General features: G+C 42.6%; 1 protein-coding gene across 2 annotated transcripts; it reads left to right on the plus strand.

The window, feature by feature from the left end:
* Window positions 1-56,634: 56,634 nt before the first annotated feature.
* IGF1 (insulin like growth factor 1) lies at window positions 56,635-120,288 on the plus strand. 2 transcript variants are annotated; one of them, XM_035128373.2, is made up of 5 exons: window positions 56,635-56,982; window positions 64,648-64,807; window positions 105,084-105,265; window positions 110,620-110,675; window positions 118,616-120,288. In XM_035128373.2, the coding sequence occupies exons 1-5, from the start codon at window positions 56,920-56,922 to the stop codon at window positions 118,653-118,655; spliced, it is 501 nt and encodes a 166-aa protein (XP_034984264.1). In that variant the 5' UTR covers window positions 56,635-56,919; the 3' UTR covers window positions 118,656-120,288. The 2 variants fall into 2 exon arrangements, with proteins under 2 accessions (XP_034984264.1, XP_034984265.1); XM_035128374.2 differs by lacking the exon at window positions 56,635-56,982 and adding an exon at window positions 59,223-59,287.
* The last annotated feature ends 2,664 nt before the right edge of the window (window positions 120,289-122,952 follow it).

Here is a 122,952-nt window from a genome sequence, read left to right on the forward strand (position 1 = left end):
TGCTGGAGGACAACCAAAGCTGTCTAAAGCTGGCGCAGAATGAGAAGTTCCTAGCACGCTCAAAACACATTGGGGTCAGGTACCACTACGTTCGCCAGATGATACAAGATGGACTTGTCGAACTGTCGTACTGCTGCACATCGGAGATGACAGCAGACATCCTGACGAAACCCCTGCCAAGACAGAGTTTCCAGAACCTGCGTGTCAAGCTGGGACTCTTGGGTGGTTGAATAAAGTTGCTTATGTTTTGTTTTGTATGTAATGAATGTTGTGAATTGCCTGAGAAGGGGTTTGTGGGATGGAACACTGGGGCAGACAAGTCACAACAGTTCCTAGAGTGTCCACTAACAGGAACTCACCTGGAGGGACACCTGACTACAGGTCAGTTCCTATTCCCTCAGACATGCAAATGAGTTGGATTAGACAAAAGCCCTAGCCTGCAATCACTCTCTCTCTTAGCTACTTCCTCCTTCGATGGGGACACATCTCCAGAGAATCTCCAGTTAGCATGGTTCTCACTCTAGGCCTGCAGCCAAGAGTGAGACCAAATGGAGTCTTACTTTACTAAGTAGTCTCTAGATGTATATATACTTGTAACTTTTCTAAGCAAGCCTGCCTTTCTGAGATTATGCTGTAACTCAGGATGAAACTGTAAGTAAACTCTATCTTATTTTATAAACACTGTGTTGTGTATTTCTTTTAAGAGGGACAAAGGGGACCTTTGCCAGGAAGTGTAATATTGAACTATAAAGTGTAATATTGTTATAGAGATTCTAGCGAATCTAACGCACATGCTTTGCTGCGCACAAAAGGGGAATGTCACTCTGCTGATATTGGAAGCTTGCTAACACAAGCTTGGATAGGATCTATCTAATAATATATCCTAATCCACATCCCTAACATTCCCATAAATAGGAATGTCCATCACTACTACTACTACTACTACTACTACTACTACTACTACTACTATTTTATTTATACTCCATGCATCTGACTGGGTTGCCCCAGCCACTCTGGGTGGCTTCCAACATATACAAAAACATAATTAAAAATTAACCATTAAAAAAACTTCCTTATACAGCACTGCCTTCAGGTGTCTTCTAAAGGTTGTATAGCAGGCATTCCCAAACTTCGGCCCTCCAGATGTTTTGGACTACAATTCCCATCTTCCCCGACCATTCATCCTGTTAGCTAGGGATCATGGGAATTATAGGCCAAAACATCTGGAGGGCCGAAGTTTGGGAATGCCTGTTGTATTGCCTTGGCTCAGGGGGTCACATAACTCCACACCCTCCAATGAAAATAGGGATGTTCTAAGGAAAAATGAGACATTACAGGATCAGATCAGAAACTGGGACAGCTTCTGTAAATCTGGGACTGCCCCTGGAAAATAGGGACACCTGGAGAGCCTGGGATGAGCCGACTGCTGTGAGGGAGCACCCTGCTGCCTCTCCCTGGCCTCCAGTGCCAGCCTCCTCCCTTGGGCAGCTTGTAGTGGCTGCTGGAGAGCAGGTGAGGAGGAGGAGAGGCTGTAGCAGCTGAGGGCCAGCCTTGCTTGACACACCAGCTCTGAGGGCCACCCTGGGTGGGAAGAAGGGGGAGGGGAGCAGAGCAGAACAAAAGGAGTCTTGATAAAAAAAATTAAAAATGCTTTGTTTCTAATCTTGCCCTTTTCTGAATTTTTTTTATTGGTGGTCCCTCCCCCCTTTTTGTAAATTTACCAAAGAATAAATAAAATTAGGATTGAAGGGTTTTCTCAGGACGGTGGAGAGCATGTGCGCTGTGCCCCGTTGGTGTGGTAATGGCGCTCACCATTCTTCTGATAGGAAGGGGAGGGGGGAGGGAGAACCCCAAAATGAGGGGTTGAGGAGGGTCAGTTGGGGGAGTGTGAAATGTCCCTATTTTCACCTGAGGAATGTTGGAGGGTATGCCAGTACTGCACCCTAGAACTATTGCCAGCACTGGATTTTACCCTTTTTGCAGAAGCATTCCTAGCGTTATAAAGAATAGCCTGGCAAAGAGTTTTGAGTAACAACCCAGAGAGAGAGAGAGAGAGAGAGAGAGAGAGAGAGAGAGAGAGAGAGAGAGAGAGAACCTGCTAAATAAACTTGCTTGTTTACGCTTTGGATTATGGCCTTGGATTATAGCCAGAAAGTTAACCCCAAGGCAGTTATTGTTCCTACTAAGGGGGAAAGCGCCAGAAAGTTAATCTCCCTTCATATGAACTCAGGGCATTGATCATGTTTTCACACTGAGTGCCCTTGCTGTCAAACTAAAGGAAAGCAAGCCAACAAGGTGAACTGGACAGAGCTATGCTTTTGGTGCAATCTGCTTCTCCTATTAAAAGCTAAATTAAAAGATAAGTTCAAATTCACTTTGTTATCAAAGCTTTGCTCCATATAAGGCCGGTTGGGTTGAAAGGCAGTGACTGGCTCCCTTCATGCTGAGAAGGGGCTTGAAGCCTGGTCTCCCAGGCCCTAGTCCAACACACTAACCGCTGTACCACACTGGCTCCCCTAAATCTGCACCTATACATTTAATTAGAATACGTGAGTGAGTTTGTAGCCTTAAGTACCTGTAAAATTTCCATTCAGTTCTGTGCGAATAAAAGTTGAATACTTGCTTGCTTCTTCCTTTATTTCAGTGGGATTAGAACTCATTTTTGTTGGACCATGCCCTACTGTTTGTTATACACATGATAACAGGTAACCAAGAACTTTGCAAAAAATATTATCTTTATTTTTCAAGACAATTCTGCTAGAGGTGTTGTCACTTCTAGGGATACACAGTATATGAAAGTGAGTTTCATGTCGCTAGCTTCTAAACTCTTCCTCTCTACCCAAAGCAGCCGCAGATGCTAGAATTTAAAACAGAAGGTCAATGTAGAGGGGAAGGTGTTATTTCCCCCACTAAAAATTCCCTAGAAGCTGATCTTTGCCCCATGAAATGTAAGAACCTCACTGGCCTCTTACACTTCAGATTGCAGCGTTCATTGCCGGATTTTGTAGAGCAAATAAACAAACAACCTTCAACATGCAAAGGACAAGCTCCACATTGTGTGTGATTTGGCCCCTAGACACCAACTTTCCTGGAAAGTGAACTAAATGGAAGGTTGGTCCTTGGAAAGCATGCGATACCAGACACACCGATAAGGAACCAAGTCAACATTTTGTCATGACACTCAGTTGATTTCGAGGAAGACAGGAAAATGTTCTGTATCACCTGAAAGCCAGCTGGGATCCTAGCTTCTTGAGGTTTCATAAGCAATGACATCCATTTCATGTATCAGATGAAGGAGGCAATGGTGGGCCACACAACAACAACAAAAAGGGGGGGAAGCCAATGCCACAATAAACCTTCTCTTTTGCATATTCTTCAATATGTCCTGAGCACTTACAGAATGGGAGGATTTCTGTTCAGCTGTCATCGAAGCTGCCTAATTCACTTTCGAAAGCAATGTCTGAACCAAAGCCGTCCTTCAAAATTCACACGGCTCCAATTTTTACAATGCGGTTCTCCAGCCTACTGATGGGCACAAAAATTAATACAATAGTGCAAAGCGTGCATAAAATGCATATATTGGTGAAAAGAACAAAAGACAGTGCTGGGGAAATCTGCTTTGCAAAAATGTCTATGCTAGGCAAAATGTGGATATTGGGAGAAATTTGCACTTAGAATGCTGATGAGTGTTTGTAAGGACTTGAAAATGAGCAAATCCAAAACTGATGTGGAAATGTCGGTAAATGAACTTAGGGTTGGAAAAATGGAAAAGTTGCAGCTGTTTCCACTCACGGCTGCATCTAATGCTGCAGCTCTGCTGATGCAACAGACTTCCTTGCATGCCATGGAGCTTCTTCTTAGTCTCCTGTCCTCCAGCCCCACTTTGGTCCAGTTTCTGAGGGTACGTGGAGTAAGGGAAGGGAACAGAAGTCCTGTTACACCTGCAGAACCACACACATGGAGCACTGCATTAAACCCCCAGGACAGGGGAATGGAACCTGAAGAATGACAACTTTACCAGTTCGTGTCAATGTTTGTCCCGTCCCCTCCAAAGACACCCCCAAAAGGTAAAATATAGAGTGAGAGGGTGATTTACAGATGGCACATCCATAGAATCATAGAATCGTAGAGTTGGAAGAGACCACAAGGGCCATCCAGTCCAACCCCCTGCCGAGCAGGAAACACCATCAAAGCATTCTTGACATATGCCTGTCAAGCCTCTGCTTAAAGACCTCCAAAGAAGGAGACTCCACCACACTCCCTGATAGCAAATTCCACTGCCGAACAGCTCTTACTGTCAGGATGTTCTTCCTAATGTTTAGGTGGAATCTTCTTTCTTGTAGTTTGAATCCATTGCTCCGTGTCCGCTTCTCTGGAACAGCAGAAAACAACCTTTCTCCCTCCTCTATATGACATCCTTTTATATATTTGAACATGGCTATCATATCACCCTTTAACCTTCTCTTCTCCAGGCTAAACATACCCAGCTCCCTAAGCCGTTCCTCATAAGGCATCGTTTCCAGGCCTTTGACCATTTTCATTGCCCTCTTCTGGACACGTTCCAGCTTGTCAGTATCCTTCTTGAACTGTGGTGCCCAGAACTGGACACAGTACTCCAGGTGAGGTTAGACCAGAGCAGAATACAGTGGTACTATTACTTCCCTTGATCTAGATGCTATACTCCTATTGATGCAGCCCAGAATTGCATTGGCTTTTTTAGCTGCTGCATCACACTGCTGACTCATGTCAAGTTTGTGGTCTACCAAGACTCCTAGATCCTTTTCACATGTACTGCTCTCAAGCCAGGTGTCACCCATCCTGTATTTGTGCCTTTCAATTTTTTTGCCCAAGTGTAGTACTTTACATTTCTCCTTGTTAAAATTCATCTTGTTTGCTTTGGCCCAGTTGTCTAATCTGTTAAGGTCATTTTGAAGTGTGATCCTGTCCTCTGGGGTATTAGCCACCCCTCCCAATTTGGTGTCATCTGCAAACTTGCTCAGGAAACATGCTCCAAGTAATGGAATTGCTCAGGAAACTTGCTCCAAAGCATGGCTTTGGTATTATTGTTTCTAAATCCCAATGTGCTGCTTGGTGTTTTGCATGTCGAGGTCACAGGCCATCCCCCCTAATAATTCACACATCACACATCAATTTAAGTTTAAGGTTTTTGGCATTATTTTGGACACAACTTTATTTAAAATGCAACCAATTGCGAGTGGTTGGTTAGGCATTGGTTCATCCATCTGTCCCCCGCCCTGGGACAGATCTGTCATCCCTAGCCATCTAGGGAAGTAAATAGGTAAACACCCCCTGAGAGAGGTTGGAGCTGTGTATCAGGCCCTTCCCCTCTCCCTGAATGTTCCCCGAGGCTCTTGCTCTTGCATGGCCCTAGCCCCATCCGGGGAGACAGACGAGAGCCCGTCGAGCCCCAGGATTCCTTTAACGGAATACCCCTATAAGCAGCAGCAGTTTTTGAGGGGTAGGCACAGCCTTTCCATACCCCCCCTACCAATTTTAACCAATGCCTAACCGCCAACCTTACAAGTTGTGACGATTTGCTACACAGTAGGCAAAAACCAAATGGCTACAGCCAATCATCCAAATGGACAAAAATTCCTACCGGGCCCCTGCCCTAAAGCAGGCGACCCCATGACAGGCATAGCAATGTGTGAGGGACACTGTGACACAATGTCAATTGCAAAAGGCCCTTAAAAGAGGGTGGGCGGGCGGGAGATCCGTTGCATTTGGCAAAAGTGAAACCAAATTCCATGTGCAGGAATTTATAATGGCTAAAGCTATCAATCATTAACTGGCAACATAACTCCCCCCCCCCAACCACAAACTGGCCAATCCCCTGAGGCCCTTTAGAATAATCTGCCCAGCAACCCAGGGGATGTCCTGCTATGCCTTCCGCAACATGTGCTTTCCATGAATGGAGAGCCCGCTTTGCACCATAAATACCCATACGGGGGAAGTAGGGGGTTATAGGTTGGCACAAGTTGTACTACAGAATTAAGACCGAGTTGTTTTTAACATGGAAGGAAATTTCATGGGTCATTAATATGTGGTGGAATTCATGGCACCAGGGCTGTGCTGGAGGAAGCCTGGTCCCAAGACCTCCTGTTACCACCTGTACATGAAAGAGCATTTGGCGATGCTTTACTGTATGCTGGAATTGGAGATGACTGATCATATTATATGTGTATGTATGTATATATATGTGTGTGTGTGTGTGTGTGTATGTATGTATGTATATATATATATATATATATATATATATATATATATATATATATACACACACACACACACACACACACACATGTATACTACATATTCCTGTCAAGACATGGGGACCCCAACGTAGCTTTTTAAAAATTTTTTTAAAAAGACGTTAAAAAGAAATGACATGGCAGATAAGAATCAGTTACCTAATTTGCACATCTCAAAACAATATGTGAACAGAAACATGGCTATCTTTTGAAATGCACACTTCTCAGAATTTTGAAATGAAGCTCTTCAGCCAAGTAATTTATGCAAAAATTATTACCCTACCCACCTGACTGGGTTGCCCCAGCCACTCTGGGCGACTTTCAATAGATAAAAGAACACAATAAAACATCAAACATTAAAAAAACATCTCTATACAGGGCTGCCTTCAGATGTCTTCTAAAAGTTGCATCATTATTTATCTCCCTGACATCTGATGGGAGGGCGTTCCACAGGGTGGGTGCCACTACCGAGAAGGCCCTCTGCCTGGTTCCCTGTAACTTCACTTCTCGCAGTGAGGGAGCCACCAGAAGGCCCTCGGAGATGGACCTCAGTGTCCAGGCTGAACGATGAGGGTGGATGTAAGAGTGAAGACAGCACACACATTACAGTAGTGGTGAATTGCTTCAGAAAAATGTGTATATGAGGAGAAAGTAACACTAAAATTCAGATGAGATCTCATGAGGATTTTTATTATTATGGCAAACTGATGTGAAAACATGGAGAACTGAAGTTAAAAGTTGGAAAAAGTTGGAAACCAAAATTGGCACACACCCCTATCCGTATCCCAGTTGCCCACCTCTGGGTCAGGTGCAGTTGGCCACTGTCCTTCTTAACATGTTACCCCTCTTCTGCTTCATGGAACAAGGATGCCAGGAGCCAAGATTCCACGTACAGGATGGTTCCCAAACCAAGACCAGGTCACGGTTCAGATCGGGCTTAGCAGAGTCAACAGGAGAGGCAAAATACAGTCACAGGCCAGGGCCAAACATACAGGGAAGTTAGACATGCCACACAGGACCTCAGCCAGTCAAGAAGCTGGAATACAGACTCTGTTTGATCAACTTTCCCAAGGGACTGAAAGCTTTTATCCAGAAGACTGATAAGCCCCTCTCTAGGCACATCTGTCTCCTGAGAAATCTCTATGTGGGACAAGAAGCTACAGTTAGAACTGGATATGGAACAACTGAGTGGTTCAAAATTGGGAAAGGAGTACGACAAGGTTGTATATTGTCTCCCTGCTTATTTAACTTATATGCAGAATTCATCATGCGAAAGGCTGGACTAGATGAATCCCAAGCCGGAATTAAGATTGCCGGAAGAAATATCAACAACCTCAGATATGCAGATGACACAACCTTGATGGCAGAAAGTGAGGAGGAATTAAAGAACCTTTTAATGAGGGTGAAAGAGGAGAGCGCAAAATATGGTCTGAAGCTCAACATCAAAAAACCCAAGATCATGGCCACTGGTCCCATCACCTCCTGGCAAATAGAAGGGGAAGAAATGGAGGCAGTGAGAGATTTTACTTTCTTGGGCTCCTTGATCACTGCAGATGGTGACAGCAGTCCCGAAATTAAAAGACGCCTGCTTCTTGGGAGAAAAGCGATGACAAACCTAGACAGCATCTTAAAAAGCAGAGACATCACCTTCCCGACAAAGGTCCGTATAGTTAAAGCGATGGTTTTCCCAGTAGTGATGTATGGAAGTGAGAGCTGGACTATAAAGAAGGCTGGTTGCCGAAGAATTGATGCTTTTGAATTATGGTGCTGGAGGAGACTCTTGAGAGTCCCATGGACAGCAAGAAGATCAAACCTATCCATTCTGAAGGAAATCAGCCCTGAGTGCTCACTGGAAGGACAGATCCTGAAGCTGAGGCTCCAATACTTTGGCCACCTCATGAGAAGACTCCCTGGAAAAGACCCTGGTGTTGGGAAAGATTGAGGGCCCTAGGAGAAGGGGACGACAGAGGACGAGATGGTTGGACAGTGTTCTCGAAGCTACGAACATGAGTTTGACCAAACTGTGGGAGGCAGTGGAAGACAGGAGTGCCTGGCGTGCTATGGTCCATGGGGCCACGAAGAGTCGAACACGACTAAACGACTAAACAATAATAAAAACAACAACAAGGCACAGCTGGTAGTCATCACAGCTTCCTGAGAAGTCAGGACAACTTGTGAGGAAGCAGTTCCTGGCAAGTAGCCCATTACTTTTGGGTTCATTTTGCCTCACCTGGTTCTTCACCTCCATGCCTTGGCACACTCTTGGGCTTAGAGCTGGCTCAGCTTCTACTTTATCCAAATGTTAGTCACTTTGTGACTTACAACCAAGGTGGTGGCAGCTGAAGTGGCAATGGCTGAGATGCTGTAAGGCCTGACTGTCCCGGTTCAACCTCCCTGCTGTCTGACTCCACCTGTTCCTTCATCTGGTATCCTTCAGGGAGTGACAGGTCCTCTTCTGATGGACTCCTATAGGTGGGGAGGTATGACAGCACCCAGAATTAGAAAGAGTACTCCAGATGCGCTGATCAGTTTGCTGAAGGAATTTTATATACCACACCTTCATAATATTCACCCCAGTGTGGTTTACGGTGCAAATAAAAAAAAAGGAGTGGCAATAATAGGTCCAATAAAAGAATGAAAACAAATAAATGAATAATGCAATTAAATGCAAATTACAACATCTGTGAAAGCTTCAATTCCACTGTTTAAAGCACAGCAGCCTTTCAACACCTAGAATACAAACCATTAAAATGCCTTAAGAAACAGAAACACCTTAACCTGATGCCTAAAAGGTTGCTTGCTTGCTTTTTAAATTATTTTATTAATTACATTTATTGGTCACCTCATAAAGTAAGTGTCTAGGTGACAATATCATGGATATTTCTCTGAAGGTGGGAGACCCTGAGAGAGAGGAATACCAACCATGACCTCACCAGGAGATGTTGAACATGAAGACATGAATTGGGGTTTGTGCTGAAGACTTTTGCAAGTAATTAAGCTCACGTGAGAGATGTTTCTTGCATACACAGTCATAGAATCATAGAGTTGGAAGGGACCACAAAGGTCATCTAGTCCAACCCTCCTGCAAAGCAGGAATCTTTTGACCAACGTGGGGCTCGAACCCACAACCCTAGGATTAAGAGTCTCTTGCTCTACTGACTGAGCTACCTCATCAACAAATCAGACTATGGCTCCATCCCTAGCCTACCATTGTCTGGCAACAGATACTATCTGAAGATCTTTTAGGTAGAGACAGCAGATTGACCTTCGGCATAGAAAGCAGGCACCCTGCCATAAAGCTATGACCCGCAGCTTTACGTTTTGCCACAGCTAAAGGAAAACACAGCATTGTATGGCAGAGAACATCAGCACCGCTGAGAAGTCAGCCCTGGACTGGCGCTGCAATCTCAGCCCTCTCTCTCTCTCTCTCTCTGTAGGAGAATTTGGAAATCTCTCACTTTGCTTCTCAGCGGCAGCGGCAGCAGTTGTGAAATCTCAGGAGGAGGATGGGGCCACCCAGAGTGCGTCAGTTTATCAGCCGGACAGCTGTGATGTGTCTGCAGATGCCAAAGCATAAGCTTCCTGGCAGGAAAGGCAGAGATTGTGGCCAGCACATACAGAAGAGGCTCCTGAGTTTCTGTTACACTTAAAGCCAGAGCCAGCTTTTGGACCTGCTCATAATCATATTGAACCACCCCAGTGGCACAAAAGCTGATTTAGCTGAAAGGGCCGCAGCAGGATTTTGTTTAGGTGGGTGTATCTTAACAGCAGTGTGCAGATGGCGGGAAAGCTACCATGCTTGTTCTCGGACATAGGATATGCTCTCCGAAACAAGTCAGTTGGGTTGGGTTGACCCTATGCGGAGGCTAAACACAGACCAGGAGTTAGAAACATAGGAACGGAGGAAACTGCTTTGTACTGAGCTAGACTATTGACCTCAGTATTGCCCGCACTGACTAGCAGAAGCTCTCCAGAGTTTCAGACAGGAGTCTCTCCTAGCCTACCTTGCCTGGAGATGCCAGGGAATGAACCTGGGACGGTCCTTTTGCATGCAAATGCTCTACCACGGAGTCATTCCTTAAAAGGAACAACTTAGATATGACAGCAGCTTCTTTCCTGTTAGTACAACCGACACACCAGTCCTGATCCTACAGCTATGGAGATGGGAGAGGTGAAAGTTATCCCTGCAAGAAGGTATCCTTCCTAGAATGGAGGAAGCCTACTTTCCAACAAAACAGAAAATGCATGCACTCCAACATCCCTCAGGTGAAAATAGGGGCATTTCTCACTCCTCTTCCCCCCACCTGACCCTCCTTGACACCCCTATTTTTTGTCCTCCCCACCGCAGACCATTTCCTCCACCACAGGGATGCAGCACTCACACCCTCCCCTACCCTGAGAAAAACCCTTAATCCCAACTTTATTTTACTTTATTCTTTGGTAGATTTACAAAAAGGAAAACACACACCAATGAATGAATTTCAGAAAGGGGCAAGATTAGGCATGGATGCACAAAGCAGTCTCCTTCTCCTTCTCTGGCAATCACTCGTAGTCGAGTAAGATTGTCTTCCATAAACACTGTTTTAACAATGAGTCCATAAGTGACTGTGGAGGCCAATTCTGGATCCACACATCCTTCCAGTGGGGACATTGGTTTCCGGGCGGGAGTTGATCATGGTGGATTTGTCAAGCCTTCCTCTTAGCATGTTTCTCCCTTGCGTCTTGAGTTCAAGTGTCCTCAAAGCCCATGACACCTTTGGTAAAGGCTGTTCTCCAACTGGAGCGCTCGCAGGCCAGTGTTTCCCAGCCAAAGCCGATGAATGGCAGAGCCAACTGATTCTCATTTTGCCCCTATCCTTCTCCTCCCTGGTGAGTTCTGGAAGGGCAGCACTAAAGAGGAGGAAGATGAAGGGCAAGGCCATCCATTGCAGGCTGGTGGGGGCTGGCTAAAGGCGGCCTTAAGTTGGTGGGGCAGAGGCCTATTCACCATAAAGGACCAGCCTCCACTGATTTCTCATTTATAGACTTTTCATTGCAAGCCTTTTCTTCCTACTGCATCTTCCCACTTCAGTCAATTCAGAAGAATCTGTTAAACTCATTGTACACGTCATTCGGGCATCTATGCTATTTTAGAAGAGAAAGAGAATCCCAGAAGCTGTCTAAATCAGTCCTTTAAAAAAAAGCACATCCAAACAATCACATCTCTTATCCCTATATTCTTTGCCTTGCTTATCTTTAAGTCAATGTGGGAAGTGATAATGGGTTGGTGAACAGACATAAGGAGGAGGAGTGATTTGATGGTGGAGAAAGATGACTTTAGCAGAGGCTTTCCAAAGTATTTGCAATAGCAACTAATTATAAATCCAAACATTGGCACAAAACCACGTAAACAGAGACTGCTGTAAGTATATTGAAATGTACTTTATCCGACGGCATTTAAATTCTGGTGAAAGCCACATTGGCACTCTTAAATGCCCCCTTTGTTATTGAAACTCCCTTGGACATTAATGTCTGCATCTAACCATAAGTTTTAACTTTACATCGTCTGGAGATGACCTTACATCATCTGAAGCAGCTTAATTTAATTTTCATAACCTATTTGTGGTGGGAATCTTGTGTGCTTTGATTTTTCAACCTCAGCAATGCCGGTGTTGTTGTTGCGCAGGTTTTAATTTAAAGAAATCCAGAAGCTGCGAGGAGCATATGATTGAGAAATGGCCAAAGTTTATATGGTGGTCATACATGTCACATTATGCTCATACAGATCATAGGCTGCAGATGAATAGGAATGGTAGGAAGTGGGGAAGAAGACAGGGGTCTGAAATGAGGGTGCAGGTGGGGCTCTGGACACAGGTGGAGGTCCCAATGGATGGAGAGACTGTGGGAACCAAAATGATCAAGGGACTGGGACAACCATAGCTGCCAAGTTTTCCCCTTTCTCGCAAGGAAGCCTATTCAGCATAAAGGAATTTCCCTTAAAAAAGGGGAGAACTTGGCAGCTATGGGGACAACTCACCTATGAGGAAATCTATTTGTAGGGTTTTTGTTTTTTGTTTAGTCAAGTAATTGGAGACATGCTAGAAATGTACAAAAAGTTATTCTCCGCCTCTCAGAACATTAGAATCTGGGGACGTCTAATGATGATGAATGTTGGAAGATTCAGGGCAGAGAAGAGAAAGTATTTCTATGTGTACATAAGCTATGGCATTTGCCCCCACAAGACGAAGATATGGCCACAAACTCAAGCTGCCTTAAAAGCTAGCCATGTTGACTATGCTCTGCCCCTGAATGGGAATCGTAGATGGGGAGAGAGATGCCAACTCAAGGCCTGTTTGGTGACCAGTGTGAAAGCAGGATGTTAGACTACTAGATCAGCCTTTGGTCTGATCTAGCAAGGCTCTTACTTTCTTATGAACCAAAGCCTTCAGGTGGCACCAAGGCTGTAGCCATTGTGGGGCTCACCTGAAGTACCGAATCACCCTACCTACCCCACCCTAAATTCAGGCCCTTCAGTTTGTGACACATGATAGCTTCTATATGGAGAATGAAGATCCATTTTTAAACAGGTAGAATTCTGTTTAAAATGATATCCTCCAAGTCATACCTAAGTAGCTGAGACCATGCTCTGCATGCAGAGGCCCCCAGCTTCAATCCCCGGTGTCTCAAGTTAGAAAGATCAGGTAGCAGTTGATGGGGAAAAGCTCTGGAGCCTAAGACCTTGGATAGCTGCTTCTAGTCAAAGTAAACATTATGGACTAGATGGATGGATAATCTGACAGCTTTCTGTATACAAACTGCCTGGCAGTTCAGTTTATATCACTCCAAACTCTTGATCTGCACAAGTCTCCCCATTCAAGATCTCCCCTTCCCTACCATCGATCTTACATGATCTTTAATAAATCCTCTTGTACTTACTTTTGTTGTAAACATGAAAGAGTTATTTAAAGACATCAATGGAAGCTTAAGGAGAAGTTTTTATTTAAGAAAGGTGTTGAGTCTAAGTAGATAATAAGCTTTTGCACTTAAATCACATTTCTTTGCTCAACTTGCATGTTTCTGAGCTAGCAGTTCAAAAGCACTGAAATACACATAAATAGGGGCTTGAGCACAGGGTTCTAAGTTTATCTTGAATGGGAGTAAATTATTAGTTTTCCATTAATTTTTTAAAAGTCTCGGTGGAAGGCAGCCCCACTCAGTCAGGAAGGCTGCAAAACACCTTAAGCTATCACCAAAGTTCTTCAGCCAGCTGAAATGCAACCTTATAATTAAAAATGCAGATAGCGTCACAGAGAATTGTTGCCATTTAAAGTAGGAATCCTATCAAGCAACCTCATCAACAAAAATTGAGGAAAGTATCCAATCTCAATGCAAAAGTCTTCCTCTATCCCAATGCACTTCGCAAAGGAAACAGGGCCTGGCATATACACCCTGGCATAGCTCAGTTGGTAGAACATGAGACTCTTAATCTCAGAGCCGTGGGTTCGAATCCCACATTGACACCAAACCACATAAACAGAGACAGCTGTAAGGATGCTGTACTTTGTCTGACGACATTTAAATTCTGGTAAAAACCACATTGGCACTGACTGAGTTTTCAGAATGGTATATGCTGAAGGAGTCTTATCCCTCACCAAACATCCTATATATGATATAGCTCAGTCAGTGGAGCACGAGACGCTTAATCTCAAGGTTGTCGGTTTGAGCCCTATGTTGGGCAAAAGATCCCTGCATTGTAGGGGGTTAGAGTAGATGACCCTTGCGATCCCTTCCAACTCTACAATTCTATGGTTCCATAATTAGCAGCCTATGTGTATAGGGGTGAGTCCACTAACATTTACTCAGAGTAGACCCATTGACTTTAATGGACCTAAGTTTGTCATGGCCATTAATATCAATGGGTCTACTCTGAGTAAAGATCGGTTAAATACAATCCACAGAACAGAAACCTGACCACCATCTACCCTGCCTATTGTTGCTGCTGCAGCAACAGCTGGTGAAGAAAGCATTCTCAAGGTTATGTAGATTGAATCCCCTGCATACTTTATAGTCTGCAAAGAGTAACTGCCAAATGTTTCAGCTACATTGCCAATTCCTTTAAAGACAGGGGGGGAAGCCCTCCAGAAAGAACCAGAGCTTCTTTAGAGATGCAGTGCTGTTCTCCCCAGTGCAACGCACACTATAATTTAAGGCAGTGTCGTCAGCAAGAGAGGGCCAGAAACTTCACCCACCAGGACCGAATTACAAACCTAACCTTTCCTGTAACAACGTTTTTTGTGGATAGCTGCCCAAAAGGCCGGGAAAAGGAGCCCGTATTAAATGTCACACAAATCAGCCACATATGTATAGAATTTTTAACATTTCACATTAATTTCAGCTTAAAACATTATCCTTCCTGAAGGTGTTGCCGGTCATAGCCTTCGGGCAAGAGTTCAACGCAAGGACAAGGCTTCCCGGCAATTATCTTGTTTCTGTTCATTGCAGTGTTCATCAGCGGCAACAAATTTGTGTTCTTTACTAGGACTGAAATGATTGTGTGTGAGGGGATATCAAAATTCTTTCCCTTAACTTAAATTTGCTTTGGCTCATAGGAACACTGGTAGCCTGGGAAGCTGCCCTCTTCTGAGGCCACATCCACATCCGTTTAGGGCACCAGTGTTAAAGTGTTGTTATTATTGCTATTATTTCTAAAGTCTTTAAACTTCTGATCAGCGCATGTCTTCTTTTTAAGGTAAAAGGAACAACTTCCCTTAAAAACAAAACCTGTGAGCGCACCCATCTCAGGCCCTCAGCAGGCAGTTCCCACATCTTCCCACAAAGTTCAGGGGTAGATGTCATGTTGGAACTCTTCTTATGGGTTTTTTTTTCTTAGGAAGGACAGGCAGCCAGGGAGGCTGCAAGGCACTGGAGAAATGTTTAATGGAAAGATGAAGAACACACTCACAGCCGCCTCACAACAGAAGGCAAGCTCAGTTTTGGATCTACTGACAAACGAGGCTGAGAAATGGAAACTTGTTTTGCAAGGGTAAGAAGACTTTTAGGGAATTGGAACAAAGTTTTTGGCACAGCGCTAGCTTGAAACCTACTCTGATATCTATACATACACAGTGCTGTTGGCACAGTAAGACGGTAGCTGCAGTTTTATACCAGCAGTCTCCACTGCTGATGAGATGTCAAAACGGTCAGCTGATGGGGAGCAGATGGTTTTCATGAAAGGCTACTAAATCTTTCAGCTTCACAACTGGATTTTTTGCTGATATTTCTGCTTTCCTAAAGAAAATAAGGGATTCTGCATGAGCTCTTTTGACTGGGTCATGACCTGATCAGATTCACTTTCCTGGGAAGAAACAGCTAAAGCCATTTTGCAGGTACATAAACTATCCCACATCTAGCCTAAGAGTTTCAGTGGAACAATCGTACACAATCTTTCTTGGAACACCAACATTTTGGTAAATACCAACATTTGAAAAAGTCTTTAAAACAAGTATCAAGGGTTTACATACAATAAAAAGGGGAACTGGACGTCCTGAAACTGACCACATGGATGAAACTTAAAAGTGCAAGTTTACTGGAAACTGTTGTAACTTTCTAGTAGCGTTGCAGTGATTTTGTAAAATGGTAAATTTCCAAACATTTTCCAAGATCCATTTGGAAATGATTAAGCTCATGTTACTTCCCTCTGTGCCATTATTTAAGAAAATGCTTCTCTAGAAAGAGGCATTTTGAGGCCTTTTCTGTCAGATCACAGTGCAAACAAAATGGCTTCTTTTTGCTATGCCTCAGAATACCACTTTCTGGGAATTGCAGGTGGGGCAGACCATAGCTATACTCGGGTCCAGCTTGGAGGCTTCCCACAGGTATCTGGTTGGTCCCTGTAATAACAGGATGCAAGACTAGGTTGGCCATTGGCCTGATCCAGCTGGGCTCTTAGTGTGTTCCAAGTCTGTTTACACACTCTACCTTTGAAGCATCTTCAAAGCACATTCCACCCCTTGAAGAATTCTGGGCACTGTAGTTTGTTAAGGGTTACTGGAACTCTGTGAAGGGTACACTACAGTGCCCGGCATCCTCCACCCAATAAATTGTTAAAGAATTTCTTCTAGAGAAAGGTGGTGAAATTGTTCCCCCAGTTTTTCTGCTCCAAAAAAGTAGCACATCTGAGGTTATTTGTGCAACAGCTCTAGTTCTCCTAATCCATAAGCAACTGCTGCATTCAAGGTTGTCAGGAACACCCTCGCAACACAACAAAGGAGAGCTCTCAAATCCTGATATTCTAACTTCATTTGTGTTGTGGATCAGAATGGTTTTTGCTTGTCAATACTCAGTAAATGCCCCCGACAATGCAGACTGAAGGCTGTAAATCCCCTGTTGTGTTTTACACGCAGTGGTTTCCAATTCACTTCTGAAAAACTGGCTTGCTGTCTCATAGAAGCAACAAAAAGTGGGACCAAAGATTGTCACATTGTTTGAATGAAGTTTCGCATTAATCTTAGCTTGATGCCACACATTTGTACATCTTAGACAAAACTGTATTGTGGTTTCTAAGTGAGACTTAAAAAATCACATTACACTTAACAAAGTATAAAGTGCCATAGTACATAATGTTGTATTTTACAGTATCATGATTTTAATTCTTTTAATTTATAAATCCGTGATGTTGCAACATCATACAATATGTAATTATACAAAGGAACTTTAACATAACCATAACAATAATAATACAATTCACAACAATTTACTTCATGCCGAAAGAGAATTTGCAAACACATTAAATACATTTACTTAGCAACAACAACTGGGGGAAGCTTAAGCATGGCTCTGTGTCAGTATTAAATCTAACCAAAATATTTTCTAGAGAAGAGATGTTTTTGTATTATACCTCTCTGATCAGCCACATAATGCAAGGAATGGCTCTATGTATCTGCAAACTTGTCTCTCCTGCTTTTGCCCCTCATTTTGTTACCTACTGTGATTTTTAAATGTTGGGTTTTGTTGCGTTTTGTTAACTGATGTGAGAGCTGTGGGTGTGGGCAGGACACAAACATGTTAAGTATATACATAGGGCAATATTCAACTAAATAGTTGCCATAGTGCAAGGTCTGACTGCATTGGCTACCAATTAGTTTCCAGGCCCAATCCAAAGAGCTGGTTTTGACCTATAAAGCCTTAAACGGCTCAGGACCCGCAATATCTCCAGGGCTGCTTCTTTCCATATGAACCTACCTGGACCCTGAGATCATCTTCTGAGGCCCTTCTTTGTGTGCCTCCTCATCAAGAGGTCCTGAGGGTGGCAACATGAGAATAGGCCTTTTCTGCAGTGGCTCCCCAACTGTGGAATGCTCTCCCCAGGGAAGTTCACCTGGCGCCTTCATTATACACCTTTAGGTGCCAGGCAAAAACTTTCCTTTTCAACCAGGTCTTTGGCTGACTTGATTTGCATACTATGCTCTTTTAAAATATGGTGGGTTTTTTTTGGGGGGGGGGTTATTGGGTTGTTGTTTTTATTTTGATTGTGTATTCTGTGAACCGTCCCAAGACCTCCGGGTATCGGGCGGTATATAAATTCAATAAATAAATAAAAATAAATTTAAAAATCAGTGCAATGGAATTCCCCCCTTGTGCCCCATGCCAAATCTGCTACAGAGTGTTGGGGGGAACACGTAGGAAGGAGAGGGGGAGAATGCTACATTTGCAAGGAGAAAGCCTTGCTCTGATGGATCGTTTTGCTTAGTGCTCCACTGAATACAGCCCATACAGTATATATAAAATATAAATTTATATATTCATTGGTTGGTTTTCTGTCTGAAGGACTTCAAAGCAGTTTACTTCAAAGCAAATTGCTCCAAAACACAACAATAAGATATAACAATTAAAAATATGAAAGGGAGCCAAGATCAGCTCCCATTCATATCTTTCTATGGGTTGCTTTTCCTTTTTAAAACAAAACAAAACAAAACAATGAATACGTGGCCACATAGACATGGGGGTGCATCCAAATTATGCTCCTTATGTAAACTACAACCCTGGCTCCCCCCTGTAAAATGCTATTCCTATCATTGCTGGAGAGCAGTGTAAATCAACCTTATCTTCCTGTTCTTTCGTGTTTGCATACCAGTTTGTTTGCCTCTCATTTCCAGTGCCATCTCATTTTCATGCCATCTATAGAAAGATGTCAAGGACGTTCAATGCCCCAGCACAAAATTCCTCTCTTCCTTGTCTGGGGAGCCCTACGCATGAGAGCAAGGTTCTGCTGGCTCCCTAACACCGTAAGGCTATGTTAAAACTAGCGATGGGGAGGATGCACATTTGTTCCGTGTTGTGGAGTAAACCTACCCATTCCGCCCCTCTCAGATCCATGCATGGATTGGAACATTAATCTGTGGATCAAGTCACAAAGTTGAGGGTCCAAAGAGGACATGGATCTATACTGTACTTACAAGGTGGTCTAAGAACTACTTTTCTCCTTCTGTAACATTTTACAGCTCCTTTGAAGCAGCCAACACCTCCTCTGTGACCTCGTGCTAAAAGAGGCTTTAAAAAAACACCATCTTCCATTTACTGAAAGCATTGCTGGCATCCATGATGTCAATCCATTTCTAAACCAAGTGGGCTTGTGCATTCTTTTGTATACAGTAGTACCTTGGGTTGAGTACACAATCCGTTCCAGGGTGGCCGTTCACACCCCGAAAAGTACTCAACCCGAGTGGTGCTTTAGCGCATGCGTGAAGTGCCGATAGAGAGCTTCTACGCATGTGCGTGCGGCGGAACCCAGAAGTAAATACTTCCGGGTCCACTGAGTACTTAACCTGAAAGTACGCAACCTGCAGCAAGAGAGCAGGAAATGATCTAGGGATTGTTTCCTGCCCGCAGCTGCATGGGGGAGAAGCTCAACAACTTTGGGCCATCTCCCCTCATTTTTAAAAAAATTGAGTCGCTAAAAATAGGGGGGTGTCTTATACATGGGGGCGTCTTATAGACAGAATAATGTGATGTGTCTCTCCCAGAAAATTTTACCAATTTACCCAACCTAATTGTTTTTCTGCCAGAATCACAGTAAATTATAGCTAAAATGAATGTTGAAAAGACTGTAATCCTTCTCTGATGCAGGTATTATTAAAGTTACAAGGTTCCAGCTTGGTTTTAGATGTCAAGTGGCATTTTCAAAATGGCTGGAATGGCACCTCTTCGTTTCATCATTGTTATCAATTGCTAATAAGCTGCAACAGCCTCCCAAACTTTTATCTGCACTAATAATAATTATTATTATATTTAATAATTGTAACCCGCCCATCTGGCTGAATTCCCCAGCCAGATGGCTGCTTCCAGCAAAGATTAAAAATACATTAAAATATCACACATTAAAAACTTCATTGAACAGGGTTGCCTTCAGGTGTCTTCTAAATGTCGGGTAGTTATCTCTTTGAAATCTGATGGGAGGGCGTTCCATAACAAGGAGTGTACACAGGACACACTAATACAGTGTTCCAAAAGATACTGTGCTCACTAGAGAACTAGAATTAGCAGCACTGGCCCAAGACTCTTTTCTTCCTGCAGTGGAAAAACAAAAGACACCCTGCCACAACCAGTCATAGTGCATAGAACCCAAGGCCAACCCAGATATTTGGGTGCCAGAAACAGAAAATCCCACAAGTGCCTCTCCCTTGGAGTAAAATAATATAAATATCATCATCATCATCAACAACAACAACAACCAATTAAATGTCTAGGAATTTGCTGCCCTTTTAAGATGCCCAAAATTTGCTTCTGCAGTTTATGTTGCCACCAAAGGAAGGCTCTTCACACAACAGTTTAGCAAGCCGCTTTATGAAGCACTGCCCCCTCCTTTAAAAAGGTGTGGGGCAAGCACAGGCAAACTCGGCCCTCCAGGTGCTTTGGGACTACAACTCCCTTCACCCCTGACCATTGGTCCTGTTAGCTAGGGATGATGGGAGTTGTAGTCCCAAAACATCTGGAGGGCCGAGTTTGCCTATGCCTGGTGTGGGGTTTGGAGTGTGAGGAGCTTGAAGCAAGAGGGAAGGGATTTGAAGCAAGCTGTGAGGGGATAGGTGAGGGGGTGGGTGAGTGGGGAATTGCAATGGGGCAGGTGGAGTTGGCAAGTGGAGTGAGCAAGGGTGATAGTCCCTTGTATAACAACAACAACAACAACAACAACAACAACAACAACAACAACAACAACAACAACAACAATGTTGCATCTCCTTTGGGAGCTGATATTTCCTTTTGTTGACTGCTCTAATCATTGGCTTTGTCTTAATTAAGAACAGCTGCAACAGTTGCCATTGAAACGCATTGTGAAGCCGACCTAGCAATACTTGCAGGGCAGATGTACGACAAGGAGGAGTTGGCAAGTTACCCAGCGCTGTTCTGGCCAGCACAATTAAAGGAAGTTGTCAGCTATGCCATTGGAAATTCCCATGAAAATCAATTACACACCAAAGTGACAGAAACACTGCGTTGTTGGAAGATTTACTTACCGGTAGCAATTATAAAGAGGGAAGTTTAGGGAACTTTTTAATGATGGAAAGGGTATAAATAAAATTATTATTATCATCATCATCATCATCATCATCTTTCTCGGTGACTTTGGACAGATGGCCTAAGCAAATTAGATGCTGCCATGGACCAGAGTCAGTTACTAATGGCTGTTGTAAAATGATGAAGTATTCCTTAAAGCAGGCACCCCCAAACTCGGCCCTCCAGCTGTTTTGGGACTACAGTTCCCATCATCCCTGACCACTGGTCCTGTTAGCTAGGGATGATGGGAGTTGTAGTCCCAAATTAGCTGGAGGGCCGGGTTTGGGGATGCCTGCCTTAAAGCATGATCTCCAGATCAAAAAAAGCCCGTGTTCCCTTGCAACCTTTCTCAACCACTGCTGAAGAAAGTTAACAGAAGCAACTGTACGAAAAACTATGCAACTATTCAACAGGAGTGATATTTAGCATCTGTTCCCCTCCCCATCACTACCTTATGATTGTAACATGACAGCCTACATTGGCCTGTTCTTTGGTCCAATGTGCTGGACTGAAAAGTTGACAAGACCTCTGGAGCATGCTGGGAAATCACCTCTCCTTCACCCTTTCCCCCATTCCCTCGTGACCAGACTATCTGACTCCTTGCCCTAATGTGTGGCAATAAAGGGGGAACTGATAAAAATTGGCAGAAACAAAGGTTTGTTAGGTTAATTCCTTTCACCAAGTAGTCCCCTCAACTCAGGAAACAGTTTGTTTTCTTGCCAAATACATGATACGATGTAAATTAATGACAAACCTGAGTCAATAAGGCAATACCTGTGTTATGTACTGAGCTGAATCCTAGAACAATAGGATCCAAAATGCAGCAGTCTGATCGGTTCGCAGGAGCCACCCAATCCAGCTCCAGGTGGAAGTAAATCCGCAACCTGATTGGCCTGCAGGAGCAGCCAATCAGGCTGCTGGCAGAAGTGAATCTGCAACCTGATTGGCCTACAGGTGCAGCCCTGAAGTAGCCAATCACGCAAGGCCCATTGTGTAAATAATGTATATAAGCAGACGTTTTGGGGAAAGTGCCATTCTTCTCTTCTCCTTTGCTACTACAAGCTGAATAAAGAGCATGAAATTCACTCTCGACCCCGAGTATATTTCAGCCTGGTTGCCAGACTTCCTGATAAATCAGGAACTAGTATTTAAAAGCATGTAGGCACAATCATATCCTCAGGTTCACCTGACAAGCAGTCAGTCCATCCCTACCACTTTCCTGCCTCACCTTACCCCTTCCTCCCATGAATGCCTATGAGACTAAACTCCCAGGGAAAGGGTAGATTTTGGCTCCCCACTCACACCAATGTACCTTCTTCTCCTGCATGCTGGATTCTACACACAGACCCTCTTTGGAGGAACATCGGATCAAGAAGCCTCTAGGTAAATGATTCTATTGCCTCATTGTGATCATCCTAACTCAAGGCTGCTGCACAGCAGAGGCTGTGTTTCTAAGAGCTGGAAATCACACAAAAAACTAAAGCATAGGATTCCTAGTACTAGGTCCCAGTTCTGGCTTTAGCATGTGTGTGCTAAAGCATGTGGGAAGCAGCGCGAGGGCTGGGGTGGTACCAAGTTTTGGCCTTGCACCATAGTACCCAAGTCCACTGGAAGTGTTACATCATGAAGTCTTCACCTTGGGTTTTGTTGAAGGATGGGCACCTAGAAAGGCTGCAGTGGTGAGATGTTTTGTGAGATGAAAGAGAGGACACTCACAAAGCCCCACCTGAAAAAATAATATCGACATGACCAAAGCCCTGCACCTGCCCATATTTCATGAAAGTTTGCTCATCTTTTTTGTAATTTCTGGTGCTATTTCTTTCCTAATGAATTTATTCTTTTCTTGTTAATTCATGGAGAATAACCAGGAGGAATTATCAGCATGGCACTACTGAAAAGGTTATTGGCTATTTCCAGCACAAGAGCTTCAGAGGCAGCCATTGCTATCCACTGTCTGCTGTTCCATTTGCTGCCATTCTCTTGAAACTTTCTATTTCATTTTTCTAGTTCCAGCAACTATTGTTTTGGCAGTAAAGATTACGGTAATAATAGAAAGCATGAATTTTTCAGGAACCTAGAAGAGAGATTATGGGATTATGTGGGTGGAAATAGAGTAATTATGGGGGGGGGTTAAATGGGGTGACATCTATAGAAATATAGTAATTATAGGGGGTTTAAATGGGGTGACATCTATAGAAATGGATAGAACACAAAGAGATAGAATAACTAATTCAGGTAGACTACCACTCTCCTTTTTCCATCTAATTGAAAATTTTAATTTGTATGATGCCTGGAGAACAAAAAACCCCAGTGTGAAGGATATTACCTATTACTCAGATGCGAAAAAATCAGGGGGACGAACTGATGCAATCTGGTTATCAAAGAAATTGATGTTAAATTTAGATAAAGCAGAAATACTGAATAGATCTATTTCAGACCACAATCCAGTAATGGTGCATATGAAATTTAAAAACAGCACTAAGGGGAGGCGGAGAATGAATGATGAGGTGTGGAGAAATGAACAAAGGGTAATAAGAGTGAAAGAAACATTGAAAGAATTCTTTGAAATAAATGAAAGTCAAGGTACAGATAGGAAAATAATTTGGCAGACGAGTAAGGCCTATATGAGAAGATATGGAATACAACAAATGGGGAGGATAAAGAGAAATAAAAAAATTAATATTATGGAAATAAATAAACAAGTAAGGGAGAAAGAAAAAGAATTAGTTTTTTTAAAAACCAAGAAATGAAGAAACACTTCAACATATAAAAAAAATCTACAATCCCATCCATTTAATTTAATAAATACTGTAGAGAAGTTGAAAAAAAAATATTTGGGCAAAACAAAGATATTTTGAACAGGCAAACAAACCAGGCAGAATGCTAGCATGGCTTAGTAAAGAAATACAAATTGAAAGAGTAATAAATAAAATTATAGATGAGGAAAAAGAAATTATTGAACCAGAGCAGATTAAAGATAGATTTATAAAATATTATAAAAAATTGTATAAAGAGGAACAGAAAGACGAAAAGGAAATCCAAAAGTATTTAGAAGAGAACAGTCTACCAGAAATTAATGAAATGCGTTTTTCCTTCTAATATAGTGGTTGCTGACTCATTTGCAACGCATCATCCACAAAGATTCTCCGCCCAGCAATATTGTCGATTTACATATGAATGCATGCAAATTTAATTGACTGAAACTCTCCTACATAGGAGAGAGTGCTTCTTCTACTATGATGTTTGCCAAAACATGTACGTGCATCATCTGAAAACAAGTACACATACATTTTTCTTCTCTAAATTTGCAAAATATAAGCAAATTCTGTTAATAAATTGCTGAAACACATATGGTTAATCTGTTAAGATTTATTTTATGGGTGAGGTGTTTTATATTTTTTTGTCGTATTAGTATTATTGGTATTTAACCTTCAGGCTACAGAACTTCCGGCATAGAATCACTGGATAAACAAAACAACCACTCGATTTTCACTAGTCATTGTCATCCTAACTAATGAATGAAATTAAAAACAGTGAAGCCAGTGACAATGGCAGCAGCTGCAAGCACTGCCTGTGTTTTAGCTGTGTTTGGACCAGTCGGAGGCAGTAATGCTTCTGAACCCGAGTTACTGGAGACTGCGGGAAGGAGAAATGCTCTTAACCTCAGGTTTTGCTTGCAGGTGTCCCAAAGGCCCCTGGCTTGCGACTGCGAGAACAGGATGCTGGACTAGACGGGCCATTGGCCTGATCCGGCTGACTCTTCTTATGTTTGCAAAGGATGTGGAAAGTGGATGGGTGCAAGGAGTACGAGGTTTAGCTGCATCATTTCAAACACACAATGCTTCTCTTTGGGGATTTTTCAAAGCCACATACATTGGGTAATATCTTCCCATATACACAGCTCAATGGGGGCAAAATTTGCCTGCCTCCTGCGGATGATTAAAAGGGAACTTTTGCTTATAGGTCCTGCCACCCTGCAGGGCACACTTGCCCTCCCGCCTGGCCCCACTCCTGCCCTCTTCCCTAGCTTCCTCGCGCCACTTTCCCTTCTTCCGCAACGGTGTTACTGGTGGTCTATTGCGTGCTCACCAGATGTTTTCCCCATGCTATCATAAGATTATTTTTAAAGTGGCTTCTTAGAACAGATGCTCCAGTATCCTTGCCTTGGCTTAAAGCGCTCTGTTCGACAAACAACAACCACCACGAAAAAGAGCAGATTGCTTTGCTGCTGTCCTTTTGATCTGGAGGGGAGGGGAGGGGGGAGAGAACAGGGGGGAGAGGAAAATCCCACACACAAATCAGGCTGGCTTGCACTGCGGACCGTTTGGCAGCAGAGCACCTGGGTGGGTGGGTGGGTGTCTCCTGCTTCCCTGCTCCTCATCACTGGTGCAGCCTGCAGATGTTTCATCGGGGCCTTTCTTCTGAAGCCTGCGCTTCCCCCTTGGTGACCTAGTCCCTCACTCCCACTGCTTTTGTTTAAGCTCGTGTTCAGCAGAGTGTCAGCAGTGCCGGTTCCAAAGTATTTTCCGACTTCTGCCAGCATCCCAGCTTCATCACCCGCTTATCCTCGGCGGACAGTTCTAGCTTGCTCGCAGGTCGTTTCTCACACGTAAACGTTCTGGGTCACACACACACACACACACACACACAAAAGAATAATAACCATCTTGCCTCCCCCCTGGCCTCTTTTGTACGTTGTAGGGGGTTGCTGATAAAATCCTGGATGTGCCATTAACAAGTGAAGCATGCAGTAGCAAAATGAAAATAGAAATGTCAATATTGTTATGCACACCCCAATCCCTCAGCAGCAAGAGACTCCAGGGGGGTGCTGCCCTTTTTCAGGGTTCGGTTTCCTTGCAGTGAAGGTCATTGGAGGCTGTGGTATCTTTAGAATACAGTGGTGCCTCGCTTAACGAACGCCCTGTAAGACGAAATTTTCGCTTAAAGGAAGGATTTTTCTAGCAGAGGTTGCCTCGCTAGACGAATTCGTTTTACGAAAAATTCGTCTAGCGAATCGCGGTTTCCCATAGGAATGCATTGAAATTCAATTAATGCGTTCCTATGGGCAGATTTTTTTTAAAAAAAATCAATGCATTCCTATGGGATTCGCTAGACAAGTTTTTTGTTATAAGAATAGACCCGTGGAACGAATTAAATTCGTCTAGCGAGGCACCACTGTATATGGTTTTATCAGCATGTAGATGCAACCCGAGCCTAGGGGGTGCCAGGGCACAACCTAAACATTTCAGCAGATCTTGCCACCCCATTAAGTTCCCAGGGAGAACCTAACAACATCTGGGGTGCCCCATCGGCTGCATCAGTCTGCCTCCAAATCACTGGGAATGACAAGTGGGGTGGCTGCTGCAGATTCAGGTTCTGGGCTTCCCATAGGCACCTGCTTGGCCACTGTGAGAACAGGATGCTGGACTAGATTGGTCATTGGCCTGATCCAGCAGGCTCTTTTTATTTTCCTATGGAATAGGATTGTGCTGCAATTTATTAAGCCAGTCTGCCCCAATCTTATTAACATTTAAAAAAAAGTTAACATTTAAATATTCAGATTGATTTTCAATGCTTCCTTTGAAGGCATGCTAGAAAATTATCTCAATCTATTCTAAGCAAAGCCCTCGTTTGTTTCCCCTCATATTGTCCTTTAATTATATCCATTTGTGGGTTGCTGTCCTGCAGCAATGTCAAGAGAGCACACCCAAATTGTATTAAGCTCAGATGAGTGGTTCTATAAAAGATTCAACAAAATCCATAAGGTGAATTTAAACGGGAAACAAAGAGCGAGTTAGTAACAGATTTCCTCTTGCATGCAAACATCTTCCAGCTAATGGAATTGCTAAAAGGTATTTCAGAAATCTTCGTTTTTGCCATTTGGCACAAGATACATGATTGAGTCATTGTGGTTACACACATTACATTGATTTGCGATTTCCTCATTTACTAATTCACACACACAAAAAAAACCTTAAACCAGTTGATGAAACTCTGAAACAATAGATGCAATAAGGACCCCATCCAGAGGGTGTTGGGCTCCTGAATTATCAACCTGTGCCATCATACAAGGGGTAGAGAGAACAGCAGCAACAGCAACAGCCCTCTCTTCCGTCTTTTGTCCTCCAGACCCCTATCCTCTCATTCCCAGTTTGGAACCAAACATTGTGCACATGTAAGTACATGCAAGTGAATGGAACCAGCTGTTGTTGATGACTGCCACTCAGCCACAGAGTTACAAAAGCAGCACGGCTGAGGTTTGCTTTCCCAGGGAGATGCTGACTTTAGGGTTGCATTCATACCATACATTGAAAGGACACAGCTTTCCTCAAAGAATCTGGGAAATTGTAGTTTACTGCCTCGCAGAGCTACTACTCCCGGCACTCTTAACACACTACAGTCGGTCAGTAGGCGCATATTTCAAACCTCCTTAATTTTGATTTGTTTGCAGAAGAGGTTCACTTACGGGACAACATTCTACACCCATGTCACAGTGAAGAACACCAAATAATAAAAGGTGTGTGTGTCCTCATGCCTTCATCTGTGGTGTGGGTGTGGGTGTTTTACCCTGTCCTTCACCCTAAGCCCAGTTTCATTGCGACAGTTTTACTTAGAAAGCCCTATTCAACCAAATTTTGTGTTTAGGGTCTTTTGACAGAAACCTACACCTACATTGTGACACCATGTGAGATGTAACATGTTACATCAGATAGTCTTCACGTATGCGTCTTTTTAGTTGATGAAAATGCTGTGTTCAGAGAGGATCGTGAAGGTTTACCACTGGTGTGAATGGAACATATGGGATGTACACATGGAAAATACACATGCGGAAAGTCATTTTCAAATATTGTTTGTTGCATACAACAGAAGAGCAATGACTGGATAGCACTAGGTGCCGCCTGTCTAGAAGTAGTCACTTACAGGTGAAAAAAACACACACACTTGGAAGTAGTTCTTGTACAGTACAAAGAACTTGACTTCTCCCCTCCTCTGCCAAATAAGATGACGTGGGTGCTGTGTTCTCCACTACATTGCTGTTGGAAACTTCAAGAAAGAGGCACTGATAAAAGTTCACTGTTATCCAAATGAGGAGTACTTCTGTAAAAATTTCATCTGGGTTTCCTGTATTTGTTCAATTCACATAATACCACTACAACCAATACACTGAAGCTAAATCCTGAAAGTGTGCTCCAAGTTCTTGAGTCCAGGAGGTGGGATGATAGCCTGTTCTGGACAGTCCCAAACCCCTCTGGAAGGAGCAGATCGGCAGCTTGGGGGTGTTCCTGAACCCAACAATGTCACTGGAGGTCCAGGTGACCTCACTGACTAGGAGAATGCCTATTTCCATGTCTGGGTGGTTTGCCAGCTACAGCACTCTTGGACAGAGATAACAACAACAACAACAACAACAACAACAACAACAACAACAACAACAATTTATTATTTATACCCCGCCCATCTGGTTTCCCCAGCCACTCTGGACGGCTTCCAACTGAATATTAAAAACAATACAGCGTCAAACATTAAAAACTTCCCTAAACAAGGCTGCCTTCAGTTGTCTTTTAAAAGTAAAATAGTTACTTATTGCCTTGACATCTGCTGGGAGGGCGTTCCATAGGGCGGGTGCCACTACCGAGAAGGCCCTCTGTCTGGTTCCCTGTAACCTCACTTCTCGCAATGAGGGAACCGCCAGAAGGCCCTCGGTGCTGAATCTCAGTGTCCGGGCTGAATGGTGGGAGTGGAGACGCTCCTTCAGGTATACAGGACCAAGGCCGTTTAGGGCTTTAAATGATGACTTGGCTATGGTATGCCAAACTTTGGTAAACAACCAAAAGGGATTGTTGCAATGCACTTAGCTTGGTGCTGCTCTTGGAAATGACTCAGAAACATCATATAGAACCCCTCTTTAAAAACAGCTGCACTTGTTTCCATTTCATTTCCAGGTCCGAGTTAAGGTGCTCACGTTAGTGCTTAAAGCCCTAGCAGACTTAGGTCCCAAGTATCAGAAAGACTACCTACCTCCTTTCCTACAAACTCTCAAGAGGTAAGATCAGCAGAGGGGACACTCTTGGTGCTTCCACTGCTCTCAGAAGTTTGGGGTGCGATAGTCTGAGATTCACCGTGGCAGCCTATGGAATTTCCTTCCCATAGAAATGCATCAGGCACCTTCATTATACTGCTAAAGACTGTATGCTGAAGGCACACCTCTTTAGCCTGACAGTAACATTTGATGCTGTAATTTGTTTTAAAGTGTTTTGATATTTTATTTCATTGCAATTCACCCTGGGACCTTATTGTGAAAGGTGGGTAAGAAATAATAATAATAATAATAACAGGAACAGGAACAGGAACATAGGAAGCTGCCTTATACCGAGTCAGACCACTGGTCCATCTAACTCAGTACTGTATACACTGACAGACAGTGGCTGGGAAGGTGGCGCTGTGGTCTCAACCACTGAGCCTCTTGGTCTTGCCGATCAGAAGGTCGGCAGTTCGAATCCCCGCAACGGGGGTGAGCTCCTGTTGCTCTGTCCCAGCTCCTGCCAACCTAGCAGTTTGAAAGCAAGCCAGTGCAAGTAGATAAATAGGTACCGCTGTGGTGGGAAGGTAAACAGCGTTTCTGTGCGCTCTGGTTTCCAACATGATGTTCCATTGCACCAGTAGCGGCTTGGTCATGCTGTCCACATGACCCGTAAAGCTGTCTGTGGACAAACGCCGGCTTCCTCGGCCTGAAAGCGAGATGAGTGCCGCAAGCCCATAGTCACCTTTGACTGGACTTAACCGTATAGGGGTTTTCAGGCAGAAGTCTCTCCCAATGCTGCCTGATGACGCCATCAGGGATTGAACCAGGGACCTTCTGCTTGCAAAGTAGATGCTTTACCACTGAGCTATGGCCTTCCCAAATAACAACAACCACTACTTACTACTACCATCTTGGATCCATGTGCAACTGTTGTTGTTTTTTAAGAATATTGCCCGAATAACCATTTTGCTTCTTTAAAGATTTTTTTCCGAAGGAGAGCAGCATTAAACTGGAGTCATTTTGGGTCAACAAAACTTAAGTTTAAATGGGAGCGCTGCCATTGTTTTTCGTGTGTGTGTGTCAGGGAAGTTGATGATTGATTGTCCACAGCTTCAGGGTAAAAAATGCCATACATTTAAAATCCTAGGATTACAACACATCTCTGTGTTATATCAGCACTTGGCAAAAATAGCACAGCCTATAATGATACTCCACATCAGGGATGGGGAAACCTGTGCCCCTCCAGATGTGCTAGACTCCGACTCACGTCATTGCTGATTCTTGGCCGTACTGGCTGGGGCTGATGGGAGCTGGAGTCAGTGGCGGCTGGTGTCCATTGAGACTGGTAAGGTGGGAAATGGAGAGCATAGCTGCCAAGTTCCGGCCTGAGAAATAAGGTACTGGACCGAAAGTAGCAGACCAGAAGTAGCGCTGTCACCATTTTGGAACTGGGCGGAGCATGCTCAGAAGCTACTTTTGATGCTGCTCTGCCCTGTTCCAAAATGGCTGCCGCACCAGAAGTCACGCTGCAGCCATTTTGGAACTGGGCAAAGCAGCATCTAAAGTCGCTTCTGAGCATGCTCCGCCCAGTTCCAAAATGGCCGTTGCACCAGAATAAATCGGGGGGGGGGGGAATCGTTTTTTCGGCTGGGAACAGCTGGAAAAACAGGGGTTTCCCAGGGAATACGGGAGACTTGGCAGCTATGATGGAGAGACCAACTGTAGGTTGGCAAAGACTGCCTTGAACTTTGTAAGCAGTGCATGATGGAGATAATATTTCCCTCTAGCTTTTCCTTTGGAAGTTCAAAGGTACGCTGCTGCCAAAGATGGAGTTTCCGTTGGTAGTGATCATGGCTACCCCCAAGACACTTGCACATTGTTATATCATCACAATAGCAGCCAATTACATAAAACATATCAAAGTTGTATACAGCAGCAACAACACATATGTAATAAAAACAAGCAGAATCACAAATCACCAGCTAACTGTAAAAAAGAGGGGTTTCTTCTTTAATTGTCTGCATAAGCAAACCTCTTATGTATAGTCAGAGGGTGGAGAGGGGTATTACTCAGAAGGGTAGTGGGAATGGGTGATTGGCTGATAGGAGTGGTAAACCTGTTGACAACTGTTAACGACTGTAATTGGTCTTGCAGGAAAAAGCAAGGGGTGAGATGGCTAAAGAAAGCTTTATCATGTATAATGAGATAAGAATCCAATGTCTTTATTCGGACCAGGTCTCTCCATGGTTTTAAGCTTGGTAATGAGTTGCAATTCAGCCATCATCATCATCATCCCATTCTCTTTTGCCATAAAGAAAGATGTTCTATATCATAGATCATTTTTTGGTTGTCTTTTTCTGACACTTCTCCAACTCTATGATATCATTTTAGAGGGGAAAGGCAACTAACTAACCTGAACTGCAAAATGGATTCCAAATGTTGAAGGACTATCAACGTGTGTAGTCGGAAAAAGAGAGGCAGGAGAGTGACTATTCTGATAAACCAAATTACAGTGGTACCTCTACTTACAAATTTAATGCGTTCCGAACACACATTTGTAAGTCGAAAAATTTGTAAGTCGAATCCCATAGGAATGCATTGGGAGAAAAAATTCGTAAGTCGAAGCAACCCTATCTAAAAATTCGTAAGTAGAAAAAATCCTATCTAAACCGCATCCAAGATGGCGGATGGAGCTCCATTTGTAAGTAGAAAAATTCGTAAGTAGAGTTATTTGTAAGTAGAGGTACCACTGTAATAGAACACCAGAAAGCTCATACAGTTATACTTAAGTATTCAAATTAGTCTTCCAGGCAAATCGTCTCCCAAGGAGATGCTGAGACAATGGCCAAGATCTTGAAACTTCAGGTCGAACCCTGAAATGCAGCAATCCACATGCATATGACTGTACATGAACATACATGAACACAAGTACATGCACACGCGTGTGTGTATACAAATTCTTTAAAAAAAAGGAATATCCTTTATGTCCAGCATTTTAGCTTTGTCTGCCACAGGTTGTGCCTGAACAAAAAGGACACTGTGGCCACTTACCAAATTAATTAAATATTCAAAATGGCTATTTGTCTTGAACAGAATAGCTTCCCCTTTTGTGACTGACAAAAGCAACTAGACCAGCTCATCCATTCTCGCTTTCTCACTGCCCTACTTCTCTCTTTGACTCTATCAGTCGCCACCAGCATAGCTGCCAAGTTTTCCCTTTTCTCGCGAGGAAGCCTATTCAGCATAAGGGAAAATCCCTTTAAAAAAGGGATAACTTGGCAGCTATGGCCACCAGGGCTTATTTGACTAGTGTGCTGTGATCTCACATCTAAGATAATATTTGGATAGCTGCATTGTGTGTAAAACAGGTGACTCGCACTGGAAATTCCCTTGTGAGTTCTCTACAGGAAATGGGCAGCTGTGCTAATGTGGGAACTTCCCAGAACATGGTCTACACAGCTCACATGATTCAGTTACTGAAACGTTACCTGAGAGGTATGGATCTAGCCCAGGCACTCCCAAATTGCGGCCTTCCAGATGTTTTGGCCTACAACTCCCATGATCCCTAGTTAACAGGACCAGTGGTCAGGGAAGATGGAAATCGTAGTCCAAAACATCTGGAGAGCCGAAGTTTGGGGATGCTTGATCTAGCCTGATGGAAGCAACTCTCACACGGTACCACCAATGCCATCACACATGGTGGAGAACTTTTGGCCCTCCAAATGTTGCTGAACTAAAAATCATTGGTCATGCTTGCTGAGGTTGATGGGAGTTGTAGTTCACTGAACATCTGGAGGGCCAAAGGTTCCCCACACATGAAAGCAGGTCAGGCGATTGCTCATTGCCTAGCACTAGAGAGCTGGATAGATTGCAATAACCCCAACACTCAGAGCCATTAGAAATCCAGAACCAACTACATTTTCACTCTGAGATGCTGCTAGGTTTTTAGACATTGCTAATTTTAATAATATGCATAAACATCGCCCCGATTCCAGAGGGGCGGGAGGCAGAGACTGAACGTTCTGTTAGGTCCCATATGCATGACAAGAAATAATTTCTTGCCAGATTGCAAATGTAATAGGACTCACTATCCTCCCCTCAAATAACATTGCACTTAAACTGATCCCTGTTCCAAGGAAGAAATAGAGTGTTTTTACCCTGCAGAATATTTAGGCAAGAATCAACATGAGGACTCCCAGCTGAATAGTGAAAGGTCGAGAATACATCTGCCTTCAATCCACCAGTGAAAGAACCAATGGCTCAGGTGTGAGCTATCCGTGTGGATGTTTCAAAGGCTTCTACAGCTCTCCATTTATCAATTTATCAATAGCAGCCAATATCGGAAGGAGGTTTTTAGATGTTAAAAGCTTATAGGTTAGCACATACAAATGATTGGCAAATTTATTCTTCTACGAATACCCCAGCTTGGGTAATTTTAGACATAGCTTATGTAACACTCATCTTTGGCTGGCTAGTATAATGAAAAGAAAGGATCTATACTACCTTCAGTGTTAGCAATTTAAGAGACAATTTTTACCTGGGGGGTGGGGTGGGGAAATGTCATTCCCTGTTTGCAGTTTAAACATCAATTACCAGCAAGTGCTGAATGGTGGTGTCTTCCACTACAACATTTGTTGGTGTCTATTTATGGGCCATCTGCTTTGAGCACTTCAGCATCTCCTAAATTGTTGGAGGGAGATTTTGGCTCCTTACAGAAAGCTAAATCCATAACTGTTGTTTGAAAGGTAGTCCAGGAACTCAGAAAGGTTTGGAATAGGTAAATTAGAGTGTATCATACAGCCTAAACAAAGAGTGGGGAAATTCCAGCCCAAGGCCATATAGGACACACTGAGCAGTCTAATTTGGCCTACAAGGTCATTGCCACCAAACCATGCCCACTGTTCCACTGTGATCTCTGGGTTGCCTTCATGCTTGCATGCCTGAGGCAAAAGCTTTCTTTTCATCTTCAAACGTCTAGAAAAAAGTATGGATAGTGGACATCAAGAGCTAGAGTAAATTATCCAATCATATCACGTTTGAAATCATTGTTACAAATATGGCAATGTCAAAAAAACAAAAACAAAAAAAACCAAGCTGGCATTAGATGTGCAAAGCAGTGAGTTCGAAATGCATCTCTACTACTTGCCAAGCTGGATGCTGTAATAACAAAAAAAGAGCAACTAGACCTGTTTTCAGGAAGATACCAAATAGCGTGTGAAAACAGATGAACCAAATATTTAGGACAGTCAATAAGGAAAAACTCCAACAACGCACAGAACCAGAAAGGACTGGAGTGTAACTACTGAGAATGATTGCAGCAGATTAAAATTTACTGTGTTCTAAGGAACTTGCTATTCAGCCATCTCATTATGTTAGTTTAACATGGTTTGTTTGTATTACAGTGGTACCTTGCATGACGAATGCCCTGCAAGACGAATTTTTCGCAAGACGAATGTGTCTTGCGATCTGATGGTGACTCGCAAGACAAATTTGTTTTGCAAATCGCGGTTTCCCATAGGAATGCATTGAAATTTAATGAATGCGTTCCTATGGGCAAAAAAAGAAATTTCAATGCATTCCTATGGGATGAATTTTTCGCAAAACGAATTGACTCGCAGAATGAATTAAATTCATCTTGCGAGGCACCACTGTACACTGAAGATTTAGAAAGACAGAAGTGATCTAGAAGGAGAAATCTATCTGAACACACATTGATTGCTCGGTGCAGTAGACAAAGACACAAAGTTGCTCTGTCAGAATATTTTTCTGTAGGTTTATCGCATCTGAAAGAGCAATATACTAAGTTAGACAACAGCTGTTTCCACAATACTCAGAGATAATCTGAGGCAACCTTGTGTTAATACTTTAGTCACTGGCATAGCTGCCAAGTTATCCCTTTTTTAAAGGGATTTTCCCTTATGCTGAATAGGCTTCCTCGCGAGAAAAGGGAAAACTTGGCAGCTATGGTCACTGGGTCATGTATACATATGTTTCTTTCTAAATGCCAATTCCCTACTCCTTTGCAAGGTGAGAGAAGAACCTCACCAAAGAATGCCAATACTGTATGTGTAAATCAAAGAACAATGAAACATCTGGATTAACCTGGGTTCTGTCACTGTGGTAGTTTCTGCCAATCCATATGGCAATGGACTACCACCAGCCACTTACACACCAAAGGAGGCCGATAGCAATTTCCCATTATGCCATTAGTCTTTCCTTAGTCATCAATGCTGATTTTTATTACAAAATAATAATAGGGATGCCAACTCAGGACCATTCCAGATCCTGAGATTTTGCGGGCAAAACCTGAGACCTAGGGAAGGCCCTTGATGGGCCCTGGAGACAGAAGTTAATTGGGGGAAGGGCGAGGAGGATGGCAGACCCCCATAGTGTCTATGCTATAATCTATAGCCAGCTGCTAAGATCAAAAGTTGACATTTGGGCAGCCTTGAGCCAGAGTTGAAGTGGGCAAAGGAGCAAATGATTTTATTTTTTTTAACCTTTGGACAATAGGCTAATTTCTACAGACACTTACTCACCCTTCTCTATCAATCACCCAAGCCACCGAGAAGCTTAATCAGAATTCAAGGATACATTCCAGCCAGGCAACAACAGTCACAAGGAGTATAAAAGAAGTGTGGCCCTGGGGGGAGTGTATGTGACTAAGAAGGGGATGTGGCCAGGAAATCATTCTGAGGGCCAGAGAGAGAAATCTGGGGAGGGGGTACACTTGACCCCGTTGTTGGATTGCACAGTGTAGCCAAATGCAGGGGCGGATCAAGGTGGGGGCAGTGGGGGAGGACCACCTCGGGTGTCATCACCGAGGAGGGTGACATTCGGCATGTTGCCTGCCCGTGACTCCCGCCTACTGTGAGCCGTCGGGGGAAGGGGGGAGTTGCATCACTTTGCCATTTTGACAGCCCCACACTCCCAGGCTGCCAGAGAAGAAGAAGAAGAAGAAGAAGAAGAGTTTGGATTTGATATCCCGCTTTATCACTACCCGAAGGAGTCTCAAAGTGGCTAACATTCTCCTTTCCCTTCCTTCCCCACAACAAACACTCTGCGAGGTGAGTGAGGCTGAGAGACTTCAGAGAAGTGTGACTAGCCCAAGGTCACCCAGCAGCCGCATGTGGAGGAGCGGGGAATCGAACCCGGTTCACCAGATTACGAGTCCACCGCTCTTAACCACTACACCACGCTGGAGGAGGCATGCAGACAGGGAGAGGACGGGAAGGAGGCAGGCGAGCAAACAAGTGGAGGGTGGAGGGAAGGATAGAAGCAGAAGTTCCCTCAACTCAAGACCCAAACCCTGTAACCTCCCCCAAAAAACTCAACAACTTTGGCCAACCCGCCCCTAAAAAATGCTGAACAACAACTGGCAATGACAATGGGTAGATCACAGCCAGTCTTTTTTTCACTATGAGTAGATTGCAGTCCAGGGTACCACCTGACTTTGCTAAACCACTGGCCAAATGCAGCAGTGAAATGTCTTGAGCTGTGTGGTCAATTTCTGCATACATTGGTGCACATAAAGGAAGAACATATGCAGGCACTCATGTTCTTTTCTTTCCCCTGCTTTCCTAATGCTAAACTGGCCAATTAGGCAGTAAGATTGCATGCCCTGTTGACATTAGATTAACACAGGCTTTTTGTTGTTATTATTATTGAAGGATTTCAGCGCTGCTACCCAAAACCTGCACAGAAATGGTGGCGGAGTCTCTAAAATGTTTAGAGAACAAGCTCACACTCCTGAGCCTGCTTCCAGTTTCCAGTGGTATTGGAACAGAAGCCAGGATAAATCCTGTTGTCACAAAAGAACAAGTTCTAGTATACATTCAACCACACTGAAAAATGTCCAAGCAACATTAAGGATATAACTGAAGGCCACAAAAGCCAGGAAATTTATCACTGGGGTTGGAAAAGCTGTCCTTAACTCACCCTCAGTGTGTGAAATAAGACTGTTAGGATTGCACAGCTTATTCCTAAACCTGCTCTGAGTGGAGCTGAAGGAGAAGGGTGGGGGGAGGCGTTGATACCGGCTAGTTTCCCACAGCTACCTTTGCCTGCACAAGCCCTTCTGGAATTCGTAATCAGAAACAGGATTTATTTCAGTCAAGATTTGAGGATGCTGCTTATTAAGTTCAGTAGTCACTCCTTTGGAGTCCTTCTGCTCAATTGGGAAGGGATTACTTGGTCTAGTTCAGTGGTTCTCGAGCTTTCCAGCTTTGGAAAACACTCTTGCCTGCAAGTCTGTCCCAGAACCCGCTGTGTGTTGCAGAGGTTTCTAGGGTACCAGGTAAAGGATATCGTAGAGTTAGGAAAGATGCTGAAAATGGCAAACTAACTATGGGACCAGAGCAATTCCTCTATGAGGAAAGGTTACAAAGGGGTGTGTGTGTGTGTGTGTGTGTGTGTGTGTGTGTGTGTGTGTGTGTGTTAAAAATTACAAGTAGGGTACCAGCTACACTATTTATTTATTTTTAATTCTAAGGATACCTAAACTAAGGTGAGAATTCTGAATGAGGCTAAGATTTCTTAGCAACAATTCAGGCAGGTCTGACTAGAATAATACAGATTTGGTTTCCAATGCCCTGCTTTCAAATATACAAATTACAAAAAATAAGAATTACAAAAAAATATCTTGTTTAAGATAAAGTTTATTTCCCTTCTCATTTATAATGATGAACAGAAGAAGGACTGGTGATGTGGGTAAAATAAGACAGGTATTGGATGATATCCAACTGAGTCATACTACTCAGTGTAGGCTGAGCCCTTTGGTTGTAATAGGTCTGAATATGACTAACAGTGGATATCACCCTCTGTATTTGCGAAACATCCTACAATTTATTAATTAAAATTTTATTGGTATATGAATTTTTAAAATATCCAGTGCTCAAGATAGGATAACAGAGAATCAGCTCCAGCTTAAGGAGGAGCTTCTAAAACAACTTCTAGATGTCCGAAACATCAGCATCATGTGATAATATTATTTATTTATTTGTTTGTTTGTTTGTTTGTTTGTTTATTTATTTGAAAGCCTTTCTATATTGCTTAATATTTAAAAATCTCTAAGCTACATTTAAAAAATACATAGAAATATAAAACAGATAAATAAACCCCAATAGTTTCCCACTGCCTGTCTGTCTGTTTTGTAATTAATAAAGTGACCTATTAGTTTGTTCAACCCAGGTCATGTGGCCAGCATGACAAAGCTGCTTCTGGTGAACCAGAGCAGCACACGGAAACACTGTTTACCTTCCTGCTGTAGTGGTACCTATTTATCTACTTGCACTTTGACATGCTTTCGAACTGCTAGGTTGGCAGGGACCGAGCAACAGGAGCTCACCCCATCGCGGGGATCGAACCACTGACCTTCTGATCGGCAAGCCCTAGGCTCTGTGGTTTAACCCACAGCACCACCCGTGTCCCACTAGTGAATGATTAGTTTTCTGGTTATTCCTGGCTTTCAGAGAACACGTGGTAGGGAGAGAGAAGTATGTGCCTAGTTCTACCCTAAAATCATAGCTGCCAAGTTATCCCTTTTTTTAAGGGATTTTCCCTTATGCTGAATAGGCTTCCTCGCGAGAAAAGGGAAAACTTGGCAGCTATGCCTAAAATGTCAACTAGTCTTCCTTACCTCTTCACGACAGGAAATGCAATGGCGAAAACAGCAAGCAATGCTCCAGCTATGTATGCAGTTTGCTTATGAGCCTGCGCCTCTCTTCCTCGGATCCCAGCCCAAACCATTAGTTCATAACTTACTCATAAGGCGTTTCTCAATGCATATGGGGTCGTTGTCCATTTGTTTAAACTGCAGGTTTCTCAGGACAAGTGTAGCCTATTTTTTGGGTTCTGCACAGCATCAAATATAATGTCAATCGCGAACAATAAAAACTTAGCCAAATTCTGTGGTCATACCAGCAAAATTCCCATAGAAACCGGAGGGAGTTTTACTTAATTAACAACTTTTAGAATTTGGGCCAAAAAAAATAATGATCAGCTCCTACTATAACAAAATGTGTTCGTTTGTAGCACTGAATGTTCCAGAGGTTTGATGCACACAGTTGTTGTTGTTTTTAAAAAAGAGGATTTTGAGTTTAAGTGATAATACCTTGCTCATAGTTCTATGTGCTTGTCAAGGCCTGGATCAAACCTTTACTAGATCCCATAGAAAAATGAAGGTCCCACCTGCACATTACATTTGAAGCACTATTATACCCCTTTAATAGTCATGGCTTCCCCCAGAGCATCCTGGAACTGTAGTTTGTTAAGGGTAATGAGAAGATCCACTATTCCCCTCACAGAACCACATTTCCCAGAATTCCCAGAATTCCCACTCTGGGAAATGTACCCCTGTGATATAATAATAATAATATATATATTATTATTATTATTATTATTATTATTATTATTATTATTATTTATACCCCGCCCATCTGGCTGGGTTTCCCCAGCCACTCTGGGCAGCTTCCAACAAAATATTAAAATACAGTAGTCCATCAAACATTTAAAACTTCCCTAAACAGGGCTGCCTTCAGATGTCTTCTAAAAGTCTGGTAGTTGTTTTTCTCTTTGACATCTGGTGGGAGGGCGTTCCACAGGGCTGGTGCCACTACCAAGAAGGCCCTCTGCCTGGTTCCCTGTAACTTCGCTTCTCACAGTGAGGGAACTGCCAGAAGGCCCTTGGAGCTGGGCCTCAGTGTCAGGGCAGAACAATGGGGTGGAGACGCTCCAGGTATATTGGACCGAGGCCGTTTAGGGCTTTAAAGGTCAGCAGCAACACTTTGAATTGTACTCGGAAACGTAACAACTCCAGTACTGGAGGGGAGATAACATTCCCAGGATGCTTTGGGGGAAGCCATGGCTCTTATAGCGGTATAATAGTGCTCAAAGTGTAAGGTGCAGATATGGTATTGGTGTGTGGGTGCACACTTCCTCTCAGTCTTTCGCAAGGTGAGTGTGTGTGATCTGGGTGACGGAAGAGAAAAATGATCAGATGGAGTGGCACCCATAGTATTCGCTCCAAATTCCAAATGTGCCCCCACAGACCTGAAAAGGTTGACAACTCCTGATACCATCAGTGAAACAATTTTCCTGCAACAGTAATCCTGGTAATCCATTTTGGCTGCGAATATGACCAAGCTCAATCATTTTGCTGCGTATGCGACCAGCCGGCTCCTGGAGCCTGCTCTGTGCATTTTGGCTACACCATGGCACCAGATTTATTGTTTCTAAATGGCTCTGGGATCCCTGGATGTGATAGATGAGCTGAGCAAGGCAGTGCTGTGGCCTTCAACAAAAATCATGTTCAGACCCTGAGGACAAAGAGGGAAAACCGGGGTGGGGGTGGCTGTTTCCTCACGAGTCCTTGCAGGTCCACACGGTTGGGTCCAAACCACAGGAGGTATTTTAACAACCAACAGCAAACTGGTCATGTCATTGCAACTGGTTTTCATTAATGTTTGGAGCACACTGTTTTACTGCAGCACGCTCTGGTTGCCTGAGTAGAACACAAGGAGCCAGGTTCTAATCCTGGCACTCGCTCCAATTCCTTCTGTGGCTTTGGGCAAGAAACAATTGTTCGGCAGTAAAATGCTTGCCTTAGCAGGAGAAATAATCTTGTGTAGATGATCTAACATTGGCTTTCCATCCCTCGTTTCTACAATTCCTGCTTTTGAGATGCTCAACCCAACGTTCGCTTTGTTTTTGTGTGCGTAGCAATGAATAAGAGTTGGCATCTCACCTTTTGCCTACTGCTCAGTGTTCAAGCAACTACCACATTGTAATAACAATCATGTGCTCCCAGGCACCCAAAATGGGTGCCTTAATGATGAATAATACTTATTAATTGATATTTTTCTTTCCCCGTTCTAGACATTTGGGGGTGAATCAATTCCTCATACACAATACTATTAACCAGCAGCATGTAGCACAACCCTTTGGTATGTCCCAGGGCCAACATTGGGGGAGACTTAGGATCCACTGGATCCTAAGCGCCCCGCCCCCCGTCCTTCCCAGGCTGTGTCTCTGTAATGATAGGAAATGTGGAAGAGCTGTGGAGTTGACATACCAATTTTCCTTCTCACTGGAACCAATGGGAGGGAGGGAGGGAAGGAGAGAGAGAGAACCAGCATGAAGAAAAGGTGAGAAATTGCCCCCATTACCTTTTGGCCTGCTAGTATGAGAGAGGGCTTTGGGTATGGTAGTTCCTCTACCACTAATTTTCCATCTGCTGTACAGCATAGGATTGGTCTGACCAGCATGAAGGTTGACTCAGAAGTCCAAACCCATAGGCTCATTTAAGCAATAGATAAAAACAATTTTAGTGTTAAGACATTGAATCCACAGAATTGGAAATAAGATATCTTAAACTTTCCCCCATTAGAGTAAAGGGTCAAGGCACTTACTGTGTTTCTCCGAAAATAAGCCATACCCCGAAAATAAGCCATACCCCGAAAATAAGCCATAGTGATAGGCATACTTAGTAAAAAATAAGACATCCCCTGAAAATAAGCCACCATGTGTTTTTTTGAGGAAAAATAAATATAAGACGGTGTCTTATTTTTGGAGAAACACGGTACATGCTTTATGACACAATGCAACCCCCTGATTCTGCCACACTGGGGTATGTATGAATTGTGGTGTTTGTGCTAGACAGGCACAGGGCTAGTACACAGAGTTCTTGAACTTCCCAGAGGGCACCCTCTGTGTGTGATCACTTCCTTTGCCTTATCTAGGCAAGAACTCTGTAACAAAGAAGACAATACTTTATACATAGCTGCCAAGTCTCCCATTTTTCGCGGGAAACCCCCATATTTTAAACCGTTTCCCGCTGGCAGCCCGGATTGGAAAAAATCCCGTAAATCCCCCGGATTTCCTACCTGCCAGGGAGGCTCCATTTTGGTCCTGGCGCAGCCCGATTTCTGGTGCCCATACATGGGTAGCATGGCACCGGAAGCCACTTCTACACATGTCCAGACATGCGTAGAAGCGACTTCCGGTGCCGCTCTGGGGCACCAAAAATCGGGCAGAGCGGCACCGGAAGTTGCTTCCACGCATGTCCGGACATGCGTAGAAGCGACTTCCGGTGCCGTGCCGCTGCTGATCCTGCATTTTTCAGCGGGAGACTTGGCAGCTATGACTTTATATTTCCTTCTGCCTGTGAGGAGGAGACTCTCTTTTTCCACCATGCCTCCAAGCTGACCAGACATGCATGACTAAACCTCCTGCTTTCAGCAATTTTAGCTAAGATTGCCAGCTTTTATTTTACTGTAACTTAAGAGCAATTTTCTGCACACTACTTTGTTGTATTTGCTGCCTGCATTGAAATGTAAGTAACCCCTTTTTTCCTGTTCCTCTTACTGAAAACATGTGGTTCATTCTCTGCAACGGGGTGGAAAAGAGGAGGTCAACAGACCACAAATAGAAGGGATAAAAAGATATAACTGCCTAATTCCTAAGCTTTAATAAGCTGCAAAACTTCTAAGTGTTTTACTCTGCTAAAAAAAGGCTTCACATCCATATTACTTCTGTGTTTCTCCCACACATGTGGGATAGGAGGTTTAGATCTAAATCTACAGATTTACTCCTCGATCCATTTCCCACACAAATGAGGAGGAGGTCTCCCTCTGGCCAGCCCATAACAGCCCTGCCTGTCCACCCGTGGAGTGATGCTGAGTGCTATTGGATCCTGATCCAGCCTCACTGCCATCACCTTGCAGCACACTATGCTGGTGTAACCTAGCATAGGCTTTTTCCTGTCTCCCACCTTCTGCCCTGGACAGCACGAACAGCAGGGCTGCTGCAGATATGGTTGTGGCTATGGACAGTCATCTTTCCGTCACTGCCCAGCCATAGTTCTAGTTACAGGTAGGTAGCCGTGTTGGTCTGAGTCGAAGCAAAATAAAAAAATTCCTTCAGTAGCACCTTAAAGACCAACTAAGTTTATATTTTGGTATGAGCTTTCGTGTGCATGGCATCTGAAGAAGTGTGCATGCACACGAAAGCTCATACCAAAATATAAACTTAGTTGGTCTTTAAGGTGCTACTGAAGGAATTTTTTTATTTTGCCCAGCCATAGTTTGCCAGTCATGTGATCTCCCAAAGCCCTTGCTCAAGCCATTTCAACATGGTTGTGTCCATGTGTTTGAGGGGCTATACCTCCAGCAAAACCGTGCGTTCTCAGCAGCCTCAGGAGAATAGCATGTGGCCCTAGGAGAGGTTCACCATCCTTGCTCCCTTTGCATCCCCTCTACAAGAACCATTCATACTCCACATAGAGGTGATTCATGAAACCAAGAGTAGCACATGATCATTTATTACATTCCACACCTTGACTTCAACCTAACTTTGCATCCTGTCCAAATGTCTCCAGCCTATCATTTTAAAATAAAGCGTGAATATCCCAGATGCTCTTTCTGAACTCTTTTGTTGGTTTTTTGTTCTGGTTTTTGGAAAGTAAGTGATTCAAGCTTAGCCCATCATCAGATGGGAAATATTAATTTAGTGAAGCATCCGAACATTTGGAGTAAATTTGAAAACAGAGCCATCTGTTATATAAACTAATCCAATAGACTCCACACTTTGTATCACCAGCTGCTGTCAAATAAGAGATTATGAAACTGAGTCATAAATCTTATTTTTATTTTTTTTAAGACTCCCTTCCCTCCTCCATGTAAGAAAGGGTTTGAGAATTCCTACTTTGAATGTAAACTGCTTGCAGGCTGCCTATGGTTGTTGAGAATATAGCAACCACCATCCCTTTGGGAAACTGAGGACAGTGGGTCACCACGAAAGAGATAAAATGGGATGCACCCCTTGTCTGCATCTGTGATCTACTTGTTTCCTGCTGTGTAGAATGACTAGTTTTGGGTCCCAGGGTGTTAAAAAAAATCAAGAAAGCTTTGTCCAGCTTTACAGAGCATAGTCACAATATCTTCAAACATCCCCTCTCCAAGATTCTCGACGGTCAGGATTTAAATGAAGAGGGGGTTTTTTTAAGAAAGAAAAAAAGTTGCCTTGAGTTCAGTTTCAGTTCCCTATTGTGGATAAACAAACATGATTTCCAGCAGTCAAAATGTTTAAACTGAGTTCAACAAGGTTTTCTGCAGCCAAACTCTCGCTCTCTCCGCCTCTCCTGAAGAGCAGATTTGGTCACCAGCCCTAGCCTCCATCAGCCCTTTCCTGCCTCCTCTCTCTTACAGTATGATAGGGAATTATTCAATTCATGACAGCTGGCTCATCTCTGTTACCCTGGCAATCCTTGTGATTCTGTAGTACCTGTAGTATTCTTTAACCTACTCAGGGAGGGATAGAGGAAGAAGAAGCACCTTTTAAAACTTCAGTTGCATGTGATCTTCTACTACATTACACAAGATTTGCAGAACTGTGGGGGGAAACACAACTTTTTCCTGTTTTGCTTTCTTGCTATTCTCCACTTGATTTTCATGTGTCAAGATGACAGTGTGAAAAAAACAGACATCTTTCCCGAAGTCATTGTGCATATGCAAATACCAACTAAACCAATCATGAAAATAGTTTTTTCCCCTTTGTTGTTTTCAACATGATAAATAATTATTAATTCACATTCTTTTCCTCCTCCTCCTCCTCCCCATCTACCTTCTCTTCTTCCTATATTCTGTAAAGTGATCAGGACTGCAGAACAAAACAAAGATCTGGGCCAGGAATAGGGGATCCATAGCCCTTTGGCAGTTGTGTGACTACAACTCCCATCATCCCTGACCATTGGCAATGCTGGCTGAGGCTGATGGGAGCCGGAATCTAACAGTAACTGGAGGATCACAAATTCCCCATCCCATGTCTAAATCAGATTCCTCAGTCCCAGCTTCATATAAGACTGCAGCAAACTCACAATTTAAACAATTTTTTCAGCCTCCGCTATACAGTATCCAGTTTTGCCCCATGGATGAACAACAACTCTGGTATAGCCTAATAAATGAGAAACTGCCCCTTCATTTTACATTCCCTCCAACATTTCCCCGATGAAAACAGGGACACCCTACTCCATAATGATAATTTTACTACTTATACCCCAGACATCTTACTGGGTTGCCCCAGCCACTCTGGGCAGTTTCAAACATATATAAAAACATAGTAAAACATTAAACATTTTAAAAAAACCTGACTCGGGGGTCAGAAAACTCGATACCCTTCAACAATACTCCAGTGAAAATAGGGACGTCCTAAGGAAAAGTGGGACATTCCGGGATCAAATCAGAAACCGGGGTGGCTTCTCTAAATCAGGGACATACCTGGAAAATTACGATAAAGTTATGATAAAGGCTATTATTGACTACTCAAGGAATTGGGGGGGGGGGCGCGTTGGATTTTCATGGATATAGGCACAGCCAGCCTGTAACTCAAAACATTTTGCTACCTGAGGAGGAAGACAAGATGGCGCCCTGCTCCCATTCCACATACAGGAGCTGGACTGGCAACTGAATATGAACTTCTTCAATGGAAATGAGTCAGTGTCTTCTGTCACACCTGAGGGCAACAGGTTAGTTGGCTGGATGTAGAGCAGACTATGTGGTCCACACAGCTCTGTCTTCCAACAGACAGTAACAGATGATGTGGCTACCACAATTATTATGCCACACAAACAGCATCCACCACCTGAGGCAATTATCTCACTCAACCTAATGGCAGAGCTGTTTTCATTTGTTTTCTGCTTTATGGAGAAGACTAAAAAAGAAAAAGAAACGAAGAAGAAGAAGAAGAAGAAGAAGAAGAAGAAGAAGAAGAAGAAGAAGAAGAAGAAGAAGAAGAAGAAGAAGAAGAAGAAGAAGAAGAAGAAGAAGCAGCCTTAGCCATCCATAGTTCAAAACCCTCAAGACTTCTTGGTCCTTCTGCCAAGTTCATCTCTTTCAGCTTTACAAAGCATGAGTTCAAATGTTCTTGCTTTCCCTCATCACATCTCCCTGACATTACATCTCCCTTCAGATTCACTGAAACAGCTTTTATTCTTCTGACAAATCTCCCACACAGCCCTGACAATTCCCCAATGTCGTTTTTCTCCAGGCCTTTTCTCATCACTTCTCATCCTAGTCTCTTGCTATTCTTGGGAAATCAGCTGTTTTTGCTAGTACAGTATATCAGAGAGTCAGTGTGGTGCAGTGGTTAAAGTTCTAAACCAGGAATGAGGAGATCCAGATTCAAATCCTCAGTAAAGCTCACGAGGTGAACTTATTGTTGTTTAGTCGTTTAGTCGTGTCCAACTCTTCGTGACCCCATGGACCATAGCACGCCAGGCACTATGCCAGTTGCCTAAGCTACCTCACAGTGGTGTTGTGAAGTTAAAATAGGTGGGAAAACTTCTGTGAACACACAGAGATAAATACTAAAACTTTCTCATTAATAAATCCCATGGGACATTTGTAGACTGTTCAGAGGATTGTTTCTGGAAAATTTACATGATTCCCTTTATTTCCAACGTCCATGCATGTTTTGTTGCTTATGTAGCAAAAATGGCACTATCCACCGGAGGAAGGTATCAAGAAGACTGGAGAACCCCAAGGTTTGCTGAAGGACAAAAAGGTTGGGGGGGGGGAGATCTCCAAACTGGTCCCACTGTTCATTGGCCATGGAAAGTTGACTAAATTTTTGGAGGGGGGTGGAAAGGCATCTTATGGAAGGAGGCATGGCTGGCAGACTGGAATAATGAACAGGAGCAGTCCATACTGCAATATCTTGTTGCAAATCCAGTTATGACTAATTCCAAACCGGTTTGTCCGTAAGTACACGCAGGACCATTTCAGTTTTCCTGCGGTCAAACAAATGTCCATGGACTGTGGACTATTTAAGTACATATTTGCCTCCTTGCCATGCTTTTCTGCGGTCTTTGTGACAAAGATGAGTCATCGGTGTTAATAGGACCAGGCTAGAAAAAGTGGCCATATATTTTAAAAGCAAAATATGTTAATGCTGCCTTGGCTCCCAAAGTTAAACATGATGAGGTCTAATGTAGATTACCAAGTAGCATGTTAGCAACCCTTCCATTTTTATGTAGCTCTTAAAGAGCTGCGGTTGGAAAGAGTCACCATGCACAAGTCTGTGATACTCATTATCCCAACGTTGGCCATTAATCTGTCCTGCCATATGGCATCAATAAGGCAACCCTCCTGTACACTCTAAAATATCTACGTGTCAGTTATTCCTGACCAAAACAATATTGTTATTCTTTGGCACAAATCCTTACCAATTAGCAACCTTTGAGAAGCTGGCCAGATCTTTGTTACTTGGCAAACCAAAGCCATCTCAAAGGTATATAGGCTATAATGAGAGCCAGGATATTATTACTATTATTTGCTTAAATATTAAGAGTAATATTTCTAGCGTCCCTGACCTCCACCTCTTGCATATTCATATTGTATGTTATGTACATCTGTTCATTATCTGGCCATTTCAACAGCCATCAATCATTCCACTGACGTGGAGAGAAGCAGCAGTGATGCACAGTATTTTCTTCACTAGTGCTGCATTGAGACAAGGTGGGTATCTCAATGCACCTCTGGATGTAATAAAACTCTCAGTTTAAAGGACATAAAAAAATTAGAGAAATATTTACTTCAAAGTACGCTCACTATACTACTCAATTAATATGTGTCCATCTGATCCCTATGGGCAGAAATGATTCTAGGGTGGAGATGGTGCTGGGGGCAAAATGTCCTCTGGCTCTGATAGGCCCTCTCCTCTGTTGGTGACTCCTGGAAGCTGTTAGGGCTCTGGTAGCAGCCCCCAGGTGCCAGATGTTGGCAGGGCCGGCTCTAGGGGTAGGCTGGGTGGCGCGGGGTGCCAGGGCGCCGGCCCGGCAGGGGGGGCATCGTGCGGCAGAGCCGCGTGGAAGCCGTGCTGCGCCCTGCGCCCGCCCACCAGCCGCGACAAGAAACGGGGCAGGGCGGAGGCGCCGGAGCGATCTCCGCACCACGGCCCCAGGGTGCCCGACATGGTTGAGACGGCCCTGGATGTTGGTGCTGGACCTGCCAGTGTAGGCCACATGCTGTCCGTGCACTAATTTCCCACCTGTCTGATCTGCAAATACAGAATCTTATCGTCTAAGCAACTCTGCAGTCTAAGCTGTGGCCCAACCAATTTTCTTCTTCTGAGAAACAAATCACAGACCTGGAATAGGTTTTATAGGCCGTCTGGTCCAGTGGAGGAAATCCAGAGCTAAGGCAACCCAACTTGTCTCTGCAACAGCAGATGCCACAATAGCCTGCCATCATTTTAGCCTCCTGCGGAACAGCAGCAGCAGGGAGAGAGATCTGTGAGAATTCAAATACATTTTCATGAACAAGGCATGTGCCAGATGCAGTGGCATAGCATGCATTGGCAGCACCCGGGGCAAGGCAAGGGTTGCACCTCCTAACCTCCTTGCAGACATTGTGTAGGAGGCAACAAGTGGACTTCCCTGCACCCCTGCTGTACCTGCTCCTCATGGAGGTTGCCTGCCAGTCACCGCATTCGCCCTCTCAGCTTAGCGAACTCCCAGAGAAGCAGCGGCTGGTGCTCCTTGGTGGGCTGGGTGGCGTCCCAGAAGTGCTAGAGCTGCAGCAGGTCTAGGAGGATGGTAGCAGCGAACAGGCTGAGGCACCAAGTGCAGCCCTTCCCTGCCCACCCCTCTTTGGCCGTGCAGCACAAGGGTGGGCACCAACAGGCTCTGGGTGAGCGGGCAGCTTTCCTCTCCATGTTCCCACTGCGGGGCACGTGCTTTGCCCAATGACACATGCTGGGAGGGAGGCACCGGGGAAGGACTGGTGTGGGCCAGGAAATGTCCAGTATCTGGCTGGTGGGAATTCCACCCAGGACAGGCTTCTCTTCACCAGCCGCAAGAAGGAGGTGCCTGAAGACCTAGCCTGAAGACCTAGCCTGGGCCCGGCTTGCCTACCTGTGGCTCCAGAAAGTGGCAGCCCCACAGCCTTGGCGTGGGGGCCTATTGTGGGCACACTGGGTTGTGCCCCCTCAGAATTCTGCACCTGGGACCACAAACCCCCCCCCCCCATGCCACTGGTCTGATGCGCAAAGAGAGAGTTTCCAGTGGTCTCTGCTGTCTCGTGAGAAATGCTTCTTCTATACAGTGGTACCTTGGTTTACGAACTTAATCTGTTCCGGAAGTCCGTTCTTAAACCAAAGCATTCTTAAACCAAGGCGTGCTTTCCCATAGCAGCAGGGGACTCAATTTACAAATGGAACACACTCAACAGAAAGCGAAACATGTTCTTATTCCAAGGCAAAGTTCACAAACCAAAACACCTACTTCTGGGTTTGCAGCGTTCTTAATCCAAGTTGTTCATAAACTAAGCTGTTCTTAAACCTAGGTTCCACTGTACAAAGAAACATAGGCAGCTGCCTTTATTCTAAGTCAGGTCATTGAACCTCAGCATTGTTTAAACTGACTGGCCGCATCTCTCCAAGGTTTCAGGTAAGGACATCTCCTTACCTTGCCAGTCCCAGCTGGAGATGTCAGAGTTAGAACCAGGGTTGTAGCACATGCAAAGTCATAGAATCATAGAATCATAGAGTTGGAAGAGACCACAAGGGCCATCCAGTCCAACCCCCTGCCAAGCAGGAAACACATTCAAAGCATTCTTGACATATGCCTGTCAAGCCTCTGCTTAAAGACCTCCAAAGAAGGAGACTCCACCACACTCCTTGGCAGCAAATTCCACTGTCGAACAGCTCTTACTGTCAGGAGGTTCTTCCTAATGTTTAGGTGGAATCTTCTTTCTTGTAGCTTGAATCCATTGCTCCGTGTCCACTTCTCTGGAGCAGCAGAAAACAACCTTTCTCCCTCCTCTATATGGCATCCTTTTATATATTTGAACATGGCTATCATATCACCCCTTAACCTCCTCTTCTCCAGGCTAAACATGCCCAGATCCCTAAGCCGTTCCTCATAAGGCATCGTTTCCAGGCCTTTGACCATTTTTGGTGCCTTCCTCTGGACACGTTCCAGCTTGTCAGTATCCTTCTTGAACTGTGGTGCCCAGAACTGGACACAGTACTCCAGGTGAGGTCTGACCAGAGCAGAATACAGTGGTACTATTACTTCCCTTGATCTAGATGCTATGCTCCTATTGATGCAGCCCAGAATTGCATTGGCACTCAAGCCCTGGCCCTTCTCTTAACTTTAATTCAACTGGGGCCGGAAAGAGTGAGCTCAACAGAACCAGCTTTTCAAGCTAGCCTGCTAGAAAATATATATATATCAAGCCTAAATTCCTGCACATGGATAATCAGCATGTTCATTAAGACTTGTATTGTGCATGGAGGTCTTTTCAGGCAGTTCTGGAGCCAAGTCTGAAGAAGTCGTCTTAGGGCACTGAGTGCTTTGCCAAAAAAAAGTGGGGGTGGGGAGCAAAAAAAACCACCAAAAAAAACCCCTACCATGACCAAGAGTGTCATGACCACTTAGAAAACTTTCTTCAAGGATGAGAATTCTTCTGCTGGCAGCGTGCTATCAGGAACATCTGGCCCACTGCTATGTCACAGTTTCTTCTGTTTATTTTACAAACAGCCAGCCACTGCAACATTTTCGGGTTGTAGTAAATCTGAGATAGGAGAATAAGGAGCACAGAAGAAAACATCCCAGGGACACTCAAGTAGTAAAGTATAAATTAAGACTGGAGTGGGGGGTGGGGATCAGAATGATGTGCATTGAAAAAGAGAGTGTTTTATTTGCCACTGAAGCTGCAGATTTTCATATTTGAACCTGCTTGCCTCTGGCCTCAATTGTCCACTTCCCTTCACGATTCTGGATATTACAAAAAAAAAAGAATATCTAGAAATGCAGAGGCTTAGAACAGTGGAGTCCTTCCATTTATGCAAGGCACTTCCAGGGGCAATGGGAACGACTCCTGATTTTTCAGGTTCCCCACTGCAGCCCACCCAAGCCCCATCCAATGCCACACTGATAGGTCCTCCAACCTCAGGAGTGGCTTTTCAGAGGGTAGTAGTGAGAAGGACGAGCTGATGAAGCCCCATGGCATGAAGGCAACTCCTCCTATACGTTCTAAGCTAACGCATTTCAAGCAATACATAGAACCTGACCAGTAGTATGCACGAAAATAGGAGCTGACATGAAGATATATCGCTCAGAACAATGCAAATGGCTGAATCAGCAGCCCACTGGCTTCATCAATCCCCTGTCCGTATGATTCAGATGCAAGACAGACAGAGCTAGATAAATCAGTGTGGAAGAAACTGAATCCTGAAACAACATTGTTTATTGCAATTGCCACTCCTGATATGTGGCTTGAAATACAGTGCCACAATCTATAATGTGCATTTTGGGTGCAAATAACTTTGCAGTCCTTCTGTCATAACAAAACCTGTAAGTTAGGTCTTTGCTATGCACATTTTCAATGAAAGTTAAATACCATGGTTTGCTCAAGGCTATTCAGTACAGCAAAGCTGGAATTTAAATCTGGTTCTCTTTAGTCCAATATGATCACCTACATGCCTCATTTCCCAGAGTTCTAGTCACCTTGGTAGCATCAGGTTGGTATGTGTCTGTCTTCAGTACATCTAATAAAAGAGTTACTGTTGATTAGGCTTTGAATGTCAAGTTTCCTTTGGAAGAAGTTGTGAAATTTAAGCAAGGGATAAATAAATGCAATTTCGCCCCCAGTTACTATAGGCCATTTAACTTTATGGTTTATCAAAAATCTGTTATTTAATGGGATGATTGGGTCTGTGTGTGGTTTCTACCTTCGGCTTTAGCCAATTTTCATAGTTTCTAAAAATTTACTGTAAGAGGTTATGGCTTGACAATGGGAGACCACTAGGGCTACCAGCCTTGCCAAACTATGCTGAATTATAGTGGTTTTGTAGTATTGGGCTGTAAGCCACAGGGAACCAGAGGGCTATAGCGAGATAAAATGCTTTTCTAGGCAGACCTTGTTCTTCTTCAAATACAGGATTCTAACTAGAGCTTATTACTACAGTTCATAATGGAAGATACTAGTATTTATTTGTACGAGTACCAAATCCTAGAAATGTAAAAAAAGACAAGGTATGTGAGGCCTGCAATACAAGGTTGCTGTGTGGGCTGCTCCTGTTCAGCTTGCAAGCCAGCCAGCCAACCCTTCCAGGATGCTCCATTCCATAATCCTCCTTTAAGAGACAGCCAGTATTCCATGCACTATGAGCATGCATTATTTGACCTTTTGGGGAGGGGAGTCCTCCCCACTTGTGGTTTCTCTTCTAAAGATTTTCTGTACTTCTGCAAACCTTGGGGTTCTCCTGAGCCTGCTGATCTGCTTGCATAGCACCATGATGGCTGGATAAAGATCGGCACTTGCAAATGTGTTTGCTATTAGGACAGTGGTACCTCTGGTTAAGAACTTAATTCGTTCCGGAGGTCCGTTCTTAACCTGAAACTGTTCTTAACCTGAAGCACCACTTTAGCTAATGGGGCCTCCTGCTGCCGCCGTGCCACCGGAGCACGATTTCTGTTCTCATCCTGAAGCAAAGTTCTTAACCTGAGGTACTATTTCTGGGTTAGCGGAGTTTGTAACCTGAAGTGTTTGTAACCTGAAGCATTTATATCCTGAGGTACCACTGTATATAATACGGGTTTGTATAGACTCTGCATGTACGGTACTCCAAACTACAAGAAATGAGGTGAGTTGGGGAAGGTTCTCACATTTCTGAGTTGGATGTTACCTTTAACAAGTCCTTCCAATCCCTTAGAGTCCCTTAGAGACCAAGTAAGTTTGTCATAGGTATGAGCTTTCGTGTGCATGCACACTTCTTCAGATACACTGAAACAGAAGTCACCAGACCCTTATGTATAGTCTTATGTATGGTCTTGCAATTGGTCTGTACTTGCACAGGTACAGACTGACATCTTCTTTCTAAGAAACTTGCACAGGTACAGACTGACATCTTCTTCCGCTCTCTATATTGGACAGACAGGACAAACCCTACGCCAAAGGATAAATGGACATAAATCTGACATCAGGAATTGCAAGACAGAGAAACCAGTAGGAGAACACTTCAATCTCCCAGGACATTCTATACAAGATCTCAAAGTAGCTGTTTTATTACAGAAAAAATTCAGAAACAGACTGGAAAGAGAAGTTGCTGAATTGCAACTCATTACCAAGCTTAAAACCATGGAGAGACCTGGTCTGAATAAGGACACTGGATTCTTATCTCATTATACATGATAAAGCTTTCTTTAGCACCTCAGCCCTTGCTTTTTCCTGCAAGACCAATTGCAGTCATTAACAGTCGTTAACAGTCATCAACAGGTTTACCACTCCTATCAGCCAATCACCCATTCCCACCACCCTTCCGAGTAATACCCCTCCCCACCCCCTGACTATACATAAGGGTCTGGTGACTTCTGTTTCAGTGTATCTGAAGAAGTGTGCATGCACATGAAAGCTCTTTCTTAATTTGAAGGACTCCATTAGATAACATAACAAATAGTCACTGATAGATGTGCCCTCCTTAATTCCCGTTTAAAGCCCTCTAAGGTTGCATAGGTAAAGGTAAAGGGACCCCTGACCATTAGGTCCAGTCATGGACGACTCTGGGGTTGTGGCACTCATCTCGCTTTATTGGCCGAGGGATCCGGCGTACAGCATGACTAAGTCACTTCTGGCGAACCAGAGCAGTGCACAGAATGCCGTTTACTTCCCGCCGGAGCGGTACCTATTTATTTACTTGCACTGTGTGCTTTTGAAGAATTTAAAGAATGTTTAAAGCACATGACATGACTCCAATGAAACATGGCCCCCACCCCAAAAATATTTGGGGCTCAAAAGGGCTTGTCCCCCTGGAGCTGGTGCCCCTGCTCCAAAGCTAAGCATTTAGGAGCACTAAAAAGACAAGGTGCTTCAGCTTCAAGGGAATGGTGCGCAAGTTCTGTTATGCACAATGGAACTTCTCAGAAAACACCATTTAAGTCACACTGAATTAAAATTTCATAACACCCCAAATCATTTGTCATGTATGTGCAGAGAAAATTGTAGATCAAGCCGAAAGGCAGTTCATGGAGACCTGCATTGATTGTTGCAAAGCAGCCCTAATTATTATTAGTCCAATTCCAATTATGAGGCTGCATAGGGTGTTTGGTTCCACCCCCTGGCTCCTTCTCCTTGCAATGTCACATGTGCAAAGTCAGGATGTCACATTGGGCCCCCTCAATCAACTTGAGAAAAAGGTGCCCCTGTGAGCCTGGTTCCTACATTTCGCTCTCTATATCGTATGAGTTATAAAGTCCAAAGATAGCATTTCCAACAGTTTTAAGGAATCTGTTCGACTGATGAAAGTTGCATTCCTGGCGTAAGTCAGAAAGAGAAATACAATTTATCTGTGGGAAGCAGACAAGGGACTTCTTGGCCTCTCTTCTACTGAGTCATCTTTCTCTTCCCCCCTGCCTTTCATACTGACAGTGGTTTCTAGGAAATGTGTAGACCTTCAAACATGAGTCAATAAATTGCTTATCAAATCTCACACAAGATCCTTTCAGACCACGATAAGATAAAAAGTGGATATCTTGCCAAAGCCCAATGCCGCCTCTGTGGAAATGTGTAATCTGGCTGCAGAACAAGTCAAGGTGTAGAGTCCTTGCTAAATGTATGCCCTTTCCTTCAGCCTAGCTCATTGGGGAAGGTCTGTAGCACAATGGAGTAAAAATGTAAGATGCATTCATCTCCTGTAAAATGTATCGTGGGGTGGCCAAGTCGTGACAATGCAGGTGGAGAATTGGGCAAGGACCCAGAGGATAGCTCCAGTGGGATGTGGTGGCCTCTGCTGGGAGTGGGGGAATTGGCTAGTGAGGATCCTGGATGGGGGCTTCCTCAAGAGCTATTCAATAGTGCAACAGGCTTCCTCAGAAGGTGGTGGACCTCCTTCATTGGAGGTTGGATAGCCATCTGTCATGTATGCTTAAGTTGAAATTCCTTTGTAGCAAGGAGTTGGACTAGAAGACCCTCAGAATCCCTTCCAACTCTACAGCTTATCATTCAACTTGCTCTCTTGTCTCCTCCATCCCTGGGTGTTCCAGCACCTTCTCTGTCCCTACCTCCCTCTCCAAGCATGGTGGAGCCTCTCACTGATAAACCCACTCCTGCGCCATTGGATACTGAGAGTAGCACTGCCTGCTCAGAGGGAGAAGAAGGAGCAGACTGGGGGGCAGGGGGAGGTGTCGCAAGCTGTAGAGGCAACAGGATTTAGTGGGCAGGAAGAAGCTGTGGCAGAAGGCAGTCCAGAATCAGAGGCAGAAGTGGTGGCTGGAGAGGAGTAGGGTTAAGAGGCAGAGATCAAGCAGACTGCTGAAGAAGCCAGGGAGTCTCCCCCTCCTGCTGCATCCAACTGCCCTCCAAACCTGGTCTCCCAGAACACAAAGAGGAATGAAAAGGGTGGAGCAAAGAGAGACAAGAAGAAGGAGCCCCAGGTTGCTGGGGAAGGACCTAGGGGAGGGGAGCCTTAGAGAATGGTGGGAAGGTGGAGTCATTCATTCCTCACAACTGCCTCATTGGGGCAAGACCTACTGGGAAGAGTTGCTGTGATCACTAGCCGTGAGCTGTTTGGTTTATTTGAATAAAGAGTTAACATCACTGACATCTTGCGAGTTATTACTGGCTTGCTCCCAACTCCCGCCTTGACAGCACCTCTAGCAAAACCATAGGCAGAGTTCTTGGCCAGGGATGGGAGAGAAATTTGATTCAGTTTGCATTTTAAGCAGAATCTATCAAATTCACAACACTTCAAAATTCACACATCCAAATTTTGTGATGCAGTTCTCAAACAAACAAAAAAAGCTTACAAAAATACTTATATTAGGAGAAAGTGTGCATAAAATGAAGACCTTAATGAAATTAATATACAGAAATGCATTGTATATGGGGAAATAGCTTGGAAAAAATTGTATGTTAGTCAAAACTCTGTATAAAAATGTGTTTATTAGGAGAAATTCACACTAAAATGCTGAAGAATTTTCACGAATATATATATATATATTTGGTGCAAAACGTGGAGGACAGGACAGGATTTGGATTGGGAAAATGAGAAGCTGGGAGGATAAAATTAACATTTCCTCCCACCTTTACCAACTAATATCTGAACTTTTTACCTGAAGATGCCAGGTCTGAACCAGGGACCTTCTACCTGCAGATCATGTACTTGACTGAGTTGCACTGCCCACTTCCACCTTTTTCCCCAAGCACCCCTTCATCCCTCTATTACTTTTTTTTTTTACAAACAGAATAAACAAAATACCACGAGGCAGCCACTAAAAGAAATGGAAGTGCTCTTTGCTATAGTCAGAGAGGATAGGAAATCACATTAGCCTGTAAGGTAGGGCAGATTGCAATGTGATTTCATGTGATTTAATAAATGTTAGAAAGCCTCCAATCAAGCATTCTATAACAGATCAGTCTGCAAACTTGTGATTTCAGAGTTAACGTTAGCAGGAGCTTGTTTTGATGGTGGGCTCAAGTGTGCGTAGACGCATCCAGCTTCTCATTTCGTACAGCTAAAAGGTAAACGACAGCTGATCTCTGGCTGTGTGTGAAGCCGGCTGAAACGTGACCATTCATACATTTCATTTTCCATTGCAGCCTCAGTTTCTTTGACTTCTGAAACTGTTTTTCCTCCTCCCCCTGCCCTTTGCTAATGTACATTCTTCTAAGGAGGGGCCGGGGGGGGGGGGAGAGAACATGCTCTAGTGCTCCAGTTTCAGAATGCAAAGGTATGCTGTTATTTGTCACCGTGCCCAAAAAAGTCCTTACTCAGTAACTTTGCCAGAAGAGGGAGAGGGAGAGAGAGAGAAGGCAAATGTTCCCCCAGCTGTTTCCTGTCTACAGTGTCTGTGTAATGTAGATAAATGTGAGGATTTTCTCTAAATCCCTCTTCTGTTTGCTAAATCTCACTGTCACTGCTAAAATCAGTGCAGATAGAGCCTGCGCAATGGAATAAAAGTCCTCAATATTGAAATGTGACATTGCTCTCAACATCTCACCTCTCTCTGGATTTCTTTTCTTCCCTTTTTTTTCTTCCCTCCCCCACCTCATTATTACTGCTAACCAATTCATTTCCAGAGTTTGCACTTAAGAAGCAATGGAAAAAATCAACAGTCTTTCAACACAATTATTTAAGTGCTGCTTTTGTGATTTCTTGAAGGTAAATCTTTCTTCCTATTTGATTTTTCTTTTTGAAGAAAATATTATGATTATATTGTGTGTAATCTGATTCTGCTTAGAAGGCTGTTATATGCACTTTTTCCCAGTGTCATTATTTCTGTACTAGGAATTTTATTTCTAAACTGCTGAACAGACAGTTTTAGCAGATGTGAAGAATGACTGCATGTGATGGTTGTTCTGAACACAGCTAGGTAACTGATGAGGTAAAGCTATTGCAGGTACTTAGGAATTCAGCTTGTATTGGGGAAACTTTTTTTGCAAAAATTCTGGCTAGGTTGTCATACCTGAAATTTCTACTAACGTCATTTTCTGTACCTAGTGCTGCTAGCATGGAGCAAGAAATTTTAAAGTTTCTCTGCAGGTGCAAATGCTGACACTGTGATAGCCATTTGACAGCATGTAGCTGGTTCACTTCTGTAAGACTGCTACCAGCATATGCACAGAATTAACATTGAACGTACAGCTGTTTTCTGACAGTGTTGTACATTTACTTCTTTTTAATGCTTTCCTGTTAAGTCAACATTAAGTTTGTTTTTCCTTTTCTAAAACAGAAACCATGTACAGCTTTTGCTGGCTATGCAGATTGATGATAAGATTAAGTTATTCTGCATTAAGGAAAGTAGAGATGTCTTCATGTCAAGCTTTATTTTGCACTCTGCAAAGAGGCTTTTGTCAGACAAAGTTGGAGATGGAATTTTTATACCATATTACTAGTCATTGCTCCTTAAGAACATAAAAAGCTTTTTAGGTTAATTTTGGCTTCAGTAGATGCACTGACCTCTGTTTCTCTCAGCTGGCCTTCACTCAAGTTTCCATTCTCAGCAAGATTATATCCTTCAAGAACAATTTTTTTATTTGTTTTGTTTTTCCATTTGTAGCAGGATTTTGTACAGCTGACACAGTCTCTAAAGCAGTAGGTGCCAATTTAGTTTTGCTTTTTTTATTATCTACGTAGGATTTATCCATTTCATTTTAAGATGGGGAAATTTTGTAACAGAAGAAGCAAACAGAATGCAATGCAAATCTTGCTGAATTCAGTAGCCATTGGAGAGTCAGTGCATCCTTTGCTCAGTTTACTGGAGAGTTAGAATTAAACTACTGAAGTGTGTGTGTGTGTGTGTGTGTGTGTGTGTGTGTGTGTGTCTCATTCCAATATACTACAGATTCCAAATTGCTGTCATTTAGCCATGGTCTACTGAAATCAACTGAGCTATCCCAATTTATAAGTGAAGACAGCTTCTGTCAGTTTTGTGTGCATGACCTAAAAATGGTAACTGAGAATCACATCTGACTAAGTTTTAAGGGACTTACTCCCTAGTGAGTCTAAGAAGGACTGCAGTTTTAGTCCAGAAGTTCTAAGAAGGGTAAAAGGCAGAAAGAGATAAGCAATATATTGTATGGGTGCTTTCCCCAACATTCTTTCACATTTTGCCACCTGCGTGGATTCTACCCCCAACTTTCCTTTCCATTCTGCTGCCTGCATTGATTTTGCTAATCCCCTTCCATGGGAACTAGAGGCCGTGTGACTTGTGATTTTCGGTTGGGAAAACCATCCATATAGACCTCTTGTTTAAATCTTCCACTGCATTACTTTGATTGCATCCACTGTGTTAGGTTATTTCTATATCACACGATGTGTCTAATAACAGATTGATGATTTGTGGTGCTGTCTTTGAAAGCAGGGCAGCTTGCGTGTGTATTTACTTAGCATAGGCTGATACTTGGTTCTTGGGGTTCTTGGGGGCAGCCAGGCAAATGAATGCATTTTAATCTGTGGCATCCCTGCTGCCACCACTGTGTCTCTGAGAAATGTTTTCAGTCAATTGAAAGCGTCATCTGTTTAGACGAATCAGCGCTCACCCAAATTTCGCTGGAACATTCATATGTGCTGCTTGATTTAAAGCTTGTTGAATGGGAGGAGTTGCAGAAGGGCAAAGAAGGTGTAAAAGCCATGGAGCAAGCCATCTGTTGGCTTCCTTAAGTGCCACTGTTTTGGACTGCCGCTTTCCAACTGTAGTAGACACTGGATCTTCTCCTGAAGGAGAGATTCGTGAAAATCCCAGCTGTAAACACAATTGGTCATTCATTATAGGGGTGTTTAGCCTTCCTTGCACTGTCCTGAGTCAGACTCAGAGTCCAAATGTAATCAGATGCTTCGATAAAACTCCACCCACATGGCAGTGCATGCTTTTAAAGGCCTCTGTTTCCCATTCAATTTGGACATACAATAAATTGGACACACCCCGACCAATTGAAAAGACCAGCAGCCAAATTGTTAGATCATCGTAAGTATTTTCTTATGAATCCCGCCATCCCCATCTAAATGAAAAAGAACGGGAAAGGTACAGAAGAGAGTATTATTTCTGTCAGATTCCTGAATAATCTTTTAAGGGACAATTTTATGTTTTGCAGAGCTAGGTCCATAGGTCCATTTGGCCTAGGAGCATATGAATCCATCCCTTTCCTCCAAGTCATTGATTGTTTTATAATTTGTCGGGGTGGGGGAGTGTTGAAACTCTTGGCAATTGCATTGTGTCATATTCTTGGCTTGCACTAAAGAAGGGGGGGGGGGACATGGAGACTCTGTATCTTGTCCCAGAACTGATATTTCATTTACAACGTAACTCTCCTGAAAAGTCTTTTAAAAATATAACATTGCTGAATGAGGCTTATGTTTGAGGCAAGGCCAGATGTGAATTAAGAACACCCTGCTAAACACACAGTGTTCTTAGACAGATACACAATGCCATTCCGTTGAGACCAAGATGGAAGAGCTCTTTGAATTCCATCCTTGGAAGCAAGAGCATGAAGTCAGCAGGTGATTTACCTCTGCACGCAACAGCTTTTAAGATGTCATTGAACAAAGGAAGTGATATTATTAAAACATAGCCTCTTCAGAGCTTTAAGAATGAAACACAGAGGGGCTTTACTGTCATGTTCGTGCATTCAGGCTTTTTCTTTTCTTTTGCCAATTTATTTTTTAACATTACAAATTTGAGGGAGGATTCATGTTGCAAATGCGAAGAAGGGGTATTTTCCAATCACTCCTTGGTGCATCTCATTTTGGTCTTTGTGTTGGATGTTTTCATTGTATCAATGTCATTATGATAAATGAAAGTGATGATTCCAGCTTCTATACTAGTTGTTTTAATACAAACTAGCAATTAACCCACCAGTCATAGGTGGGCATAGAGGGTTGGCTTGCAAAGAGCAAGGACCTGTGGACGGGCAATACATCTTCACTCACTCTGTATTAACTATGAGCTCCCTAAATGGTAGGACCAGTCCAGGTGTCGCCAAAGGTAGATTCTGCCCTTATACTAGCAGTGGGGAACCATGTTCCAGATGTTGCTGGGATCCAGCTCCTATCATCCCTGTCTGTTGGCCATGCTTGGTGGGGCTGACGAACAACTGGAGGACCACAACAGGTTCTCCAGTTGTGCCTTACAAAATAAGGTTACAATGTACTTTCCCAATGAGAGTGAATGGCAGCCATATGGGGCAAACTGAAAGGGGACAGTACCGAGACCAAACCTGCTTTACAGCCATGGTGAACCCAGCCATCGAGAATATCTCCTTTTCCTATCTGCATAGGCTCTTCTGGATCTGGGGTTTTGGCCATGTTGGGGTACGATGCAGTGCTAGGGGAAAAGTTGAGAAATGTCTTATATATGAAGGATTACTCAATATAACAAAGTAAGGTGTAGGATCATGATGTTTATGTAGCCAAAACAGAGCTGAGAAACAAGATGGAGGTATCGGCGTGAGTGGGGTGGGGGTGTAGAATCACAGAATTGTTGACTTGGAATCATCTAGTCCAACCCCCTGCAATGCAGCAATTTCAACTAGATCATACATGACAGGTGGCCATCCAACCTCAGCTTTAAAACTTCCAAGGAAGGAGTGACCACCACCTTTCATGGGAGTCTGTTCCACTGTCAAACAGCTCTTACTGTCAGAAAGTTCTTCCTGAAGTTTAGTTGCAATATCCTTTCTTGCAACTTGAATCCATTGGTTTGGGTCCTAACCTGCAGACCAGGAGAAAACAAGCTTGCCCCACCCTCCATGTGACAGCCCTTTAGATATTTGAAGATGATTATCATATCTCCTCTCCATTCTCAGTAGGCAGAAAATGTTGAGCATCTCTTGCAGGGAGGTGGAGAAAACCAAGGAGATTCAGAATGGAGTGTCCTGGAAGAAGTCATTAGCAGCTCACTGGAACAGGTCCCAGCTATATTTCAGAATTCCTATCTAGCAGGTGTTTAGGTGTTCCCAATTGCTTCTGAATCTAAAAAAACAACCATAAGAAGTGCTTTTGTGCTTTGATGGTGCTTGTGTTTGCCATTTCCGCCTGGTCCTTCAAACGTTCTGGGGAAGAATTTGATTAAATTGTCACTGATGTCCAGGAGAGATCAGTACACTGCAGCTGCTTTGTGCTGCTCCAGTAACACAAAGCAGCTGCTAATCCTAATTTAAACAGCATTTATAGAAGGGTTTAGAGCTGCTTTGGTAGCTGGACCACACCCAATCCATTTGGCCTTGCCCTTTGCAGTTGAACCATACTATATCTGTTGATTTAAACCCTCTGCAAACTGACAACTGTAACACTGCCTGGGTTTACCTATTAGCTGCCAGGATCAATAAGATACTCAGGGTAGGGCTCCTGTGCTTTTAACTGTTATGCAAAAGAGAGCATTTTGGGGGAGGCAGGAGCAACTCTGTGAGTTAAAGTGGTTAGAGAAGCTTTGCAATGGCACGGGAGTTTGTCTTCTGTTGAATCTGGCAACTCCCTTTTCCCTACACTTTCAGGAATTGTCTTCATAACAAAGGGACTGGAAAGCCTTTAGAGACTTTGGACATTTTCCGTGTTTTTTCTACCCCTCCCCACCCTACAACTTCCCTCAGAGGACTGATTTGCATGACCTTTGACTGCATGGGGTGTGGCTTGGCTTGATCCCTGCCCTGGTTGCCTCACATATGGTGGGAGAATGTCCATTTTCAACCAAGGGAGGCTTGAGTCCAGGCCTCTGTCTGGAAGCCCTAGGGCAGCTCTCTGTGCCTTTCCCCCACCAGTCCCAGATATGTGTGGGCAAAACGCAGTTGCTCAGGGAAGAATGAAATGCACCCAACACATGTTCAGTGGTGCCCTGTTAATGACTTCACATGTTCCAGGGATGCGCCCTATATTTGAAAGTGGTAGCTTCTGTGACTGAACCCGCAAACGAGGTTTAGCTCAAGTTAAACCCTGGTGGTGCAGAATTAGGTTTTCTAATTCTGCGCAAGCCACACAACTGGGCAGTGCTAAAAAGCTGACCAGGCAGGCGGGAAGACTCATTGCCCCAAACATTACTTATCCTAGGACCTTATAAGATATTTAATTATCGTGAAGGAAAGCAAGGGTTTGCGTATAACTTAACATTGTCACATTTATGCTGCATTCACATTGCAGTTTATTCCATTTACATGAATTTTCCCTGTTAGTTTCCACATTACATTTGAGCTTTCACATGCTGTAAAAACCACTTCCAGTGGAATATGGTGCAAGTTTAGCACTCATTTCCATACTAGTTATAAAGGGATTTATTTATTTTTTCTGCAAGCAAATAATAAGGAAAAGAACATTGAACTTGTACTATATTACACTATAGTCCCAGAAGTGGCTTTTACATTGTGTGAAATCTGAACTATGATGAGGAACTTAACACTTAGGGAAAAGTCATGAAAATGGAATGAACCGCCATGTGAATGAAGCATAGTCTCTGTTTCAATATAATGTGAGCTATCTTGGATGCAACTCCTACAAGTCTGAATCAACATCTGGGGACCCAAGGTTGGAGAAGACTGGCGTAAACAATACTGAGCTAGATGGTCCAATTGTCTGACTGTGTAAGGCAGTTTCCTATGTTCCTATATTCTATGTTCCTATATTCTGTGGTGCTGGATTGAATGCAATAAATCCTCAGGCTTTCCCAGCTATTAGTCATAAATGGGCCACTGAAGGAAAGATTAGGCCTGGAAGCCTAAGTCCTTCTCCCACCTTCGTTACACCTTTGGCCTGCCAGCATCTGCATTCCCATACAATATGTTTTAAGGGTTCACCCAGAACATAAAACATGACTGCGCAGAACATAATTGCAAGCATGATATGCAGGTGTTCTTGCCCAGGAAACCAGCAATGTCACTTTCCATTGCTCCTGTCATGGTGGTGATGCCCTGAAAGCTGAACCAGCTTCTTGCTGTGGTACAAGATGAAAAGAAAATTCATCTCTTTACTCAGACCAGCATCTTGATATTCCCTCTGCATGGATCCTAAGTCTTATTCTTAGCCCCATCAATTAATGAGGTGAGACGTAAGGAAGGATTTTAATCTACTAAACTAAAGCTTGTAGCCCCTGTTGTGTGCTGTCTTGTCTATGGAACCAGGCTTGTGTATCCAACAACACAGAAATTCGTCCAGGACACCAAGTGCATAGTGGGTTCTCATTATCAGCCACAGTAGACTAGACTGGGGGTTCCAACTAGCTGTTGCATTGGGGAAAGAATCACCCCAGCAGAAATTGCCTACCAAGCAGAGATTATTGGGGGTGTACTCTGTGATTATGGAAACAACATATGCGCTTGGTAAAAATGCACCCTGCACATACAAAGAAATCCCTCTACTATCAGGTCAGCAGGGACCTTTTTCAGCCGAAGGGCTGCATTTCCTCCTGGGCAACCTTCTGAGGGACCGTGTGCCAATGGTGGGTGTGGTCCAAGGCAAAAAGTGGGTGAGGCAATGCATGTGACTCCTTCCTTTCGTCAGCAGGCTGCATTCCAGCCACACATTTACATACATCTTTCAAGAAAATTAAGATGTGTTATTACGGTTCAAGGATACATCCTACCCAGGCAAAAGCATTCAGAGCATGGAGCAGGACAGCTAAGGGATGTGGCCTGGTGACACTCCTGCGGGCCGGATAGAGATGCCTTGAGGGCCACATTCAACCCCCAGGTCAGAGGTTCTCCACCAGTGGTCTAGCCTCACCAAAACTCTTTGGGCCCTTGAAATTCCCCAGATGCTATCATCTGCGGCCAAATGCTTCTGAATTCACTTTTCATGTCACTTCAGGTGAAATCTAGTGGTGTTCCAGATTGTGTGAGACCCGTTTTTGAATTTATTTTATGGATTTGTTGCATTTATATCCCACTTTTTCTCCAAGGAGTTCAAGGTGGCGTACGTGGTTGTCCCTTTCCTCATGCAATCCCCACCACAACCCTGTGACGTAGATCAGGCTGAGTGCCAGTGACTGGCCCGAGGTCACCCTGTAAGCTTCATGGTCAAGTGGGGATTTGAACCCTGGTCTCTAATGCTCTAACCGTAACACTGGCTCTCTAATGCTAACGCTCTTATCGAATCTCCAAGTTTTCCCTTTGCCAAATTTGCTTTAAAGTTCACTGTTGTCAAGAGCACCAGGGGTCCTCCTAACACATGGCACATGGCAACCAACTCTCACAGTAAATGGGAGGTGGGAGAGGAACAGTGTGGACCTGGTGGGTGAAGCAAGGAAAGAGTGCAGAATGGGAAATTTCCCAAAGCAGGCCATGCTTCAGGATTCTACTGGGAAACTCTGATGCAGTCTCTCTCTCTCTTTTACTTCTTTGGCAGGTGAAGATGCACACTGTGTCCTACATTCATCTCTTCTACTTTGGCCTGTGTTTGCTTACATTAACCAGCTCCTCTTCTGCTGCTGCTCCGGAGACACTTTGTGGTGCTGAGCTGGTTGATGCTCTTCAATTTGTCTGTGGAGAAAGAGGATTTTATTTCAGTAAGTTTGAACATTTGCTACCATTTCCCTCGTACGATCGGTTCTAATCCCCTCTCCCCTCGTTTTTCATGGGGATACAGTTATTTGAGGCTTGCGTGTGCATAGTTCTAGCAAACCACACACAAAAATGTGGCTTACTCTACTGAACCCCAGAGCTCTTCAAAATCCAAAGGTCAAGGAAAGCACAATATTTGGTCTAAGTTCAGCATCTTCCCTCTGCCCCCCACTCCCAGTAACAGGGCTGGATTTAGGTTTGGTGAGGCCCTAAACTACTGAAGGTAATGGGGCCCTTTATATGTCCAGCTGTCCTTCGTCAACAACAAATGGTTGCTTTTTTGTGTTGAATATATGCTATGTGGTAATTTATGGGCCTAATAGGTATCAAAAGCCATTTGCACATAACAAAATATGTATTTTATCAAAGTAATTGTTGAACTGAAATACAGTAGTAATTAATACAGGTTTTTTTCCTTTACATTTTTTTGGGGGGGGGGGTAGGGCTCTAAGCTATAGCTTGTTTAGCTTATACATAAATATGGCACTGCCCAGAAACCTTTAACACAGTTATTTCCCTCATCCTCCTGTTGTATTTGCTAGGATTCCCACCCCCACCCCCGGTTCTTTTTTCATGGAAAGGTAGAACATGTTGCATCTGGCAACTCTTGAGAAGTGCAGTACAGCACTTTTAAGCAAGTGACAAAGAGGGTTCCACATCACGTTGCCAAACGCGCTTTACTACAGCATCTGGTCTGAGCGGTTGTATGAATTAATGTTTATTGAAGTGGGAAGTGTGGGGGACAAGAAATGACTGCATAAAGCAACTGCTAGGGGATGAGTGTTTTGCATTGATCAGTCCTTGCTGCTATTGCCTTGGCTTCAATAAGATTGGGTAGCAGGGATAAGAAAACATCTGCATTGGCATCTAGAAAGCTAGGTGATCATGTGACTGCCATGGATAAAGGCCATTACTTGGCCGGAGAAGAGCACTAGTGTAGCTAAGCGGCTTCTCCTCTCCGATCCTTAAGGTGAATTCAGCTAATATCTATAAGAGTTTCGGTCTTTTATTAAAAGGATTTGCCCTTGGTTATCAATAGTGGATCAGTTGCAGAGTAGTGATATTTAGCAGCTAGGAAGCTACAACATATGCCAGGGTACAGTGTAAATGAAGCACACACAAGGCTTCCATTCCAGAGGCACATGTGTATAAGCAAAGTCTTGTATAGCCGAATGCTGCTGGTTGGTGGGGGGTGGAGACACCCCCATGCAAAGGCCCTCCCTGTCTCTCCACTGATTCCTCAATTTCTTTGTTCATTTGTTCTCTGTTGCTCCAGGGGCCTGGGCTTGAACCCATGGGTGGAAATGGCAAGGAAACGGATTTGGATTAAACATTAGAAGAGACTTCCTAGTGATAAGGGTTATTTGACAGTGGAACAGCCGACTGCCTTGGGAGGTGAAGGGCTCTCCTTTGCTGGAAATGTTTAAGCTGAGGCTAGACAAGCATTGTAGTTGCATCCTGCATTGCGGATATGGCATTGAGCAGGGAGTTGGACAAGGGTCACATCCATGCCGTGCATTTAAAGCACTCTTATACTCTTTAACAGTCATGAAGAATCCTGAGAACTGTAGCTTTTAAGGGTGCTGGGACTTATTAGCTCTGTGATGTTGATACACTTCACAAACTGCACTTTTCAGGTTTCTTATGACTGTTAAAGTGGTTTAAGAGTGCTTTAGATGTATGGTGTGGGTTGTGACTCATACACACACACACACACACACACACACACACACACACACACACCACTGCATTAGAAATATATAAAAAAAAGCATCACTCTTTGCGGGAGGTTAAAACTGAAGCCCAAACAATGGATATTTTGTTGTTCAGGAGAATGCCCAAGTGGAAAACTCTTGTCTAATGTTAGGGGGTTCTTTATAATGCTTTGCCTCACTTCTGAGGTCTGCCTCAGTTGCCACCACAGGAATCAATGTGATAACTGAAAAGGTAGAAGGTGTGTTCCTGAGGCTGAAATTCCACATCACTGGTATGCTAAGTATGAGTAAGTCAAAACTAAGTGTTGAACTACTGAATGAGTAATGTGACAAGGTTTGGAATCTTAGCTATGGGATAATAGGCAAAAAAAGTTACTTGGTTTGTGCTCCTGGGGTGCTGAAATCTTTCTGTAAATGTACCCAAATAGAGAAAGAGAGAGCAATGGCAGCCTCATTCCTATGTGTGATATACAGTGGTATCTCTGGTTACAAATGCTTCAAGTTACGAACTCCACTAACCCGGAAGTAGCTGCTCCTGGTTGTGAACTTTGCCCCAGGATGAGAACGGAAATTGTGCACCAGAGGCGTGTATGCAGCGGGAGACCCCATTAGCGAAAGCGAGCCTCAGGATAAGAACGGTTTCAGCTTAAGAACGGACCTCCGGAATGAATTAAGTTTGTAACCAGAAGTACCACTGTACAGTTACAACTCCCCTTGTGTACTCTTTTGAAGTGTATACAGTGGTACCTCGGTTTAAGTACACAATTGGTTCCGGAAGTCTGTACTTAACCTGAAGCGTACTTAACCTGAAGTGAACTTTCCTATTGAAAGTAATGGAAAGTGGATTAATCCGTTCCAGATGAGTCCATGGAGTACTCAACCTGAAGCGTACTTAATCCAAAGTATGAGTGTAATTGGTTCTGGAAGTCCGTACTTAACCTGAAGCGTACTTAACCTGAAGTGAACTTTCCCATTGAAAGTAATGGAAAGTGGATTAATTCATTCCAGACGGGTCCGCGAAGTACTTAAACTGAAAGTACTCAAACCAAAGCATACTTAAACCGAGGTATGACTGTATTATATGAAAAAATAAAAGCACTGGATATTGCTATGCTATTATAACTCAGGCATACATACATCCCCACACCACCTGTTTTGAAACTCCACACATTTTGGGGATTAAAATATTAACAATTTATTTCATTATTAATCACATGAGTGCCACATTCATCCTAGGCCAACCCTCCAGGGCCACATGCAAATTTGATAGACCTGCCTATAAATGCAAACACAATCAAATTTCTCTCCCTCCCTTGATGGGAGTTGCATTCCAGGAACATTGGGAAGAGCACAGATTTACCTGCACCAAGCCACTGACATATGAATGAAACCTATATGTGTTCTATCTCTATAGATGGCCATGATATACAAACTTTTTGCCAGTGTTCAAGCATTAAGTGCTTTGGAACTTTGAGACATTGCAATGGACATAACAGTTTCTGGACTGAATGTCCAGGAGACTGAAGTTCTCTGTTTGTTCACAGAGCAAGTCTAGCTGCATGGGATGTGGGCAATGCCAGTGCAAGCTTCCACCCACCCTTCCACCAATGGGCCTTAACCCTGACACAGAGGGGCAATCTCTAGGGGCAAGATAGCACTTCATTCTACATGCTGATTTTTTCCTTTAACTTCTCTGCCAACAATGCCAACAAGTGTACCAATTAATGAGTGCTTATTTTGTTGGTAGGGGGTTGGGGGGTTTTGGAGGGGAAAGGGCTGCAACGTTGACATAGGTCCATTGTCCACTAGACGGAATCCTGCAGTTGGGGGTGTATCACCTTATGGCTGCCAGCTATAAAATTAATGTTCCATGTAAGGTCAGGTCCAGAAGTTACTGCTTGGGTGGAAGTTCTCCAAGGAAAACAAGCTGCTCAGGAAATGCTTATTCAGTTGACCTTACTTTGCCATCTGAGTCAGTCCATGCTCAGGGTTAGAGAGAGGCCACCATTTGGCTGACAAAGAGACATCCTAGCCACTGGAGAGAGAGAAATCCAGTACTGTGGTTTTTCAAGTGTACAAGTAAGGCCACCTTTAGGAAAGCTGAATTTTATCTTTTCCCTCTGCGTGCCTGACTTTGCAAATGGGATATGGTACTCTTTTTTCTGTTTCCTTTATCATAGCCTTTCCCTCCCCATTTCCTGCCCCACACCACTTATAAAAACATCCATGGAAACATCACCGATCTGCACTCTCCCCCCCTCCCCGTCCCGTGTCATAAAATTCAGCTCCCAAATATAAAATTTTTGCTAGGGTAGACAGAGATCCTGAAAATGATTGTATCTGGTGTCAAAACGAAGAGAGACGGAATTCTACCTACTAATTAAGCACACTGGACAATCTGCTCCCATTCGACTGATAAAGCTGGTCTTGGCAGGAACCACATTCTGATAACACTGAGAATATGAGATGGCACTAAGCCCTTGAGGGTGTGAGGGTTTCAGCACACATTTCTTTTTGCCAGGCACCATTGGTTGTTAATATATAGCTTCTGAATCATTACCCACTCAGAGGTCTTGGGACAAGGTGGGCTAGAAATAAAAAAATGATCTTCTGTTAGAGGGCTCTTGCAATCAGATCTCAGGTGGCACTGCAGCAAATTTTATAATGCTCCGTATTTTTTTTATGCAAAAAAGAAAAGAAAAAAATCCTGATTCCCACTATTTCACAATATTTTCCACTCACATCCATTGCTCCCCCGGAACTGCTGCTGCTTTTGAGCCATTTATTTTCTTCTACTTTGAAAGGGCTGTGTTTCAAAGAGCAGGGGCATTCTCCCTGGCCAGAGTTCTAGATTGCATTTTGAGTCTATATGAGTAAGGATGGCTCCCTGGTGCAAGAGTTCAGTCCCCAATGTGTGTGGAATGACAAGTACTGCAACAATGGCACCACTGCCCATCCTTTCCTCCTTCTTAGGTAAAGGTAAAGGGACCCCTGACCATTAGGTCCAGTCGTGACCAACTCTGGGGTTGCGGCGCTCATCTCGCTTTATTGGCTGAGGGAGCCGCCGTACAGCTTCCAGGTCATGTGGCCAGCATATATTAAATAAAAAACAAACCAATCGCTTTGCTGTAACCACGGCTGGGGAGCCTGTGGCTCTCTAGATATTGTTGTACTCCAGCTACCATCAACCCTGCCCATTGGGCATTCTGGTGCAGAATGATGACAGTTAGCATCCCACAATATCTAGAGGGCAACGGATTTCCAATCTCTGGTGTAAAGTCCTTTTTAAAAATCTGAGAAATTCACCTGCTCCCTCAAAGCTCCTGAGCACCCCCCCCCCCTTCATGGGGAGTGAAGCAGAGGCGTAGGAAGGGATGCGGTGGCTGTGGTCTGCCCCGGGTGTCATGACTGAGGGGGGTGACAAAATGGCAGGTGAGTGGGCGGCACACCTTGCGCTCGGCGGCAGCAGTTCTTCTGACCTGGCAGCAGAGAGCAGCCCTCCTCAGCCGTGGTGAGGGGCACCCAGCCGCAGCAGCTCCGTTGCCGGGTCATGTCTGACCCAGCTGCGGAGAGCAGGAGGAGAGTGAGCAGCTGCTTTCCTGCCCCTCTCCTACCCTGAACTGTGGCGTGTGGGAGGGCACCCTCCTTGCCCTGCCCCCCTCGGGAGTGCACCCGCCCTGGGCAGTGCAGACATATGCTCCGCCACTGGAGTGAAGGGCCCCATTAAAGGGGGAGAAAGATCATCTCAACACTAGATACCCCAGCAGTAGACTGAACCGTGGACCCTAGGAATCTGGGTGGAGTTAACACCTTTGATTACTTCACTGCATGCTTAGATCCTGAAGGGATGGATGTTGCTGGACTGCAAATTCTACCCTTTTTGTTCACTGGTCATGCTGGCTAGGGCTGATTGGAGTTGTAGTTCAATACATCCAGAGGGCTCATTGGCTACCTGTGGTATAGGCAATATAATGCTAAATATAATGGTCATGCCAGATCTAAGACAGTTTCCTATGTCCCCATATGATTCTCATACTAGAGACTATGGCTAAGACAGTTGTTGTTGTTGTTGTTGTTGTTGTTGTTGTTGTTGTTGAGTCGTTTAGTCATGCACTCCTGTCTTCCACTGCCTCCTGCAGTTTGGTCAAACTCATGTTGGTAGCTTCGAGAATGGCTAAGACAGTAGTAGCTTGTTTAAGGCTACCTGGTAAGACGCAAGAGTTCAAGCAGAGTCTACCTATTCCATGGTTCAGCCTCTTAGCCTCTATGGCACTGAAAGGCTTGATTTATATGTAAACCTATACACAACTAAAGAGAGAGGAATATTATTTACACACACACAGAGAGAGAGAGTGTGTGTGTGTGTGTTGAGAAAATTGTCCAAAGATACAACAGGCAGGGTGAACCAAAGAAAGATGTAAAATGCAGAAGGAAAACTTGGCCATGAGCAGCTAGGTGATAAAGGACAAGTCATATTTCACTGAGTAAAGCAATCTCAAACTGGTTGCCAAGTAGCACCAGATGTTTCCAAGTTGTCTCTCTCTTCTCTCTTTGAACAGCATTCCATTTTGCTGCTAAAGCAAGCTGTTTGGTCGCCCAAATTCCATGGCATGGTGAAATTGTGGCTTTCCAAGCTCACAATAAGATGCCTGACAACCAGTATAAAGCTTTGTGTCTGAGCCTGTTGGCCCCTGGGGCCCAAACAGCTGGAAAATTACCTGAAATCTTATGTCTTTTTCAGAAGGAACCACAGGTATTCAAGACAGGATTTTGACATTTGCACTTTTTATTCTTTCCTCTCTTATAATCATGCTACAGATCTATAACTGATGCACTAGATTTGACCCAGCAGGGGTGCATGGCTAGCAAGCATGCAAATAATTAACAAGTCTGGGTTAAAAAAAAAGGAATTAAATATAAAGCTGGTATATAAAATGGATCCTGGGATCCAAAGTAGGATAAGAGGGAATGCTCAACTAATCTGTTCAGAATAGCTGTCTCTTGCTCTCCTCAAATTTAACTCTGAAATAGTCATTGAATTTAACTCAGAAATTCCGGTTCCCCAGATTACGAGTCTACCGCTCTTAACCACTACACCACACTGGAAGAAGATTTGGCCTCTTTTCTTCTCATGTGATGTTTTGGCAATAGCACAATTTCAGAAGCCTGCAGACATTTGCGCCATGACAAAGAAGCTGAGCAATAAGGAGCAACCCTTTCTCTCTGCCTGTCCCTATGTGCTTCCGCTATGAATTGTCATGTATGAGAAACAAGGAGGGCTTTGGGAGACAGTGAAAGGCTGGTGTGGAAGGGAAATTGGGAATTCTTCTCTAGCTCAGATTTTGATCCTAGCTGGGGAAGCAAGAATTAAAAGCTCACCTCGCATTTGAGGCTGGTTTTTACAAACTCCAGGTTTTTAATGGAGCCTGGTTCAGGAGAACTTTGCGAGCAGCTCTGTAGATTTCACCTGACTTTGACAAATTATAATAGCTGGTTCTCTTTTCCTAGTATTTTGCATGTGATCAAGATAAATAGCACACTTATAAAAAAACCCGTTGTAGGAAGGGGCCTTCATGTGTTTTGCTTTTGTTTTCTGCCTCTTATCGCAAGAACTCAAGCAACATACTCAGCTTTTACGGTATGTTGTCCTCAGAACAACCATGGGAGGTACACTAGGCAGAGAAATGGTTCAAGAACATTGAATGGTTCAAGAACTTCAAGAACAGTGAACTTGAAGGTTCAGAGGGAATTTGAGCCCAGGTCTATGCTCAACATTCTCTCCACTCTATCAGGAAATACTAACTTCATCAAGAGGTGTGGGGAGAGATGATCCCAGCCAAGTTATTCACAGACCAGAGCCTCTGCCTTCCCACTGATCACCCAGATGTAGCAGTTTAGCTAGGGAAAATTCATTCCACTAAGAAAGGTGCCTGCCAGGTTAGAAACATTGCTTTCTAAAGATGACGTCTTCCATTTCTAGAGGAAGATAATAATTTTCTCACAAATCTATAAAGGAAATAACACATTTTTATCATTAATTTGTTTTTTCAAGGTCTTGTTACCATTTCCACATAAAATAACATCTCTTGCTCCACCCATGATGAATCCTATTGACCAATCTGGGGGAACGGTGGAAAGTCAGCAACATAATATGTAGTTACTTGTAAGAAAGGGGACAATAGTCCTTTGGAAAGTGGGTCAGAAGCATATTAATGAATACTTGATTGATTCATTCATTCAACAGACCTAGCGTAAATCTAAAAGCAACCATAGAAGTTTTCATTTCTACAAAATGAAATGCATTTTTCCAGTTACAAAAGTCATCTGTGTGCTTAAAGCAAATCTTCTGAGGCATTGCTGGCTTTAAAAATGAAAATCACAAGTTGGAGTTAAAGACTTGGCACTGAGCAGGAAGAATGATCTAACACATGCTTCCTTGAACAGAAAAAGGAATTTCATAAAAGAACTGGGCAGATTTTGGTTTCTCTGATATTCAGCACTCGGCACTGCCTGAATCCATCCATGACGTCATTTGACTGCTGGCTTTCTTGTCAACAAGGCCATAAAAATCCCTAACAATTATGACTGACCTCCTCCAAACTTAGGTATTTTGATTCTCTGTTCAAATCCAATGAAAGTGGCTAAAATAATGACACCAGTTTTATGACACACTTCCTTGAAACTCCTCATTGGGTTGGTCCCCGTTCCCAGCATCAAGGTGCCTCCTCTATACTCATGATGCAATAGACATCAGTATTTGAGGAACAGAGGGATCCATTGTGTCTTGTATGAGATATTTTATTGCCTAAAGCAAAGGACAAAATGGGGCTCACCACCCCATTCCACATACAGAAGCTAACTCTATTGCCAGTTGAATCTTACTTCAGTACTTGTAATGGGATGGCATCCTCCACTATACCCTAGGCCATGGGTTAGTTTAAGGAGGCAATGGCATGTCGTGCAGCATACACAGCTCTGCCCTCTAACAAATGGGAATGGCCAGAGGACTTAGAAGTAGCAGCCAGAGGGCTGCCCCTGCTACCCTCCAGCATCTGCTGAAGTACATGGAAATATTCATGCTTACAGTTGCTTTCATAGGTACCTGAACCCCTCCTTCGTCTAAAGTTTATCTACATGTATGCTGCTTGAAATGATGCAGGGTATGTTTGTAGGTTGGTTGGTTGGTTGGTTTTGCTTTTGACCATACAAAATTTCAGAAAAGAAAGAAAAGTGGATCTTGTTTATGCTGGAACTGATGACCCTTTAAGAATACTGAATCAGTAGGACTCTTGAGTTTGTCAGCATGTCCCAAAGCCTGACTGAGCAAGAATTACGGTAATGAGAGCCACCGTTACACTTTTCCAGTAGTATCCAGGAAGAAAGTTTACATGGAGGAATTTTAACCTTGCAGAGAAGAAAAAACAAAAAAGACCAGCAAGAGGCAACGTTGTGGTCATGTAGACTTGCATTAATCGCTGCTGTTTCTCAACCATTTCTCATTTAACTTGTTCAAATAGTCTTCTTGAGGTAGTGTTGGTGGTTACTTTTCGAATCTGAAAGTAAGGTGGAGTAATAGATGTAGTAGGGACCTCAGTACATGTACTTGGGGTGTGTACATGTGTGCAGATCATGAAGTCTGGCAGAAATATATAAATTATAATGGCAATTCCCTGTGAGGGTTAGCTGCTGAGCGACAAGATTTAAAGACTGTGTGTCAGGTGAAAATAGTTAAAAGGTACGAGAGGGGGATTGAGCTATTTAAGGTTAGAATCAACCATAGTTTGTTGTGCTGAGTGTGTCACCCATGCCTTTTTTGGTGTCATTGATCAGTGCTGTCCTTGCAGCCACTTGGAGCTTGAAACAATCTCTCATGTTCACCTACTGTAGATGTTATCAAAGGGTTAGAGAACACATAAGGCGGCCTTAGAGACTCTTTTGAGCACCTTCCTTGAAGAATCCAATAAATTTGTTACTGAACAGGTGGCAATGTCTCCGAATGCTGTGGTATTTCATAGACCTGCTATGATGGTTAGCTCCTAGTTTTGTCGCCCTAAATAATAACGGGTTCCACTGAGGCTGTGATTTTTGTACTGGTTCATATTTTGTACTTTGTTTAATGGTCGGTCAGCCGTAATAAACATTTGATTGATTGATAGTGTCATGTTGGCAAAAGTTACTTAAAGAAGCACTTGGCAAGCTCAGCCCCGGTTCCTGGCATGACTACCCCCCTTCACTTTTTTCACAGGACCTTAAATACCAAGACAGCCTTGACTTGCTTTACTTTCTGGCATATTCTATTATGTAATCAGCCAAAACCTTTGCACATGATCTCCTCTATTTGCCCTGATATTATTAATGGCTTTGCAATATTTGACCAGGGGTAGCAAGAGTCATTCAGACATATCATACAGTCAACCAAGACCACACAGTCTCTTAATTAAAACCTTTTGCTCAACATGTTGAAGCATATAAGGCAACTTACATAGCAACTGCAATCCAGAGACTTGTTAACATGGGCTTCACGCGCTGTGAAATGTATAATATACAGTGGATTGTGTCTTGCCTCTGGGCCTTTTTCACACCTTATAATTTTCAATATAAATTTTATATTACATGCTAAGATGTAATATCATGAACTGTGAACATTTGAAAATGTATGTTTTGTTTGGAGACATCCATTAAAGAGATTATCCAAAGTTCTTTGAGTAGTCACATGGTAGGAAATCTGATTTTATTGCCATGTTGTGTGTGAAATGGCCTGCCTGGCTACCAGGCTTTACAACACACCTGTGTCTGCTGGTACTTCACTGTCTTAAAAGAGTTGGACAGTGGCTCCTCTGTGAGGGTTTACTGAAGAGATATAAAGGAACAGGGATTAAGTGTTTGTGGTATGATTTAGAATTTTCTGCATTTAGTTTAAGTAATCTAACAAAGGTCCCATCTGCACTATACTTCTAAATCAGTATCATCACCTTAAACAATCATGACTTCCTCCAAGGAATCCTGAGAGCTGTAGTTTGTTAAGGGTGCTGAGGAGACCCTATTCCTTTCACAGAGACACAATTCCCAGAGCTCCCTGGGAATTGGAATTTGTTGTTAAGCCACTCTGGGAATTGTAACTGAAGCAGAACCAGCATGGTTTCTTGCAAGGTCAAGTCCTGTCTCACTAACCTATTAAGAGTTCTTTGAGAGTGTCAACAAGCATATTGATAGAGGTGGTCCTGTAGACTTTCAATGATACTTTGACAAAGTACCTCACCAAAGACTTCTGAGAAAGCTTAGCAGTCATGGGAAAAGAGGTGAGGTCCTTTTGTGGATCAGGGCATAGCTGCCAAGTTTTCCCTTTTCTCGTGAGGAAGCCTATTCAGCATAAGGGAAAATCCCTTAAAAAAAGGGATAACTTGGCAGCTATGGATCAGGGACTGGTTAAGTAACAGGAAGCAGAGAGTGGGAATAATTGGATAATTCTCCTGACAGAGGGGTGAAAAAAGTGGAGTCACCCAAGGACTGCTATTGGGACCTGTGCTTTTTAACTTGTTCAAAAACTTAGGGCTGAGCAGTGATATAGCCAAGTTTGCTGATGATACCAAATTGTTCAGGATGGTTAAAGCAAAATGAGATTGCAAGGAGCTGCAAAAAGATCTCTCCGTACTGGGTGGATGGACAGTAAAATGGCAAGTGCAATTCCCTGTATGCAGGTGTAAAGTGATGCTCATCAGGCCCAAAGCCCTAATTTCACATGTACACTAATGGAGTCTGAACTGACAGTGTCTTGCCGGGAACAAGACCCTATGGCCATGCTGGGTAACTCAGTTAAGACATTGACCGAGTGTGCGTCAGCCGTGGAAAAAGTGAATTCTATGCTAGGGGCCATTAGGAAAGAAATTGAAAATAAAACTGCCAGTATCATAATGCCTTTATACAACTCTATGGTGCAGCTGCACTTGGAATACTGTGTTCATTTCTGGCTACCTCACATCTCCTCAGAAAGGGTCATAGCTGCCAAGTTTTCCCTTTTCTCGCGAGGAAGCCTATTCAGCATAAGGGAAAATCCCTTTAAAAAAGGGATAACTTGGCAGCTATGGAAAGGGTATTGTAGAGTTGGAAAAGGTTCAGGAAAAGGGCAACCAAAATGATCAAGGGGATGGACCAATTACCCTATGTATACAAACTTTGGAGATTTCTCATTTAGAATAAAGGCAAGTAAGGAGGGACATGACAGAAGTGCATGGTTAGGAGAAAGTGGACAGATGTTTTCCTCCCTTTCGTGTTAATACGAAAGTTGTGCTCATTCAATGAAGCAGGGGATTCAAGACAGACAAAAGGAAATACTTCTTCATCCATCAAGCAATTGTTTTATGAAACTCACTGCCACAAGATTTGGTGATGGACAATATCCTGATGGCTGTAAAATGGGATTGGTCCGATAACATGGAGAATAAGGCTGTTAGTGATTACTGGTCACAATGGCTATATGTAGCCTTGAGGTTCATAGACCGTTTGCACCAAAATATCAGCTGCTGGCAGCCTTGCTTATGGCCTTCCCAGAGGCATTTGATTGGCCACTGCAGGAATCAGGATGCTGAACTAGCCATACTGTTGGTCTGATTCACAAAGGCTTTTGTTATGTCCTAATTATGTCCCAGGAAGCTTCCCCTTGCTTATCTGGCTTTCAGCAGGCCCACAAGCATCTCATACTCAGCAGGGTCCAACCCACTCCCCACCCTCAGCTGCAAGCTATTTTGTAGAAGCTACCATAACTCACTTCACCCTAATTGAGGAGGCATCAATTTTCCCCTCACCCCTTAGCTCTTTCGTCACATCTCTGCTGGACTGGCTTCAAACATTATTTTGAGGGCATTTTCTCACATGTGCATCATGCCAATGAGGTTTACTGTTATTCATTATCCTGACATTTATTCTTTTCACATAAAGGCTTCCTTGTTTGTTTGTTTGTTTGTTTGTTTGTTTGTGTGATTGGGCAACTGTATCCACTGCTTCAGCCCCTGGAGGTTAATGGAAAGCTAATTGTTGCATCTATTTTATTTTCAATTTAGCATGGTCAAAATTATTACCATCTCAAAAGCCCTTTAAATCGAGTTATAACATCTCACTTCTGCATCCCTTAAATTGCTGAATTATGATTCAACAGGCTTCATAGAAGAGCCTGATTCCTCCCTCCCCACCCCCTTTACATATTTCAAGTTTTATGTTTCTTTCCATTAAAGTTTCCAACCTTTCTCAGGCGTATTTAGTTTGGCAAAAGGAGTAATGGTGAGTCATGGAAAAGATTTGAGAATGAGCTACTGAAAATGTATCTAATTTCTCTTTGTGTAATTTAGGAGCAGGCAATGGATAAGTGGGTAGAATCACAAAGTAACAAGTGGTTGTTGCGTGCTTTTCGGTCTTCAACCCTACTTAAATTTGATGGCCCAAATGTAGCCTTTCAAAAATCTCTAGGCTAGTGCTTCATTTTCACTAAATTAGATAGCGCGTGTATGTTCTTTAAACACCAAGAGATTAAATTATCTTGTTTTTGATAGGGGTGATGTTGCCACTGCTTAAGCTGAATCTCGAACTCTGCAGTTCAGTGTTACATCAGTGCCATGCTTGGAGCAGATCCCACTGTGTTCAGAGAGGCTTTCTTCTGAGTATACATGCATAGCATGGGGCTGCACAGTGTCAGTCCTAAGCACACTTTGGAAATCAGTGGGATTCCCTTCTGAGTAAACATAGTAAAGAGGCTTCTATCTCTTGCAATCAGAATGACAGAACCTCTGCAGAATTCCTCAGTCCAGTCCAATGTATTTTGGGGTGCCCAGAAATGGAGCTCAACTCTTTTGTGGATTCAGGGCTGTAAGCCCAACAATTTTTGGCAGTTCTAGGGTGCAATCACTGACTATTCACCTCATTTAAAGAAAAAATGAGGGGAAAGGAGCCTCAGGCTTGTCCATTGTCTGTTGCTTGTCTGCCAATTGGCCCTTAATGCCTCTTCCTACAACACTCACTGGGTTCTCTCGCTGTGAGAAGTGAAGTTACAGGGAACCAGGCAGAGGGTCTTCTCGACAGGGGCACCCTCCTCGTGGAACGCCCTCCCGTCAGATGTCAAGGAGATAAAGAAGTACACAACTTTTAGAAAACATCTGAAGGCAGCCCTGTATTGTGAAGTTTTTAAAGTTTGAAAGCAGCTCTGAGTGGCTGGGGAAACCCAGCCAGCTGGGCAGGGTATAAATAATAAAATTATTATTATTATTATTATTATTATTATTATTATTATTATTATTATTATTTACTACTACTACTCAGGATTCAGCTGTAAACATGTTTTCTTAGTTCAGTTTTCATCAGTGGATTGATATTTACTTATTTATGCCTTTTTCTAAGCTGCCTTTCAGGAAACATTTTTATGAAAAATAGAAATTTAAAACATCAGAAACATGTTTTGTCAGATTGCTGTCTTGTCTAATGCAGAGGTGGAAAACCCCATAATGGTCCCATATGTTGTTGGACCCCTGCACCCCAATAGTTTCTACCAGCATGTCCAATGATTAGGGAGAATGGGAATCTGGCAACATCTGGAGGCTCCATGGTCCCCTTCCCTGGTGTAATGTCGTATTGAAAATATTTTATATTCACTTATGTGGCAATCCTAGTATAGACCAAAAGTCATTTTATTGTCATATTATATGGCTCTTCTCCCAACCCCAATGCTCTTCAGCACAACAACCTATCTACAACACAAAATGGTTACAGCACCTTCACACAACTACAGTTTCTTAAGATTCCTTTGGGAAACCTAAACTTGTTCAAACTTGGTTTAGGATAGTAATGTAGATGTGATCCAAGTACCAGTAACAATAATAGGCCTTACATAAAGAGTGCTGTTGTGGTCATGTCCTACTCGAAGGCTTCCCACAGGCCACTGTGAGAATAGGATTCAGGGCTCTTCTTGAATGAAAGCCAGTGAGTTCATCACTATGTGGAAGACAGACAGCTGACTGAAGTAAACAAAAAGCTGGTTGAGGATAATGTTTCGTTGAAGCTTAAGCCAAGTCAAGAGTGCAAAGTCTCTCAAACTGCTTCCTTTCCATTTTACTTTTTCCTTTGAGGTAATATACAACTGCTCCAAGGATAACCCCACTGCCTGACCTCCTCTGAACTGGAAACTGGAAATGCTAATTGCTGTGGTTGCAATTTCCAAGCCAGTGGTGTGGGCCACAAACTGTACTTATTTAGTCCCATCTTGCCATTTTGTAATAGTTATGTTCTTCAAAAATGACAGAAAGGGAGAAAATGAGAGAGATTTGTGTCAGCAATGAGTAAATAAGTACGCAAGTCCCTTTGCAATTCATATCTCATTGGGGCCATTTTGGACCTAGTGTGTTCTCTTATCACTAAAGTATCTTATCACTAAAGTCCTCACTGGTACCCTAGACCAGGCACCCCCAAACTTTGGCCCTCCAGATGTTTTGGGCTACAATTCCCATAATCCCTGACTACTGGTCCTCTTAGCTAGGGACCATGGGAGCTGTAGGCCAAAACATCTGGAGGGCCGCAGTTTGGGGATGCCTGCCCTAGACTTTCAGTTAGAGTAATGAAATCTCATGCCGCATGTATTGATATATATTACAGTATCTGTGTTCCCTGGCTGGGTCTTATATACCTTGATGAAGTGCTGTGATTGGCCACTGAGTTAATTGTAATCCTATGCTCCTTTGTGGTGTAGGGTCAGAGAAGAAGTAAATAGGGGGAGAGGCTCACTTTTGTGAGGAAAGGTTATAAAAGATGGCCTCCCGGTGGGTAAGCAGGGCATGACAGAGATACCCAGTGTGGAGAAACTGGACAGATAATTTATCTCTGTCTCTCATAATGCTAGACCAGGCATCCCCAAACTCGGCCCTCCAGATGTTTTGGGACTACAACTCCCATCATCCCTAGCTAACAGGACCAGTGGTCAGGGATGATGGGAATTGTAGTCCCAAAACATCTGGAGGGCCAAGTTTGGGGATGCCTGTGCTAGACTGTGGAGTCATCCAATGAAGACCAGACAAAAGACTTATTATCACAGTGCATAGTTAAACTAAGGAATTTGCTGCCACAATATGCAATGATGGGCCACCAACTTAGATGGCTTAAATGGGGGATTAAAAAAAATAACATAGGATAAAGCTATCAGTAGATACTAGTTATGATGTCTATATGTTATATCCAGCACCTAGTTGGCAGCTATGGGGAACAGGAAGCTGAACTACCGTAGGTAGGTCTTTGGTCTGATTCAGCAAGCCTCTTATGTTATCTCCTGAGAAGCTCCATTTTCCACAAGAGACTTTTAACTTAAACCACCTTTGTTACAGGTATAATGTTATACCACCGTCAGGGATAGAACCAACTACTAAGCAAGCATGAACTCCTGTGTTGAGAACAACACCCATTCCACCCCTTCAAAGGCACTCAGCTCTGCTAAATTTTTATCCTTCTACTGCAGGACACCCACTGTCATAGTTTGCACAAGTGTTAGCCCTCACTGCAAAGGGCTCACGGCACTGGTGCATTTTTCCCCATAGGGAAACTGCTGCTGCAAGGAAGTTTAGGAGCAATTCTATCATAGATTGATATCCTGTGCCAGGTCCTGCTAATTTTGTGGGGGGTTTTGTACATAACTGTACAAAATAAATGTTCTTTTAGTCTTCAGCTATGCAGCGTGGCATTATTTTACTGTTGTTGTATTATTATTTATTACTCTACATTATATTTGTATACCGCTCTATACCCGTAGATCTCAGGGTGGTTCAGAACATATAATATGTTGCAGTAATCTAATTTAGAGGTTACCAGAGCATAGACATCAGTAGTTAGGCTTCCCCTTTCCAGATACGGGCACAGCTGGGCCACCAGTTGAAGTTGAGGGAAGGCACTCCACGCCACTGAGGCGTTTGTTGACTCTCATCCAGTCCATTATTGAAGCAAGATGACGGTCCAGAACATCCACTGCTGCCCATGCAGCAGAAAGAAGTAGAGCTGTGTGTCATCAGCATATTGCTGACAACATACTCCAAACCTCTGGATAACCCCACTCAGCAGTGTCATGTAGATGTTAAACAGCGTGGGGGATAAAATCAAACCCTGAGAACTCCATGGGGCTGAAAACACTCCCCAGCAACACCCCTGGGGAAAGTCCACCCAAGTAGGATTGGAACCACCACAAAGATTGCAGCTCCAGAAGGATACTATGGTTCATGGTATCAAAAGCTGCTAAGAGGTTGAGGAGAATTAACAGGGAAACATTTTCTCTCCCAAAAGAGGTCATTATACAGGGTGACCAAGGCAGTTTCTGTATACCAAACGATTGTAAATAACTGGTTCAAATAATATTTTGGTGAAAATTATAGTGCCATCTTCTACTATGTGGCTTTTCTTTGATCTCCGAAAGCTCTGATTATTGCTTTCCGAGGTTGTACAGTGGTACCTCGGTTTAAGTACACAATTGGTTCCAGAAGTCTGTACTTAACCTGAAGTGTACTTAACCTGAAGCGAACTTTCCCATTGACAGTAATGGAAAGTGGATTAATCCGTTCCAGACGGGTCCACGGAGTACTTAAACTGAAAGTACTCAAACCAAAGCGTACTTAATCCGAGGTATGACTGTACATTTCTCCTGTTGCTAAAGTCCTGGTGAACAAACAAGGGCGATACCGGAGAGTTTTATGTGTTTGATTCAAATGCATGTCTTCCCAAAGCTCATCTATGATTCAAAACAGATGAATCTTAAAGATGTCAAAACATATTTAAATTTTAAAATGAATCCAATTTGATGGCACTATTAGCAATCAAGTAATAGACAACAGATTTTTATTTCAAATCGTTCTTTTTGTAGATTATGACACAAGCAGAGGCCACCCAGTTTAAATAAAAACAGGGGGTGTAATTCCCAAAAATGCAACTATAGTTGCTCAGGACAGATGTCTCAAAGACATTAGAGAGGCAGGGTTACTGGACAATAGGAGATTAGCAAATTAGGAGCAAATAATAATAATCATACTATTCTATACTGTTAGTCTTGTAGAGGTAAATAAACATTTGACAATTTTTTAAAAACTTATATTGAGCTTCATATTATGCAGGCCACAGTCAAACTTTGAAACTGTATGACTCATTCTATACAGGTAGCAATGGGGGAGAAATTCAATTCAGTTTACATTTATAGGAAAAACTACTTTATTCACACTTTCTGTAACAATATGAGAACCAAAACACAGACATCCTTTGAACTTTGCACTGCTCTGAATTTTGTGATGCAGTTCTCCAACCAAAGTTCTCCAACCAAAATAAAAATAAAAATGCATAGGTTGTGGAGAATAAGATGCATATAGCATACAAAAATGCACTATAAAAAATTCCTTCCAGCAGTACCTTAGAGACCAACTTAAAATGCACTATATTAGGTGAATTGCTTTCATACGTGTGTGTGTGTGTGTGTGTGTGTGTGTTTGAAAACTGCATACAAAAAGGTATTTATTAGCAAAAATTCACACTAATATATTGACAAATTTTCATGATTTAATTTTTTCCCCATCCCACAAATTACTGCAGAAAAATGTGGAGAACCAGATCTTAGATTAGAAAAATGGGAAACGGACAGGATCAAAGTTGATTCTCGACCCATCCCTATATACAAGTAGAAATTAAAAGTCAGAAACTTCCAGTGGACAGCTAAAAGGTCTGACAATGTTAATGATGAGAGCAAGAAAAGATCTACACAAAGTCAGTATCTACACAGCTACCAAATTGGGATCAGTGCACGGCATGTGTGCCATGGTCAAGAGAAAAGAAAATGGGCTGAAAAGGAGGATAACCCATTCAACTGTTCTATACAAAACTTCCAAGGAAACTGAAAGCTTATGAGTGTCACCCTACTGAGCCAATATGATGCCACTGGCCTCGTCCAATAAAAGCTTTCATTGGATGCAACATTAGTTGAAGTGTATATTCTCCAAACATTAGTACAGTCGTACTCGGAAGTCAAACAGAATCTTTTTTCCGGAAGTCCGTTCGACTTCCAAAACATTCGACTTCCAAAGTGCAACTTCTGCAGTCAATCGGAAGCTGCGGAAGCCCTGTTGGACATGCGGCTTCCCAAAGAACATTTGAAAACAGGAACAGTCACTTCCTGTTTTTGATCGTTCAGGAGCAGGAATGTTCAACTCCCAAGGCGTTCAGGAGCTGAGGTACGACTGTACCTCAAATGAGCTAGGATAGCTTAAGGCTGCTTTATGATTTGTCTAGAACTGGCAGTTCTCTCACTTGGTCAGATTTCTGAAGGCAATTGTAGGTTATTATCAAGTTAGTTCACATTTCTGTTTTTCTGCCACCAGAGATTGACGTTCCCCCAGATCTTTCAACCCTTTTTGAGGCCCAGAATCCAAATATGTATTGCACCCTTTTGATTACTTCCCTGCATGCAACCTTAGCTTTTCAAAATTTGACTGTTCCTCAGTATTATCCAGGCTAGCTGTTTAAAGTAGATAGCTTTATTGCTAGTTACTGAATCATCAGCAATTGTCCTACTTGAATTTTAAGATACACCAGTCAATTAAGAGAGAGAGAGAGAGAGAGAGAGAGAGAGAGAGAGAGAGAGAGAGAGAGAATAAGGGCTGACCTAAAGATTTGACTTCCTGTCACACAGAACATCCTAACACACTTAGAATGAATCTTCTGACAAGAATATGCGAAGCATTCAATGAAAACTAATAATTCATGAGTTAAAAATAATGATGGCTGAAACTGAAGGGAAATATAGTCTGCGTTTGCATTTTAAAAATTAACAAAGGTTACTCGGGGTTCCAAGTACTGGCTTTTCCTAGAAATTTAGATAAGCCTTTTTTTAAAAAAACAACAACAACCACAATTTGGGATTCAAAGCACACAAACAACAGGAAACTGTAAGAACAATCAAAACCCATTCAACTACACTTAATGCAAGTCTTCTGGCATAATGCATGTTTTATAAGGTGATTAACATCTTCTTCATTGAACATTAAAAATACCAGGTAAGGAGCTCTGCCAATGTGGTAAATTGTCTTTTGTCCTCGTGACTTGGAGAAGCAAGCGTAGGTATAATTTGATTGGCTGAGGCCAGCAACAGGTGCTATTTTAGTGCCAGAGAGCAAAGTTAAATGCAGACATACCATTTTGCAAGCACAAGATCACTCTGATAAGTGATTTGCAGGCTTGCATGCCTGGAGAACATAAGAGGAAGTCCAGCATAATTGAGTTGTGTGCATATCCACAGTTTCCTATGGGGAATGAAAATGCATACTGAATTTCTAGAAGTAAGAAATTTCTTGCACTCACACTTGGAGATGCTGCCAAAGAAGGGTGTGTCATGTGCTGCTACCTGCCCTTTTCACTTTTGGCATGTCCAGAATGCACCCCTGGAATTGAATACATATGTCTCAGTAATGTAACTTGCTTGTCTTACGAGCATATACTAAGAACATAAGAACATAGAAACATAAGACAAGCCCAAATGGATCAGACCAAAGGCTTACCTAGTGCAATATCCTGTTCCTCACAGAGGCCAACCAGATGCCTCTAGGAAGACTGTGAAATTGCCCCAGACTCTCCCACTGTTGTCCCCCAGCGACTGATATTCAGGGGCTTTAGATTTAACAAGAAAAGGAAACAGTTTGTGGGAAAGCAAGTTATGCACCTTTTGTTTTAAATGATATTCAGACGCAATAATCATTTTTAAAAATTTGTCCCAACTGTAAAATGTAGCCTTTCAATTTGTCCTGGGGGATTAAAAAGATGTAAAATTATATTCCTTATAAGCATATGCCCTTAAGCCAGTGTGTCAGTGGTTTGAAAACTGAAACACAATTCCAGTATACAAGAGGCAATTAGGAAGAAAAATGTGTGGGCAGAGAGTTGGAGTCACATAATACTAAATCATGAAAATAACTACTAACATTCCCACTGAAATTACATTTTTGATCATGGCTTTTCCTGAATCAATAGATGAAACAGTGTCAAATGACAGCTTTGCCAGAAAAAAAAATTATCCATTGGTGTGCTATCCAGGCCAGCACTATGTGTAAGGAATATATTATATGAAACTTATTATACCAGCTCACCTTAGAATTCTGTAATAGAATCTACTGAGGGAGCAGGTGATTGCCCAGCTTCCATGTAGACAGTGAGAAATCTACTCAATGACCCCAGTTCACTGACATTTCTGGAAAACAACAACGGAGGTTTGGAAGGGCCATGCTTGAGCCTAAAAAGAAATATATTGAATGCTTTAAAAGATATAAAATTCCTAGAACTGTTGGAAAGACTCTTGCATGTAAACTCTCACATCCAAGTTGCTCAATAGTATGACTCCAGTCGAGGAGGCTGACATCAGACTCTTGTGTAACCCGTGAGCACAGCAATGCCAGTTTTGCAAACACATTCTGTAATTTTAAAATCTCACCAACGTGTTATATATAGTTCAAGGTAGTTTTCCGAAGTATGAACTCATTTGTGTGCAGAGTTGCTTCCTCTTTATTCAAAGAAAATAGCCAATATAAAGAACATAGTCAGGGGCAATAGAGCTTCCACAAAAGGGGTCCCATCTGTTTGCAGAAGGGCTGGCAATCCAGGGGAGGCTGATGCTCCTGGAAGGGGAGGAGATTGCTCTCCAATTCCTCCTTCTGCTTCCCATGCCATTCCGCAAGAGTCTTCCACTCTCCCAAGATAAATGATAGCAGGCTGCAGTGGGAAAAGAAATCAATGGCAATCACTTTCCTTTTTCCACGAGTAAAAGGTTCTGTGAGTGGAACTCTGCTTCTGGGAACTCAGAAACCATCCTGTTATATTTGTGGCAAGCAGACTTTTTTTTTTTGCTCAAAGGAACAATTTCATTTCTTGCAGGTGCATCAGTATAGCAGGCAGAGTTCCATAGTAGGTGCTAATGGAACAGATGAGTGGCTTTTCCAACAATACCCAGGATTCCAAGTCTCTTTCCCTGGAGTGCATCATGGCTAAAAGTTGTTGCATCCAATTTGATTATACATTGTACTTGTGATAGCATAGTATTTCAGCAACTGGCATGTGTTTTGTATTCTGCTCATCTCTGCCACTTACTTTGTTACTTAGATGCACTTCATACATAACCTGACTGCCCAATCTCTCCCATGGTGAAGGAGTAAGAATATGCCCCTCTCCTCCCATAGTCACTTCCTCACATAGTGTATGACGCAATGGGTGCATGTGCATCATATTCAACCTCACTTTCCTTGCAACCGCAACATGAAAATCCCCGTAAGTCGGGTTCTTCCCTGTGATTCTCTATAACCACTAGGGATGGAGGAGAAATCCATTCACACTTTCTGGAAAAAAAATACACAAACAGAAGCACATCCATCCTTCAAAATCTGCACTTCTCTGAATTTTGCAAAGCAGCTCTCTAGTAAAGTAATGTGTACAAAACTGCACATATTAGGGTAACTTGCACATAAAAGCACATGTATTAGTGGAAATAACATACAAAAATGTGCTATGTATAAGAATATTGCTTTGCAAAAAGTGTATGTTAGGCACAATTGCACACAAGCATACAGTCATACCTCGGTTTAAGTACACTTCGGTTTGAGTACTTTCAGTTTAAGTACTCCGCGGACCCGTCTGGAACGGATTAATCCACTTTCCATTACTTTCAATGGGAAAGTTCGCTTCAGGTTAAGTACGCTTCAGGTTAAGTACACTTCAGGTTATGGACAGACTTCCGGAACCAATTGTGTACTTAAACCGAGGTACCACTGTATATGTTAGGAAAAATTCACACTAAAATCCTTATGAAATTTTATTTATATATAAAACTCTAACTAACTAACTAATTAACTAACTACACACACACACACACACACACACACATATAACAAAGTGATGTACAAATGTGGAGAAGTGAACATAAATCTGGAAAAATTAGAAATCAAAACTGAAAGATTCATCCATCCCTAATTACCACACAAGTGATTTGAGAGAGCTCCCAAAATAATGTTTTTTGGGTCAAACTCAAACCTAGAGACAATTTTCTATGGCGAGTTGCAAGCAGCAAGATACAAAGACAGAGACATTTTTCACTCCTGTTATAAAATTAAATTTCTGACTTCCAAATTAGAGTGCTTTCTGAATGAGCTGAATGAGCTGAATGGCACAGCTCATTACCTCAGCCAAATTTGTGTGGCACAATGTTGCCAGGTGGTCCTGAGAGTTTGACTGAGGCACAGGCCTTAAGTGACTAAGCAAGTGATGAACAGAATAGTTCAAAAGTATTGTATAGAGGTGGCTAGTAGTGGTAACTAAGGAAGGGACTGTGGGGGACTAGAAAGCACATGAGGGATCCTTCAGAAAAATACGGGATGTGCTCCAAATAGATCTTAACATGATGGTGTGACCTCAGTTGCTTCTCCTGTATTCGAATGAAAGTGCCATATCACTGCTACTAAATCTTCAGCCAGTACAATGTCTGACATGGAAGCTTACAATCTGAACTCATGAATTAAGAATGTCTACTCTATTAAATGACTTATATAATTATTGCCAGCTTCAACACTAAAATGTTAGCAATAGGTTTGTATGCCTGAAATGCTGCATGGTGTTTTGTTTTTTACAGCAAATCAGTTTGGATGATATTCTAGATCTTTGCCAGATGTGACAAAGGAACACTGAAGCCCAAAGCTTGCTTATCCTTAAATCACCCCTTTCACTCTTTTCCCTCTCTCACACCCCCCCCCCAAAGTGGGGAAAGAGAAAGATTTGAATTCTGATCTTTCAAGATAAACATTAATTTTTAAAGCTCCGCTGACCCTTATTACATTAAAATCAGTATGAGTAGATTTTAAAATGCTGGCGCTAAGAACATAAAACCTTTCCTAAGTCCCGATTATCAGCACAAAAGACCTAATGTAGTGACGTCACCTTGGAAAGAAGGCAAGGATAATCTCCTGCTCATTGCCACATTAGTGAGGAACTGTGAGTATTTCTGATGAATACACCTCTCGGCTCATACATATGCTTAATTAGGATTGACTTGGAACACTGCACGGTGCACAGATGGAACAAGTTACGGATTGTATAAGCGGCAATGTCTCTGGTTTTCAGTGTGGTTAAGTGTCTTGTCTTCCTACTGTACTGCAACACTTTCCAAGCATTTTTGAATATTTAACAAGTCTCCAATGGTGATTTCCTCCAGAACCAGATGTCGGCTTTGCAACTTTCTGCAGTATAAAGTTGACGGGAAAGGGTGGGGAGAGGAATGGAGGGAAAGAGGCACAGATCCGAGACTGCAATCCTAATCACACTTGCTAACGAGAAGCTCCACTAAATTGCATGGGGGAATTACTTCCAAGCAAATGTGCGCAGGTTTACACTGTCAGTGCAAAGTAAGAATATGCTGATTCCTAGTGTCACATTTATTTATTTGTTGTAATTAAATATATACTAATAAGCTGTATTGTGGTTTGTTACACCTGCATATTCAAAGTGCAGATGGGATTCCAGATTGCACGACACTTCCTGATTGCATGCCAACCACAACATTTTGTTTGCTCCTTATCATCATTCCTTAGTCAACCTTTAATTGCTGGAAATTCTTTAAAAAGATGAAAAGGTGGTGGGAAAGCCTTCCAAAGATTGCAATTTATTTTTAATGGCCTGCTGTCTGACTGCTAGAGGGATAAACAACATTACACAGAATGCGGCAGCCAACAGCTCCATTTCCAGAAAGTTATTAATAATTGTGAAGAGATCCCATGAGGTGCAGAAGAAACTAGGCTCAGACAGTTGGCATTGGGGGGGGTAGAAATAGCGGTGATGGCAAATGCTTAAAACCTTTCCTTTGTTTTGGCAAAAGTGCTCATCTCTCTACATCTACTTGCAGGTTGGGAAATGCAGGAAAAAGTAGTTGTTTACTAATTCAAGAATTATAGATGCATTAGCCACAATACTGAAACAGGCATGTGCCCTATGGCTCATAGGGCTGTCATCTGAGTGCAAGGCTCCCTTTCAGCTACTAGGGGTACCAATGGAAACCCAGGTCAAGGGCACAAGGTGCGAACTGGATAAAATTTTATTTTATCTGGGTAGCATCAAACTTCTCTTGTCTAGCAGCTCTAGTGTGTTTTTGGAGTTTTCCATGTTTATGTGTATTAATCTATGTCAATGATTATTATTTATTATTTATTTATTTATTTATACATACTCCGCCCATCTGGCTGAGTTTCCCCAGCCACTCTGGGCGGCTTCCAACAGAACATTAAAATGCAATAATCTATTAAACATTAAAAACTTCCCTAAACAGGGCTGCCTTCAGATGTCTTCTGAAAGTCTGGTAGTTGTTTTTCTCTTTGACATCTGGTGGGAGGGCGTTTTACAGGGCGGGTGCCACTACTGAGAAGGCTTTCTGCCTGGCTCCCTGTAACTTGGCTTCTCGCAGCGAGGGAACCGCCAGAAGGCCCTCGGTGCTGGACCTCAGTGTCTGGGCAGAACGATGGAGGTGGAGACGCTCCTTCAGGTATACTGGACTGAGGCTGTTTAGGGCTTTAAAGGTCAGCACCAACACTTTGAATTGTGCTCGGAAACGTACTGGGAACCAATGTAAGTCTTTCAAGGCCGGTGTTATGTGGTCTCGGCGGCTGCTCCCAGTCACCAGTCTAGCTGCTGCATTCTGGGCAGGGACATTCTAAGAGGATGGTTAGCTTGGCCCCCACCAAGGGCGCAGGCCCAGGGAGGCACAAAAATTGTGCCTCTGGCTCAGAGTAGCTAGTAGGTTACTCGTCTGCCCATCTGCATGCTCCCCAGGGCGCTCCTACACTGCTCTGGGCACCTACGCTCCTCTGGGCACCTTGGCAGAGGAATCTGGTCACTGGTTTGGGCCAACACAGCAGCCCCGCAGGGCCCCCTCCCCAGTTGGCTGGCAGCACTGTTAGAAATGTGAGCAGAGTGCTCAGGGAAGAAAGATGAGAGAGCAGGCAAGAGTTGCAGGAAGAAGGAAGAAGGAAGGGGGAGGGGGCAGAAAGGAAGGCAGTGAGTGGAGGCAGGCAGGCAGGCAGATGGAAGAGGAGCGGGGCAGAGTGGAGCAGACCCTGATGACCATGGAGGAAGTCACTGGAGGAGGACGAAAGGTGACAAAAAGCAAACTTTTTTCCGTTTTTGGTCCATAGTCTGTCCCAGCTTTGGAGGGGCCGATATGTCTCCTTGCCAAGAGTACAGGGGAGCCTAGGTACACCTCTGAGAGTGGGGAACATGTAACCCTCCAGATATTGTTGGACTACATCTCCCATCATCCCTTACTGTTGGATCATGCTGGCTTGAGCCAATGGGAGTTGGAGTTCACCAACTTCTGCGGTGCCACAGGTTCTCCACCCCTGATCTTTTCCTCATTCTCTTCCATGAGCCTGGGAATGTTCCATGGATGCCATGGTGGTTCACAATTAAATAAGTGGATTATTCCAGGGCAGAAGTTCTAAGAGCACATCAGAGCCCTCCAGGATTTGGTTCATGACTTCATTAGAAGTTATAATTTATCATGAGTATGGATGTTACATCTACTTATTCTCAGGAGGCCTCTCCTTTGTTTCCGACTTAGCTAAAGTTTCAGAGTCCTTCTGTGTGTCATGCTAAACACAGATGCAATATGTTCAAGGTTCAATCGCCGGCTTTTCTGGGTAGAGTTGAGAAAGACTCCTGACTGAAATCCTGGAAAGTCACTGGCCAGTTTCATCTTTCAGAAAAAGGATGTACACGGGGCACCAATCAGGACTGGGATCACAGGGAGGTTGGCTTAACTCTTTCCTGTACTCAGTTTTACCCACTGAAAATCCCCACCACTTGTTATTTCTTCCAAAGGTGCTGTTAGAATAACGTGTAGTTCACCCCCTCAATCTGTATTAGCATCACAAAATCTAATACGGGAAGTGGCCCTGACTGTGACATCTGTCATGGTATCCTCCTGAGAGATGCCCAAAAGATAAAATATGTGTTCGGGTGTTCATCTGAACATGTGTGAGCTAAAACTGGGGATGGGGGACAGAGGTATGCATGCAAGCTCTACATCCCAGCATCCTGGTACTCCTCTCTCAGTCCCCAGCAACAACTCCCATCAGCCGCAGACAGTATTTCCATACTTTTGTGCAAAACATTTAGGCTGGTGAAGGCTGACAGTTAAGGAAGTGGTGCATTTCTAAATACTGTAACCTATTCAACTGTCCCCAAAAACCCTTTGTGTGCTTGTATTTGAAGGATGCCATTGAAACCCCAAACTGTCTTAACTCACAGGAATGTCAGGTGCTCCTCACTTCCACAGATCGAATCCTTCCACTTTAAGGATGACAGGGTTACTGGGCCAAAAAAATGACTCCAAACAGTCAAGAGCAACACGGCTAGTGACCTCTTCTCTAAACAGTGCAGTGAAAAGCTGTGACAGAACAATGTGTGCACAGCCAGGAAGGTGCCTAGACTGATTACACAACAATCCTATCATTATACATGCACGAACTTTATTCCCTTTCTTCATTCTGCAATACTTTTACAGCAGTCACTTTTCACTTACTTAGGGTTTAATTTGAAGGGAAAGGAGATGAAGACTCTTCTTCATATACTGCATGGTAGGATTCAAATACAGTCTATTCTATTGTAGACCAAATGTCTTGAACAGTGTTATTACTGCATTTATTATTATTTTAGCCCCATTTTTCCTTTCAGCAGCTTAGGCTGGGTAGACAGGGCAGACAGACTTCAATCTTGTTAAATCTACTTTGCTTCTTATTAGAACCTCAAGTGTTTGAACAACATGCACTTTGCAACATTTGAGAAGTGGTCTTCCTCAGTTATGTGAAGGGCCATAGCTCAGTGGTAGAGCACAGGTCTTGCATGCAAAAGGTCCCAGGTTCAATTCCCAAGCATCTCCAGATAGGATGGTGAAGGACCCCTTTCTGGAATCTTGTAGAGCTGTTGTCACCATAAACCAGAGGTGGAAAGCCTGTGACCCTCAAGGGCTTGTTGGACTTCCAGCAGCCCACGTGGCCCAGCTTACATGGCCCAGGGAGATGGGAGCTGGAATGATGGGAGTCTAACAACATCTGATGGACCACAGGATAACAACCCCTGGGATGGGCAACACTTAACTAGACGGCATCTCCCCATCTTTCACACCTCTCAGTTTTCTGATCCATGGATCCATACTGATCAAATCAGTTACTAGACTGGGGAGCAATAACTGCTCCCTCAGCACACTGTCACAGCTTGTAGCAATATTGCAAGCCATTAAAGGGCATTTCCATGCCGATATATTACATGTAGCAAACAATACTGTTACATGATCATACATGTACATCAGGGATGGAGAACCTATGAACCTCCAGGGGTGGCTGGGCAACAGCTCCCATCATCCTCAGTCAGCTAATGGTCACAGGTGGTGGGTGTTAGTTTGTACGTATGTATTCTTATTATCATTATCTATGTATTACCTGCCCTCCACCCTAAGGTCCCACAGTGAGTTACAGCATTAAAACACAATATTAAAACAACTTACAATCATAAGAATGTAGCCCAACAATACCTGGAGGGCCATAGGTTCCCCACTCCTGACACAGTAGTGACATAGGGCATACCAGGAGTAAAATGGGGATGGAAGAAGGCATTGTTCACCTATCCATTTTACAAATTGGTTTTTAACCAATAGGGACACGGCTATGTCTGTGCAGACCTACACAATGTAGTTGAAATATAACAACAACTTACAGGCAGTACAGTAAGGTGGATGCTCCACTCCATTAGTCATGGTAACCACAGTGCAAGTCAGTCCTTACTGAGTCACTACACCAGTGTGGTGTAGTGGTTAAGAGCGGTAGACTCGTAATCTGGGGAACCGGGTTCGCGTCTCCGCTCCTCCACATGCAGCTGCTGCTGGGTGACCTTGGGCTAGTCACACTTCTCTGAAGTCTCTCAGCCTCACTCACCTCACTGAGTGCTTGTTGTGGTGGAGGAAGGGAAAGGAGAATGTTAGCCGCTTTGAGACTCCTTCGGGTAGTGATGAAGCGGGATATCAAATCCAAACTCTTCTTCTTCTATGCAAATCCTTTAGAGTTAGAAATTATAAGGAGCTGCCGCCTTATATTGAGGCTCCTTACATAGTAACCCACCTATAATGTCTTTGGCCGGGTATAGATGCAGCTACCCCACTGCTGGGACCACCTACATCTGTTTCGAAATGGACACACTGCAATGAGCTTTTATTTTTGGCATGAATCCAGCTTCCCACGAAGCCCTTTTCCAGAGCAAAAAATATGCAATATGTCTAGATTGTATGTAGACTATGTAGAACCAAATAAGAACTCAGTCTCCATTGAGTAAAATGTTATGTGTGTGCAACCCGCGTCAGACCATTGGTCCATCTTGCCAACTACACTGAGTGGCTGTGCACTTTAGGATTTCAATTAAATACCTTCCTGGGGATTCCAGGAAGGAATGTTGAGACCTTCTGCATGCCACGCAGTTGATCTACCACTGAGTCACAGTCCCTCACCTGAAGACTGAAAAACTTTGGGGAAAACTCACACAATCAGACTTCACCCCCGCCCCAGTGGGGAACACAAAGTATATTCACTGTGTAGGTAAATTCTAAAACAAAGGTTTTGCAATTTCAAATAAATATAGGGATGTTTTGACCAGGCAAAGAAAATTTTGCGTGGAAACATTATTCTTTTCTAGATCTAGTTTCAGCATGATCCAGCTTTTCTATAATTTATGGTGTTTGTTTAATCCAGAGCTTGAATCCAATGAAACAAAGGAAAGAACAGTTGCCAATTAAAAAATAATAAAGTATTGCTGAGAAACATCTTTAAATGTTCTTAGGATTCATGTCAAACTCTCAGAAAACTTGGACTGGAAATAGTGCAAGAAAGGAATTACTATGATTACTTTAGAAGCCTAACTGTAAGGGGAAACTGAATTTATTGAACATTTAAAAGACTAACAACTGAAAGACCCACAAATACGAATGTGGAAAAGTCTCAAGAGTTTTCCCCTGTAAGAAGTGGAGGAAGAAGGGGGGAAATTCTTTTTCTTTTCCAATTAAAAGCTTCTTAACTTATTAGAGAATGTATGAGAATACTGTGGCCACTAGTTCCATGCACTCGGTGGGACTTGGGGGCTGTGTTCTTCAAACAACATCCCACTATGCCACATGGTAAATCACTTTGGAAACAGAAAGAACTTTCTAAAAAATATCAAAATTCAACTGAGCATACCCAAGCCCCTGGTGTGCCTAATGCTGAAGTTTGGATATGTTTCCCTTTTGGATTTCTCTCTCTCAGAGAGAGAGAGAGAGAGAGAGAGAGAGAGAGAGAGAGAGAGAGAGAGAGAGAGAGAGAGTTCTAAATTGTTTCCATCAGTAGAGAAATCAGTGTGGGTTGCCCTGAAATACTACCCAGTCAGCATCTCAATCTTGAGAGTTGATAGCCTGATGTTTTTGCAATGCTACTACACCATTGGTGTCTGGACAGCTATAGCACCACAAAATTAGGACAAAAAGAAACCAGAACTTTTGTAATATAAAAAGTTACAGGATTTCAGTAGGAAGTTACAGCATGTGTACTGCTTAGAAATGAAGCAGTGCGACTTCCCAAAAACTGTTGAGGTGCAAACAGTATTGAATAAAGGTTCGCATGTGACTGTCTGATGAGCATAAATCATAATGGATGCAACAACAGGGCGGATTAAATTAGGCAAATTGTTTTCTCTGGATTGCATAGATTGTCCTCATGCAAAAAGCAGCCTATGGGTCTCACACACGCACACAATGAAATGAAATAAAGGAAGCATAGATTGATGGCTCTTTTATTGCACTGCACTGTAACATATAAGAAATGGATTTACCCCGTGGGAATTGTCCAAAGTGTGAACCGCCCTTTGATCTTCTGACGATGAGCAGTATAGAAATTAATTAATTAATAATACTAAAGAAAACTGGGCCAGCCCTAATATTAGGCAAGGTGGGACAGCCTATCTCAAAAAAATGATTGTCTGGGGCATTGTCAATTAGTTCATTATAAAAAAATTTAACCACCATGGTGGAGTGCACTGTTTGTACTTTTCTTGCCTGAGCAGGGATATCTACAAGGGATAGTGAGGGGTAGCAGACACCCCCACAAACTACTTCCTGTTATCCCAAAATATTGCCCATTACCCCCTTTCCTCCTCAGTTTTCAGTACAGTCATACCTTATGAGACGTCCGCTGCGGGTTGTGTCTTTTCAAGTTACAGACGCACCAAACCCAGAAGTCCTGGAACGGGTTACTTCTGGGTTTGGCGCACATGCATGCGTGTGCAGAAGCACTAAATTGCACTTTGCACATGCGCAGAAGCACCAAATTGCGTCATGCACCTGCGCTGACGCGGCGCTTCAGGGTGCAGCCTTTTCATGTTGTGAACAGGCCTCCAGAACGTATCCCATTCTCAACCAGAGGTACCACTGTGACAGTATATTATGTTCCCATATAGCCTGAATTAAATTCTTGCTCCATTAATAATGTTCTTCACAACACCTTCATTTTCCACGACAAACTTTTTTCTAGACTTGCTCTTGTGTCTCACTATTAGGAAGTGGAAGAAAAAATGTTTTCTTCTTTACCACTCATTTCAAAATGCAACAAAGGTCTGCAGTGCATTTGATAGTATTTCTCTGAAATTAATGCAGTCAGTGGAATTATAGAGGTGTCAGTGACACAAAAATATTTGTCAAGTAATGATTAGAGATGTTCAGAATGTGCTGAATTCTTTTTTGACTGTGGTATTTGGCATAGAATTTAGATACTGGGAAAAGATCAGCCTTTGATATTTAAAAATGCAGTTCTTTATACAGGATGGTGATTAAGGTGTATTGAAAAAATATTCAGGCACTAGCATCAACAATGGCTTCAGTGTCATTGTTGAGATGGGAAATAAATTTATTTACTGCTAATGTGGATTTATAGCCCACTGAAGGGTTGAACAAAACTTGCTAAATAAAAGCATTGTATGCTGATTTCTGCTAATGTTGAACTTTGCTGCATCTCCAGGGGAAGGGAATTCCAAGTCTGTTGAGAGGAAGATATCAAGAATGCCCAACAGTTCAATCCTATGCAGAATTCTTACTGAATTCAATGGGATGCTTGAGGAATTCGTTTTCTGTGAATTCTCATAGCAGCTGGTCTGATCTGCATATCCCAGAATAATGTGTGGATCAGAATGCAATTATCCTTGAAATTTGTGAATTAGTACATTGAAATATACTTGAAATTTGTGAATTAGTACAATGAAATATACTAAAGTACTCAGCTTTAAAAAAAAATCCATAAGAAATACAATTCTCAAATGAAAGCCAAACCAATCAATTAAAACAAGACAAATACAGTGTATACTAAAAGTGGCCAGATGCAAAAGTGACACAGACCAGAAATAGATCAGTCTGTCCCTACTCCAAAGTAGAGGTGTATACAGCCTCTTTTTTCTGTTTTTTTAGCTGTCAAGTTCTCCCTTTTTAAAGGGAAATTCCCTTATGCTGAATAGGCTTCCTCATGAGAAAGGGGAAAACTTGACAGCTATGTGTCCTTGCCGTCCTGATTTGGTTTTGGGGTGACTTTAAATGACTCATTTGTATGTATCAGAGCCCTATGGTGCTTTGAGCGAGTGGTCACAAAAGGCTCCAGTTGTCAGGAGGCAGATTGAGGAGAGGTGTGAGAGAGTGATAGGAAACAGAAAAAGAAGAATACAGCAAATGCCATAAAATATTTGGCATCTGTTGCTCCTTACTGTTCATTTCTGAACCAAAATCACAACGACCGGCTTCACCAGCTTCTAATTATCTTATCACAGTCCTTAATAAATCTGGCAATTCCCTTTTTGTGTCCAACACAGCATTTTTCTTGCCAAAGTATCATATTTGTTTTCTGGCAACCTTCAGCTTTCCAGCCATGGAATCTGACCTAGGCTTGTAAACTCTGACGAGCTGGCGACACACTCGCCCTCTAGAGCATTATATTGGTCTAAAGCAATACATGATATCAGCTCCCACTCTCTTGCTGGCCTTCATCTCCAAAGAATCCTGAACACTATAAAAAATTTCCACCTCAGATCCCAGATCAATACTGCCTATAGGTTCTGCTCTTCACACCAGCGCAGCTGGCTCCAGAAACTACTGTGTTGAGGATAGAGGCCGTATCATGAGCTATGTAGACTTAATAGCTTCCCAATGGCAGCAGCCTTAGAAAGAGGGCATAGTGCAGTGCAGCTATGTGTGAGAGTAAACACTTTCCAAAGTACAGAGTTTACAGCAAGATTGAGAGAATGAGAGATAAAAATAAATAAAACAAAGATTAAGCAATTTGGAAAGGGGGGGGGGGAACGGCTACTGGAAGCAGATTCCTCCAAGAGGAAAGTCTATTGCCCTATTTGATTGTGAGACATGTCTAGCAACCAAATTAAAAATTAACACAACCTGTTGATTTTATAACCTATTTTTCTGTAATGCATGCAAAGATGTTGGCAAGGCTTTCTGTGAAAGACCAGGGTCATCCAGATGCTCCAATATGGGCCCAACCTCGAACAAATATTAGAAGAGCCCCCTATATTCATTCATGAGATTTATGCCCTGCTTCCCAAAGCTCCCACACTTCACTGTCAGGAAGCGTCAAGATTCTCCCATTACTGCAAATCACCAATCAGCCATCTCCAACCTGGTGAGCTTCATGTTATTGGAGAACAGCTCGCATCAACCCTGACTATTGAATCTGCTGCCTGTGTAGAAGGCAGTTGTGGTTCAAAGCATCTGGAGGACCTTGGGTTAGGATGGGCCAACCATGGGGATGTGGTGATCCCAGAGGACCACCGATGAACAATTATTGAGAATTATGCTTGCCACTACCTGGAGCTTCATTCCATGTCCTCCTAGAAATGCTAGGAAACACATGGGCCAGAGATGATTTCATTCACATTGTTAATTGTAATTAGTAGAGGACTTGGTGATTATGCTTGATATTCCCTGGCATTCTGAAAGAGAATTAACTAATCAAGGCTGTAATTCAAAACTCGCTTATTTGGGAGTAAGCCCCACCAAAGTTAATGGGACTTATCTCTGAGTAGTGTATAGGATTGTGCTGTAAACAACTTTAAAATGTGTATCCCACATTTCATTCTGGGGGTGGGGGGAGTCAAAGCTGCTAAATAAGAGGCAACTAAAAACTACCACCACAAACGTCAAAATTGTGGCGTATGAATAAGCAGCAGGTACAGCAGCAACTGAGAATACAATGCAGCAATGTCAAGAAAACAAATCAACAATTATCCAAAGGAGGCAGGGAGTACTGCAGACAAGTCATGGATCCCCTACTTTTGAAAAAGTTTATACCTCTATGGAAGTTTCTATGTGAATGGTGCCACACATCCCCTGGGTGGGCTATACGGAAGCCTGGGATCTGCAGACCATCAATTGGGAACTCACCAACCTCATTCTGCCTTCATCCAGCCCTCACCTGCCTGCCTTCTTATTACATCTACTCCAGTTGTGGCACTGCTCAGTGTCCTTGCAGTATTCAGCAAGGAAGAGGATGGAGACAAAACTAGAATGGGGTTTTGCTCTGCTGGTCATTGGCTCTGGCTTCACTTATCATTGACTCTCTGACGCCACCTACTGTTGGTCTCCCTGCCTTCCACCCTTCCAGTCACAGTTGGCATCAGCCACCACTAAATCCAATACTGTACTGTACAGTTGTACCTTGGATCCTGAACGTCTTGCACTTGAACGTTTTGGCTCCCGAAGGCCGCAAACCCAGAAGTGAGTGTTCCAGTTTGCGAACGTTCTTTGGAACCCGAACGTCCTATGTGGCTTCTATGGCTTCCAGTTGCGTGCAGGAAGCTCCTGCAGCCAATCAGAAGCTGCGCCTTGGTTCAACAACCAAGGTACAACTGTAATAGTAAACCAAAACAGAGCCCTTATCAGAAAAGGCAGCGATAAGGGAACCCAGTCAGGTGACTTCTGAAAGCTTGCCCCAAAAGAGTATTTGACAGTGCAAGCCTATACATTCCACTGAGTTCAGTAGGGCTTACTCCCAGGTCTGTGGGGTAAAGAATTGCAGCCTTAGCATTCTGATAGATATTTTATATGTATTCTCCTTGCAAACTCAGCATACATGCTCTCTTGTGATTTATGAGAACAAAATGTTTCACAATAAGTCTTCTTTACAAAAAAAATGTGTTTAATGCAAATAAGTTCATTCAACATGTAAACATATGCTACATTTGGCAAAGAGAAACTGTTGCAAACACACTTGTTTTACAACTGTTACTGCTAAAATTTAAATGCAAGTTTAAAATAGGGTTGCCAGACTCAATAGAGGACAGGACTTCTGTGCCTTTAATTGCCCTGCTCTCTTTTGAGTCTGGAAACCTTAAAGAGAAACCAGCAGACCCTTTGTTAAATTTCCAAGCAAAGGGTCTGCTGGTTTCTCTTTAAGGTTTCCAGACTCAAAAAAGAGCAGGGCAATTAAAGGCACAGAAGTCCTGTCCTCTATTGAGTCTGGCAACCCTAGTTTAAAACAAAGCCCTCAGGAGGTAAAATCCAGAGTAGGCTTTTAAAATAAATAAATAAATAAATAAATGAGACTGAAGTGCTTCATCAAGAGTAGGCATCCCCAAACTTCGGCCCTCCAGATGTTTTGGACTACAATTCCCATCATCCCTGACCACTGGTCCTGTTAGCTAGGGATCATGGGAGTTGTAGGCCAAAACATCTGGAGGGCCGCAGTTTCGGGATGCCTGATCAAGAGTTTGCATCTTTCTTGGTGACATGACAAGTAGGGATTTTTTTAAAAAAGCAAGAATATAAAGTAGACAAGCACAGCTTGCAACAAAATGTTGTCGGGCAAAGCGTTCCTCTTTCCAGGATACTACAACCTATGTCCCAGGAAAGAAGGAACTATGTTGCCTGCTGGGCTGAATCCTGAACTCCTCCGCCCCCAGCCAGTTACTTTAGAAGGCACCTGACTACACCATATCATTGGGTGGCCCATTTTTTATTTTATACTGTGGCTGCAAGGGAAGATCCTAGCAGATCCAAGTGGGGCTGGATCAGCTGAGCGGCAGCAACTTCCAGTTCTGCTTGACTGATCTCTATTCCAGAGTTCGCAACTGGAAACTCCAGCATGTAGCTGATCCCAGCTGGCCCTACTATTAGACAGTGTGAGTCACCCACTTTAGGTGGTGGGTGCTGGAGGGTAGGAAGCAACAGGAACAGAGCTATGAGAGCCACACGGCCCTAGCTCACACCTGCAAAACTAGCCTGTTGCCCTCAGCTGCAGTGGAGAACTCTGCCTCTTGTCAGAGTGTGGGAGTATCCTGTCCTTTAGCTTAGCCAGCAACATATCTTGGGCCGGCCCTGTCTCAGAAGAGATGGTTTAGAACAGGGGTCAGCTAACTTTTTCAGCAGGGGGCCGGTCCACTGTCCCTCAGACCTTGTGGGGGGCCGGACTATATTTTGGGGGAAAATATGAACGAATTCCTATGCCCCACAAATAACCCAGAGATGCATTTAAAATAAAAGGACACATTCTACTCATGTAAAAACATGCTGATTCCCAGACCGTGTGCGGGCCGGATTTAGAAGGTGATTGGGCCACATCCGGCCCCTGGGCCTTAGTTTGGAGACCCTGGTTTAGAAGAAACCACGGTCAGAACTGTGACACAAAAAGACATTAATTATTTCTGGCACTCTGACAATTCTCTTAAATTTGACTAGTATGCTCCAGCGAACAATTTGAGCAAAATGACTATATTGTTTCAAAGGTAGCTGAATCACACTTACTAATAGCCTATGGGTACTCTGTGGGGTTTGCTTCTGAGTAAAACTACAAAGCACGTGTCTGCAAAGATTCTGAACATCTTGGTTTACTGATGCTCCATCAGAGATGCAGTGCAGGAGTTTCCATTTCTGCTGTTAATGCCTTGAATTTCAACTATAAATCTGAACAGCAGGAAACATAGTCTGCAGAAGGAAATACTGTACAGCATGTTGCAAACTTTATCAAAACACTGGCTAGTCACCATGCTGCAAGACACACAAAGGCAATGGCCAAGCAGTCATTTGTTTCACCAGCAGTTAGCATGGATACTGGAAAAGCAATGTCCTGGGACCTCTGTAATTCTGCTCTTTGTACTAGCACACATACTGGTTGTGGGGAATGGACCACCACTTCAAGGACTCAGTGTGCTAGAACCACCATCCCTGTGTGTTATTAATATCCGCATTAATAATCAGCAACTGTTGGGCTTCTTCTGCCCACTCAGGTGTAAATGCATATTCTTTGATGAATACTGATTCTCCATTTTAAGTAGTGCAATCAAGGCTGGATTAGTCATTATCCTAAGTACCGTATTTTTCCATGTATAACAACAACCGCAACAAAAAAAATTGGGGGGCGGGATTGCCCAAGTTGTTGAGTTTTTTGGGGGGGAGATTGCCCAGAGTTATAGAGCTTGGGGGGGGGGGTACCACCACCAATAGCTCCACAGCCTACAGCCACCAATTGCCATCCCACCTCTTCTATCCATGTATAAGACGACCCACAATTTTTGCCTATTATTTCTAAGGAAATAATATTGTCTTATGCATGGAAAGTGAGGAGTAATTAAAGAACCTTTTAATGAGGGTGAAAGAGGAGAGCGCAAAATATGGTCTGAAGCTCAACATCAAAAAAACCAAGATCATGGCCACTGGTCCCATCACCTCCTGGCAAATTGAAGGGGAAGAAATGGAGGCAGTGAGAGATTTTACTTTCCTGGGTTCCATGATCACTGCAGATGGTGACAGCAGTCCCGAAATTAAAAGACGCCTGCTTCTTGGGAGAAAAGCGATGACAAACCTAGAAAGCATCTTAAAAAGCAGAGACATCACCTTCCCGACAAAGGTCCGTACAGTATAGTTAAAGCAATGGTTTTCCCAGTAGTGATGTATGGAAGTGAGAGCTGGAGCATAAAGAAGGCTGATCGCCGAAGAATTGATGCTTTTGAATTATGGTGGTGGAGGGGACTCTTGAGAGTCCCATGGACTGTGAGAAGATCAAACCTATCCATTCTGAAGGAAATCAGCCCTGAGTGCTCACTGGAAGGACAGATCGTAAATCTGAGGCTCCAATACTTTGGCCACCTCATGAGAAGAGAAGACTCCCTGGAAAAGACCCTGATGTTGGGAAAGATTGAGGGCACAAGGAGAAGGGGATGACAGAGGACAAGATGGTTGGACAGTGTTCTCGAAGCTACCAACATAAGTCTGCCCAAACTGTGGGAGGCAGTTGAAGACAGGAGTGCCTGGCGTGCTCTGGTCCATGGGGTCAACAACGAACAATGCATGGAAACATACTGTATACTGCACAACATGGATCCAGCAGTGTTGGCTGTTTGGTGACTGTATCTATCCTGCTCCCTGCAAATGGTCTGTTTTCCTCTGCCACTATGTTAGTTATGTTCTAATTAAATGGAACGATCAATTCAAGAAAATGCATTTTCTGTGGCTTCTGAAGGCACATTATCGGAATTGTTTATTCATTTATTTTTGCAAGCTGGCACCGGAGAGTAGAGAGCCCTGCTGGCTATTACAAGTCCTATGGGCTTTTCATTAGTAATTACTTGGGCAAAAAAGAGTGCAAAATGTCACTAACAGCACGATTCTCTGCACGTTTACTTGAAAGTGATTCCCATTGTGTTCAATGGGGCATACTCCCAAGTAAGTGTGCATAGGTTTGCAGCCAAAGTCTTTTCAATATGTGATTTGCGCAAGGTTTTTAAAAGAGCACACTGCTCCTATCTATGGCAACTTAATCTAGGGCACAGGCTAATGATGTAATATCCTGAGATGTGCTCTTTGTGTTGTAATTTATCACCAAAGCCTGAAGAACACCTGCATGACACGGGTATCAGATCAGCTTGCATGGTACTCCTGATCCTTCAGACCATTTGATCAGCGGGCTTCCAGAGCACACTGACCACCAGTCAGTTAGAAAAGCGTAGGGTGGCCAGTTACTGATTGCCAAAAAAGAGGACAGTGATTTGCATAAATTGTGGGTGTGCACCTTTAAGGCCCCTGCTCTCCCTTCTTTAAGATTCCACAGCCTTGCCATATACAATGGCTGGGACTGGATGTATGAGGGTGGGGAAGCAGATTGTCACACAAGCCTGGACCTCATGCAGCGATTGGGCCAAAACTGGGTGTGATGCCATCGCATAATGGCAGTGCGGTTACCCCAGAATGCTCCAGGCAAATAGGATATTCGGGGGGGGGGGGCTAATGAACCTAGGTATCAATATAATTAATTCTACATTTTTTTTAGTGGAGTTACTTTGTAGTTGTTTTTCTTTCATTAACCATGTTCCCATGTTCTTTTTTTGGCATTCTTTTTTTTTTGCACTGCTTGCTTTATTATTACAATTATTTTATTATGCTTATAACACAGTGGGAAAAATGATTCCTGAATGAGTGAAACTCAAGCATTCGTGTATAAAATCTATATACGTTAAGGCGGCCACTTACACAACACCAAAAATTACAAACCGTGGCATCAAAAAAGAAGGCTAAAGAGGCAGAAATTTGCATAAAAACATATATGCTAATTTATATGCATAGATGCAAATTTAGAAATAATGACTACAACTTAAATAGAAATACAACATCTCTCACCATAGTGGTGAGCAAGACTATGCCCAGGCGAGCTGTGTGCCCTTTTTATTCTGCTGTCCAGGTCTTAACTTTTGATGGGCAACTTCAAGACCACTGCTGCTCCCTTTAATGTTTTTTAGCTTTAAACCGCACCTGGACAGCCCTTCAAACAGAGAAATGTAAAGTAGGACACATAACTATTTTAATATACAGCCCTAATATACAGACATGCCTTGAACGGCCATGTGCCTAATGAACTCCAGCAAAGTTTTGGAGTTCAGCCAATATTTTTTAGCTACTGAATCCAGTAAAAAATATTATAGCACTTGCTCTTGTGGGCCCACTCAGCTAATAATACTCTAATGTTAGTAGCATGTTCAGGCTTTGGCCATCTCAGACCCTCCCAATGTCCTCATTTTCCAGGGATGTCCCTGATTTAAAGAAGCCGTCCCGGTTTCTGATTTGATCCTGGAATGTCCCACTTTTCCTTAGGATTGTCCCTATTTTCATCAGAGAAATGTTGGAGGGTATGGAGTTATCCAAACCCCCCCCCCCGAGCCATCTAAAGGCAATAGGGAAGTTTTAAAAAAATGTTTTATGTTTTATGACGTTTTTATATATGTTGGAAGCTGTCCAGAGTAGCTGGGGCAACCCAATAAGATGTGTGGGGTATAAATAGTAAAGTTATCATTATGGAATGGGACGTCCCTATTTTCATCGGAGAAATGTTGGAGGGTATGCAACTCTTCTCTAACAATGACTGGGTTTTGTTATACTTAGGTAAACCTGCAGGGTATGGAGGCAATAGGCGTCCACCTCCCACCCGAGGAATAGTGGATGAATGTTGCTTCCAGAGCTGTGACCTGAGACAGCTGGAGATGTACTGCGCTCCTGTCAAACCACCTAAATCGGCAAGGTCTGTACGTGCTCAGCGCCACACTGATATGCCTAAAGCACAAAAGGTAGGCAGAATATGATCAACTGTAACCTCCCAATATGTTGCATTTGGGGATTTCCAGCACTGATGCAGAAGGATGTTCATGAAGAACCATTCGTTCTTCATGCATTCATACTCCTGGGAACTCGCGCAGATAACAAAATCCATTTATTATATTATTGAAGATTGTGGGGCATTGCTTTAGAGATTATTTTAATTGGTGGATCACATGCCAACCAAAGGTAGTTCACAGCAGCGGCACAACCATAGTTGTTTGTTGTTGTTGTTAACTTTTGTTTGCTCGGTTTTTTTATTTAAAAAGAAGGTGGTCAAGTACAAAGGAGGACAGGCCTTTTCCTTTAACTGTTATATAGATGAAATTTCACTAAATGCAGCTTGTCTGCCTCAAGACTGAGAAGGCCTCAGCATGAGCAGGCCATGTGAAATAACTCAGTTTTATAGCAGAGACACGTGTGTTTATAATTTGTCAGGGGCCAAAACAATGCTTGGCCCAGAATGAGTCAGAACACTTTAAGGCTGGGGACATACAAAATCATTAGCAGCAGGTCCTGCTAGCTTGTTGGGGCCTTGACTATCTCAGGCAATAAACAGTATTGCAGCATAGCTGCCAAGTTTTCCCTTTTCTCGCAAGGAAGCCTATTCAGCATAAGGGAAAATCCCTTTAAAAAAGGGATAACTTGGCAGCTATGTATTGCAGAACACATATTAGTGTCATGAAAATACCAGTCAGGCCCTATCATAGACCTGTGTATATTCATAGAGTGCATGTATGACAAATGAAGATCAATAGTGGTGGACAAGCTGCTTTTCAGGGAAGATTATTATTATTAGTTATCATCAACAGCAACAACACTCCTGTAGAACTCACTGCCAATTGAGATTAGACAGTCCAGTCGTGTTGTCCCCCTGCTTAATGTCAGGAGCTTGTCAAAGACTTTCCTATTTCAGCAGGCATTTTAAGGTGGATTTCTGATCATTTGTTTTCATTTAAGAAAATTTGTATAAAGCTTAACTGTAAATAAAACCTACAAGCAGTAAAACATGCCACAGAACTGTCAGTAAGTATCAGTGTTAAAAATAAGCATATAGGGGCTTCCTGTTTCCGGCGGTGAGAAATGGCTGACTCCCACACAATCGGACCTCAGCTGTGCCAGTAATTCAGGGTTGATAAGGGGGTAATTAGCCCTGGCAGACTCCCCAGGGTGGGGGAGGACTGTCTCTTAGACCCGCAGACTGTCTGAGATTGCCAGCTTGCATCAAGGTGCAAGCGGCAGGACACTGGGTCCCAGAGCACGACACGGCTGGCCCTCTCCGAAGTCACTCTCATGGCTGGAAATATCTGTTTGATAAAATAATTAGATTTGGACAATAAACAGACATAGTCTGGACCAAAGAAGAGTGAGAAAAAACCTGTAGAACTGCACAGTCCCTGGTGTTTAAGTTCGTACTTCAAAGAGATTCTCATCATGGTGTTTGGATTACAGAGATGATTGGTACATTCTTTTTTTCTTCTCAATACCTACAATTGTTTTTCTATGCCAAGCCTCATTAAGAAACCTATTTTTTTTTAAGTACAGATGGACTTTTATTTATAATTAAGTATTCAATTGCGCAGCTTTACTTAGACTTGAAAGACTTGATAAAGATAAAAGAAGAAACAAGATGGTGCTTGTTAATATGATGCAGCATGGAAAGATGAGAATTCCTCCCTTTTTCGAGGGAAGTGGGAAATACTTGCTAGCTGACTTTATAATAATTTGAGACAACAATTTGGGATAACATACAGTGCATCTGTCTGCAGAATTTCTTCATTATGAGCAAGAGAGAAGGCTAAATGGATGTCTAGCAACCCCCCTTCTAGGGTCCAGAGGGGGGTATCTGTGGAATACAGTTCATTTACATTGCAATATTGCAAACAGTATGCTCAACAGGCAGGCTTGGACAACAGTTCGGATTGGAATAATTAAACAACTTGGGAGTTGCTGCGTCATTAAACTTCAAACGATAGACTTGGACAACAGCCCAGTTTGGAATGAAGTCAGGAAAAGCTGAGCTGGCAAATAGACAGTTGAAAATATATACCAGTGTATATATAATAAAATAAAGCTGTACTCGGTGGATGAAAAGATATGTGATTTCTGACATGATTTAGAATCGCATAGGGACAGAGAACTTTAAAGCGTTAAGATCAGAATGTGGAAAATATGAGAACAACAAGAAGAAGGCAGGAACAAAGATATTGGAGATATACAGAGGTCCAGACTATGGGAAGCCTGGAAAAATTAATAATTAATAATTTGGATTGTAATTTGGTTGTTTTTTATTTTAGTTTATTGTTTTTAATTGGATTATGATTATGATTTGATGGATATGTTATTTGGCTGTTTTTATAGGAAAATCAATAAAAATGATTTTTTAAAAAAAACATATAAAAAGTGAATTGAATAAAATCAACAGGTAATTGTATACGTTCTAAGCTAAGATTATAGTTTAAAACACACAACAACTTTACATGTCTGAGTAGGCTTGCCTATGCAGAAAAGTTTTAGATGAGCACTGAAAAAATACACTTATTCTTTGATTCTTAAAAACATTTTTATGTACCCCTCTTAAAAATTCTTTCTTTTTCTAAAACTACAACTGAATGCACAATTATCCAAGTGAAATCTGTGGGTCTTAAGTAAAAAACTAATATTAAACAAAAGTTTAATGGTGGTTTTTTTATATTCTAGCCTTTGCCAAGTCTTAGGAACAAGGTGGCCTAGAATTCCAAATCAGTCAGATAAATATATTGGCTTATTTAAACCATCTTTCCCAGGCTGATCAGGAGCCAGATGTGGACCATAAACCAGTTTGCCTCCTGCAAGAACAGACCACAGCCTGTCAAGAAAACTTAGAGTGATCAAACTGAGACAAATCATCCTATGGGAATGAGACCAAGCTCTCAGAGTGATTTTGTTCCATTGATATCATTGGCTGCATGGAAAAGTCTCATTAAGGCTGGGAGGATATTCAAACACAAACCAGATGCTTCCATTGATTTTAAATGATCTCAGCTGTTCAAGTTAGTCACAAAAGTTTGTCACTCAGACAAAAGTAGCATTTGTACACTGCACTGTCATTGCAGCCACTCCAGTGATAATCAAAGCACTGGTGCAAAGAAAAGGAATGTTATTTCTAGAGGTTAACACACCATCATCTCTCATGTTCAGAGAGAGGTTTCTAAATATAATATAGCTTTATTACTAGACTCATCCTGAATTATACCAGAGTACATAATTATACCAAAGTACATAATTTCATAAATTAAACTTACAACAAAAGATATATGCCGGGTTCAAGAGAGACATAAGCACAAGTGGACTATAATAATGATTTCTCTGCATATCAATTGTCATTGTCATCAAGTTATTTGTATGCCACCATTCCATTGTTAAAACCATGCTCAAGGTAACATGAAAAGGTTTACATAATGACAAACATAACGAACACAAGATTTTGTATAAGATTTTATATAGTATTTGTGAAATCTGGGCACAAGCCACTCTCCAGCAAATACAGCCGCTCACACAAAAGGAGAGCAGTACAGGTCTTTGTAGAGTCATCTTCCTTGCACCAGGTTCTCAACTAGCCCTCAGCCACATTTGTTGTTGTTTAGTCGTTTAGTCGTGTCCGACTCTTCGTGACCCCATGGACCATAGCACGCCAGGCACTCCTGTCTTGCACTGCCTCCCGCAGTTTGATCAAACTCATGTTCGTAGCTTCGAGAACACTGTCCAACCATCTTGTCCTCTGACGTCCCCTTCTCCTAGTGCCCTCAATCTTTTCCAAGGATTCTCTTCTCATGAGGTGGCCAAAGTATTGGAGTCTCAGCTTCACGATCTGTCCTTCCAGGGAGCACTCAGGGCTGATTTCCTTAAGAATGGATAGGTTTGATCTTCTAGCAGTCCATGGGACTCTCAAGAGTCTCCTCCAGCACCATAATTCAAAAGCATCAATTCTTCGGCGATCAGCCTTCTTTATGGTCCAGCTCTCACTTCCATACATCACTACTGGGAAAACCATAGCTTTAACTATACGGACCTTTGTCGGCAAGGTGATGTCTCTGCTTTTTAAGATGCTGTCTAGGTTTGTCATTGCTTTTCTCCCAAGAAGCAGGCGTCTTTTAATTTCGTGACTGCTGTCACCATCTGCAGTGATCAAGGAGCCCAAGAAAGTAAAATCTCTCACTGCCTCCATTTCTTCCCCTTCTATTTGCCAAGAGGTGATAGGACCAGTGGCCATGATCTTGGGTTTTTTGATGTTGTACTTCAGACCATATTTAGCGCTCTCCTCTTTCACCCTCATTAAGAGGTTCTTTAATTCCTCCTCACTTTCTGCCATCAAAGTTGCATCATCTGCATATCTGAAGTTGTTGTTATTTCTTCCGGCAATCTTAATTCCGGCTTGGGATTCATCTAGTCCAGCCTTTCGCATGATGAATTCTGCATATAAGTTAAATAAGCAGGGAGACAATATACAACCTTGTCGTACTCCTTTCTCAATTTTGAACCAATCAGTTGTTCCATATCCAGTTCTAACTGTAGCTTCTTGTCCCACATAGAGATTTCTCAGGAGACAGATGAGGTGATCAGGCACTCCCATTTCTTTAAGCACTTGCCATAGTTTGCTGTGGTCAACACAGTCAAAGGCTTTTGCATAGTCAATGAAGCAGAAGTAGACGTTTTTCTGGAACTTCATGCGGTGTCCCTAATGCTAAAATGCAGACTTGTGGCTCAACTGCCACAGATACCCATTTGAGAGAGGACAGTGAGAGGGTAGTATGGTAAACCTGGCCGTACCTGATTTCGGTCCAAATCCCGACTGATTTGTGGATGCAGCAAATGACACTGGGAAACCTGAGAGGGACATATTCATGTGCAAAATACATGTTTGCTTAAAGTCCAAGATTCAATCCCTGGCACCTCCAAGTAGGAATGAGAAAGTCGCTGACTCAAATCCTGGAGTCAGTATGTAGACAACACTAAGATGGACCAATGGAGCACAGCATCCTATATATCCTATATCCTATATTTCCCTTCTGTCTGCTCCCCATTTGTAATAGAAATAGTAGCAGTCTATTTTCTGTATTTTAATGTTTGATGGATTTCTGTATTTTTAGAATTTCTGTTTTGTTGGAAGCCGCCCAGAGTGGCTGGGGGAACCCGGCCAGATGGGCGGGGTATAAATAATATATTATTATTATTATTATTATTATTATTATTATTATTATTATGAGGGTGAATAACATTTTTTTTAAAAAAAATCGTGAAGTGTGCTGAAAGATCTCTATAAGTAAATGTTTTCTTTCATTTTCAGGAAGTGCATTTGAAGAACACAAGTAGAGGAAACACAGGAAACAGGAACTACAGAATGTAAGAAAATATCATCCATAAAAGTGAAGAATGAATGTGCCATCTGCAGGATACTTTGCTGTAAATAAATTGTCAAACATTGGACAAAACACTAAAGTTCAATAAGCTTGATGAAATTTCCACTAATGGGCATTCTCCCAATGAACAATGCAAGTAAACATTCCAATAGATATCAACTCAGTGCTAAAATGTTTCTGAGACTGGCAGATCGCTGTTCTAATTGTTCACCTGCTATAAATGTCCTACACACACACACACACACACACACACACACACCATGCATACACACAGAGAGACAATAAATCCTGTGCCCCTCAAAAGCCACCAGATGTACAGGCCTTTGATGGATCCAATTGCACTAAATTAACTTATGAACCCTGCTGTTGGAGTCATTCACCAGCCTTGTCTAAGTGGGTTATGTTTTTTTGTTTTGTTTTTAATATTTGCACTTCCATACAAGCAACAGACTCTGTTTCTTGCAGTGTCTGATAACATTGTTTGTTTGCCCCTTTCCGTATTTGCACATTTTGACATTCCCAGTAGCAGTGACAGTAACACATCAGTTACAGGAGTAGCATTCTGACAACATATGAGTTGCATGCATTCACCCCAGTTAGGGACATGGTTCAATATGCACACAGAGTTCCTGTGTAGAATGGAAGCACCATTTACTTTGATAGATGAAGTGGCTACACACATTACATCCCTTACTTACCTATGAAAACACTCTCAGTCCCTGAAGTGAATGGAGCCGGCTGCATACACTTGAGCTCCACGTGTGCATGAGAAACCCTTGTTTGCAACAAATTGCTGGGTCAGGGTAACAGATTTTAAGACAAAGGCTCACCACCACAACACATGAAGATACAAATAGATACAACAAGGACAATTGGGGTGTTGTTTTTTGTTGTTTAGAATCAGTTAAGAGCACACAAAAGGCTATCTTAAATCCTTGGTGATTCTTTCAGGTGATGAGTTATTTTGCCACACTATAAATAAAACATCTTTTCCTCCATGTAGTGCAGTATGTAAAAATTTAGCATATCAATAACACACATATAATCAACATTATGTAAAACTGTTTCATAGTACAATGGTGCTATTTTGTAGCTTGTTTTATGGAAGGGTCTGGCAAAAACGGTAAGAGGTAAAAGCAAAATAACAGTGGAGCTGGGTGAGAAAGGTAAAAGGTGAAAGGGAAGGAATTTGTAGGAAACACATGCATAATTTTTAAAAAGGCTTCCAAATAATAATAAAAAATCAACTACCAAGTAATAATATCTATCAAGTAATAACATTGCTATCCCAAACTGATGAGATTTTCATCTGACTCTGTTTATCCAACTGAGTGGCAACATACAAACCAATGCATGATGCCACTCCAAAGAAACTGGCATCTTGTTCTTGGCTAGTGGCAATTTGGGAATTAGCTCTGAGTGACATTGAAAAGATACAAATTATGGCTTGGCAACAGCATGGGAACACGTGTACCCAACTGATGCTTCCCTAGTGTTCCAGGTCCTTGGTGATTTCCCTAAGTTCTTCTAGGCTCTGGTTTATAACACTACTTTCTTATCACTGTAAACTAAATATCTGGGACATCATCAAGTAGACCTGAGCAACGCAATCTGAAGACTCTTGCTGTACTGTACCACTTAGGACTACAGATGGGAGACTGCAGGTCTGAAATGTTTGCCTGTATATAAAAATGCCTGTATACAGAAAAATAGCAATTAGGAAAAATGATTTTAACCTCATTTTCTCCCTGACACGCTACTTTTTTGTTTGCGGGGTATTCTGTGCCCAGAGTATTTCCAAAATGATACTGTCCAGCAAGAACCTCACCATGTGATTCTGCTGATTATGTAACTTGAGTCCCAGGTGGTACTACCCTCCAACTCCCCCCCCCAAACAAAAAATAGATTGCAATGCCTACCTTGGTGCTCCGTAAGACTTTATTTAAACTGTGACATGAATAGGAACTCTTAACTGGAGCCCAGGTGAGAAGCAAGCAACCCACAAAACATTTGACTCAGTAATGTTTTAGGAAGTATTACAGTGAGGAAACAAGCCAATAAATAAAATAGCATCATGTAATTTTAGACTGTCCTAAAAACACTTGCATGCAATAAGTATGGTAGCTGCGTGCAAATAAGCCTCGTTTGCTTTCTATGCCCCCCTTCCTGGGAGAATGTCTCATTTAACTCAATGGGGCTGGGATTGCACTATAATCCTGACCTGCCCATATCAACAAAGGCATTAAGTTCAATGGGACCTAGAGAGGTTTGCTTTCTGCATAGGATCGGGCTGCATGAGCTCGGATCTAATGCAGAACAGGCTCAGATGTTGCAACAGTCTTGTGTTGGCCCTCTGAAAGGATATCAATTTTATTCGTACCTAGCAGTAATTTTTACATATCTTTGGGTGGTGGCTGGAACCTATGAATGTATATACATATGAAGTCTTCTGCTGTATTCAAGGCTACTCCATTTTTACAAGCAAGAGATACACAAATGAAGGATTTGGGGGGGCAGGGGGGGGATCTGTAGCAATTTTGCTTTACCTTTTACTGATTTGGTCAGCTATGCCAAAGTGGTGCTATTGTTTTGTTTAAGAAAGTACTTGACTTTTTAAAAAAAAACTATAAAAGAAAGTATATGCATATTTTAAAGAAAAGACATTGACGAATATATAGATTTTGCTTATTAAAATAGGAACATGCCTAGCCATAATTTTTCAACTTTTTGTCATTTTTTTTAAAAAAAAGGGAGGGAGGAATTGGGACAGTACTTACATTATTTTTAAAATGAGAGAAAAATAAAATCGCCAAAATTAATAATGTTAGGTGTCGCATTGACTCTCAGAACAGAAGTGTAGTGCTGCAGCTTAATTTCCATTTGTTTTGGTGGGTCATATACAGGGATACTGCTCTAACCCCACTGGGATGAATGAATGTTGCAGTACAACAGTGCTTAATGGAGCCACTCTGGGTCATGGCACAGTCCTCCCCCCATTAAAAGCATCATGCGTTCTTGCACAAGGGTTACATTGGGATTGTTTGTATGCAATGGTTACATTGCCTTGGTGGAAATCACCTTTCACTTGTCAGGGCATTTTCTTCAGATCCCCCTACCCACGTAAGTCCACCACCTCCTCCAGAGTTCCTCTGGAGCAGAATACAATATGGCACTTTCCACTAAGGCAAAGTCACCATATGGATATAATCCAGTCTTATCACACCAAATTACGAAAACCTTTCGTCCTGGCCTTGGTTAGGACTAGAAGTCCACATTATCATTCAAAGGGTGAGTTGCCTATACAGCTCCCTGGAGTGTTTTCACACAACAAGAAAGACGCACTTGAGCCTTACTTGTGCCTTCTGCTCGCATGCATGAAGTCATAAAACACAGAGTGCCATTTTTTAAAAAAATACTTTTTCTATCCATGATTCCTGAACTACCAAGTAATAATAATATTAATAATAATAATAATAATAATAATAATAATAATAATAATAATAATAATACCCTCGCCAATGTGGCTGGGTTTCCCCAGCCACTCTGGGCGGTTTACACCACATAAAAAATTGTAAAACATCAGACATTAAAAACTTCCCTAAACAGGGCAGCCTTCAGATGTCTTCTAAAAGTCAGATAGTTGTTTATTTCCTTGACATCTGACCGGAGGGCGTTCCACAGGGAGGGCGCCACTACCAAGAAGGCCCCCTGCCTGGTTCACTGTAACCTCACTTCTCGCAGTGAAGGAACCGCCAGAAGGCCCTCGGCACTGGACCTCAGGTGGAGGTGCTCCTTCAGGTATATTGGGCTGAGGCCGTTTAGGACTTTGAAGGTCAGCACAAAACTTTGAATTGTGCTTTTGAGAAAGAGTTGAAAATATATGGCTAGCATTCTGTGAAACTGAAATTGTGTGCATACATTGAGTCTGTATGTGTGATTTTTTTTAAAAAAGAAAAGAAAAGCTTTATATGGTTTTCACAAACATCAAAATGTGCAAAAATGACACCTTTATGGTTCTTTTCAAATGAAAGTTAAATCTGATTGGAGATTCTTTGCGTTTAGATAGGGGGGGAAATTGTTCTGATGAAAGTATACTCAGTCTATTTAATGTGTTTCAAAACTACTTTTAGCCTGGAAATGAATTGTAGTAATTTATTAAAGACACAATATATACCACTGATTCCTCTTTTAAAAATACCATTGCAGTTCAAACAAGTATGCCGTATATTTTATTGTTTATTCAAATAGACTTTCCATTGTTCTGATTTCAAATGGCCTCTCTAATTTAAATGCCTGTGCATTTGATGATTATTTTTAAAAGGGGGATTAGGATTTTTTGCTCTATTTAACAAGTCACAAATCTTCATTGGTGACTTTCCTCACAAGCCATTAACTATATAGAAGCACCATTTGGTAAATCATGTAAATCAAATTCCTGTCTTGAAGGAGAAACAAATCCTAAGTGCAAACCTATATTCATTTTAATCCTGCAATAGACATTTTTGCTTATCACAATATTACAGTATTCTACAAGGACTATCATTGCTCAAACACAGTATCTTGTGTACAATTTTTTTCTGTTTGACTTTTACATGAAGGAGGTTATAAGAATATCTGAAACTTGACTACATATAATACAATATAGAGATACCACTCTAACAAAGACAAAACTAGACAATATTTTCACTTCCCTTGAAAGATTGAGACTAGGTGCAGATAGTGGTTCCAGCTGACTTCAAGTTAATTGTGACAAGTTAGTCCCATAAACTAGCTGAAGACCTGTTGCTTTAATGTGATTTAGTCACAACTGCTGAATCAGGGCCAATAGTTTTTCACATGCTTGAAGGCAGAATAATTCAATGAACGCTGTCCATAGGGCACATCTTTACTTTCTCTGTCCCACTTTGCCACTGGAGACACTTGGGCTAAACCTAGCCCAGAGATGCTGAGCTGGCCAACCATCCCTCATCAAAGTAGCTCTCCAAGAAAGTGAGTTGCTGGCCAGGTCACTACAGTCTCTAGTCATCCAAGTGTTTAAAGCACAATTAGATTTTGCCACCTTCCCAAGTGGCTTCTGTTTTGCAAACTCATTTCTGCAAATTCTAAACAAGGCTATTGGAGTCTCTCCTTAATTCCCTCCAAGACAATATTTGAAGGGGTGTGTGAAACGTGAAATTTAAAACATACTTATGAAGTTGTACTATACCAAATCATACTCTTGGTCCAACTAGCCCAGTATTGTTTTGCCTGACAGGCAGAAGCTCTCCGTGTTCTCAAAGAGGGAGAGATTTTCTCCTCCCTACCTTATCTTTTTACCTGGAGATGCTAGGGATTGAACCTGGTACCTTCTGAATCACTGAGCTATGCCGTCTCTCTTGCCATTTATTACATGGCACATCCATAACTACAGGAGAAATTAACATATGTGCCCTTGGACAATGATAGCTCTATCATGCTACCTTAGAGATATACTAGTATCTGTACCTAGCTCCATATTGATTGCATGAAGGGTGCATGTTTTGATTTTTTTTCTTTTCACTTTTCAATAACTTGCAACGTAACCACAACTTTCTGCTTCTCACTTGCATTATTTATTTTCTGAAATGTCACGCTGTAGCTGTTTTCATTGGAATGCATCAGCACAGCCTTACATTTGCAAACCAAACATAACCAACACTTCAAAAACATGTGTTTCATTCACTAGGACTACTTAGATAACTTTGCTGTGCTACTACCACAGCCATCTAATGAATGGTCACTGTGACATCACTACACCTAGCCATGCACGTTCCTTCTCTGCTCACTGGCACCATTTTTGAAAACTCTCTCTATATATAGGTTTACTTTATCTCACACACACCTGCTGTGCACTCCTGCTCTCTAGCAGTGGAATACATGTCTCTTTCAATATGTTTTTGGTAGGCAACCCAACTCCAATTGCACAGAAAATGAGGGCATAATGGAGAATGGGACTACTGTTAATCCTGTGCTGACAACAACAAAAACAAAAACAAAAACGTGGACTATTTGGGAAAGGCCTTTTGGCTGCAGGGACACCCTGTTTCAGACAATAAGGAAAAATTTACCTTGTGCTGCTTGTTAATTGCAGCCCCGTTGGACCACAGTTACACCTCTACCTCCTGTTCATACATCTGGTGACCCATCCAATTGCCTTTGGGAAATTGTGCAAGTGGCCACCATGATTTGCATACAGCAACCTTTTTCAAAATGTCTCCCTGCCAATTTGGTATGCAGTCACAATTAGATCCTGTTGAAATCAATGTGGAATATTCGCCATGATTAACATTGCCTGGATCCAACCCACTGTTTATTCTTATTAGATCCTAATACCAGATAATAACACGGGCCCAGATGTTTCACAGGGCTACTTCTAAGTTGCTTATTTGCTGCTACAACTGCACATAATATTGGGGTTGACACCCTACCTGTGTTTAAATTCCACAGATACCAATGGAGTAGATCTACCAAACAGATCTACTGATAATTGACCACCAATAAACATAAGTCCAAGGATGCAGACTATCTGATGCACAATCAAAAACATTATAAAAGGGGGAAAAACATTAAAGAAAAACTGACTGAATTGATGTGTGAAATGTTGGTGGATGCACTTCTTGCTGAAAATCATTAAATTTCTTTTCTTTTTCTTTTGGCCGCTCCTGAATAATGTCTTGCTTTGCTAAGAAAGCCTGTTCCTTTTATAATGGTCACTAAATGGCGTGATTTTGCTGCTAAGTAACCTTAAAAGTAAGGTTGTATGTTATGTACAACTTGCATGCGGAATTTGGCAGCATACGCTTGGCATGAGGAGTCATCGTACTGTCATTATGGGAGGATAACAATGACCCTTGAAAGTGTGACTTTCAATATAAAGTAGCATTTTCCCACATTAAAGGAAGCAGACTTGGGTTTACTAAAGGATATATTTACTAAAGGGTACATGACAAGGAGCCGCAGCTAATCCTGGACCATTAAGAAGTATAACTGTATAGTACCCTTGTCTGAAAATATGTTTTTCATTCATTCATTTTTTAAATTTTTTTTGCTTTATCTCTCTCTCTTTTTTAAAAAATTACATAATCCCTCAAACTAAGCCACAACAGCATTAAACCAGAAAACTTTAGTGTTGATTGAATTGCCCTGCCTCACTTACATAAATAGGGATTGTTATTGGTACTAAATGGCACTGAGGAACTAATTCAATGCTTAATGTGGCAATACACATAGCACGATGACTGTAGATAGAGATGGATGCCCCAGTTTTGAGAACATTCGTACATATTTCACTGATGGTACTGGACTCACACAACCTGGAGCTTCACATGTGCAAAGTGGCCTCTATTCTCCTCCATGGCTGCAAATGTCCTGTGCATATCAGTGGGAATCCATACTAGTACATATGCAGAACATTTCCTCAATTCATGGAAGGGAATGGAGCTGCTGATGGCCAAGATGTAACCTGACACAGGTGTATAGTGGGATGCTCCCAACATCAGCAGTGGCAAAGAAAGCTTTACTTGAGCTTGCAGAACTTCATATGCCCCAAATGGCAATGGTGGTCCTATTTCATTGGCCTGTGGGTTGCAGCCTATGTCCAAATCCTACCTAATGAGACCTTTCTTTTTCACTTGCAAAGGAGAAAATGCAGTATTCCATTGCCCTTAATTTATGACCAGCACTTTGCTATTGCAGAATGAAATTTATGGGGATAGAGCACTTTGAACATGTCTTTCCTAGCCAAGGTTGTGTGCTGGGGAGGGGGGAAAGACTCCATGCATGTACATGATTTTGCACGCCTTAATTGTTGTTGCTACTTTCTTGTAATCGATCCATTAGCTTAAATGCCTGTTGTAAGCAGTCTACCAAAACTGTTTTGTAATTTAGGTTTATTTCCACTTGCAGCCCAATCCCCAAAGCGCTCCGCCGGCACAAGCCCCATTGAGGACTGGAGCCTTAAGCAAGGAACTTGCCTGCATCAAACTTACACAAGGGCAAGCTTCCTTACACTATACAGTAAATGAGAACAACTTTTACTTTGAGGTATGGCAGAGTGACTCTGATGCATTTCTAACCAATTCCAGTGATGAAAATCAATTGTGACCCAAGGAGAGTAATGAAGCAAGTGAAGCAACCAGCTGGTGTGTTACAGCATGTTTTTTTTCTGAATAGGTTTTGCGAGCCAAAAACAAGATTCCTTAGTGGGAAAGGACATATGCTGCTTTAAAAAACAATCAGAATGTGGTGAAGTGTTTCACATAGTTCTGGGAGACTTTGAAGTACCACATGCTTGTTATAAGTACATCCCTAGAGGCACAGCTAACAACAAAACTAAATGCAAATTTCCAGTATGCCTCCAGCAGATATTTTTTCTGTATGTGTCCAGCATAATCTAATCTATAAGGCAACAGGATCAAGGACTGACTGATACCTGGATGAGTGCACCCTCTGCAAAGCTAGAATGTCATAGTTAGCCATCTAGCTTTCATGTATTTTTAGTTACTTAGCTGCCAAAGTGCTAAATGCTGAGATTAATATTCATTTGTTTTCCACAATGCCATTCTTCCAAACAAAAATATGAGCTGGCCCACTTACCTTAAATTAAGAGTATGGTCAACATCGGAACATGAACTGGCCCACTTACATCTTAAGAAAGGGTATGTGCAACCTCAGGATTTAGATTAAACTGTACAAGCATGGTTGTATGTGGGCACTTGAATTCCTAAAAATTCACTACTGAAAGCTCTTGATGCCAAGCATATAAGCAAAAACCATGATTACGGACATCGTTTGCTCACCCTGTCAGCTCCTCCCATACACCAAAAAAGTCCATAATCCTTGAAACACTTTGGCGGCATATGTCGTACTGAGGTAGAAGGGCAATGCACCAACACAATGCTTTGTAGATTGGGCTGTAAATGTTTGGATTTGTACAGTTTTTATTTTTCCCTGTGCTCATTCAAAATGCAAACTGTCATGACCTAATGACAAGTAAATAATATTTCATACTGTGTATGTAACATCAGTGTGTTGCAGAACCCCCCACCCCACCCAAACAACTACTTCAACAATAGAACTCACCCCATTATTCTCCCCATTTAGCACTGGTAAGCTTTCCAAGATACACAGGAATGCCAAGTAATGAAGGTTTTAGTGCTTGTGAAAAGAAAAACTGATATTGCTAGTTCACAGGTCCCTCTGAACCATTTAGCCATGTCTCCCACTCTGTGCAAACTTTCTAACCCGGTAAACATTGATCCATAAATCAATAGTGTATTCATGCTTCTTAAAAGGCTCTTTATATGCATTTATCTTGATAGGTCCAAAAGATCTCAAGATCTACTTGTCTGGTTTTCATTGTTTGTTTTTCTAAATCTCCACTGATGCAGTAAAAAAGGGGGGGGCTTGGTCACACTGTATAATAAAATAAAGACTATGGCAACCTTTGGTTGGTAGAATGTACTGAAATGTTTGCACCCTCTTGAGATCCAGTCCAAAATGTGAAACATTACTGTAAGAGGGTATCTTTCTAATGTATTTGTATGTATAGTTGATACCTCTGTGAGGTCTAATAAAGAATAATGGTTAATAAACATAACTGTGCTAAGCATCTTCCTTGCTCCAGGATAGCTCTGACTTCTTTGGCTATAAAGCAATTGCTTTAGACTCAGGCTCTGCACTTGTGAGAAAAAACACAGAAAGAGTGTTGGCTGGTGATCTTCAATTAAGATAATCAGTACTCCCTCTCTCTCTCTCTCTCTCTCTCTCTCTCTCTCTCTCTCTCTCTCTCTCTCTCTCTCTCTCTCTCTCGTTATCACCAGCCACACTCTTTCTTTCTCTTGCCCCCCATGCCCTTTAGAAAGAGAGAGAAAGAGTGTGGGATGAATGGATGATAGATGAATGGAGGCTGTAGGCTGTGTGAGTGAGAATGAATGGAGCGCATCCTGTGTAAATAAATCAATGCTGTGAAAGAAAGGGTATGGAGTGGCTCCAGCCCTGCTAACTGTGGGTATGCAGTATCTGACATATTACTACCAAGGGAATGCAACCTTCAGAGGCAGAAGAAGAAGAAGATTATTCACCCCTCCTTTAAAGTGAAACAAAAACATGACCAATGTTAACAAAATATACAAATGTTAGGGGAAAGTGTGCATAAAAATGAATATATTAGTGAAAATAACATGCAGTACCGTATATTAAGAGAAATTGCTTGCAAAAAGGTGTACATTGGTCAAAACTGCACCCGAAATGTGTTTATTAGGAGAATTTTACACTAACAATACAGGGCTTTTCTTTTCTTTGAAACTGCAAACTGCTGCGGAAATTTGGAATTTAAGATTTGGAAAATGAGAAACTGAGTGAACTGATATTGACAGATCCTTCCATTCTTAGTGGAGTGGCCACACTCAGTGCCGGAATGTGGCCACTGGAGGATTGACCAAGGTTGAAAGAGGCCCTCAGGCCAAAAACGGTTACCCACCATTGGTCTTCTTCTTTGGCAATCACATGTAACTGAGTAAGATTGTCTTCCATGAACACGGTCTTAGTGGTGTGTCCACAGATAACTGTGGAGTTCAATTCTAGATCTACATGTCTTTCCACAGTGGGGACATAGGTTTCCGGGCAGGAGTGAGGGTTTGCCAAACATGTCTTCCTCTTAGCCTGTTTCTCCCTTTCGTCCTGAGTTTGAGTGTCTTCAAAGTCCATGACACCTTTGGTAAAGGCTGTCCTCCGGTTGAAGCAATTGCAGGCCAGTGTTTCTCAATTATTGGTGTTTATACTACTTTTTTATTATTTGCTTGAGAGAGAGTCTTTAAACCTCTTTTATTGACCACCAGCATTATTCTTTCAATTTTAAAGTTTGGAATAGAGTAGTTGCTTTGGAAGACGATAATGAGGCATCCGCACAACATGACCAGTCCAATGAAGTTGATGTTGAAGAATAATAATAATAATAATAATAATAATAATAATAATAATAATAATTTATTATTTCTACCCCGTCCATCTGGCTGAGTCTCCCCAGCCACTCTGGGTGGCTCCCAATTGAATAGTAAAACAATACAGCATTAAATATTTAAAGCTTTCCTAAACAGGGCTGCCTTCAGATGTCTTTTAAAATTAGGATAGCTGCTTATTTCCTTGACATCTGATGGAAGGGCATTCCACGGGGCAGGTGCTGCTACTGAGAAGGCCCTCTGTCTGATTCCCTGTAACCTCACTTCTCGCAATGAGGGAACCGCCAGAAGGCCCTCGGCACTGGATCTCAGTGTCTGGGCTGAATTGAAGAATCATTGCTTCGACACTGGTGATCTTTGCTTCTTCCAGTACACTGATATTAGTTCACCTGTCTTCCCAAGTGATATATAATTTTTTTCAGAAACACCATTGATGGAATCTTTCAAGGAGTTGGAGATGGCGTTTATAAGTGGTCCATGTTTCACAACTGTACAGTAAGGTTTGTAGTACAATAGCTTTGTAAACAAGCATTTTGGTTTCCCTGTGAATGTCCCAGTCCTTAAACACTCTGCACTTCCATCAAGAGAAAGCTGCACTCGCAGAGCTCAGGCGATGCTGGATCTTGGCATCAGTGTCGACCCTTGTGGAAAATACTGTAACTGTACAGGCAGGAAAAATGAATGGCATTTTCCAACGTTACAGCGTTACACCATGAAGTTGGATTTGTGGCACCGCAAAGGGGTTGTTTTGTGCTTGTTGGTACAGCACTTTTATTTTTTGGATGTTGAGAGATAGGCCAAGCTTTTCATAAATTTCTGCAAATATATTTAGGATGGTTTGGAGGTCATCCTCTGAATGTGCACATACTACTTTGTCATCAGCATATTGAAGCTCTATGACATAAGTTATGGTAACCTTACTCTTTGCTTTCAGTCTACTCAAGTTAAAGAGCTTTCCATCTGTTCAATATATGATATCTATTCCAGTGGGGAGTTTACATTGACAATGTGTAGGATCATGGCAATTAAAATAATAGAGTTGGAGCGATAATACAATCCCTGTTTAACACCTGATCCCACTGTGAATGGCTCACTTTGACAGCCATTGTTATCCACAACTGTTGCTGTCATATTATTGTGGAGGAGCCAAAGAATGTTCACAAGTTTATCCAGGCAGCCGATTTTCAGAAGGACAGTCTACAGAGCATTACGATTTACAGTGTTGAAGGCCTTATTCAGGTCAATAAATGCCATATACAGGGGTTGGTTTTGCTCTCTGCATTT

This window comes from Zootoca vivipara, chromosome 10 (genome assembly GCF_963506605.1).
Source record: "Zootoca vivipara chromosome 10, rZooViv1.1, whole genome shotgun sequence".
Taxonomy (NCBI): domain Eukaryota; kingdom Metazoa; phylum Chordata; class Lepidosauria; order Squamata; family Lacertidae; genus Zootoca; species Zootoca vivipara.

Coding starts and splice junctions, on each gene's coding strand:
- IGF1 (XM_035128373.2), top strand. CDS start 56,920: ATGGAAAAAATCAACAGTCTTTCAACACAATTATTTAAGTGCTGCTTT. Junction 64,808..105,083: donor AGAAAGAGGATTTTATTTCA/GTAAGTTTGAAC, acceptor TGTTATACTTAG/GTAAACCTGCAGGGTATGGA. Junction 105,266..110,619: donor ATATGCCTAAAGCACAAAAG/GTAGGCAGAATA, acceptor TTTCATTTTCAG/GAAGTGCATTTGAAGAACAC.